At 44.4% G+C, this 119841-nt stretch overlaps 1 protein-coding gene across 4 annotated transcripts; it reads left to right on the top strand.

The window, feature by feature from the left end:
- Nucleotides 1–49125: 49125 nt before the first annotated feature.
- Nucleotides 49126–114602, top strand: LOC110505541 (steroid hormone receptor ERR2). 4 transcript variants are annotated; one of them, XM_036962525.2, is made up of 8 exons: nt 49126–49724; nt 60074–60142; nt 72055–72464; nt 79201–79317; nt 88809–88919; nt 90274–90435; nt 102607–102876; nt 111351–114602. In XM_036962525.2, the coding sequence occupies exons 3-8, from the start codon at nt 72068–72070 to the stop codon at nt 111593–111595; spliced, it is 1302 nt and encodes a 433-aa protein (XP_036818420.1). In that variant the 5' UTR covers nt 49126–49724; nt 60074–60142; nt 72055–72067; the 3' UTR covers nt 111596–114602. The 4 variants fall into 4 exon arrangements, with proteins under 4 accessions (XP_036818420.1, XP_036818421.1, XP_036818418.1 ...); XM_036962523.2 differs by lacking the exon at nt 49126–49724 and adding an exon at nt 54967–55466; XM_036962526.2 differs by lacking the exon at nt 60074–60142 and having other exon boundaries at nt 49180–49724.
- Nucleotides 114603–119841: the final 5239 nt, after the last annotated feature.

The following is a 119841-nucleotide window of genomic DNA, read 5'->3' as shown; positions in this document are numbered from 1 at the left end:
ACTGGACAGAGGAACTCTGCCTAGAAGGCCAGCATCCCAGAGTCGCCTCTTCACTGTTGATGTTGAAACTGGTGTTTTGCGTGTACTATTTAATGAAGCTGCCAGTTGAGGACTTGTGAGGCGTCTGTATCTCAAACTAGACACTCTAATGTACTTGTCCTCTTGCTCAGTTGTGCACCGGGGCCTCCCACTTCTCTTTCTATTATGGTTAGAGACAGTTTGTGCTGTTCTATGTGAAGGTAGTGATACACAGCGTTGTACGAGATCTTCAGTTTCTTGGCAATTTCTCACATGGAATAGCCTTCATTTCTCAGAACAAGAATAGACTGACAAGTTTAAGAAGAAAGTTCATTGTTTCTGGCCGTTTTGAGCCTGTAATCGAACCCACAAATTCTGATGCTCCAGATACTAAAGAAGGACAGTTTTATTTCTTCTTTAATCTGTACAACAGTTTTCAGCTGTGCTAACATAATTGCAAAATGGTTTTCTACTGATCAATTAACCTTTTAAAATGATGAACCTGGATTAGCTAAAACAACGTGCCATTGGAACACAGGAGTGATGGTTGCTGATAATGGGCCTCTGTACGCCTATGTAGATATTCCATTCAAAATCAGCTGTTTCCAGCTATAATAGTCATTTACAACATTAACAGTGTCTACACTGTATTTCTGATCAATTTGATGTTATTTTAATGGACAAAAAAATTGCTTTTCTTTCACAAACAAGGACATTTCTAAGTGACCCCAAACTTTTGAACGGTAGTGTAAGATGGCTAAATAAAGAGAAAAATTATTGATTATTACTATATTATTATTTGTGCCCTGGTCCTATAAGAGCTCTTTGTCACTTCCCACGAGCCGAGTTGTGACAAAAACTCACACTCATTCTTATGTTTAATAAATGTTTTGTATAGTGTGTGTGTGGCAGGCTTACAATGATGGCAAAAAACAACATTTGAGAGTGTGCTGACCCTGGTGCTAGAGGGGGTACGAAGCTGGAGGTTGAATTTTTATAGGGGTACAGGACTATAAAAAGTTTGTGAACCACTGGTGTAGATGAAGTTGAGGAGACAGGTTAAAGAAGGATTTTAAAGCCTTGAGACATGAATTTGGTATGTGCACCATTCAGAGGGTAAATGGGCACAACAAAAGATTTAAGTGCATTTGAATGGGGTATGGTAGTAGGTGCCAGGTGCACCAGTTTGAGTGTGTCAAGAACTGCAGCTCTGCTTAGTTTTTCACACTCAACAGTTTCCTGTGTGTATCAAGAATGGTTCACCACCAAAAGGAAATTCAGCCTACTTGACACAACTGTGGGAAGCATTGGAGTCAACATGGGCCACCATCCCTGTGGAATGCTTTCGACACCTTGTAGAGTCAATGCCCTGACGAATTGAGGCTGTTCTGAGGGCAAAAGGGGGTGCAACTTGGTCCTGATTTGGTCCTGCCGTACATACCTACACGTACGCTACGGTCACAAGACTCAGGCATCCTAATTGTCCCTAGAATTTCTAAGCAAACAGCTGGAGGCAGGGCTTTCTCCTATAGAGCTTCATTTTTATGGAATGGTCTGCCTACCCATGTGAGAGACGCAGACTCGGTCTCAACCTTTTAAGTCTTTACTGAAGACGCATCTCTTCAGTGGGTCATATGATTGAGTGTAGTCTGGCCCAGGAGTGTGAAGGTGAGCGGAAAGGCTCTGGAGCAACGAACCGCCCTTGCTGTCTCTGCCTGGCCGGTTCCCCTCTTTCCACTGGGATTCTCTGCCTCTAACCCTATTACAGGGGCTGAGTCACTGGCTTACTGGTGCTCTTTCATGCCGTCCTTAGGAGGGGTGCGTCACTTGAGTGGGTTGAGTCACTGATGTGATCTTCCTGTCTGGGTTGGCGCCACCCCTTGGGTTGTGCCGTGGAGGAGATCTTTGTGGGCTATACTCTGCCTTGTCTCAGGGTGGTAAGTTGGGGGTTGAAAATATCCCTCTGGTGGTGTGGGGGCTGTGCTTTGGCAAAGTGGGTGGGGTTATATCCTTCCTGTTTGGCCCTGTCCGGGGGTATCATCGGATGGGGCCACAGTGTCTCCTGACCCCTCCTGTTTCAGCCTCCAGTATTTATGCTGCAGTAGTTTATGTGTCGGGGGGCTAGGGTCAGTTTGTTATGTCTGGAGTACTCCTGTCTTATCCGGTGTCCTGTGTGAATTTAAGTATGCTCTCTCTAATTCTCTCTTTCTCTCTTTCTTTCTCTCTCTCTCGGAGGACCTGAGCCCTAGGACCATGCCTCAGGACTACCTGGCATGATGACTCCTTGCTGTTCCCAGTCCACCTGGCCGTGCTCCTGCTCCAGTTTCAACTGTTCTGCCTGTGATTATTATTATTTGACCATGCTGGTCATTTATGAACATTTGAACATCTTGGCCATGTTCTGTTATAATCTCCAGCCAGCACAGCCAGAAGAGGACTGGCCACCCCTCATAGCCTGGTTCCTCTCTAGATTTCTTCCTAGGTTTTGGCCTTTCTAGGGAGTTTTTCCTAGCCACCGTGCTTCTACACCTGCATTGCTTGCTGTTTGTGGTTTAGGCTGGGTTTCTGTTCAGCACTTTGAGATATCAGCTGATGTACGAAGGGCTATAAAAATACATTTGATTTGATTTTGATTTGCATCTCAATATTAGGAAGGTGTTCCTAATGTTTTGTACACTCTGTGTATGTTTGGTGGGATGTTGCTGGAATATTCTCCTAACCCACAGAACACCTCTTGAACATATCTTATGTTCTGAGAACATGGTAACCACATTCTGGATAAGTTCAATTTGAGTTAAGGGAATGGTCTCTTGGAAACATTCCTTGCACATCACAAGAACATTCCTATGAAAATGTAAATTAATGTAATGAATTTATGAGACTCTTAAGGGAAAGTTATCTAAAGTTTTGCGAACGTTTGTTGTTAGCTTGGTAATTACCCATTTCTATCCCATTTCTATCTATATATATATATTTTTTTTTCGATCTCTCCTATTTGTTTGCTGGGTTGCCCTGAAATCTTCATTTGGGGTGGTGTTGGTTCATGAGGGGTATGCCCCAGGGAGCAGGGTGTGTAGGAGGCTGGTAAAGGTTGGCTTAGAGGGTGGCAAACTGTCATGGCAACTTCATCTGAGGTGACCCTTTGATTGACTAACATCAGTCAGTTTCCCTGCACTAGGATAGCCACCCACACAGCAGCTGTCTGTAGCTTCCATCAGTCCATCCTTATCACCACAATACTCCTTTACCTCTTGAACACGGGAGCATTCTACACAGTGGTAGTGTAAAATAAAAAGGGATCAGTGGCATTTTTCACTTTGCGGTTCCCATAATGGAAAATTCTAATATAATACAATACATCAATTGGCCATATTTTTGCTTATAGAGATAGTATTTGAACTGATACATTCCTGCTGTGTCTGTGTGTATCTGAGCAGATCCCAGGACATCTGCTGGCCTGCGTGCCTCCCTCTCTGTTGTCTTACAACAGCACCATTCCTTTTCATTTCTCCTGGCATTCTAATCAGAGCGTTACGAGCTCCAGCGGGTGAAGTACGCAGAAAGTTGTGTTTTCTGACAGCCAATAAAAACATTATAATCTCCCCGATTCAAGTGGGCCATTTAAAAAAAAAATACTAACTAGCGCTATCACTCAGGCTACCCCCCTTCTCTTTTTCTTTAATGCTCTTTTTTATTTAATATATAGCCCATGAAAAATGAGAGACTCCCGCTTCGGCGTGTAGATATTTTGTTGCTGATGATGCGAGACGAATTTCCATCACAGCTTTGTTTCCACCGGGTGAGCGGATAATCTTTTACAGCGCAGGGCGGGAGAACGACGCTCCAATCAATCTCCGGGGCTTATGGCTGCCACATGGTCGCATTACCCAACCAGAACATCGGCTCGCCGTGCACACCACCGGCCCACACAGGGTCAAGAGGCGCCAGGGGAGCAGCCCACTCAGGACCCATCTGGGCTCCTCTGATGGACCTGGCCCCAGAGAGCGTACCTCCCACCTCACCTCATCCTGCAAAACAGCGGCTCACTTCTGTTCCATCACTCCTGTCATTGTTATTATGTCATTTTTCTAACAAGATAGTCACGTCTGAGAGAACAGTAATGTTTTCTTGTTGACAGCCCCTGTGAAACTATGTTTGAACCACAGTCTCAGCTGCTCTTATTGCCATGGCAGAAAGCATAGCAAGTCAGCTCCAGAGGTTTCATCCCGCTACGCTCTACGAGTGTGTGTTGCATGTTGTAGAGCAAATGTCCTGTCTGAGTGGTGGCATCCTGCCCAGTGTGGCCCCCAGAGTGAGGCCCCTGGTGGCCCAATGGTGGCGTCGTGCCTGGCAGGCGTGGAGCAGCGTCTCTCCCCCTGGCCTCACTCCTCTGCACCCCACTGCCCTGCCGCCTGCCTGATTGCCTGCCGCTGCTTTCCTCTCCGCCCATGGAGACGCCGCTGCTCTGATTGACAATAATGGGAACTGGCAGAATCGAGTGGAGACAAGAGAGGGGCCCATGTATGAGATTCTCCCCGAGCTCCCAGTCACAGACCAGGGGCTCTGGCACAGCTCACCTGTCATCCCTGCACCTCCCCGGATTAGGGCCTGTGACAGGGGGACCAGGCTGGAGAGAGGCTGTGTACTTGTCATTGTCACTGACAGAATGGATATGGAGCCTCTCTGGCACACTTACATGTCTTCCTACCAGGCTAGAATCAAGCAGGAGACAAATGTTTGCCTTACAATCATTTACTAGCTCTAGAGTCTAGTGTCCACACACTATGGTGAGGGAAAACAATCAAACCGGCAATCATTTCTCCAAAACATTTCCAATAAAGGAAAATGTATGGAATGTCATTCAAGCATGTATTAATTTTTTTCATATAAACAGCTTCTATTTTATGTCATTTTGGTGAAAGGATTGCCAATAATATCTAAAAATATATGTTTACCGTGCTCACAAGAGTGGAATATTCTGTGTGTGCGTACACATGTGTGTAGTAGCAGAACGAGGGCAGGTGTCCTGACAGGGGGCACTCCATTCTCTAATTGATCGGCAAAAGATGCACATGAAGAAGACGTTAAAGCGAAATGAAGTCATAACAGTGAATTGAGACATTTATTAGGTCAGACGAAAGGCCCTCAGAAACGTTGAGATTGTTTATTGATTTTTGCGTTTTGGCTGGCTGCACCAGAGTAATCACTCGTGCTTCTGCTGCCACTGGAGCTACCGGTTGGCCTGGGTCTGGGGCTGGGGTACAGCCAATCGTAAGGTGGGACCCTGGACTGAGACTTCCATCCAAAGTGAGATACTTTAGCATGGTAGCTCAATATGACTGTAGTCCTCCTCTCACCTGATGTCCTGTCTCATACAGACTTTAGCCTATTTAGCCTTGTCCAACTGACCACAATACCACACCTTGAGTTCTGTGGTAATGTTGTGTTTTTTTTATGACAGACATTTGTAGAGATAGACATGTGTATAGACATGTTTGGAGCTGATGAAGACGGTCTGTTCTTCCTGTGCTTGACTGATAGAGGGGAGTTCTTCTCCCTCAGGGGAGACACTGAGGTCTCTGACAGACGGCATCTTCAGGCTCTACTTGAAACAAACAGGTTGCACATTACTTGTGTGTGTTTTTTATTTATTTATTTTTTTACATCTGTATCTGTGTCTTTGTGTTCTGGGAAACAGGTTCATGTAAATTCTCAGATGCAACAGCAATGCCCAAATGGTAAATTAAAATGTGCAATAAAAGCAGTATGTGAGCAGAGTTGCATGACGTTGGTATGAAATTGATTTCTAGCCCAGCATAAATAAAAGAAGAATCTAGATCACACAAAGAATCCCTCTATAATCACGCTGTCATCATAGAAATCCCCTCGATGGGATGGATCCTCAGTCCTAGACAAGCAGCTCCTACACGGGAGCACTAAGGTACCCTCTCACCCCTCCTCGGTCAGCTGAAAGTGCTGAGGGGTGCTGGGCTGGTGAGTGTTAGGCAGAGTTCACCCATACTCGTGTCATCAATCTGCCTGTTCTTTATTAGACGGGGCAGTGAGCTGTAACTGACTGCATTGTCCACAGATGGACTGGGGCCCATAGCACACGGGACCCTGGTCAGCCACCCTGACAATACAATCAATAACCACACACTCATTACTGGCTGGGGCCTGCCTGCCTGCTCTGTGGAGCCTACCTCTGTCTCTGCCTCTGTCTCACCCTCAGTCTCACTGTCTCTCTTCTGTCTCTTCTCTCTTTTTCTCTGCCGGTCTCTTTCTTTCTCTTTGTGTCTCTTTTGCTCTGTGTAAATCATTCTATTTCTCACCCTTCATTTAGTTTCTTTTTGCTGTAAGATGTTGTTTTTTTCCTTTTCCTCTCTGTCTATGTAGGAAACTATAGAAAGAAAAGGACGAGGGACGTAGAAGCTGATGGAAGCGTTTTGTAGAGATGGCAGTTTCAGTCACTACTGTTAGGACTCTCTTTTTCCTGGGTCTGCGTGGCAGGTTGGACAGTAACACCCGGTGATCCCGGATGGAGCCCAGGGCCTATAAATGGTCATGCCCTCCACTTGCCTTCCTCATAAAGCATAGTAAAAGGAGGTTATAAATCCTCCCAATTAGCTCTGTCCATTAGTACCCTTAATTGGAGTGTCGTGACTGGCTGGGGGATGACCTTGTGTGCCAGAGATAAGATCAACGAGGAGGCCAGGCCAGGATGGAGATCTATATGGGTATGGGGGGCTACTTTACATCTACAGTAGGTAACAGTTAATTGTGAGATTGTGGTAGGTTCTGTGGTTTATCGTAAATGTTCAGAGCAATTGTGATAAACACTGCACATTGAATAAGATACTGGCACTGACCTGTATATACTTGCACAGTCGTGTTTATTGAACTCACATCGTAGTTCTTGTGTGGTTTTTATTTATGTATTTTATAATATTTCTATTATTATCTATGTTATTGTTATCACTGCATTGTTGGGAAAGAGCTCTCAAGGTAAGAATTTCGCTGTACTGTTTTACACCTGTATCCTGTGCACATTGTGAATCAACTTTGAAACTTGAAACCGTACAGCAAGTCCATAATTCTTGGTATCAAGGAGAATACCCCCTATTATGTCTCTGTGATTATAGAAACTAGACGACTGATACATACACACACACATTTCCTGTGATCAGAGGGCACAGGTGTTCTAGATTGAATGGGTCCCTCTCATTCTGTACCCCCCATCTTTCTCTCTCTTCCCCCAGTCTCTTTCTCTCCTGTGGGTTTGGCCACCACACCTCCCCTCTCAACACCTCAGTCAACTGCACTCTGTGGCCACTCAAACATGAGACCCCAGCTTCCGCTGCTGACAGCCACTATCGATGACATCCCACTGCTGGAGAAGAAATAGAGAGGCCATCTTCCCTGTCCCGGCACTTCGACACAGACAGACAGACAGACAGACAGACAGACAGACAGACAGACAGACAGACAGACAGACAGACAGACAGACAGACAGACAGACAGACAGACAGACAGACAGACAGACAGACAGACAGACAGACAGACAGACAGACAGACAGACAGACAGACAGACAGACAGACAGACAGACAGACAGACAGACAGACAGACAGACAGACAGACAGACAGACAGACAGACAGACAGACAGACAGACAGACAGACAGACAGACAGACAGACAGACAGACAGACAGACAGACAGACAGACAGACAGACAGACAGACAGACAGACAGACAGACAGACAGACAGACAGACAGACAGACAGACAGACAGACAGACAGACAGACAGACAGACAGACAGACAGACAGACAGACAGACAGACAGACAGACAGACAGACAGACAGACAGACAGACAGACAGACAGACAGACAGACAGACAGACAGACAGACAGACAGACAGACAGACAGACAGACAGACAGACAGACAGACAGACAGACAGACAGACAGACAGACAGACAGACAGACAGACAGACAGACAGACAGACAGACAGACAGACAGACAGACAGACAGACAGACAGACAGACAGACAGACAGACAGACAGACAGACAGACAGACAGACAGACAGACAGACAGACAGACAGACAGACAGACAGACAGACAGACAGACAGACAGACAGACAGACAGACAGACAGACAGACAGACAGACAGACAGACAGACAGACAGACAGACAGACAGACAGACAGACAGACAGACAGACAGAGACAGATGAAATGAAATATCCTACTCGAGTAGAAGTACTGTTACTTTAGTTACATTTTACTCGAGTTGAAGTAAAACTGCTGGTGTAAAAAACTACTCAAGTAAAATTAAAAGTAGCTCATTTAAAAAGTACTCAGAGTAAAAGTAATTGTTACTTTTAAAATAAAAATAGTTAATTTCGCTAAGTTTACCTGAGTATTGTTACACATTATCTGCAGGAAATTGAAAAAGAGTGGAAATTAATGTATAGTATAAAGTAAGTTCCTTTATTGTTTGAGTTGCAACAGGGCACAGCTGTATATGAAAAAACAAATGACTTGTCAAACATTCAAAGCAATTCAAATGTATTGATGAATTACAAGCAACACAAAATAAAGTACATAAACAAAAAAAATCACCCAATCACTATCACTTCATTTCACTCACTCATTCACTCACACCCATACAAGGCCAAATAGGGAGTTCCAGGGCACACTGGACATACCTAAAGGATTTGATGTCAAATTACCTTTGGAGGCAACATCAAAACATCATGGAAATAAAAATGTTTGAGCAAACCCCCCCCCCGAATAGAGACGGGTTGATAAACTCTACATAGACTAGATGTACAGAGTACATTAGGTTATGTAGTGTTCTTTGAGCAAAAACAAAAGAGTTTTGTTCTAATGCGTTCACGTCTCTCTGAACTTTCTGTTCAGTTTCAGCAGGCGCTGATTTTCAAAGTGAATCGTGCCTATCGCTCACAGGCGGCAGAGGCAGGCAGGCCCGTGTTGAGTTTGAGGGACAGCTTCTTTATGTATGGAAAGGAATGAAGCAAGTCCATCTTGTCTGACACACAGGCAAGGTACCCATCTAGTACCTTGTAACCTTTTGGGCATTAGTGATGAGAAGAAATCCTCTTCATCAGATGAATGCTGGCTCTGTTGCTTTCTCTCGTCCTCTGTCATTATGTCAAGATGATGCTTCAGGTAGACCAAACCTGTATAGTGGCAAATACACAACGTAAATATTTGGAATATTTATGACAATTCTGTTTCATGTGGCATCTTATTTTATCACAGCACTGACCTCACGATAGCCCAAACACAAACTTTCCATACTTATTCTCAGATACTGAAACTGAAGTGAATTTGTCAGATGTTCTCAGACCTAAAAAGTTGAGATGAGTCCATGTCTAGCTGTACTTATTGTGTAGACTCACAGTTATTTGCACAGTTAGACTTACTTACATTCTGACCACACTGCTTACGCCATGTGTGTGAGCGTTGCAAAATAAATGTGCACATACATGTTATTCAATCATTGCACCCACACTGCTTGCGCGAGCCAACGAGCGTATGCATTGCCAGGCGCTAAAATCTAAATTACGTCTATTTGTTTGCGCAGAACATGCTGCAAGTCCTGCATCTCCCATCTCCTCATTGGCTTTTAGAAGCATTTGCCCACGTGCCATCTCCTCATTGGTTATACCCACATGGGTGGATGATTGAAAGATGAACGGAGGTCGTGGTGGTAATACACCTTGTGAAAGTTAGTTGCCATTCGCCATATAAAGTCCAAAGAAGAAAAAGCTTGGAAGGAGGAGAGATGACTAGAAACAATTCGGTTCACAGTTTTATGTGTGGATTAATTGTCGGAGTAGAGAACCTTGTGCATTTCAGGTAAAATAACAACTCAATGTTTATATCCCAGGACAAATTAGCTTGCAGTAGCAAGCTAGCTAAATAGGACAAATTAGCTAGCAAGTGCAAGCTAGCTAGCTAAATTGCCATAAATGTTTAATGCTTTTCAACCTGTCCCCAAATTAATAGAATTGGTTCAGAGTTTGTTTTGATATTTCAACCTGCTTGTCCTGATCGTGTTTGGTGTGGGGGGACAAAATCAATTTGCGCACAATGGCGCATGCAGACGCATGCAGACGCTTGATGGTGCATGCGGACGCACTCGAGCACCCGGTTTGGCTATGGTGTGAGTCTCTGGCTTTTAGATTAACGTTATCCTAATTTACGTTGGGGCGGCAGGGTAGCCTAGTGGTTAGAGCGTTGGACTAGTAACCGGAAGGTTGCAAGTTCAAACCTCCGAGCTGACAAGGTACAAATCTGTCGTTCTGCCCCTGAACAGGCAGTTAACCCACTAGGCCGTCATTGAAAATAAGAATTTGTTCTTAACTGACATGCCTAGTTAAATAATAAAAATAAAAATCTAGCTAGCTAGTTCACAGGAAAACAAAAACGTTAGATATTTTTTTGTCGGTCCAATGTCATTGCTTATTTGTGCCTAATGTGTTTGAAATAGTTTCTGTAAATGCTGAGATAAATATCCACTTGTTCAACTCAGAAATGTGTTCACGGTTACCAATGATTTAATGTTTTAGTGGGTCCTAGGCCATATCATTTTACATATTTAAGACAACCCTTTTAAATAATTACTTGACATACATTTTTTAAATCTTAGAAAATGCCATTTGAGCTGCTGTAATATTGACTAAATACATATTTAAGGGTATGGGGTACTATGGCCTTGGCCTAAAATAATCATAATTTTCTTCCTTTTGATTGAAATTGGTTCAGTGGACGTTTGTTTTGACGTGTCTGTCCTATATCTGAGAGCTATAAGAAAGCTCAGGAAATTATTTACATTGTTATTAACATATTTAACCTCTTCTTTTGAGGCACTAAACTACTTCCATATACACTGAGTAAACCAAACATTAGGAACACCTTCCCAATACTGAGTTACACCCCCTTTTGCCCTCTTAACAGCCTGAATTCGTCAGGGCATGGACTCTACAAAGTGTTGAAAGCATTCCACAGGGATGCTGGCCCATGTTGACTTCAATGCTTCCCACAGTTGTGTCAAATTGGCCTGATTTCCTTTGGGTAGTGGACCATTCTTGATAAACAAGGGAAACTGTTGAGCGAGAAAAACCCAGCAATGTTGCAGTTCTGGACACAAACCGATGCGCCTGCCACCTACCACCATACCCAGTTCAAATGCACTTACATTTTTGTTGTCTTGTCCATTTTAATCAAATGTATTTATATAGCCCTTCTTATATCAGCTGATATCTCAAAGTGCTGTACAGAAACCCAGCCTAAAACCCCAAATAGCAAGCAATGCAGGTGTAGAAGCACGTTGGCTAGGAAAAACTCCCTAGAAAGGCCAAAACCTAGGAAGAAACCTAGAGAGGAACCAGGCTATGAGGGGTGGCCAATCCTCTTCTGGCTGTGCCGGGTGGAGATTATGGCCAAGATGTTCAAATGTTCATAAATGACCAGCATGGTCAAATAATAATAATCACATTAGTTGTCGAGCGTGCAGCAAGTCAGCACCTCAGGAGTAAATGTCAGTTGGCTTTTCATAGCCGATCATTAAGAGTATCTCTACCGCTCCTGCAGTCTCTAGAGAGTTGAAAACAGCAGGTCTGGGACAGGTAGCACATCCGGTGAACAGGTCAGGGTTCATTAGCTGCAGGCAGAACAGTTGAAACTGGAGCAGCAGCAGGGCCAGGTGGACTGGGGACAGCAAGGAGTCATCATGCCAGATAGTCCTGAGGCATGGTCCTAGGGCTCAGGTCCTCGGAGAGAGAGAAAGAAAGAGAGAATTAGAGAGAGCATACTTAAATTCACAAAGGACACCGGATAAGACAGAAGTACTCCAGATATAACAGACTGACCCTAGACCCCCGACACATAAACTACTGCAGCATAAATACTGGAGGCTGAGACAGGAATGGTCAGGAGACACTGTGGCCCCATCCAATGATACCCCCAGACAGGGTCAAACAGGCAGGATATAACCCCACCCACTTTGCCAAAGCACAGCCCCCACACCACTGGTCTTCAAGCACCAACTTACCATCTTGAGACAAGGCCGAGTATAGCCCACAAAGATCTCCGCCACGGCACAACCCAAGGGGGGGCGCCAACCCCCCCTCTGAATGGCACACATACACAACCCATGTCTAAATTGTCTCAATGCTTACAAATCCTTCTTTAACCTGTCTCCTCCCCTTCATCTACACTGATTGAAGTGGATTTAACAAGACACCAAAAAGGGATCATAGCTTTCACCTGGATTCACCTGGTCAGTGTATGTCATGGAAAGAGCAAGTGTTTTTAATGTTTTGTATACTCAGTGTATACTTCCATTCATTTTTTAAACTGGTACCGGGGACCTTCAGACGTGTCTTGTGAGGCTTGTGGGTTATTTTCTGGATTTCTTATGGTCTGACAAACACAGCTGTAGCTTTGCCACCTTTCACCGTAGATATCAGTGGATGAGGTGGATCGAGACGAAGCCCATGCAGATATCTCTAGCATAAACAGACAGATTTTATTATTATGTTTATGATTTGCCTCGCAAAGAAGGGCACCGATTGGTAGATGTGTAAAAAATAAAAAAGCAAATGCTGAATATCCCTTTGGGCATGGTGAAGTTATTAATTATACTTTGGATGGTGTATCAATACACCCCGTCACTATAGGCATCCTTCCTAACTTCCAGAGGATGAAAACTGATATAAGAAAACTAAGGATGGCTCAACAACATTGTAGTTACTCCACAATACTAACCTAAATGACAGAATGAAAAGAAGGAAGCCTGTACAGAATTAAAAACCTGTTTGCAACAAGGTACCCTAAGTAATACTGCAAAAAATGTGGCAATGAAATTTACTTTTTGTCCTGAATACAAAGAAAATCCAAAGCAACACATCAATTTGTACCACTCTTCATATTTTAAAGCATGGTGGTGGCTGCATCATGTTATGGGTATGCTTGTCATCGACAAGGACTAGGGAGTTTTTAGAATAAAAAAAAGAAAAGAAATACAGCGATACGCACAGGCAAAACCTTAGAGGAAAACCTGGTTCAGTCTGCTTTCCAACAAACACTGAGAGATGAATTCACCTTTCAGCAGGACAATAACCGAAGAAATAAGGCTGAATCTACACTGGAGTTGCTTACCAAGACAACATTGAATGTTCTAGAGTGGCCTAGTTACATATTTGACTTAAATTGGCTTTAAAATCTATGGCAAAATGTGAAAATGGTTGTCTTGAAATGATTAACAATCAACTTGACAGAGCATGAAGAATTTCTTTAAGAATAATGGGCAGATATTGTACAATCCAGTTGAGAAAAATTCTGAGAGACTTACCCAAAAAGACTCACAGGTGTAATCACCGCCACCAGTGCATCTACAGGGTACTTATGTTAATGAGTTTCATTTTCAATAAATGTGCAAAAATTTCGAAAAACATGTTTTAGCTTTGTCGTTGTCTGTCATTGTTCAGTTTGTATGCACAGCTTGATCTGATTGGCCTGTATTGGCGCAATGCGTGACATTTTATTTGATTGTTCACTGACAAAACAACGATGAGCAGTTTTTTTCTGGTTCCGAGGGGCTCTTGCAAACTTTCCGTGTCCTCACGAGCTACGATTATGGATAGCATTCAAAATCGTACTCTGTAACGGATGTTAATAAAAAGGTAGTGAAGTACAATACTCCAAAATACAAATACTTGGAAAAGCTGCTCAATTACAGTATAGTATTTTTAATTTGTTACTTCCACCCCTGCAGACAGACCAGCAATGGCCTTGATGTGCCCTCACACTGCTCTCTCGCTCTCTCTCTCTCTCTCCTGTATTTCCCTCTCTCCTTCTCTCTTCATTAAGAAGGGAGGCAGAGTTAACCCGGCGGTTGTGGGAGAACAGCATCCCCACCACGCTGAGAGCTGCAGACAGTTGTTTCCTTTCTCTCTGACCATCCAGAGATAATTCAGTCATCAGGCTTTGAACTGCAGATAAGGAAGGAAGAGGATGAGTCCAGGGATGTAACAGTGTTTGGGGGAAGGGGGTAAGAGGGCGACACAGTAGGGGGCAGGTGTGCCTCAAGGCGTGCATTAAAGGGCCAAGCGAGATAGGCCCCATGGTAGGTGGAAGTGTACTTATGAATCAACTATATCCATACACAACATACAACTTAAAAATGAATAAAACCATGAAATGGATAACAACAAAAAAATATCAAGGAGTAGTTAATGCTTTCAGGATGATGTGTACTTCTGAAAAATGTATGGTGTGCAAATTGTATTCAGCAGATTAGCTGTTAGCTGTTATCCAAGAGCCTGATGATTTTACCAATTGTTATTTTATTTTAATATTGATCTCCTTAATCTGCCTGTGTAAATAAACCTACTTCCTGCAGCTGACAGTTCATCTGTACCTGCTGAGTGGCTCACTGTAAGCACCCTGTCTCTCCCTCCCTCACTTCCCCCCTGTGTTTTATGAATGCAAAAAGATCGGGAGAGGAAATTAATTTGCAATAAATGACTTGACAGAGTGGCTTTTGTTTTGGCCAAGGCACATGGTCCTCGGTACCTGCCAGGTGTTTTGGGCTGTGAGCCCCCCCCCCTCCCGGCTCCGTGCTCCAGGGCAGGGTGCACGATGAAAGGCCTCGGGTGTCCCATCAAAGGTCCCATTGAGTCCGGGCCACAGGCAGGACAGAGGGGCCACAGTGTCAGCCCTGGAAACATGACACCCTCCGACAGCGGGTCCACACGGCCCACTCCAGGGCACGCTGACAGCCTGAAGAAAGCAGATCAGTGGGGGCACTCTCATTCACTCCTACCCCTTCATCCCCCTGGTTGGCCCTGGTGTCCAAACCAGAGAGAGAATGAGAGAGAGAGAGAGAGGGGGGGGATGAGGGGGGCAGAGAGATAAAGAGTTAGAGAGGGAGAGGATGTAGCAGAAGCACAGAGAGAAGAAAACAGTCAGTGATGTGAAATGGGCCCAAAGATAGAAGGGAGAGATAAGTTGGAACTTCAAACGGTGGATGGGATGAACTCCGGGACAGGTGTGGCAGGAGGTAGAGATACTGTACAGGAGGAAGTGTTGGACTCTACACAGCTCTATCTCCATGGCCACTGTCCTTCTCCCTCTGTGTAACTCAACCATTGTTCCTCTGCTTCCAACAGAATCATGTTCTGTTTATTCTCTTTTTGTATCCATGGTTTATCCTTTGTGCTGTCTCTGTTGTGGTTTCTCTTTTCTTTTTCATTTAATCCTACTGAACTGTCTGGATTCATTCCAATCATATTTATTCTGTATACAGTGATGATCTGTGTGTGGGTTTAGTGCTTGCCTTCTAAACAGCCCTCCTGTTCTCCCCAGACAGTGGAGCCCCCAGGTGGCCTCTCTCAATGCCCCAAGTTACCTCCCCTGTCCCAAACACACTCCTTTATCATGGCTTCCTCTGGAGACCATCTCTGCAATACTGACCTGCAGATAACGTATCCCCTTGTTACCCTAGCTAAACATGAGCACCGCATTTTAAGCCTCGCCGCCGCCTACCCAGACCCATGATTTGTTGGGAGAGGACCCTTCCCAGAACAATTTTTTTCAAGAGAATCTGACATCCTTCCCAGACCTTGTGTCGTTGTTGCCTAGCTTACATTGCTCCAAGGTCTGGGGTTTCCGAGACTAAACTAAAATAGAATGAATGACTGGATTTACTGGAAGTGCAACCTTGTTAATGTTGCAACACTTTCTGATTAGTGATTGATCTAAAAATGCTTTCGGTTTGTTACATTTTGGCCTATCTTTGTTTTTTGTCTTTCATGTTGCAAAGTTCGAGATCTTTTGCGCTGAACTGGATCTTATCTAATCCTCTGAATGTCATTCCTCTGCAGAAAAAAACAATTAAAAGAGTGTCTTTAATGAAGTGTATTATAATTTTAACTGGGAGTCTCTCAAATTAGCGTGGCTGGGTCATGACAGGGGTGAGGCTCTTATCAATGCCCTCAAATAAGCCTCACCTGTCGGGTCGTAAAAGAGCATGCAGGCCCTCAATCACCCTGTAGTGAGCAGTGGACAACTCACTGTCTCCAAGCCCAGAGGCAGGTATTAATAGAGAGGAGGAAGGTTCTAGTGAAACCATGCCTAACCAGATACATCGACACAGATATAGTTTTAGGCTGCTGTCGTTTTGTCTTATCCATGTGATTTGCTATATATTTGGAATGAACACTGTTAATAACCTGGGTAGCTGTTGTAAATTAAATAACATGTTAAGGCCATTCAGATGGAACATAAAATCGGACTTTATTCTATTTTTACCTTAATCTATCAGAGGAGCCAAAACATATACAATTGGATTAATTTGACCCCACATTTCACTCATCTATACACATGATTTTCCAAACCTTAAATCCAACGTGATTTTATCCAGCCTTTGCTGTTCAATGTCGTCACCTTAAAATAAACCTTAAATAATAACTGTGTTGTTTGTGGTGACACCCTAAGCCATGTTAGTTGCTTTGTAATATATTGCATCAGCAGCGAGAGGCAAGTTGCTCTGCACCTGCACCAACCATTCACCCAGGGGTCTATAAATCTATAAATTCTCCTGTGGAGAATCACAGGAGGAATGTTCCATGTCCTGGCCATGACATCCCTGGGGTCGCCTGTCCCCCGTCCTGCTACCCTGCCACCCCTGCTGTCCTGTTGGCCATGTGTGAGAGCCCAGGGGGAATGAGGGGATCAGGGGTGGAATCTACAGGCCTGTTGATGGGCAGCCCCCTCAAAGGTGGAACTTTGAGGGGGATGCCCATCAACAGGCCTGTAGATTCCACCCCTGATCCCCTCATTCCCCCTGGGCTCTTTCTCTTCCTGTGCTCCTTACTGCCACGTGCCAGGGAACTGTGCATATACAAATCACCATGGTCTTGTTAGCATAGTTTAGTGAAGATGTCAGCTTTACGAGGCCTGGGATGCTTGCTATGCGTGTCAGGGCCGGAAAGGCAGGGGAGGGGCTGACCCACCAGGGGAGAGCAGGGGTACTGTAAATGTATGACTGACTGAGGTATGGAGCCTGTTCGCCCACAGAAATGAAATGACAGACCTGTCCCGTCCCCATACCTTTGCCCTATGGACACACACTGTGCTTTGTGATTTAACTGGGACAGGAGAAGAGGCAGAGAATAGATGGAGGGGCTTCTATTTGAACAACTGAAAGTTCCCTTTTTCTGAAAAATTGCAAATCATATTTAGATCAAATATTAGCAAATATGATTCTTCCTTTTTATAATTCAAGCTGTGTTCAGGAATCTACAGTGGCATAAAGGAAATATGGGGTTTATATTTGTCTGCTTATACCACGATCTTGTTAATCTAATTTCCTTTCTGATGATTGAAAATGGACTGAGGCTCTGACTTTATCAGTCAGATAAATCGGCGGCCCATCCTCTGAGCAGATATCTGTCACGCGTCATGCAGAGAGCTTGCCTTTTAAACAGCCCACCTGTTCTCCGCAGGCAGTGGAGCCCCCAGCTGGTCCCTCTCAATGCCCAAAGTTACCTCCCCTGTCTCTAACCCACTCCTTTATCAGGGCTTCCTCTGGAGACCATCTCTGCAATCCTGACCTGCAGGTAACACACATGATTGACATGCAATACAGACAATACAATGTGTAACAGAAGGTGGGTTGGAATATCCATTAAATCCATAGAACAACGACCTGATATAGCCTGAATTAAAAGTAGTCCCTCTAGACAGACGGGTTACCTCACTCAACGTTCCAATGTTCCGGTTTACACATCTGTAGAAGTTCTGGAGTAAGTTGGGACAGAGAGGAGGAGTCGGAAATGAGACGCGAGTCACCGGTGACGTCACTGCCGTATCCCCTTGTTACCCTAGCTAAACATGAGCACCGCATTTTAAACCTCGCCGCCGCCTACCCAGACCCATGATTTGTTGGGAGAACTGTCTGTCCGAAGAAGAGCCTCCGCAGAAATGTTCTTCCCAAGGGAATCCGACATCCTACCCAGACCTTGTGCTGTTGTTGCCTAGTTTATTTTTGCTCCAAGGTCTGGGGTTTCCGAGACTAAATTAAAATGGAATGAATGACTGGATTTACCGGAAGTGCAGCATTGCTAATGTTGCAACACTTTCTGTTTAGTGATTGATCTAAAAATGCCTTCGGTTTATTACATTTTGGCCTATCTGTGTTTTTTGTCTTTCATGTTGCAAAGTTTGAGATATTTTTAATCTAATTTCCTTTCTGATGATTGAAAATGGAGCGAGGATCTGACTTTATCAGGCAGATAAACCGGTGGCCCATCTCCTGAGCAGATATAATCTGTCACGCCTCATGCAGGGAGATCAGTTCACCTGGCCACAGGCCAAACCAGCACTGTAGTGATTTGTTTGCCTTTACAAACACCTGATGGTTCTATTAATTAATAGAGTTGAATTAGCAGACCACGTCATGCCAGGTAGGCTCCTTAAAGAGAATTATGAGATATTAAAAAGCAGGGAGGGACTCCATTAGAGCTGACCTTTTCTTTTAAATTACTGATATTTGAGATTTAATTCAGAATTCAATGAAAACTTCATTTTTATTCTTACGGCTGGGGCCTTTTTTGTCTCCGCTCTGAGATGGGGTCTCCTGCTGCCTGCAGGTCATTAATTATGATCTTTTTAAATTAGGAAGATGTCACTGGTTGATTTTTAAAAATCTTCCTCCCACACAGGTTAAGAGACTAGCTGACATATTAGCTAGGGAAAAGTAGGTTCTGTTTCCGGATGAGTCTGTACATTAGGACGATATCAAAAGCTTTACAAGGGAATTCATTAAATGAATGCCAGTACAATAACAACAATGCTAAATATTATCTGAGGGAAAAAGCCTGTCATAGCAAATATGTCTAACATATTGTTTAGGGTTCAATGTAAATCTAAAAGGATGGACCTTCTTGGTGTGGCAATAAACTGTCTCTTCCCAGCTACATCCAAGTCACCTGATGGGGGAGGAAAATATTCCCTGTCTGGACGAGCTGCCTCTGAGTGATTTAACATGCGAGAGAAATGGATCCTGAAACAGAAAATACAGTACTGTACCAGGGGTATATTTACTGATAAAAATGCCTGTTTCAAGATTTAGCATGGGGTATGGTTACAAAGTAATGTTCAAAGATGCGTAATAGTGCATACATATGGTTTTTCCCTGGAAACTATACCCTGCATTCTTACTTTTTCATACTGGTAGGATAGTAACTATAGCACCTACAAATTCCTTCCATTTCATTGCATCACACACACACACACACACACACACACACACACACACACACACACACACACACACACACACACACACACACACACACACACACACACACACACACACACACACACACACACACACACATACATTTATTTATTCGTTATATTTCCTAATTCAGTTTGACGAATGAGTGACAGAGTGACACCTCATTCGGCAAGATTAATAGAACGACACAATATTTACGTGGCAGAGACAGCCAATTATCCCACCATCTATCATCCAGATTATCTTTCTGATTGAAAACTACTCGTCCATGTAATCGGAATTATTTGGAATTAGAAGGGAATTTATGGTTTCTTGTGTCACTTTTCCTGGACGGTGGTAAATTTGAAATATTAGATACATAAAGAGAGTGCAGGAAAGGGGTAAATAGAAGCTGATAATGAACGTCACATGGTTTTATTTTCAGTTTGCACCGGGGTGAACCCCAAGCATTTTCAATACACCATTTGATAGGTTTATGTAAACAATTTAAATAGTTTAAACCTGAAATATTGAACATTTTGTGGATATGGCAATCCTGGTTTCCAGTAGAAAGAGGCAGCTTCATTTACATTGGTAACACATTTCATTTGTTAAGAAATATTACCCATGGAGCAGAATTTAATGTTTGATAGAGCAATGACTATAACTATTTTACTATTGTTTTACACAGCAGGTAGAATTCATTGTGTTGAAGTTTGAAGACAGTAATGGATTTGATCTTATCATAAGAAACAGGCTCCTGTATCGATCTAATGCTATGTTTTTAAATGTCTATCTCACTCAGCACAGAAGCTGTTAAATCAACTTGCTCCTTCAACCCCTGTCTGTCCCTCAGCCTCCCTCGATCAATTCCTCTCCCTCTCCCTTTTACAACAGTACTTTGCATTCTTTTTTTTCTCCCACCCCACTTTCTCCTTCTATATTCCACTTGCTTTCCTCTCCCACAACTATCTTCTGTGTACCCTAACCTTTGACTAGCTCCTTGATTTTACCCAATCAAACCATTCCTCCATGTCACACTTCCTCTCCCTTACAACCCTCACCCCTTGCAGTATAATATATCCACCAAACCCCCTAGACATGTCAGAAACAAGTTTTCAGACACTAGTTGTTGGTCACAAGAGCCTGATCTGATACAGAGTCAAACAGAACCTTCTTCCCTCAGCCATCCCATCAGGAGAGACACACTGTACAGTACAGATGTCTTATACAGTAGAGGCAGAAATTCTGCATCTTATTAAAAATCTATACTTTCCAGAACTGTAATATTTGAAACTGGTTCATTAATGCTTAAATGGATAATTAAAATAGATTTACAAATGAATCAATTATCAAATGTACTAGTCGATACCTGCCCCCAAAATACATGTTCTTCTATTATGTCTAATATTGAGTATATAACATAGATTGACTGAGCATTTTTCTTAGTTGCCGTTTTGTAATGAAATTTAGAAAGTGACGTTTTATCCAGTTAGTAGACCTGGCACTCTAAGGCCTTAGGCATGATAGTTTCTTGTTTTAAAAATAGTGAAAATTGCCACCTATAACCGTGTTGCAGTGGTTTGATCTCATTGCCCAGAGCGCGTTCAGACTTGTAAATAGGATTATGCCATCCCGATATAGTGCTTTCACAACTAGCTTGTTTATTTTTATCCTCTTATTAGGGGAGTTGGATCCTTAAAGGGTGCCAAAATTATCCCGCAAATCGCTGACAATGAAAAATGAAAGGTCCCTTATGGTTATTATAAGCAATCTGTCTGCATTGAAGCACAATGTGACTGCTGTGCTTGCGATACCAACGGGGTGACCTCGGTGAGATGGGGGAGAGAGACACACTGAAAGTCAGCGATTCAGTGAGAGGACAGACAGATAGACAGAAAGAGAGTCTAGGACCACCATCATGGTGTCATCTAGAAGTTCTCAACATGGCAGGACCTTAGGAAGTTGAAGGCTAATGATTGATAGATTGTAGAATTTAAACATGCAATTGATGTCTCCTATTTATATCTATATATGTGTACATTGCACGTAAGCATTTAATAAACATAAAATGTATCCATCATAAACGTTTAACTGAAGACTACAGTAATCGTGTATGCATTAAATTGTATTAATTGCAATAGTCAACCTTCAAAAGGGCATTAGAAATGAAATCAATACAGAATAACTGTCACGCCCTGACCTTAGATATCTCAGTTTTTCTATATTATTTGGTTAGGTCAGGGTGTGACTAGGGTGGGTACTCTCGATTTTGTATGTCTAGGGTTTTTGTATGTCTGGGTTTTTTGTATGTCTATGTAGGCCTGATATGGTTCCCAATCAGAGACAGCTGTTCATCGTTGTCTCTGATTGGGGGATCATATTTAGGTAGCCATTTTCCTCATTTGTGTTGTGGGATCTTGACTATGTTTAGTTGCCTTAGTGCACATCAGTAGCGGCACGTTTCGTTTGGTTGTTTGTTGTTTTGTTCAGTGAGTTTCGATTTATTAAAATTATGTGGGACTCTACTCACGCTGCGCCTTGGTCTCATCATTATGACGAACGTGACAATAATGCAGAAATGTAATGTATGTATTGTTGTTCTGTATCAGACAGTTTTAGTACAGTCTCTCTCTGTCTCAAAGTTGTGTGCAGCTCTTTATTTTGGAAGTACACAGTCTCACTACTTGGAGTTCGGAAAGCCAGATCCCTCTACTAGTCTACTCCTTCAACCCTGGGGAACAAATTAACTGTGTCTTGCTCTTGGCTTCCCCGTATCCTTTCTCCATCCTTAGTGACATTTGTATTTCCCTGCGCCCTGCAGGTCCCTGGCGTATGGTGGCTGGTGAGGAAGAGAGGATGCAGAGATGCAGAATGCAATAACAGCGTCTGTCTGTGTTCTGTACATGAGGAGAGAAGAAAGACAGCCCAGCTGTTGAGTGAAAGCTTCCTCCCGTGTGAAACGGAGATACTCTGGTGGAGGCAGCAGCAGAGAGGTCATGACCCCAGAACATGGCTCAAATTCACAGCTCTGTCTGAGAACTGATGAGAATGGCTGATCAAGACATATTTCCAAAATGACTGTCTGGAGAGAGATGGATGAAAACACATGTTGCTATTTTCTACCCCTGTTTTTAAAAGAGTGGGTCTTTTTCTCAAAAGCTATTGTAATATTTGAGATCATTGTGACACTGATCACTGAAAGACAGTTTTGTTTTGCTTTTGTAAAAAAGACAGGGTATGACATTGAAAATGATGGGATACTGTCAAGATAATTTTTTTAAATCAGGGTTTGGTAGTTAGCTAAAGAGGGACAGGGATAGGGTTTGGCAGTTAGCTAAAGAGGGACTGTGCTAGGGTTTGGTAGTTAGTTCAAGGGGGATGGGCTAGGGTTTGGTAGTTACCTGAAGAGGGATGGATATATTTTTTGGCAGTTAGCTGAAGAGGGATGGGGTAGAGAATGAAGAGGTACAGGGCTATAGATTGATAATTAACTGAAGAATGATGGGACAAGGGATTGGTAGTTAGTTCAATAGGGACGTGGCTAGGGTTTGGTAGTTAGCTGAAGAGGGACTTGGCTAGGGTTTGGTAGGTAGATGAAAATGGATGAAGTTAGAGTTTGATCGTTAGTTGAAGAGGGACAGGACTAGGGTTTGGTAGTTAGTTCAAGAGGGACGGGCTAGAGGGTTTGGTAGTTAGCAAAAGAGGGACAGGGATAGAGTTTGGAAATTAGCTGAAAAGGGATGGGGTTAGGGATTGGTAGTTAGGTGAAGAGGGCCATTGCTAGACTTTAGGAGATTTGCTAAAGAGTGACGGGGCTAGGGTTTGGTTGTTAGCTAAAGAGGGGCTAGGGTTTGGAAGTCAGTTCAAGACGGATGGGGCTAGGGTTTGGTAGTTAGCTGAAGAGGAACAGGCATAGGGTTTGGTAGTTAGCTGAAGAGGGGTGGGGCAAGGGTTTAGTAGTTAGCAGAAGAGGGACTTGGCTAGGGTTTGGTAGGTAGCTGAAGATGGATGAAGTTAGGGTTTGATCATTAGCTGAAGAGGGACAGGACTAGGGTTTGGTAATTAGTTCAAAAGGGACAGGGCTAGGGTTTGGTAATGAGCTGAAGAGGGGTGGGGTTAGGGTTTGGTAGTTAGTTCAAGAGAGACAGGGCTAGGGTTTGGTAATTAGCTGAAGAGGGATTGGGGTAGGGCTTGAAAGTTAGATGAAGACGGACAGGGCTATGGTTTGGTAGTAATTTCAAGAGGGACAAGGCTAGGGTTTGGTAGTTAGCTGAAGAAGGATGCTGATAGTGTTTGGTAGTTAGCTGAAGAGGGACAGGGCTAGAGTTAAGTAGTTAGTTCAAGAAGGAAGGCGCAAGGGTTAGGTAGTTAGCTGAAGAAGGGTGGGGCTACGTTTTGGAAGTTAGCTGAAGAGGGACGGGGATAGGGTTTGGTAGTCAGCTGAAGATGGAAAGGGCAAGGGTTTGGTAGGTAGCTGAAATGGGATGGGGCTAGGGTTTGGTAGTTAGTTCAAGAGGGATGGGCTAGGGTTAGTTAGTTACCTGAATATAGATGCGGTAGGGTTTGATAGTTAGCTGAAGAGGGATGGGTTCTAGGGTTTGGTCGTTAGCTGAAGATGAATGCAGCTAGGTTTGGTAGGTAGCTGAAGATGGACAGAGCTAGGGTTTGGTAGTTAGCTGAAATGGGATGGGGCTAGGTTTTGGTAGCTAGCTAAAGAGGGACGGGGCGAGCGTTTGGTAATTAGTTGAAGAGGGACGGGGGAAGAGTTGACAGTTAGCTGAAGAGGGACAGTGCTAGGCTTTGGTTAATTACTTCAAGAGGGATGGGGCTAGGGTTTGGTAATTAGCTGATGAGGGATGGGCCTAGGGTTTGGTAGTTAGCTGGAGAGGGATGGGACTAGGGTTTGGTAGTTAGCTGAAGAGGGATGGGGTTGGGTTTGATAGTTAGCTGAAAAGGGATGGGTTCTAGGGTTTGGCCGTTAGCTGAAGATGAATGCAGCTAGGTTTGGTAGGTAGCTGAAGAGGGACAGGGCTAGGGTTTGGTAGTTAGCTGAAATGGGATGGGCCTAGGTTTTGGTAGTTAGCTGAAATGGGATGGGGCTAGGTTTGGTCTTTAGCTGAAAGAAGGATGGTGGTAGGGTTTGATAGCTGAAATAGGATGGGGCTTGGGTTTGGTAATTTGCTGAAATGGGTTTGGGCTAGGTTTTGGTAGTTAGCTGAAGAAGGTTTGGGCTAGGGTTTGGTAGTTAGTTGAAATGGGTTGGGGCTAGGGTTTAGTAGGTACCTGAAATGGGATGTGGCTAGAGTTTGGTAGGTAGCTGAAATGGGATGGGGCTAGGGTTTGGTAGGTAGCTGAAATGGGATGGGGCTAGGTTTGGTAGTTAGCTGAAGAGGGACGGGTTAGGGTTTGGTAGTTAGCTGAAGAGGGACAGGGCTATGGTTTGGTAGTTAGTTCAAGAGGGACGGGGCTATGGTTTGGTAGGTGGCTAAAGAGGGACGGGGCTAGGGTTTGGTAGTTACCTGAAAAGGGATGGGGTTGGGTTTGATAGTTAGCTGAAAAGGGATGGGTTCTAGGGTTTGGCCGTTAGCTGAAGATGAATGCAGCTAGGTTTGGTAGGTAGCTGAAGAGGGACAGGGCTAGGGTTTGGTAGTTAGCTGAAATGGGATGGGGCTAGGTTTTGGTAGTTAGCTGAAATGGGATAGGGCTAGGTTTGGTCTTTAGCTGAAAGAAGGATGGTGGTAGGGTTTGATAGTTAGCTGAAATAGGATGGGGCTAGGGTTTGGTAATTTGCTGAAATGGGTTTGGGCTAGATTTTGGTAGTTAGCTGAAGAAGGTTTGGGCTAGGGTTTGGTAGTTAGTTGAAATGGGTTGGGGCTAGGGTTTAGTAGGTACCTGAAATGGGACGTGGCTAGGGTTTGGTAGTTAGCTGAAGAAGGATGGGGCTTGGGTTTGGTAGTTAGCTGTAGAGGGACAGGGCTAGGGTTTGGTAGTTAGTTCAAGAGGGATGGGGCTAGGGTTTGGTAGGTGGCTAAAGAGGGACAGCTAAAGAGGGATGGTGCTAGGGTTTGGTAGTCAGCTGAAGATGGAAAGGGCAAGGGTAAGGGTAGGGGCTAGGTTTGGTCTTTAGCTGAAAGAAGGATGGTGGTAGGGTTTGATAGTTAGCTGAAATAGGATGGGGCTAGGGTTTGGTAATTTGCTGAAATGGGTTTGGGCTAGGGTTTGGTAGTTAGCTGAAGAAGGTTTGGGCTAGGGTTTGGTAGTTAGTTGAAATGGGTTGGGGCTAGGGTTTAGTAGGTACCTGAAATGGGATGGGGCTAGGGTTTGGTAGGTAGCTGAAATGGGATGGGGCTAGGGTTTGGTAGTTAGCTGAAGAAGGATGGGGCTTGGGTTTGATAGGTAGCTGAAATGGGACAGGGCTATGGTTTGGTAATTAGATGAAAAGGGATAGGGCTAGGGTTTGATAGGTAGCTGAAATGGGATGGGGCTAGGGTTTGGTAGTTAGCTGAAGAAGGATGGGGCTTGGGTTTGATAGGTAGCTGAAATGGGACAGGGCTATGGTTTGGTAATTAGATGAAAAGGGATAGGGCTAGGGTTTGATAGGTAGCTGAAATGGATGGGGCTAGGGTTTGGTAGTTAGCTGAAATGGGATGAGGCTAGGTTTGGTCATTAGCTGAAATGGGATGGGGCTAGGGTTTGGTAGATAGCTGAAGAGGGACGAATTTAGCGTTTGGTAGTTAGCTGAAGAAGGATTGGGCTTGGTTTTTGGTAGTTAGCAGAAATGGGATGGGGCTAGGTTTTGGTAGTTAGCTGAAATGGGATGTGGCTAGGTTTTGTCTTTAGCTGAAAGAAGGATGGTGGTAGGGTTTGATAGTTAGCTGAAATAGGATGGGGCTAGGGTTTGGTAGTTAGCTGAAGAAGGTTTGGGCTAGGGTTTGGTAGTTAGTTTAAATGGGTTGGGGCTAGGGTTTAGTAGGTAATTGAAATGGGATGTGGCTAGGGTTTGGTAGGTAGCTGAAATGGGATGGGGCTAGGGTTTGTTAGGTAGCTGAAATGGGATGGGGCTAGGGTTTGGTAGTTAGCTGAAGAAGGATGGGGCTTGGGTTTGATAGGTAGTTGAAATGGGACAGGGCTATGGTTTGTTAATTAGCTGAAAAGGGATGGGGCTAGGGGTTGGTAATTAGCTGAAGAGGGATTGGGATAGGGTTTGATAGTTAGCTGAAGAGGGACGGGGCTAGGGTTTGGTAGTTAGCTGAAGAAGGACGGGGCTAGGGTTTGGTAGTTAGCTGAAGAGGGATGGGGTAGGGTTTGATAGTTAGCTGAAGAGGGACAAGGCTATTGGTTTGGTAGTTTGTTCAAGAGGGACTAGGCTAGGGTTTGGTAGTTAGCTGAAGATGGATACAGCTAGGGTTTGGTAGGTAGCTGAAGAGGGATGGGGTCGGGTTTGATAGTTAGCTAAACAGGGACTGGGATAAGGTTTGGTGACTAGCTGAAATGGGATGGGGCTAGTGTTTGGTAGTTTGCTGAAAAGGGACGGGGCTTGGGTTTGGTAGTTAGCTAAACAGGGACAGGGCTAGGGTTTGGTAACTAGCTAAACAGGGACAGGGCTAGGGTTTGGTAACTAGCTAAACAGGGACAGGGCTAGGGTTTAGTAACTAGCTGAAAAGGGATGGGGCAAGGGTTTGGTAATTAGCTGAATGGGGATGGGGCAAGGGTTTGGTAGTTAGCTGAAGAGGGACAGGGCTATGGTTTGATAGTTAGTTCAAGAGGGACGGGGCTAGGGTTTGGTATTTAGTTGAAGAGGGACGCCGGCTAGGGTTTGGTAGTTAGCTAAAGAGGGACAAGGCTAGGGTTTGGTAGTTAGCTGAAGAAGGTTTGGGCTAGGGTTTGGTAGTTAGTTGAAATGGGTTGGGGCTAGGGTTTAGTAGGTAACTGAAATGGGATGTGGCTAGGGTTTGGTAGGTAGCTGAAATGGGATGGGGCTAGGGTTTGGTAGGTAGCTGAAATGGGATGGGGCTAGGGTTTGATAGGTAGTTGAAATGGGACAGGGCTATGGTTTGGTAATTAGCTGAAAAGGGATGGGGCTAGGGGTTGGTAATTAGCTGAAGAGCGACAGGGCTATGGTTTGGTAATTAGCTGAAAATGGATGGGGCTAGGTTTGGTAGTCAGCTGCAGACTGATGGGGTAGGGTTTGATAGGTAGCTGAAATGGATGGGGCTAGGGTTTGGTAGTTAGCTAAAGAGGGACAGGGCTAGGGTTTGGTAATTAGCTGAAGAGGGATGGGGCTTATGTTTGGTAGTTAGCTGAAGAGGGACAGGGCTAGGGTTTGGTAGGTAGCTGAAGAGGGGCGAGGCTAGGGTTTGGTAGTTAGCTGAACAGGGATTGGGATAGGGTTTGATAGTTAGCTGAAGAGGGATGGGACTAGGGTTTGGTAGTTAGCTGAAGAAGGACGGGGCTAGGCTTTCGTAGTTAGCTGAAGAGGGATATGGTAGGTTTTGATAGTTAGCTGAAGAGGGACAAGACTATGGTTTGGTAGTTTGTTCAAGAGGGACTGGGCTAGGGTTTGGTAGTTAGCTGAAGATGGATACAGCTAGGGTTTGGTAGGTAGCTGAAGAGGGATGGGGTCGGGTTTGATAGTTAGCTAAACAGGGACTGGGATAAGGTTTGGTGACTAGCTGAAATGGGATGGGGCTAGGGTTTGGTAGTTTGCTAAACAGGGACAGGGCTAGGGTTTGGTAACTAGCTAAACAGGGACAGGGCTAGGGTTTGGTAACTAGCTAAACAGGGAAAGGGCTAGGGTTTAGTAACTAGCTGAAAAGGGATTGGGCAAGGGTTTGGTAATTAGCTGAATGGGGATGGTGCTAGGGTTTGGTATTTAGTTCAAGAGGGCTAGGTTTTGGTAGTTAGCTGAAGAGGGACGCCGGCTAGGGTTTGGTAGTTAGCTAAAGAGGGACAAGGCTAGGGTTTGGTAGTTAGCTGAAGAGGGATGGGTTCTAGGGTTTGCCGTTAGCTGAAGATGAATGCAGCTAGGTTTGGTAGGTAGCTGAAGAGAGACAGGCCTAGGGTTTGGTAGTTAGCTGAAATGGGATGGGGCTAGGTTTGGTTGTTAGCTGAATGAAGGATGGTGGTAGGGTTTGATAGTTAGCTGAAATGGGATGGGGCTAGGGTTTGGTAGTTAGCTGAAGAAGGATGAGGCTTGGGTTTAGCAGTTAGCTGAAATGGGATGGGGCTAAGGTTTGGTAGTTAGCTGAAGAAGGATGGGGCTTGGGTTTGGTTGTTCAGTTGTCATGGTGTTAATAGAGGAAGTGGAGCAGGGGGTCAGCATCTTCATCGCTTGTGTGGAAGATTAATGACCACTGTGCTGGACCTGCTAGGAGAAAGCAGTTCTCCCATAAAAAAGCCATGCCCTGTAAAACGACAGGACCCTGGCTGGCCCTGACCTACCTGGCTAACCTAGAGGTCAGGCCTGTTTATCCACCTTGTGGAGCACCATGTCTACTATATCTAGCACCATAGGTCTCACAGAGAAACTGGACCGTGGGAATGGTCAACAGGAAGATAATTGTGTCCACATCAGGTCATTTCGGATATGAAGACTTTAAGCACATGACTCTTCTATCATGCATGTATGTACTATGTTATCATACTGTTTGATTTTAGGTTCATATTTGATGCAAACTGTCATCTCTTTACGACACTAAAGACGCTTTTTAGCTGGTGATGACAGAACAAACGATAGTAATGATTACCCCTACCAAAATTAGATATCATCATTATTGCTGCACACTAATGTAGGCTGTTAGGGAGCCGCACAGGGCTGGCTCTAAGAGTTAAGTTGTAGGGATTATTTTCCTGTGTAGCCTGGGGAATCGCGGTGGGTAGGAGTCTCATTTCCTCTTCAAACACAGAGCGAGTGATTTGGAATATTTATGAGGGTCCCAATTTAAGTTAAACATTTAACAAAAAGCATCCGATTAAAATTAGACAGCAAAAAGAGTTCAAGTCCCTGTGGGCAAGCCAGGCTAAAAATGTAACGTGGAATGCTTGAGATGAATTAAAGTGCCAATTCAGAGACAGGCAGTGGAGTTCCAGTTCTGAAATGGTTCTGTACGTATCTGACAGTGGTATATATTGAAAAGTACTGAGTGACTTGAATCATCATGCTGCTGAAAGAAAGAACGCAGTCCCTGATAAAAAAAACAAACACATTTGCGTTTCTTCTACATGTTTTAGTAGTGTTTACGATTTCAAACTTTAAATCAAGGAGATAATGATTTATGGAATTATAATTATGTATGAAATTATGTATTGTAATTAATTAAATAATTCTAAAGTAATTGTATTCTGTATTACAATAATTCTAGATTTCACAAGCTTGTAAATTATGATTATACTGTCAATATGCTTTAAAGGCAGGTAATGAATTTAAACCCTTTTAATCATAACATAATCCATGTTTCTGATAAGGACTTAGATAAAATCAAAACATCCAGGTGTTGAATACAGATGAATTACAAAGCTCCTCTCTAATAGCGGCACTTGCTGCATCATTGGGTAATGTGAGATATGAGTAATCAGACTTAGATACCATGCTTAGGTTAGAGGTTAGATGGAATTCAACTCCATATTGACTCAATTGATAATCCATGTCTCCCTCTCTTCTTTCCTCTCCACCTCTCTCTTTCTCTCCTCCGCTCTCTATCCCAGCAGATCAGTGAGTGGGGGGAGGAAGGGGGAGGGTCATTGTATCACTGGCGCTCTGGACTGACATACTCTACTTCCTGTTTAATCACCGGGCCCTGAGGGGACTTCCTGCCATCCATGAATCAGCCAGAGAAAAAGTTCAGGCGCTCTATATCACTGGGAGACAAAGGAAATGTGCTGTGTGTGAGAGCGTGTGTCTCTGATTTACAGGCTGTGTTATGACAGCCACCGCTGCAGACATCCTCGCAAAGAGAGAGAGAGAGAGAAGGAGAGAGAGTGAATAAGAGAGAGAGAGAGAGAGAGACAGAGTGAGAAAGAAAGAGACCCTGCTGAGCTCCCACCATCCTGGGATTTGGGATTTATTCCCCCATCACTTTATGGTCACCTCACTGAGTTCCTGCAAGGCCATGGGTAGGAGACCTGGGCTGAAGGTTTAGGTTGAAGAAGGACTGGGTGTTCTTGGTTCCTCATCACTAAAAACCGCTTGATATTACCTCACTCTGTTCAGGAATGTGAGTTCAGGATCATGCTGGACCCATTTCTCATTCCTGGCCATTCATAAATATTTCAGTGATCTATAAATGTAAACTGCCTGTCGGCCTCCCCTATCAAACTGGTTTGAATTTCACCACGTCACCTAAAAAATGTATCTGCCGTATCTGATTGACATACGCATATTTAACATACAGTAAGTAAATCACGCTTAACCAATGCCATGCATAGTCTACACCAGTAGTTTTCACCTTTGCACTCCCATCCTCCCAGAGTGGCAATCCAGTTTGTTTATGTTTTCAGTGGCAGCCTTCAGGGGAGTGAGTGAAGCCTCTACCACACAGCCACAGCCTCAGGCCATCATATGTTACACTCCAAGGCTCCCTTTCGGCTCCAATCTGCATTCAATGGGGTGTGTGTGTGTGTGTGTGTGTGTGTGTGTGTGTGTGTGTGTGTGTGTGTGTGTGTGTGTGTGTGTGTGTGTGTGTGTGTGTGTGTGTGTGTGTGTGTGTGTGTGTGTGTGTGTGTGTGTGTGTGTGTGTGTGTGTGTGTATGTGTGTGTGTGTGTGTGTGTGTGTGTGTGTGTGTGTGTGTGTGTGTCTGTGTGTGTGTGTGTGTGTGTGCGCGTGTGTGTCTGTGTCTGTGTGTGTGCGTGTGTGTGTGTGTGTGTGTGTGTGTGTCACAACAGTGCGATGATGCTCCCTACTGTGTGGAAGAGTGCTGCTCTGGGATCATACACCTCATTCTCCCTGGCTCATTCAGCCCTGATGTGTTGTTTCTCAGGATATCCTCAGTAGATGCAGGAGACTACATGCATGTGTATACCACGGATGATTCACAATCACAAGACAGCCACAGCTAAATAATATCTGCCAGAGGGGATAAGACTGGATGGATTGTCAGTACAGTTCATTGTGTGGCAGTTGCTGTATTTCGTAACTGGCTATAGAAATAGAATATGATAGAATAAAGACAGCACATGCTAGCATGTGAAGATCTAGAAATGGAAAATACAGCAACACGGTAAACCACTAACAATGTGGAGTTGGGCCACATTGTGATATGTCAGTGAATTCATCCAAAAACTAATACAAATCTTCTTGGAACGCAGGACCCTTATGTTAGCTCTTCAACAGCCACATGCATTTTATCTGAATAGGTCTCTCTTGAAAGACAACACACCACTTGATAAACTCCCTGCAGCTACATCATTGAAGTCAATTAGAGGCAAATGTACTCGTTCTTACACAGCTCTGTAGCGAGAGTTGAACGACAATAGTTGAAAGTCAGTTGTTAACGTCCTGTTAGAGGTAAGCATTAAGATAATTTATGACTGCGTCTGATTTATTATAATGTTCCCCTGCTTGATGCAAATGGTTTTTCACTATTATCCTCCAGCCTGGAATGAAGGTCCTTCAAAGACAGCCCTCCTATGGTTCTCTTGTGATCTCATTTTCTCTGCAGAGAGGTGAGCTGGTACCCTCCCTGTGATCAGGTTGGCAGGAGGGAGGCGGTGCAGCCATCCATTGACCTCTGGGTAAATCTCTCTGTGGTTGGCAGCCCATGTGGCCTGGGCATGGATGACTGAAGCAATAGGGCTGTGATTAGCTGACATTGCTGCTCCGTTTTGCAAGCTGGTCTATTCTTGGGTGTGGGTGGGCAGAAGGGGGCAGATGAGCTGAAATGGGAATGAAGGTATCGATCCCACAGCCTTTATGAGAATGACACGCACAAGCTATTTCTGTATAGGGGGGAACACACTGCTGGCCAGAGCATTATGATTGTGACGTAGATAAGCTCTTCAAAAAGTGGATGGGACACAATGTGTCACGCCCTGACCATAGAGATCTTTTTATTCTCTATGTTTGGTTGGTCAGGGTGTGACTCGGGTGGGAAACTCTGTGTTCTTTGTTTCTATGTTTTGGCCGGGTATGGTTCTCAATCGGGGACAGCTGTCTATCGTTGTCTCTGATTGGGAATCATAGTTAGACAGCCTTTTTTCCTTTTGTATTTGTGGGTAGTTGTCTTTGTTAGTGGCATTATAGCCTAAGTAAGCTTCACGGTCGTTTCCTTGTTCTTTGTTTTGTTGCTGACATTTATCAATAAAAAAAACGTATGCCCACCATGCTGCACCTTGGTCCGATCATTTCCACGACGACAGCGATCGTGACACAATGTCTATGAGGAGTAGCTACAGAATATATACACTTTACTAAAGGATACATAAACCCTTGTCATAAAGTGTCACGGCCGTCCTCCTCTTCATCTGAAGAGGAGAGACGAGATGGATCTGAGGACCAATACGCGGCGTGGTAAGTGTCCATGGCAAATCTTTAATCAAGAAAGACTGAACACTATACAAACGAGTAACAAAAACAATAAACCAAATTCGACCGTGAAGCTACAAAATGAGACCTGTGCTGAAACAAGCCATCAACATAGACAATCACCCACAAACAAACAGTGCAACCCAGGCTACCTAAGTATGATTCTCAATCAGAGACAACTAATGACACCTGCCTCTGATTGAGAACCATACTAGGCCGAAAACATAGAAATGCCCCAAAACATAGAAAAACAAACATAGACTGCCCACCCAACTCACGCCCTGACCATACTAAATAAATACAATACAAAGGAAATAAAGGTCAGAACGTGACAGTACCCCCCCCCAAAGGTGCGGACTCCGACCGCAAAACCTTGACCTATAGGGGAGGGTCTGGGTGGGCGTCTGTCCGCGGTGGCGGCTCTGGCGCGGACTCCACTTCATCATTGTCTTAGTCCGCTTTATTGTCCGCCTCCGTGGCTTTCTCAGCATGACCACCCCTCTCAATGACCCCACTGGACAGAGGGGCAGCTCGGGACAGAGGGACAGCTGCTCGGGACAGAGGGACAGCTGCTCGGGACAGAGGGGCGGCAGCAGCTCTGGGCAGAGGGGCTCCGGCAGCGGTGCCGGACAGGCGGGGGGCTCCGGCAGAGGCGCCGGACAGGCGGGGGGCTCCGGCAGAGGCGCCGGACAGGCGGGAGGCTCCGGCAGAGGCGCCGGACAGGCGGGAGGCTCCGGCAGAGGCGCCGGACAGGCGGGAGGCTCCGGCAGAGGCGCCGGACAGGCGGGAGGCTCCGGCAGAGGCGCCGGACAGGCGGGAGACTCCGGCAGAGGCGCCGGACAGGCGGGAGACTCCGGCAGAGGCGCCGGACAGGCGGGAGACTCCGGCAGAGGCGCCGGACAGGCGGGAGACTCCGGCAGAGGCGCCGGACAGGCGGGAGACTCCGGCAGCGGCGCCGGACAGACAGGACCACCTGCAGGGAGGAGACAGAGAGACAGCCTGGTGCGTGGGGCTGCCACAGGAACCACCAGGCTGGGAAGACCTTCAGGAGGCTTGGGGTTAAGAGGAGGCACCTGAAAGACCGGGCTGTGGGGGAGCACTGGAGCTCTGGTGCGCAACCTTGGCACCACTTCCCCAGGCTGGATAACCACTCTAGCCCGGACCGTCCAGAGTGCAGGCACAGGTTGAACCGGGCTGTGGGTAAGCACGGGAGATCTAGTGCTTACTACACGCACCTCTCCCTTCGGCTCCATTCCCACATTCGCCCGGCACGAGCGGAGCGCGGGCAGAGGACGCACTGCACCCTCCCAGCGCCCCGGAGACACAGCACGCAGAGCCGGCGCAGGATACCCTGGACCAAAACTGCGTACCGGCGACCAGACCCGCTGAGCAGGCACCATACGCCCTGGCTCGATGCCCGCACTCGCATGACACTCTCGGGGGGCTGTCCTATAGCTCACCGGGCTATGGACACGTACTGGCGACACCGTGCGCTTAACCGCATAACACGGTGCCTGCCCAGTATCTCGCTGCTTATAATAAGCACGAGGAGTGAGCGCAGGTCTGCTACCTGGCTTAGCTCCACCCCTCGTGTGCCCCCCCCCAAAAAAATTTTGGGGCTGTCTCTCGTACCTGTCGCACTGCCGTGCTGCCTCCTCATATCGCCGCCGCTCAGCTTTCGCTGCCTCCAGCTCTGCTTTGGGGCGGCGATATTCCCCAGCCTGTGCCCAGGGTCCCTCTCCGTTCAGTATCTCCTCCCAAGTCCAGGAGTCCTGTGATACCGGCCGCTGTTGTTGCTGCTGCTGCTGCTGCTGTCGTCGCTGTTTTCTACCACGCCGCTTGGTCCTTGGTTGGTGGGTGATTCTGTCACGGCCGTCCTCCTCTTCATCTGAAGAGGAGAGACGAGATGGATCTGAGGACCAATACACGGCGTGGTAAGTGTCCATGGCAAATCTTTAATCAAGAAAGACTGAACACTATACAAACGAGTAACAAAAACAATAAACCAAATTCGACCGTGAAGCTACAAAATGAGACCTGTGCTGAAACAAGCCATCAACATAGACAATCACCCACAAACAAACAGTGCAACCCAGGCTACCTAAGTATGATTCTCAATCAGAGACAACTAATGACACCTGCCTCTGATTGAGAACCATACTAGGCCGAAAACATAGAAATGCCCCAAAACATAGAAAAACAAACATAGACTGCCCACCCAACTCACGCCCTGACCATACTAAATAAATACAATACAAAGGAAATAAAGGTCAGAACGTGACATAAAGGCTACATATCACGCATTGTAACTAATGCACACTATGTAACAGTGATACCAGTGGATCCATTGCTGACTGGTTCTGGTGAAGATATCATCACTGGACAGAGAGCGTATTGATGACTATTTTACTTCAGCAACATTAGGAGTCATGCTTAAATAAATAGGGGAGGAATTTCCTCCGTCAGATCCCTTGACATTGCCAAGCTGTGTCTCGCTCATGTTCACAGAGCATGATTTATGGTGGATCACCAGGATTTAACATAGGTGCAAGAGGACTGCCCACTATGCTGAGTCCACAAAGGCCCACATGGGTTCTAGTGGTTGCTGATGATGTCCACCTGCCACCCTTATAGTAGCCTTTGATCCCGGACGAGCCTCCAAATATGTAAAGTTCTCTGTGTCACATGAACCAGACAAGAAACCATTGGCCGAACAGATAAGCAAATGGCATGTTGGCACTCACACAACGGGCATGATGTCAGTGTTTTGGGGAAACATCCCCCTCTGCCCTGTGGTACTCATGGGAGGTGATTATTGGCATGCTGTGACCAGAGCAGCGCCAACAGCCAGTGTTTCCACCCAGCTTATCCTCACTCACGCCACTCTCTGAACTCTCCTCCACTCTTTTTGCATAAAGTAATTGCTGTCAGGGAGTGTGTGCCGTGCAGTGCAGTGGTCGGGTTCCACTTTAAGAGGAGAGATTAGGGAATAAAAGAGCTAAATCAGTGCTCAGGCACTCACAACGCTTGCATCTGTCATTGGGCCTGCGTGGATCAGGGCTGACAGTGATGAATATTTGGCCAAAAGTTTGCATTACACATAATGATTTTCCCTAATGAGAATTGATGAATGCAGGCGGGACTGGGGAGAGTGTGATGAGAGGGGGGACCACTCATTAGCATCCAGTCAGGCTGAGCTGAGCTGGGCTCAACTGGGCTAGGCCCGCATTCTTAGGAAAAGATCAACCACTTTGTTTCAATCCCACTGGTCATTTCAGAGATGAAAGCTGCTCTATATGAGGCAGTCTTTGGAAGCCATCTGAGGCCTTAAAAAAGGCCAAATCAATCAAGAAAGCTTCTCACATATCAGACCTCACATATCAGAGATCTTTGCACCAAGATTATAGATGGAGCGACTATACCTTACAATTACATGACTTACAGTAGTTCCCCTTTAGTGATAACCATAACTTCCTGTCCACATGTCTGTACATTTGATGAGACTTGCACACTCAGCTCACACATATGGACTAGAAAACTATAGATATCCATATGCAGGAAGCCTAAGAAAACACCTGGGTGTGGGGGCAGGACGTAGCGGCCCCACCAATGGCTGTCCTGTGAAGGGGAGCGGCAGCACTAACAGATGGCATGGTGGAGTCTGAAAAGCGATCGCCCTGAACGAGCCCCAGGCAGCCCCAGGGGCCAGCACTGAGCCTCCTCTCCACATGTGGCCAGTCAGGAAGGACATTAAGTGGGTAATAGTAGTTAATAGTGAACCAGGTCATTAGTATCACATGTGTAAGTTTATGGGCCACATCCACCAGCCTGCCTGTGTACACAAGGTTTAACTTTTACACTGCACATAATCCCTCCAATAATATATTATAAAAACCCATTACAGACTCTAACAGACTTGGACAAACATTGTGCAATGCAGTAGGTGCTTAATGGCTATGATTGATGAAATTCTCAGTAGAAAACTATTTCAGAATAAAAAAACATTTATGTTGGTCATATGACTGAGTGCTCAACATGAGTTAACTCAGTTCACTAGTAATTTAGTGATATTTGTTATTTTCTGTACTGTACACACTCTGGACCGGAGACTTTGAATGTAGCCTTGGTTCTGGTCATCCATAATAGAGCGCTTTAATCATGGCCAGCCTCCCTGCCTTGCCGTACCATAGCCATGTGATGTGTCAGTCAGGGCTGAACTCAGATGGAAAGATATCCCTTTAATATCCACCAGCTCTCTGTCCACAATGGCTGGCAGAGAGCGGTACGATGACAGCTAGACAAGCCAACCTACAGGGGAGAGCATGACCCCACATGGGCCTGCTCAGCCTGAGGACGCCTGGCTCTTACATTCTCAACTCAATGGAGTTCAATGGAGAGGCAACTACTATACCTGTTGCAATGGATACATTGTGTGGCTTCCGTATATGCTGTCTGTGATAAACTAAGCCATGTTATCTATGTAGGAGGAAAAATGTAAAACTGCTCTTGACACAGCATTTTGTGTCAGACTGAGGGAATATAATTCTCATTCAGACAGGGTACGGCTGTGGGTGGACACCATCCACAACTTTTTGTTTGTTTGATAAATGCTGTCAACATAAATTCTATATCAATTCCATTTAGGATCTCAGTCACAGACACAGGGACTGGCTGTGAGGGTCATTGTCAGATGCTAAGCAGTAATATCTAGACAGACATAGGATAGCCAATTGCTACATTGTATTTCCATTTGATATCCTTCAAAAGTGAATTAGAGTAACTCTGTCTTCCACAAAGTGAAATAATGTATCTAAGGGGCGTCTTTAAAACCCTTTAACCACTTTGAGTTGTATTCATAATTGGATTTTAACTGCAGATCCAATCGTACACCCAGCAGTCACCAATCTCCAATATTGGATTTTCCCAATACTTCTATTCGCTGAGACCTCTCTGTATTCCCATCCTGTTTAAATGACATGCTTTTTAATCAGCCAATGCGCAAAATGTCTGACTGAACTGCAGTCATTAAACCCCCACCCACACACACTGTCTGCACAGCCTATTAGAGAGATGGAAGATTATGTTCTAAATGAAGTCATTAGTTACGCAAACCTAATGATCATCCTATTTGTGTATATAAATCTGATCCATTTCCCCTGCTTTAGGCAAATATTTCTCTCTTCAAATGAATTTGGACACATTAAATAAAAACAACAACAACAACAACAACAACCAAAACAACATCAGGGCCCATAATGAAATGGAGCAGAGGCAGAGGCACTCAGGCGATTGCATTCATTACCCCTCTCCACTATATAACCCCCTTCACAGGGATTACCCCTGGTTCGGGAGAGGTTGATTATTAGTTGCTCGCAAAGGTTTAGTTCGAATCGCCCCAGTTAAATGAGAAATTACAGGCTGAGGAGAGAGGCTAATAACAGTTATTAACCCCGCGCGGGCGGCGGCGTAAAAGAGTGCCACAATAACGAGGTGCACCACCAAGGTTTGAGACACGGCGCAGCTAGTGCACCCCCGAGGAGAAGCTAACTTATTAAAATAATGAATTAGCCGACCAGATTACTGCAGCCTGCGGCAAAGGCAATTATCCCTCTCCAAATCCCCGGACAGGGCTCCCCTGCGCCACGATAAAACAAGTGCTCAGAAAGTAGGAGCCCTCCGTTCCACGCAAATGAATAGGCTGTTAATTAGGATCTCTCCCGCTGCGGGTTGCCTTCCCACAGCCACAGCCACAACACTACTACCACCACCAGAAGAGAGGGAGAAAGAGAGAGAGAAATGGAAGGATACAGAATTAGGGAAAGAGGGAGAGAATGAGAAAAATAAAGAGAGTGAGAGGAAAGAGAAGAGCAGGGGAGGAAATTAGAGGGAAATAAAGAAAGGGGGAGGGGGTTAGGAGAGAGCATAAAGAAAGGGGGAGGGGTTAGAAGAGAGCATAAAGAAAGGGAGAGGGGTTAGGAGAGAGCATAAAGAAAGGGGGAGGGGGTTAGGAGAGAGCATAAAGAAAGGGGGAGGGGGTTAGGAGAGAGCATAAAGAAAGGGGGAGGGGGTTAGGAGAGAGCATAAAGAAAGGGGGAGGGGTTAGGAGAGAGCATAAAGAAAGGGGGAGGGGGTTAGGAGAGAGCATAAAGAAAGGGGGAGGGGGTTAGGAGAGAGCATAAAGAAAGGGGGAGGGGGTTAGGAGAGAGCATAAAGAAATGGGGAGGGGTTAGGAGAGAGCATAAAGAAAGGGGGAGGGGGTTAGTAGAGAGCATAAAGAAAGGAGAAGGGGGTTAGGAGAGAGCATAAAGAAAGGCAGCAGACAAGAAAAGAGAGTGACAGTGAGTGAGAGAGAGCAGACAGTCCTGGTGGCCCTGATTGTTAGCTCTGTGTGAGAGGCCCCTGTGGAAACAAACAGAGAGAAGCCAATCCCAGCCAGAGCCCAGGGCTGTGCTCTCTGCGCAGCAGAGCTTTTTGGGAGCGTGTGTGTGCTTGTGTGGCCTGACTGGTTGTCATAGTCATCCTCAAACAGCTCAACCCTGCTCTCCACAGTGTGTTAGACATGCTGTATACTGTCAACAACTCTGGCACTGTGATTGAGCAGTCTGAGTCTGACAATGACACTGACAACTGGGACTGCAATGTTTATGTAGTGTCGTCACAAAGTGGATTACTTTTATTCCAGGCCTTACACTCAGTTACTAACAATTGGCTGGCTATACAGTGTAAATACGCTCAGACCATCTTCTTTCCAAGTCCACTAAGGGTTAAATCTATCCTCTCCTGAAGGTGAGTGGGCCATCAGTTCTGGCTTATAAAGAAAGTCGGGCAAGGAAGGGTGACAAGTGAAGTAGGGCAAAGGCAACCCTGAAAAAGAGTCCTGCTGTACTTTATGACATAAATCCACCTCTTAATGATTATAAATACTAAAGTGTCACATGCTTGACACCATGAACCAAATTTGGCCACATTCTGCTTTCACCTTCCAACTCCACATCAGTAGGTTTCAGAAAGTTTTCAAGTCTGGACTCACCTTGTCCTGTGTAGCTATACTTATAGAGTTTAGCAATGCCTTGTCAAAACCTGAAGACTATGCCAAAATGAATGGCTAACACACATGGCATTCTTTTAAGTGGTTCTCTATGAAATTGCTTGCTGTATTTGCTTAAAATAAATGCACTAACTGGCATTTGAGCGACTGGTAAGTTGAAGATATGCAGATGTGTCTGCTACTGGTATTTTATATGTTACCAACTGTATGGCGCTAACTTATGCAGTCCCCTGGTTTATTCACTCTTTATTTGGTGTAATAACACTGATATGACTCCCTATGGATCATTTCTACATTTTTCTACGGGTTCTTACATCCTCTGCTACATGACTGCCTTAGATATATTCATTATCCATTATAATAGTCAAAGTTACTCCTAGGTGTTTTACACTACTGAATTCTATTAGGAGAGATATATGTTTTAAATCATGAATTTCCTCAACATATATTTTGCTACTCATTGTTGTCCAATCCATATGTTTATTTAGAAATAGACATCTTATCTAGAAACAAACAGCTTCAAACAGTGATTGTAAATCTTTACCCTTTTGTGTCATGATTTTTTACCCCAAGAGAAAGATTATACAGTCATGCAGATAGGCAGTGCATGAATAAAGACGTTCTGTTGCGGTGTATATGTGCCTCCCAGGCTTGACATGAATGAAATTCCATGTAATTTGAATGGCTTTTATAGGGGCCAGGATTCTTTGAAATCCAGTGCAGTAGCTGGCTGCCACTAGCCTTCAGAACACTGAAGTCATGTAGACAGGGCCAATTAATGGCCCAGCATTTCTGAGGGACGGAATGAAGAGCTTTGAAAGGATTCCTCCACCTTAAATCTCCCCGTGCTGCGCAGCCAGCTCCCTGACCGCCTGTGAAGAACAATCAAACAGCAGCTCCCCCCTCCTATTTATCACTTTAAGACATTAGCTAGACATGGGGCTGAATATTAACGAGCTCCTTTGCCAGGCAGTTCCACACCAGAGCCTGCATGTGGCAACATACATTTTTAATCACAGGGGGGAAACGAGGGGTCTGTCATCTATTACTGTGTGCTTACCACTCCACAAATACTCTGGGACTCTCATAACAGTCAAAACTAATAAACTTCTATAGCACTTTCTGTGCACATTTCTATTAAAATACAAATAGAGGCTTCAATATGATAAGGACAAAATAGTGGATTTTTTTGTGTTATTGTACTGATCTTACAATATCACACTTGAATGTTTTTATGCTATTACTGTACCCATATCCATACTATTCAAATATAAATTTCTGCAGGCATATCCAGCCCAGGTTACCAATTTATCCCAAATTAAATTCCATTTAGGTCCTATATCTCCATGAGGAAGACCTGTTCCTGAGCCATTATCTCCTTTCCTCTCTGTATGGCTGTCTCCTGTCTCCTAGCTCCTAGCTCCATCAGCTCCCTGGGCACACTCCACTCTACATGTACAGTAAGACTGCTGGACTCAGGCAGCGGTGTGTGGACCTGGGCTCTCCCTCTTAATTGGAGTCATGTTCTCCAGAGCCTGGAGATTGGAGATGCCCTGGCATGGTCCTCCTTGGTGCTGTAAGGGGGCTATGATGATCCCCCCTCCCTAGGTCTACCACTGGGTCTCCAATAGCGCCACATGGCACCCTGGTCACCAGGTCACACAGCTGCTGTTCAAAATCAAATAAAATCACATTTTATTCGTCACATACACATATTTAGCAGATGTTGTTGCGGGTGTAGTGAAATGCTTGTGTTCCGAGCTCCAACAATGCAGTAGTATTTAAATATTCACAACAATACACACAGATCTATAAGTAAAATAATGGAATTAAGAAATATATAAATATTTGATCGAGCAATGTCGGAGTGGCATTGACTACAATCCAGTAGAATAGAATAGAGTATATGCATATGAGATGAGTAAAGCAGTATGAAAACATTATTAAAGTGGCCAGCAATATCAAGTCTATGTATATAAGGCAGTTGTAACAACACTGGTAGAGAAAGGAAGATGGGGAGAGGAGAAATTCACAACCACAACGTAAGAGAGAATCACTGCTTTGTTGGAAACATAAGTCTTTAAAACAATAAAACAAAATTCCAATGAATTTCTACAAAGTAATCAAGTCATGATATGAAATTAGATGTTTTGTAAGATAACCGTTTGGTTCATGGTCAATGAGTGAAATATTATCTAGAGTGAGATTTATTATACAATCTATGTTTCATTTGTTTAGATGATAACATATAAATCACAATGTTTAGTGTGGAAATTACACTGATCAGCTGAATGAGGTAGAGCATGCAGGGCTGCTTCTGCCAGCCTTGATCAATCTCAATCCCATTCACAGCCTCCTAAATTGAAAACTAAGGAAAGTAATTTTGTGCTCAATGGAAGTTTTCCTTTGGAAATGTTGCCTTCCATTAAGAATCAAATTAAGTGCTGGACCACTGCTTTCTGAGAGTCACTTTTAACTGCTCCCCCCACCACCAACAGCATCATCTCCACCACGATGTGCACACATAAACACATGCACCCACCTACGCACACACTTTTAACTGCTCCCCCCACCACCAACAGCATCATCTCCACCACGATGTGCACACATAAACACATGCACCCACCTACGCACACACTTTTAACTGCTCCCCCCACCACCAACAGCATCATCTCCACCACGATGTGCACACATAAACACATGCACCCACCTACGCACACACTTTTAACTTGTGATTTATTATGTTCTCGTGAAGGTAGCCCAGATTGGCATGCTGTTGAATGAGAGGTGGTTGTTCCACTGCACAATGGTGTGTGCGTTTGTGCATGTCTGTGCGTTTGTGCATGTCTGTGCGTGTGTGTGTGTGCGTGCGTGTGTGTGTGTGTGTGTTTGCGCACGAGCGCAATTGTGTGTCACAGAGGGGGGTGAGGGAGAGTGTGCAGCCATCATTCATTCCTGTGGGCCAGCCCTTGCAGCACGTGGCAGCAGGTGACCAGTGTCAGACAGGAAAGGTCACAGGCCTGCAGTCTGTGCTCTCTACCCGTTTTCTGATGTAGAAAACCATAGACACAGACCTTGACTCAATATGAAAGCATTGTGCACATCTCATATCCTCAGAAGACATACTGAAATGTAGACTCTCCAAATAATGCCAGCAACAGCTGGATATACAGGCTTCAGTATGCTTCAATTCACAACAATACACACAAATCTAAAAGTAAAATAATGGAATTTAGAAATATATAAATATTTGATCAAGCATGTCGGAGTGGCATTGACTACAATCCAGTAGAATAGAATAGAGTATATACATATGAGATGAGTAAAGCAGTATGAAAGCATTATTAAAGTGGCCAGCGATATCAAGTCTATGTATATAAGGCAGTTGTAACAACACTGGTAGAGAAAGGAAGATGGGGAGAGGAGAAATTCTTAACCACAACGTAAGAGAGAATGGATGGGATGACCAGTGAGATATACCTGCTGGAGCGCGTGCTACGGGTGGGTGTTGTTATCGTGACCAGTGAGCTGAGATAAGGCGCAGCTTTACCTAGCAAAGACTTATAGATGACCTGGAGCCAGTGGGTCAGGCGGCGAATATGTAGCCAGGGCCAGCCGACTAGAGCATACAGGTCGCAGTGGTGGGTGGTATATGGGGCTTTGGTGACAAAACGGATGGCACTGTGATAGACTGCATCCAGTTTGCTGAGTAGAGTGTTGGAGGCTATTTTGTAAATGACATGGCCGAAGCCGAGGATCGGTAGGATAGTCAGTTTTACTAGGGTATGTTTGGTGACGTGAGTGAAGGATGCTTTGTTGCAGAATAGAAAGCCGATTCTAGATTTAATTTTGGATTGAAGATGTTTAATATGAGTCTGGAAGGAGAGTTTACAGTCTAGCCACACACCTAGGTATTTGTAGTTGTCCACATATTCTAAGTCAGAACCGTCCAGAGTAGTGATGCTAGTCGGGCGGGCGGGTGCGGGCAGCAAATGGTTGAAAAGCATGCATTTAGTTTTTCTAGCGTTTAAGAGCAGTTGGAGGCCAGGAAGGAAGGAGTGTTGTATGGCATTGAAGCTCGTCTGGAGGTTAGTTAACACAGTGTCCAAAGAAGGGCTAGATGTACAGTATCCAGCATGGTGTCGTCTGCGTAGAGGTGGATCAGGGAATCAGCAAGAGCGACATCGTTGATATATACAGAGAAAATAGTCGGCCCGAGAATGGAACCATGTGGTACCCCATAGAAACTGCCAGAGGTCCGGACAACAGGATTTGACACACTGAACTATGTCTGAGAAGTAGCTGGTGAACCAGGCGAGGCAGTCATTTGAGAAACCAAGGCTGTTGAGTCTGCCGATAAGAATACGGTGATTGACAGAGTATTTTTTAAATTTTATTTTGCCCCAATTTCGTGGTATCCAATTGCTTTAGTAGCTACTATCTTGTCTCATCGCTACAACTCCCGTACGGGCTCGGGAGAGACAAAGGTTGAAAGTCATGCATCCTCCGATACACAACCCAACCAAGCCGCACTGCTTCTTAACACAGCGCGCATCCAACCCGGAAGTCAGCCGCACCAATGTGTCAGAGGAAACACCATGCACCTGTAACGGATGTGAAACGGCTAGCTTAGTTAGCGGTGCGCGCTAAGTAGCGTTTCAATCGGTGACGTCACTTGCTCTGAGACCTTGAAGTAGTAGTTCCCCTTGCTCTGCAAGGGCCACGGCTTTTGTGGAGCGATGGGTAACGATGCTTCGAGGGTGACTGTTGTTGATGTGTGCAGAGGGTCCCTGGTTCGCGCCCGGGTATGGGCGAGGGGACGGTTTAAAGTTATACATTGATGCTGTTGACCCGGATCACTGGTTGCTGCGGAAAAGGAGGAGGTCAAAAGGGGGGTGAGTGTAACGGATGTGAAACGGCTAGCTTAGTTAGCAGTGCACGCTAAGTAGCGTTTCAATCGGTGACGTCACTTGCTCTGAGACCTTGAAGTAGTAGTTCCCCTTGCTCTGCAAGGGCCGTGGCTTTTGTGGAGCGATGGGTAACGATGCTTCGAGGGTGACTGTTGTTGATGTGTGCAGAGGGTCCCTGGTTCGCACCCGGGTATGGGCGAGGGGACGGTCTAAAGTTATACTGTTACACACCTGGCAACCTTGGTTAGCGTGCACTGCACCCGGCCCGCCACAGGAGTCGCTGGTGTGCGATGAGTCAAGGATATCCCTACTGGCGAAGCCCTCCCTAACCCGGACGATGCTGGGCCAATTGTGCGTCACCCCACGGACCTCCTGGTCGCGGCCGGTTGCAACAGAGCCTGGGTGCGAAAGTGTGCGAGAGTCTCTGGTATACAGCGCCCTTAACCACTGCGCCACCCGGGAGGCCCGATTGACATAGTCAAAAGCCTTGGCCAGGTCAATGAAGACGGCTGCACAGTCCAATCTTTTATCAATTGCGGTTATGATATCGTTTAGTACCTTGAGTGTGGCTGAGGTGCACCCGTGACCAGCTCGGAAACCGGATTGCACAGCGAAGAAGGGATTCGAAATGGTCAGTGATCTGTTTATTAATTTGGCTTTTTAATTTGGCAGGATGTATATAGGTCTATAACAGTTTGGTCTAGAGAATCACCCCCTTTGAAGAGGGGGATGACCGCAGCAGCTTTCCAATCTTTAGGGATCTCGGATGATACAAAAGAGAGGTTGAACAGACTGGTAATAGGGGTTGCAACAATGGCGGCGGATAAATTTAGAAAGAGAGGGTCCAGATTGTCTAGCCCAGCTGATTTGTACGGTTCCAGGTTTTGCAGCTCTTTCAGAACATCTGCATTCTGGATTTGGGTGAAGGAGAAGCTGGGGAAGCTTGGGCAAGTAGCTGCGGGGGGTGCGGAGCTGTTGGCCAGGGTTGGGGTAGCCAGGAGGAAAGCATGGCCAGCTGTAGAGAAATGCTTGTTGAAATTCTCGATTATCGTGGATTTATCGGTGGTGACAGTGTTACCTAGCCTCAGTGCAGTGGGCAGCTGAGAGGAGGTGCTCTTGTTCTCCATGGACTAGATCAAGGTGTATTGCTCTTGTTTCATCCTCTCCACGGCCTCAGGGGTGTCTTCCGTTGATTGCATTACATTCACTGCAACCTTCCCCTCATTAGTGGCAACTATGTTTCAACTCCTTATTTCGCATGGCTGATCTGAGGCCACACACGCCGGCATGCACACACACAATTATTGTAGGGCATTTTTTTTGGCTACACATGCCCATTTTTTGTCTTAGATTTAAGTCGCGATGGACATGGAAGATGAAGCGGGTTACGATTAGATTTAAATCGTATAGAGTAGCTATATTTTTGGTTGTAAGATAAATATTTTTGTTTAAGATCATTTTCACATATGACATGTGCAAATGAAACCATTGTACTGGCCACTCTATTGTGAAAAAAGGGCATTGATAGGAAGGTAGATAGGACTGATCAATTGGAAGTGCAGTTTTCTCCCTAGGCCTTCCTTCATATCTCTACCTCCTGTATGTGCTGCGGAGGGGTCGGGGGTAGGGTCAGGTAAATGGTGGCGTGGGTGGGCTTCTGCCCCTTTATCAATCAAGATTTTAATTACACACGTCCAGGGTGACAGCTAGATTAGAAACCAATCAACGCTATCGGCCACAACATCTAATTACTGTTTATTGACAGATATGGGCCCCTTCACTTTCCCAAATAAGATACACCTCCCCCACCCCTTACACAAAGAGGAACTGCTCCTACTGTCCATGAAAGACTTTATGATTAGTAACTCTCTACTTGGAAATCAATGTATGCTTATGGAGGCAGGCATTCCCCCAAGTATTCTATGGTAGTCTGTGTCAAGTTATCTATGGAGCTGAAGACATTTGATCACATGTAGCCTGAAAAAACAAGAACCTGAATTAGGACCAGTGATTTTACACGTAATTGGACACTACCACCCATTAATCTCTCCTAACACTATGTCCAAGTGTTGCCAGTTTTGCTGGTGTTGGGACAGTATTTTGGGTGTTTTCCATAGTTCAGCTGTCAGTTCCTCCTGCATTTATGCTATTTTAATGACCAGTGGTGACCGACCCCTGAGCTCTGACCCTGAGGACCATACAGGTAGACCATCAGGCACCGTGAACCCCGATGTGCAGAATGCTGCTTCCCAGACCATTCTCCCTGCATCCTTGGGAGCATGGAGCTCCATGCTCTGCTACTCTATGCAACTCTGGAGCACGTCTGTCTACTCTCCATCAGCTGTTTGACAACCCCCACCACCACACTGAGCACTTCACCGTTAAAGCCGAGAATCTGCCTCAGGTAAATATGGAGTCAATTATTGGATTATTGTTATTTCATTTGGCCGTGTAGTAATGGCTGGATTATAAACATTGCAGAGTATAGATTTCCTGTCAGATCCTATGAATCAAACATCCTTATCTCATTTCCAGACTGCCTCTCCACCCAGCACTGCCATCTCCCAACCAGGGAATCCGGGGGAGCAGAAAGAACAGCCCTGCAGCCAGCCAGCACAGCTCAGCACAGTACAGGCACTCCAAACTCCATTCAAAGATTTCAAAAACCACTTAGGACTCCTGCCCATATTTGTTAAGCAAGTAAATCTACGGGGTGAGGTGCACTGAATTTAGAGAGAGGGGAAGAGAAGGGAGAGAGATAGGACAAGGGGGAAAAGGGAGAGAGATGTCTTCCAAATGAAATTTGGAGGATGGGGGATGGAGGTGAGCTGACAGCAGGTGGAGTTAGTGAAGCTGCCCTTTGATTTGGTTTGAACCATGGGAAAGAAAAATGTTTGTCTTTCTTTGAATTATGCAACGTTTTTGAAAGGGAGTTGAGATTAATGCCTGGTTTGTTTGATCCCGGGACATCACTAATGGCGGTTCTGTCTGATGGTTGATGTTTCTTAGCTCATCTCTCTGCCTGTTTGACATGAGAGTTACTTCACTGGGTTTACAACATCATCATGATTGGGTTAGTGGAACAGTGTAGAGCAGTAGGAAAACAACCATCCACGGAGCTTACCTTACAGTCTCTATCCAGCTCTCTCCTCACATCTATAGAAAGATGAGAATATTAAGAGAATAATACCATTATAATGTATGCCAACCCCGAAAAGCATGAGTGTGCTGTAGTTTGAGGAGAAATCAGTCTATTCATTCATCCCACCAAGGCACTGATAATAACTCCATGCATGCATGGAAACACACTGGTTTCATTGACCTGCTTACTAAGTGAGGCAATAATCACCTTGAAATGTAACCATCTGAGGAAGAGTCTTTTCATTGGGAACTAAACAGGGCCACTGTTGTAATTCCTCAGACCTGATGGATGCTGTGCCTTTAACAAATTGCATTTATAGATTTTCCCTTTGAAGGGATAATCTGATCTCTTAATTTATATTTCTACCATGAAACACAAGTGATCTTTCCAACCCCCTGGTGCACCTCAATTGGAATACATTTTCACATGCACTTAATCGCATTCAAATATATTGATGTTTTTTATGTGACTGACTATTTTATAATTTGAATGTAACTTAATGTTCTCTTTCAAATGTATTTATCAATAGCCTATCAACATGGACCCTAAACTTGTATATTTAGCCTATGAATTGAATGAATGGGTTAATTATACAAACATAGTACATGTTGTTGCTGGCAGGTTCCTGCCATTAGTTCAGTTCCTGAATTGCAATGTGTTATTGTACAATAAAAATGCCTCCCTTGTCCTCGGTGGTCTGGTGAAATACCACTCCCTCTAGCGGAGATAATGCAATTGGCGCGCTTGGTAGTCCCTACACAAACTGCATACGCCTTCAAAGCAAGTGTATTCAGGAATGAGGGGTCATCTCAGTTTAGGGTCAGCGTTAAATGGAAGAGTTTTTGAATTATTATCCCATAATGTTGTCTTTAAAGGTATGCTACTTGATGACAGACAACTCATTAGATGTCTCTATTTTTTACTTTCTATTTGACATAATTGCCCACAGAAACCTATGAAACAATGGATTTGATAACACGCATATCAAACATTGCACATTACTTTTCTGCTATAGTAAATTCAATACTGACACCATCAGTGGCCTACAGTCCACGACACTAATTGCAGCAACTCGATGCAACTGCATATTTCCAAGAGGCAAAACTAATTAGGCTACAAGTTTTCATACAATAACTGAACTAAGGTCATTGTGAAGAAAGGGGTTCCTGATCATTTGCATACACATCTGGCCCCCATATGCACCGTCTCAAACTTCCTGAGGGTCTGTCACAGTGTTAGCAGCTATGCGATACTGTTGCGACGCCCTGATCTCACTCTGCTGCAGACGCTACGCTACTATTGTCTTGTTATTTATTCATCAACAGTGGAATCCAACCGACCTTTTCCAGAACTACTGTGGTATTCAAGATTTGCACCGAGTGTCAACTGTCACTGCTGTTTTCTTGGTGAAGATGTACACTAACCCAGGGGCACACGTTGCTGTTATGGACCCCGAGGGGGAGGAGAGAGAGAGGGCAAATATTCTATGTCAGTTATCCAAATTATCTCCGACTTTTTCTCCGTAACTGTAGCAGTAAAGGTCAGTAGTGGCTTCAAACAGCTGTATAGGCAACCTAGGTCTCTGCAACGATTTTGGTGTCGCCGCAGGGGATGGACTGAGAGGGCAAAGGCTGGAGGAGGAGTTGATAGCTGCCTACATGACTAAAACTGCACATTCACAATCATAGGGAAAGAGCCGCTATTACGCTATTGAAGACAGCACTCCTACGCATTAGCACCTGGGGGACTTGATATGACCTGTCTGTGTAAGGTAGAGTATTCTCAACCACTTTTCTCTTCCATTTATTATCATGGGCCCACTTTTCTGAATCTATTTACAAGTTGGCAGTTTGTAAAACTTCATCTTTAGCCATTGAGTTAAAGGTTGATTCAAATATTTTGAATGAAAGATGGTCACAAATTAAGTTTTGTATTTTGATGGGAGTTAGTGTGTGTCTGTTATGTCATGCAACTTTTTAAAAGTGCATATTTCACTATGTTACTGATGTGAAGTGCTGTTGTTATTGATTAGGCTGTAGTTTTGTTCTGTCCCGGTTGGCAACTCTTATCCATGTAGTTTGCCAACTTGCAAAATAGCAGCCTCAAACCCTACGCAACGTTTTAATAATCACCCCGCTATATTCAATGTTTCATAACTATGGACAAGTTCAACATGCACTCTTTTATTCGTTTCTTTTTTTTCTTAATGATTTTCTTTTGTATTGATTGTGGCTCTGAATCAAAGAGCCGTGATGATGGCTGCCTGTTTTAATGAAGGACTGTTAATCAATGGAGCTGAAATTTAAATCAACTTGAAGTGCGTCGCACGCGTCTCATAGGCAAAATGAAAAACAGAAACATGATGTGAGAGAGAGCTAGAGAGAGGGGAGGACTTCCGCTAAAGCCAAACGGTCAACACAATTGCTTTCCCATGTCGTAGCTATTCATCGGTAACCTTAACTTCATAACATCACTCGGTCCAGTGTTGAGTGAGTTGTTGTTCGGTAGAGAGGCGAGTAGGAGCATTGTCAGTTCGAATCCCGGGTCCCGGGAAAATAATCTGGTGGGAAGTGAGCTGGCAACTGGAGTGATACCATTGCCTGCCGTTGATCCCTTGAACAAGCACTTAACCTCACCCCGCGGCACCCAGTGTGGCACTCCACCACATCTCTCCAAATCCTGTGTGTCTTTCTGGTTGTTGGGTTTAATGTGGAGGTGAAATGTTGGTTTGACCATGTGTGCAATTGACCAGTAAATAATTATCAAAATTAACTCTGTGGGAGTACAATTCTCGTGCCAGCGCCAGCGAATCTCGGGAAGCAAGGCCCTTTCTACTTTGCTCCCATGTTTACTGCACTGCTCTCTTGTTACCATCTTGAATATCAGATGTGTAAGACCAAAATACTTTACTGAATGTTTTCTAGGCTACTATTGGTCAAATTTGACTAAAAACTTAGCCAAGTTAGCGTACTATTGTTATTTATTGCCTTTTTGAAATTCCAAACATTTGGGCCTATGCGGTGTGGCCTATTCTTTCATTCATATAACAGCCCCTGTATCCATAATTTTGAGACAGATTAAATCGTTGAGAAACTCAAATTCTAGCTACTTTGAAACCAGAAGCCTAGGCTACTTGTTGGGTCAAAACAGGTCATGTTAGATGAAATGGACACAATGCATATTTTAGTACTTCATAATTGTGTGGTGACACAAACACATGCACGCACACACACATACATACACACACACACACACACACACACACACACACACACACACACAAATGCACATACACACACTGCTTCAACATGTTGATATTCTTATCGAATATGTATTTATTGTCTAAGCCTCTATGTCAGATTTGCAGAGTACCAATTCCTCTTTGGTTCTCGGTGTGCAATGAAATAAGGGAGCTCTGTGAGTGTAACACTACCCAAAGTCTTGTATGACATGAATTGTGCGTGCTGTATTACTTTCTGTCATAACTCTGCTTCCACATTTGCTCTCCTAAGAGTGATCAAGTGTGTTCAATGCATCGAGCAGGTCTCTTCTCTTTTTTGCATCCGATTCTCCCTGTTAAATCAGCTGCCACTGCGATAAGGGAAGGTTTCATAACACACCTGATAAGAGGGCATTATGAACAACATAACTTTTATAACTGAGTTTACACTACAACAGTCTGGCCAATGTCATCCAGTAAGCACTGGAAGGGAAGTGTAATATTTCTCTATTATATTACATCATCTCCTTCTCTGATATGCATGCAGCTTGTAAATGTTGGCATTATCAATTGTGGTAGACACGCAATGAATAAGGATGATCTTGGCATATGAACATGAATATGTAACCCTGTAAATGATCCCAGTCACTAAAACCTGTGTGTGTGTGTGTGTGTGTGTGTGTGTGTGTGTGTGTGTGTGTGTGTGTGTGTGTGTGTGTGTGTGTGTGTGTGTGTGTGTGTGTGTGTGTGTGCGTGCGCGTGCGTGTGTGTGTGTGTGTCTGTTTTATTTTTTTTTATGGAGGATTCCAGCACTGACCCAGCCATTTTCATATGCATTCCAAAGGGATTTCTCCCATCCCTTTAACCAAATTTGTTTCAGAATATCTAAGACATCAATCATCCATTGAATACAATGCTCGATATTGATGCCTTTAGCACATGCCATAGCATGTTCTTGTAGTAGCTAGCGGCTTACAGCTGTAGTTTAAAGTAGTTTACAGCTCTTTGATAATATATAGTTGTTTTTTTACATATGCTTATTTATGAAATCCCTTGTCAGCATTGTCTGTCATTTGCACCATGTTTCTGCAGGGTTTTATCTGGGTCAAGGAAATTGGGTAGCACCTTGTTTTGAAGAAAACATGTAGTCCTGATTTGCTCCGGATATTTCTCATTATTCCATTGGCATATTCAGTCAGATTTGTTGCAACTTCAGCAAACATGTAAGGTTTTATCATTAATTCACACTAGTTCAATTTTGGATTGTATATTGTGTCTTATAGTAGCTGCCATGTCAATCATTAGCTTAGATGTGGAAATAGAGTTCTTTGGTGTACTGTTAGTCATTTTGTGTCTTTAAAGAAAGACTATATGTTTTAATGTGTGCTGCTTTATTTATTTGTTAAACAAGGCAAGTCAGTTAAGAACAAATTCCTATTTAAATTGACAACTTACCCCAGCCGATAGGAATCCCAATCACAGCCAGATGTGATGAAGCCTGGATTTGAACCAGGTACTGCTGTGACACCTCTTGCACTGAGATGCTGTGCCTTAGAACACAGCGTCACTCCAGAGCCCGGGGATAGCTCCCCCAAATTACACAATCACACATTGGTTTCCTTACCCTGTAAGCAGTATATGGACAAGGAGTGACAGCGATCCATGCTTTGGTTTAGTTTCCCTGGTACTGTTTCCACATGCTAACATTTTAGCATTTGTGGCACAAATCCCATTCAAGTCATGGGACCAATATTAGCATTTTTTTGTGCATCATGTTCAAATCATCGATAAGTGACTTTGTTAAGCAGTCAATTCTAGATACTTTCGTATGATTTGGACATGATGCTTGAAATATGCTAGTGTTGATCAAGTCCTGTGTTGATCAATAGCGATTGTGTGATGTTTTTGCATCGATTACGGTTAAGAGCCGATGAATAGAACTGGATTATTTGTCAAGCTGGAATACCATCATGTAGTTGTGGGGCAGTCCTATTTTATTAGAGATATACTGTTACTGTACCACAGTAGGGAGAGATACGTTTCCCACCTGCTCTCGTTCTGTGCCCTATTGGTAGACATTGTACTCACTTCCCCAAGTGGTCGACTCTTCAATTATCAAATTATTAAAGCAACTATGAAAAGTAAGGCACTGGCCACCATCGTTGAACTTTCTATATTCAAGAAGAGCTTATGAAATAGGAGTGAGGTCTACTCTTTCTATTTCATTTATCCCAGCAGTCAGCCATTGTCAGACTGCTCTTTTCTCCTTTAAGATGGCGTGTTAAGCTGTGCTCTTATAATATGGGGATACAGTAACATGAAGACCCTCATTGACTGTGAAATGCTATCTGCATTCTTCACATTCTTCCTGGGCTTGACCAACAGTGAAATACAGGCGGTTTTAAACTGAGGTCAGAGAAGACAGGGCTGGATTTTCCACTGCTTTAGATGCTGATGCGCTCTCAGAGTTTGAGTTATGGCTTGAGATCATCTCTTACAGCTGGTGAAAGGTCCACAATAGTCCTTCACATGTAACACCAAGTGCAAATGGCCACGCACAGCTCAATACATGGATTTACTTTCCTCAATGGTTCCAAAGTTGTTTTCTATTGCAAGTAAAGAAATACATCAGTTCCCGGTTGTGTCTGTGCTGTAGTTTCAGTTTTCTGTTAGTGCGTCTTTTGACTTGTTCTGAATCAAAACAATCAAAACACATCCGATTTGGTTATACTTCTGCAGAAATGTCTCTGGTAAACTTAAAAGCCACTACTGCTGTTAGTTGGAAACAGTTTTTAATAAGATTGTTTAATGAGTAATTTGTGTTGCTGCATTGTGCAGCATTGTGTTGCTGCATTGTGCAGCATTGTGTTGCTGCATTGCTTTATTGTGGTTGTATGTAAACAAAACCAAAAATTGCTGATGGACTCTTGTCATTGTTGTGCAATTTGTTTTTGTTAAAAATATACATACTGTATGGTCATAAAAAGTCCCTGTGAAGTTTCAGCACATTCAAAAGAATATACATAATAATTATGATACCACCTTTTTGCAAAAAAAAGAGAGAATTGTTAGCTATTCAACTTTTTATAAAAGCTTTATTTTTGTGAAGCTGAAAAGTAAAGGTTGAATTGAATCAATCAATAATAATGATGTTTGTTCTACAATAAACAGTATGTTTAGCTGTTTCCCTAACTAATTGAGATTCAGTGGGCTCAAGGGGGATTCAGTGGGCTCAATTGACTCTGTACCAGGTACCTGTTGTATTCGGAGCATGTGACAATGTTTTTGTTGATTTGATTTGATATTTCAACATCAATAGGGCTTGTCCAGACACTCATTTATTTATTCTTTATTTTAAACTTTCACACAGTATTTCACAAACGTTCACACGTTCACAAAATATTTACATTAATAATTTAAAAAAATATGTATATAAAAAAAGTTTTTCTAATGCCCTACAATGTGAGATTTTAGTAGTCATATTTTTGTTGGTGTAATTTTCTACTTGTTTTAGTGTGTAGTGTGAGCTCTTTAATTTGCATAGGCATGTTCTAATGTAAAGTGTATTTATCTGCCTGTTTGAATGACAGTGGCTTTGTGTATGTGTGTGTGTGTGTGTGTGTGTGTGTTTGTGTGTTTGTGTGTTTGTGTGTAGCGGAGTGCACGATTGAGTGAGCTAGGTATTGAGCGTGTGGTTCCCTCCTCCCTCATGCTCTGCTGGTCCCTCTGTCGCTTTAAGTCCTGCCCCTCGGAGCCAGCCAACAGCAGCTGTTCCATATTCATCAAGCCCTTGAGTCTTAAAGAGCCCTATCCTGACCATGGAAAGAGTCATTCCTCTCGCTCCCTCTCTCATGCTCTCTCCATCTTAGCGCTCATCCGCCGCTGCCTGCGCTTCTCTCGCTCTCTCTCTCTCACCCCCCTTTACCTCTCTCTCACCCCCCTTTACCTCTCTCTCTCTCACTCCCTCTCTCTCTCTTCCACTCCTCTCTCTCTCTCTCATATACGCACTGACACACACAACCACACACACATACCGACAGAGACACACACTCTCTTACACACAAACTCACACACACACAATCAGAAGCGAGCATACCTGTGCAGGCTGGGGGGAGTAGTGCTGGAGGGGCTTTTCACCGTTCTCTCTGAGGGCGCTGTGCTGTCATTTTGGGAGAGAAGCGGGTCTCAATTGTTTCCTATTTCCTCTTCCTCTTCTCATTCCTGGAATGCTAAAACTGGACTGATGGACATTTCAGAACTTTGTCTGCCAGACCCTCTCAGCTATCATAACCAGTAGGTGCATTTCTTTCTTTCAACCTTCCTTTTAACATACCCGTCTTTGGTGATATTGGATATAGCATTTTTCCCCTCTTGCAATCTTTCTTTCCCCTCTCTCCTTCTTTCTCTTTGTGTTTTCTTGTAGAAGTGCCTGCATTTGTTTCCGTTACAAAGGTCCTGCCAATCGTGGCGCTGAACTTTTTACTGCTATAGTAAAGATGCACTGCGCTTTTTCCTGTCTCTCTTGCTCACACACACACTAACTCACACACACATATACACACACACACACACACACAGATACACACTAATATGCACTATCTGACTCTTTCTCTCTCTCTATATATATATATGTTTTGAATGGCTGTTAATTCGTACAGGACTGTCTCCTGCCAGTGATATCCTAAAGCAACAGGGCAGGTGTCTGTGGTTATGTTCAATAGGGAGAGATTACACATTGTTAGCCGTGTGTCACTCTGTGCACATTTCATTAAGAGCATGGCCGATCAATTAAGAGGGGCTCATTGCAACGTGCGTATGTTTTTCCTAAAGAATAGAGGGAACGTGTCCTGTTGGGTTAGCAGCTTGTTCTAGGATGGCTTTGTTCTCTGTCCCTGTCCTGGCCGGACGGCCACCCTGGCAGAATCAGAATACATTTAAGGTGATTCGATTAAAGTGAATTCGTGGAATTGGGAGGATGAGTTTACACGCTGCAATATTTGTACATCTGGGGGGAAAACATGTGAAAGGACCCTGTAACCCCAGTGATCAGGCAGCTCCAACCCAGGCAGCGGGATGCCAGGCTGCCTGTCTAAGAAGCCCTCTCTAGCTGTGGGTTTACTCAAAGTAACCTGTTATATCTAAATGCAGTTCTGCTTTTATATATGAATTTCTTGTTGACATGTAGGAGGTTGTTTTATGTTATAGCATGTACTGTTCAGTACATTTGAGGAGCTGACTGCTATTATTACTTGGAAAAAACGAAGGAAAGTATATCCAGTCCTATTCATCTGCTTTAGAAAGTGTAAAAATACAACAGCTAGATATCTATACATGTATGTTTTAATATCAATTCATAGAACAGATGTCTGTTATTTGAAGTTGGGATATTTTATTTTGTGAATATACATTTAATGCCCAATATTTCATTCAGCGGTGACAATCTTTTAATTTGTAAGGTCAGTAAGCATTATCATGTGCTGTTGATTAAATTATTTCTACTTGCTGTGAAACCCTCATATAGTATTCAAGACAGTCATTATTTCAACCCATAACTCTTTCCACATAACAATCTAATCAGCCAAATGTGTCTGTTGTTGTAGCTGGATTATGATTTTTTTTAAAGGTACCGTGCATGCCTGCTGAAAGATTTATAACGATAGAGATGAATAAATTGAAGTCGTTGAGAAGTGTAGATTTTCATGTATTGCATTTCAAAGCAACACAAGCACAGACATTCTCAATGGGATGTCATGCAAACGAGGAAAATGGTTGAATTGGTCTGACCGCCTAAGGATTCGCTCACTTGTTTTCAGGAACTCTAGTTTGAGTTTTAACCATTGACTGCTCAGAGAGAGAAAAGACACATTTCCTAGATAAACTCGTTAACTCCTTAGACACACTGATATCAACTCCTTTGTTTTACCTCGTCTTTTTTTACAGAGGTTTTATACAACTCTGCCTTTTAGATACACCTCAATGGAAAAGGGTAAAAGTAACATAAACACGCTCATCATAATATACAATAACGATATAATAACTATATAATAACTATATAATAACTATATAATAACTATATAATAACTATATAATAACTATAGAATAACTATAGAATAACTATATAATAACTATAGAATAACTATATAATAACTATATAATAACTATATAATAAGTATAGAATAACTACAGAATAACTACTGAGACATATTTAAGATCAATTGAATTGTATTGACGTTTACCTAGTCAGTTTACTGAGTTTTTAACACTCAAAGACCTTTAAAATGCTGTTTTCCTACTCATAATGTGTCTGTAATGTTTATACTTTTATGATTTTCTTCCAATTGTTGACAACTGGCAATCTAACCTAGTTTGGTGGTGATTCACTATAAGCACTGTAGTCAATATGAGGTGCATAAATTAAATGATTAAATGCAGTCTATTTACAGTTGACTGACATTATATTTCCTATAGGGAAAGTTGAATTTAAGATCATTGTAGCAAGAGTGTAATTTCAACAGAAACATGCAATATAACGATTTAGGGTTTTATTGGAAATGTGAACACAATATACAACAGTAAAGTAGTGTTAGTGGTTAACTTAGGCAAAGCTTTACTTTGTTTGCTTTCATAACACAAGTCGATTATGCAGAATCATTTATTTATTGCATGTAATATAACATATACACACAGTATACATAAAACATATCATTAAGTCGAATAAGATTCCTAGACACAAATATTAATTTCTCTCAATGTTGTGTTAACACTCTTCCATTCATGTAACATTTATAAGACAATCAATTATCATTAGAAATGTACACAGAAAATATAACTGCAAGGGGTTAGGGTTAGGGTTAGGGTTATGGCATTCAAAATGTATTTTACATGTTTTATTTTATGTCACATGTGAAGTAGAGACAGCGTGTGTTTCCTTATCTTCTAAGGTATAGAAAAGGTCATGCCTGTAAATGAAATATATAACTCCATATTTAATTCTAGGTTTGACATAATTATTGTTTTCTATGATATGAGTGTCAGACATAGGTGCATGTAAAAATGATATTAGGAAACAAAACACTTATTAGGGCTTTAGTCGTGTGTAGAGGTAATTACAAACAGTAGATGTTTTGACGTGCCATGGTTGGCAACATCTCAAACATAAATCAGTTTAAGATGTTTTTTATGCATAAATCAGTAAGCTGTTATCTTTTTCATAAATCACATTGAATTCATTTAGATATGTATCTAACACTATTTATCATCCTCTTAAGTTTTATTTGATTGATTTGATTTTAAATCATTTAAATAACTCTTTTTTTTAAATATTCATTTTACATAGCAGTTAATCCTAAAGTAGAAGCATCGTGCAAAAGATTCAAGACTTTCTAATGAAAATAACTTCGGTCAACATCTATACAATTATTGCTAATGCCACAAATGTTGTCTTTGTTTTTCATACTTATGCAGTGTTGTTCATTATAGGACATATTTGCATTGAGCTTCCAGTGTGTGTTATCTGTTCACTAGTAGTCCATCTGCTTGGTCTGTGGACAGCAGTATTTTCAGCCGCCAGCGTGCTGTGGTGTGGTGTGACATGGTGTGTGTCTCCGGTGCTTGGTTGCTGGGATTACAGGGACGTTTGTGCACCGTGTAATTAGCAGAACCAGAGCAGTGATGTGGAAGCAGTGTATTATTATGGTACTCTATAGATTGACCTGGGTGGCCGAATGACTGCCTGACTACTGTAGGAATAGGATTGAGACAGTGACTGATTTTTATTTTAGACAATATGGAGAGGTATGTATAGCCTAGTATTACTGCTCGTTTGAATTTGTCACCCAAATACATTTTACCTCAAAAAGAGCAATAATAGATATGACGTGGTATGTCCTTTAAGATACCTCTCTCCACAGCTTCAAGTTTGCTCCATATTTATTCTCCCTTCTCGATTGGGATGCATAGTAAGCTACGTACACCAAGATTGGTGTGGATAGTAAGCCGTAATTCACAGCACTTGATTCGTTTAAGTTGAAGTCTCTCTTGGCTCAGACGGCAGGAGGTAACATATGGCAGTCAGACAGGCTTATTGTTGCTCTCCTATTGCTCTGGCTGTTTCAGCGCCGCTCAGAAATCAGCCAATGCTGAGGATTGTCAGTTTGAGTTCATCTGGTCTCGCTAGCAAACGCACTCTGAGCGGCAGGCAGCCGATTGAGACAGGACTCCTTTCCCTCCCTTAATGTTCCATCAACACCCTCACTGCTCCTCCCAGCCATATTCTACATGTCCATTTTCCATTTAGGGAATGAGATCTTTTGGATGAATTTTCACAAAAGCAAAACTTACCACACAGCGATTAATCCGATCCATTAGGCTCAGTAAAATACCCATCTCTAACATTCCTTCTTGTCCCTTCTCTCTTTATTCTGATTAGGTTTCAGAGAACAAGGCGAGGGAATTGCATTAGTGTATCTTAAGTTAAAAGCTCTTTGGTCTTTGACCAAGTGTTTCAGTGTTATTGGGTTAATCAGATTTTTGCTGTCTTCATGGAGATGCTATCGCGGGGTGGAGGCAGTGCCGGGTAACCAAAGCAGCCCTGCACAGACACTATCCAGATGGGATCAGTTTACGGTCATTTGGTTTCAGAATACATTACCAGAAGAGGCTCCTGGCCGAGATCAGCCACCCCGCTAAGAGCTAGGAGCCTGTGGTCGCTGTGGCCACTGCAGACAGCCAGCCAGCCCCGGTGACCACCGCTGTTCACCCGGCCCGCTCCAACCTTCCTCCTGCCTCTCTCCCTCTGCACTTAAGGGGAGGTGTCGGGGGAAACATGTCTTTTAAGAAAAACCTAATGTTTTAAATGACATTTGTCACACAATTCTAAATGCATCTCCTTGTACCAACAGGGCTTCGTTGTCCAATTCATTAGGGCGATTACTCAGTCCACTGGCCACACTGGAGCCTTCTCATTTCTGGTAAGCTCTGCATATGAGTATCATTTCTTTCACTGTAAACCTGTCACTCAGATCTGGCTGTTAAGGGAGGGTGGGGGGTACTGCCCCTGGCCCCCAGGGCGTTTAGGGATGCAGAGTGGATTTACCCTCCCTGTTCTCCATTTGATTTTTCTGTGTGTTTGTAATTGTTGGCTACTTGCACCTGCTTTTTAAGGGAAGCTCTTCACACCCCTTCACTTCCACATTAACATGCAGTGTCACTCTTCCCCGTTCTTGTCCTTCATGCATCCTTATTTTCCAGCAAACTAGGCAGGATAGAATATTAGGACACAGAGTATTGAGACTCAAACAGAATGAACTGCGCACATCTGCTACACCTTATCTGATATACCCGATCTAAACTAGGGCCTCTGGAGATGCTTACTTATTGCTTGTAAAATATATAACGAAAATGATACAAGTTGATACAATTTATCTGAAGTAGGTGGACTTCCATTTCTGTGATGTTTCTTTGACCATTTTCATTTGGATTTGTTTGGTTAAAGTCTGTGTAGTTTCTCTCAGAACACCTAGATAATTGTCCCATTAGTATTTAGCACCCTTTGATAGCGCTCTAATATTACAGCTTTATTTTGGATACCGTGACTCATACGAGCTCATGTCGTGTTTGGCCTTTCTAGTCTTTTCTGTGATGAGCCACGTGTCACTTTGACCGTTTCAACACATTCACCCGCGCTGAAACCACCAAACGCCACCACAAGTCCCTCCTAATTTTGGCCACGGTAACCTTGGACACCTTCACTGCAGTGCGAGAATGTGTTTAAAAATAACCAGGTCCATTAGTCTAGGAGGATAATGCTAGCCTGGCTACGTGGGCTACTCTCACGCCCTTGTGGCAGCGAAGTGCTATCACTGACACGGTGCGTCAGCACTTCTTCCTGTTGCTCCAACACGGAAAGGCTCCTCTTGATTTACACGCACGCACACACACGCACGCACACACACACACACACACACACACACACACACACACACACACACACACACACAAAAGGAGGTTCTGATGGAGTACTGTCAGAGACGATGTAAAAAAACTGTAAAAACATAATACCAGTATTATAAGTATTATAATACACACTTTACTAGTTCTCATGAAAATGTATATACGATTTCAGAGCATCGGTACACTAGTTTTTTTTCTTTCTGACACAATGTGGCAAACAGCTGTAACTACAGGTTTATTACAATGAAATATATGGTGAGATTGTGATTAACCATTTAAAGTTGAATCATCGAAGCTCTTTCTTTGGTGTGTTACTCATCTCGTCATCTGTCTGTTTTCATTCATTCCTCTCTCTGTCTGTATTTGCCTCTTTTTTGCCGCCCAATGGACGCGAGACTGAACAATAATTCTGCAGCTTTTCCATACGCTCTGTCTTAAATGTAATGGAGGGAAAATGCTAAGTCCGCTAATTTACACTTGGTTAAAAGCGTGACGTGGAGTGGGTGGCTACGCGGGCGTTTATCAGTGAATGTTATTGGTATTGAGCGGCCAGTCCTTTGAAGGTTATGTTTCTGAGCAGTAATTGAAATGCAAAATAACATTAGGATCGATGGTTAGCTCTGTTTATTTATGAAATCAATATTGAAACCGTCCGTCACAATAGCAGCTCTGATTCTTACTGACAGCTTAACCAAGTATGGACGGACTGACTGTACACGGCCTCAGCTCTCCAAGGCATCGCAGCCATAACAGCTGTTAGACTAAGAGCCATTTGCCTCATCGTTCTTCTTTGCCCTACTCTGCTCTACTCTGCCCTGTTCTGTCCTTCCCACCCAGGCAGACTGATGGCATGGAGTATTGTAGGAGGTTCTGATGATATGTTGTAGGTCTGTCTGAACAAGAGCATAAATGAGCTTGGATGAGGAGCGACACTAAAGTTACAAGTTCAGGAGTTAAAATGAAGGGTGTGAAAATGTAGTGTGCGTACATACATACTTGTCAGACCCCTGCTGTTGCGTTGTGCATTTGTCTCTCCCAGAGAGAGAGAACTGCCCTGTTTGCCTGCCCTGGGGCTGGTACTTCTGACTGACCGATCGCCAACCATTAACATCCTAGCATGCAGGCTGACTACTGGCCACTCTCTGCCTCAGTATGCGGGCCTAGTTTCACTGTGGTGACTGGGGATATTTATTGATGTGTTTATTTCGTAGGGCCCATGTCAATATGTTTTGCAGTCGTTTTGCAAAATGGATGGGAATATTTTTGTTTTTGTTTTCAGTTAAATTGTCAACTTAGAGTTTTAGAATATTAGTGCTAAAACATTGGGTAATGAGATTTCAGGATATTCACACTGATCTTTTTCTGGGTTCTGTCTTTTCGGAAGGGTTACCACGTCAATTTCATTTCTTTGTTTTTAATTCAATGTCAAGGTGCTATCTTCTCTAGGTAAATCAAAGTACATTATATAGGCATTCTGTCCCTCTCTCAGTGCTGTGCTGACCTGTGAGTGTCTCAGTAAACCAGAGCACATTATAATGTAAATCTTTATTCATCACGCTCTTTGCCTGAGAGAAGCCTCTCTGCTTTCATTTCTAGAATGTCATAGCAGAGGAATGGACGTACATGATGCTGTAGGGGGTACATAGAGGGAGGATGGATGGCTTGGCAAGGGCTACTGCATATGTTATGGAAGGTGTAAGCTAGTCATACTTTATGTTGTGTTTTTATATGCTTATGGCATAATACAGTATCTGACAGTTTTTAAATTGTAAATGTTGTTGTGCGTCCGTGCATATGTGTGTGTGTGTGTGTGTGTGTGTTTCTGTTTGTGTATACAGTACGTATGTGTGTGTTTCTGTTTGTGTATACAGTATGTGTGTGTGTGTGTGTGTTTCTGTTTGCGTATACAGTATGTGTGTGTGTGTGTGTTTCTGTTTGTGTATACAGTACGTGTGTGTGTGTTCCTGTTTGTCTATACAGTATGTGTGTGTGTGTGTGTTTCTGTTTAAGTATACAGTATGTGTGTGTGTGTGTGTGTGTGTGTGTGTGTGTGTGTGTGTGTGTGTGTGTGTGTGTGTGTGTATACAGTATGTGTGTGTGCTTGCCCTTTTATATGTATGTATCCAGTGCCCAAAAATGTACCCTCCCTTCACTATTCCTGAATGGCGTATGTTGGACGCCAGTGTGTAACTCAGACAACCTTCCCGCCTTTATATTATCACCACTATTTATGGGGAATGAGAGGAGGGTTTGGAAGATCAGCCTGTAAAGAGGTGGGAACCAGGGAGAGACCAGGGAGGTTCCAGGTAGAGACCAGGGAGAGACCAGGGAGGTTCCAGGGAGAGACCAGGTAGAGACCAGGGAGAGACCAGGGAGAGACCAGGGAGAGACCAGGTAGAGACCAGGGAGAGACCATGGAGAGACCTGGGAGAGACAAGGGAGAGACAAGGGAGAGACCAGGAAGAGGCCATGGAGAGACCTGGGAGAGACCAGGGAGAGACCAGGGAGAGACCAGGTAGAGACCAGGGAGAGACCAGGGAGGTTCCAGGGAGGTTCCAGGGAGAGACCAGGTAGAGACCAGGGAGAGACCATGGAGAGACCTGGGAGAGCGGCCCTGTGTGGCTCTATAATGGTCTAAAGGAACTTATCAACTTGGTGGTTAGAGTTCTGAATGCTGATTGTCTGACAGCCGTGGTATATCAGATCGTATACCACAAGTATGACAAACATTTATTTTTACTTCTCTAATTATGTTGGTAACCAGTTTATAATAGCAATAAGGCACCACGGGGGTTTGTGGAATATAGCCAATATACCACAGCTAAGGGCTGTATCCAGGAACTTTGCGTTGCGTCGTGCGTAAGAACAGCCCTTAGCCGTGATATATTGGCCATATACCACACCACCTCGAGAATTTTTGTTTAATTTTACCACACCACCACATACAGCAGCCCTGGAAGAAGACCAGCAGTTGGTGGCGCCATATACAGTGCCTTGCGAAAGTATTCGGCCCCCTTGAACTTTGCAACCTTTTGCCACATTTCAGGCTTCAAACATAAAGATATAAAACTGTATTTTTTGTGAAGAATCAACAACAAGTGGGACACAATCATGAAGTGGAAAGACATTTATTGGATATTTCAAACTTTTTTAACAAATCAAAAACTGAAAAATTGGGCGTGCAAAATTATTCAGCCCCTTTACTTTCAGTGCAGCAAACTCTCTCCAGAAGTTCAGTGAGAATCTCTGAATGATCCAATGTTGACCTAAATGACTAATGATGATAAATACAATCCACCTGTGTGTAATCAAGTCTCCGTATAAATGCACCTGCACTGTGATAGTCTCAGAGGTCCGTTAAAAGCGCAGAGAGCATCATGAAGAACAAGAAACACACAAGGCAGGTCCGAGATACTGTTGTGAAGAAGTTTAAAGCCGGATTTGGATACAAAAAGATTTCCCAAGCTTTAAACATCCCAAGGAGCACTGTGCAAGCGATAATATTGAAATGGAAGGAGTATCAGACCACTGCAAATCTACCAAGACCTGGCCGTCCCTCTAAACTTTCAGCTCATACAAGGAGAAGACTGATCAGAGATGCAGCCAAGAGGCCCATGATCACTCTGGATGAACTGCAGAGATCTACAGCTGAGGTGGGAGACTCTGTCCATAGGACAACAATCAGTCGTATATTGCACAAATCTGGCCTTTATGGAAGAGTGGCAAGAAGAAAGCCATTTCTTAAAGATATCCATAAAAAGTGTTGTTTAAATTTTGCCACAAGCCACCTGGGAGACACACCAAACATGTGGAAGAAGGTGCTCTGGTCAGATGAAACCAAAATTGAACTTTTTGGCAACAATGCAAAATGTTATGTTTGGCGTAAAAGCAACACAGCTGAACACACCATCCCCACTGTCAAACATGGTGGTGGCAGCATCATGGTTTGGGCCTGCTTTTCTTCAGCAGGGACAGGGAAGATGGTTAAAATTGATGGGAAGATGGATGGAGCCAAATACAGGACCATTCTGGAAGAAAACCTGATGGAGTCTGCAAAAGACCTGAGACTGGGACGGAGATTTGTCTTCCAACAAGACAATGATTCAAAACATAAAGCAAAATCTACAATGGAATGGTTCAAAAATAAACATATCCCGGTGTTAGAATTGTCAAGTCAAAGTCCAGACCTGAATCCAATCGAGAATCTGTGGAAAGAACTGAAAACTGCTGTTCACAAATGCTCTCCATCCAACCTCACTGAGCTCGAGCTGTTTTGCAAGGAGGAATGGGAAAAAATGTCAGTCTCTCGATGTGCAAAACTGATAGAGACATACCCCAAGCGACTTACAGCTGTAATCGCAGCAAAAGGTGGCGCTTCAAAGTATTAACTTAAGGGGGCTGAATAATTTTGCACGCCCAATTTTTCAGTTTTTGATTTGAAGGTTTGAAATATCCAATAAATGTTGTTCCACTTCATGATTGTGTCCCACTTGTTGTTGATTCTTCACAAAAAAATACAGTTTTATATCTTTATGTTTGAAGCCTGAAATGTGGCAAAAGGTCGCAAAGTTCAAGGGGGCCGAATACTTTCGCAAGGCACTGTATTACATTGTTGATTGTTGATCGTTAAATGAGAGACAAAAATGTACTTGTGTTTGACTCAAAGATGCCACAAACAAACAACCCATTTAGTGAAATGAACAATATTAAAAGTATTTTGTTCTTTCTCATTTCTTTATCAGTGTCGATTATCAGCAAACTATATATGTTCAACATTTCACATGGTTTCAGTGTTACATATTTGACAACATATTTGGATCTCAACCGTGTGTATATGTGCTGTTTATGTGTGAGCCTGTATAAACATTTACACATTTGATTGCAGTTAAATTGTTATGGACAACTGATAAACTCGCTAATTTTGCCCCGGTTAATTTAACCTAGTATATTTGTCTGTGTGTGTGTTTGGCCCTTCCTCTGATGAAGAGGATAATTTATGGTAGTGGCAGCACGGGCTCTTTGTTTGAAGCAGGTAGAGTTCCCCCTAAACAAGACAGTCTATCAGAGGAAGATTAATGAAGTAATTTCATGCATGGCTCCTTGCCTCTGTCCCCCTGTACTCTCACTGTGTCTAAACCTGTGATTTACATTGGTCTGCTTTAAACAGGCTTAACCCTTTACAATAATATTTCCCTCTGTTTGTAGTCTATGCACACACACTGCAGAGTCAATGCAGTGTCTTTTACCCTAGACATGCATTAGCTATATTTCCAGAAATGTATGTGTGGACCAGTTTGATATTACACATATTGTTCCCTTGCTGGTTATAGTTGCCCTTTGGCCTGGTAGACAGGGTGGTGTGTCTGTGCTGGTTCCAGAACAGTGTTGTGTGGTGGGACAGCTGGAGCCAGGTCTCTGCAGCTCTGGTTTAGGCCAGGAAATGGAAAACCTGTTAAGGCTGTTAGACAATGTGTGTGGGATAAGTCTTACACAATTCTTTATGATTAGGCATTAGGCATCCACTGCCAACGATTAATGCTCTTGATGACAGATTTGATGGTTGCTGATTCTTTTTCTGAACGAGCACCATTAGACTTTCTTCCTACATTGAGATGAAATGATGCACTATAGGATCCTAATGTGTGCCAAGCCAGGGCTGTACTGATCTACTTTTTGTTCCATGTGATGATGAGCTGTCCTACTCTACAGGGAGCTTCTCTGCTGGGTATGCAGAGTAGTGTGTTAACACTTCTACTGCCGTAGAAGAATGTTTAAACGGGTAACCCATTCCCTAACAGGGTTCTGGCACCTTCATCCGATCTTTCCTACCGCCATTTGTTTTCCGAGGATCTTTAGCCCTTTTCAGAATAGGATCTCTCCAGTGTCACTCAGACAGTTTACGTCAGACAAACAGCAGCGCCTGTATCATAAGAGGGCCTGTTTTTCCTGCCAGCATCTTTCCAACAGGAAGGAAAGGGGTGGGGGGGATCAATAGATGTGATCTGTGTTTTCTTGGGCAGCCGGCACTATCTTGTGGCTGGCCTGTTGGTGCGTGTGGCTCATGTTGTCGTAGTGAGTGAGCTCATGGCTTTATAAAGACTACAGTGACATCGCTGTGGAGCAGCTAAATTTAATCCTCTGCTAGAGACTGAAGAAGTTAATTGGCCGGGCAACGGAGCAGCATGGTCCCCCCAGTGGTAACCCTGCACCACCCAGCTCCATGTACACCCATCCCCTGGCCTACGGACTATTGATCTGGGGCCCGCGCTGCTCTCCATAAGCTTGCATAAACATCCATTCCTCTCTCTCTCTCTTTCCTTCTCTTTCTTTTTTTCTCTCTCTCTCTCTCTCTCTCTCTCTCTCTCTCTCTCTCTCTCTCTCTCTCTCTCTCTCTCTCTCTCTCTCTCTCTCTCTCTCTCTCTCTCTCTTTCTGTAGCTCTGCATCTCCCCCTCTTTTTGGATTTCTGATTTTCTGTCTGCTATCTTATTCCTCTATTGTGTTCTTCTATAGAACAGCACATCATACATCTCTGTCAGGCGACGTGTCCGTTAACAAAGAGGCCTCTCCCTCCCACCCCTCCACACCCACGCTGCCCCTTCCTCTATCTGTTTATAGCAGGACTAATGAATGAGAAAATCCCAAATGAGGAGTTTCTCCCAGATGAAATGGGTCCCTATGAGGTGCAGGGAGTGCCTCTAGCCTCTATACCAACCACTGCCTCCTTTCACATTTACTCAGATCCGTCTCCCCCTCCTCACTTTCACACACTTTCACACACACTTTCACACACACACACACACACACACACACACACACACACACACACACACACACACACACACACACACACACACACACACACACACACTCAAAATTGTCCCAGACGTCTTTTGGCCCCATTCCTCCGAGGGTTATTAACCTGGACCCAGTTATATAGAAAGGCATTCTCCATATTTCACATGGTTCCCCATACACCCCCCTCCCCCCAAGCCCTGACTCCCTATCCCATTTCATTTCCATGGCCCCATGCGAATACAGAAACCCTCCAGAAACTTCCCGTCCTAAAGATGATGTTTGGAGACATGTGTATTCCAGTGATTGTAGCCAGTCAGCCTGTGATCTGGTTTCAGTCAGTCAGCCCTCGCTCCCATATCCCTAAATGAGTCGTCCTCCATGCAGCCGTGCGGTCGGCTGAGTGGTAAGAGGTGGCGGTGGCCACTGGAGGAGAGGTCACCATGGCAGCTGCCAGTGGGCTCTGGTGGTGGCTGGAGGCTGAGACGGTCTGTCAGGAGCTAATTGAGTTCCTCCTCCTGCGCTGACTCTGGGGCCAGTAGCTTATCAGGGACATCGCCCAGGGGCCTCCAGGCAGATCTGCCCCTACTGGGGCATCTGATATCACCCCCCCCCCCCCCCCCCCCGCATCTGCTTAGGGTGAAGGGTTGGGGGCTGGGATGAGGTTAGCCAACACTATCAAACCAGGTTTTTGGCATCCCACAGCTCAGAGAGTGAAAAGTACATTCTAAATTGTCTCATCATGCCATAAAACTCAGTCGCAGGACGAATCGTTTGAGTACACATTTTACATTTTCTCCCATTTTGAGTTGAGCTTTTAATATAAGCACTCGAGTTGTGTAATGTGCTCATAGAAAGAGGGAATGCTAATGTGAGTCAGAGAGACAGAACGTCTGAGTGTCTGTCCGTGTATGTGTTTAACACTTCAGTACAGTACAGACATTAGCACGCTACAGAAGTCAGCATACAGCTCACAGTAGGAATACCTACAAATTGGCCTAATTAGTTTCTCCAGGCTCTGTCGTCTTCCTGTGACAGTGTTCAGAATGTTCAGGCCGTGTTCAGAATGCTGCCGGAGGCCCAGGCAAAGAAGGGAACGGCTGAGACATGAGGACGGGTGCTCCTCAGTTCCCTCTCCTCCTGAAGAAGCGGAGCAGAGAGCGATAGAGGAGCTGGAGAGGAGATCATTAGGGCAGCTAATCCTGGTCACAGCAGCAGCAGTGGAATGATATTACTGATCTGAAATGCTGTTAGGAGGACCAGCTGGAATCAGATTAAAACCAAACTGCGCAGTGTGCTTTTGTGGGCCCATAACCCACCACTCAGCATGCATTTTGATCGGTACAAAGAGAAAGAAAGGAGGAGGAAAAGGGCGAGAGAGAGATATATCTTTGACGTGCAATCCTCCAGTATGCAGCTGAGCAGCAGAACGGGAAGGACACTTCCTGTACTTGAGAGGAAGACATAACTATGGATTTCACAACATACCTGGGTCTTGATCAGTTCAGTGGACCTCTTAATTTTATGTCCTGTCTGGGATACATCCTAATTAGCACCTGGTCCATATGTTGTGTTTTTATTAACACAATTCCTGCTGTCAAATTATTTATGTTCATATTATATTTGCCACATTATTAATAGTGTTTATAGATTTTATTTGAACCTGTCCCATTTGAGAAAAATAATATTTCTGTAAATTTAAGAAAATATTTGATTAATGTACACTAGGTTCAAATGGTTACAGTAAATTTAAGAAAATATTTGATTAATGTACACTAGGTTAAAATGGTTAGTATTCATTCAATGTCATTAATCAATATAACCAGCCTTGTTAAAAACATAAGCAGAGCAGTAGCATAATGTGTCATTGCGGAATGAGTTAAGGGAATTGTAGCCAGAACATGTATTATAAATGACCACATAGAGCTGGAGGGGAAACAGTTTAGACACTTATGCAATTATGCTAAGTGTCACCCTGGAGGTGACCTTTGAACTGGGGTTAAGCTTACTCTGAATTTGTGAATAAAAGCTAAATAGAGCCATCTAACGGCGTGCTGCCATTTTAATATAGAGCCTTTAAGAAGCCGAGTGCAGGTGTCCTATCACACAGGTGCACAGAGCTGTCTGAAGTAGAGGACATAAAGCGGATGAATAGGGACTCCTTTCATTCATTTATGTGGATAGAACCCACAAGTTATTTAAACCAAGACATTACATGTATGCTAAAAAAGCATCAAGGAGATGGAGCTTTTTATTTCATTATCTTGCAAATTGTTTTATTTTGCTCTTACTTTTTAAGAGTACATAGAGTAATCTATCTGAAATACTAAATATTCCTTAAAACACAGGGAGAAAAAAACCTTCAAACTTCATTGGCTTTACTTTGACCTTCTCAATGTTTTTTTATAGGTATTGTCCAACTTGTTTTTATAGTTACTGTGAGAAATACTGTAAATTGAGTGCCATGATCCCTAGTATAAAAGGTGGTTATCGGTTTTATATTGTGTACGTTCTATATTGAAAAAAGTTCCAGGAGTGTTCAGACAAAGGGCTTATTCCACAAGGTCAACGGTTTTAACAGGGGGCATTTTTTAATATTTATTTTAGCAGTTAACCTTTTTGTGAATTTTCAGAGGTGGTGGGCACCTGGAGTTCCAATGAATATACATGGGAAAACCCGGGAATGAGATTTAATTTGACACACTGACCCCCATCTCCACGGGCCCAGGAAGCCAGGGTGAGAAAATAAGGTTGACCCACTGACACCTGGGCCTGAACCCTACCATCACCCACCCTTACAATTAAATCAGCCAGAGAGAGAGACAGCTATCCTGGCTGGCCCTTCTCCGGCTGGCCGATGGGGATATGGAAAGGCCTTTCCCTCTCCCTCTCTGCACTCTGTAGCAGTCTGAGACGTCCAGTCATGGATAAATCCTGATAGATTTTAGGCATACTGGTAGAGAGTGTCTACCCTTTCTCTTCTCTGCCGATGGGAAACTGACATGGAAACTATGTAAACATTACCATTACTTGGCAATATACTAATATAACTAACGTGTTAAGGCAGAACCTGGGCTGACTAGCTGCCACTCAACCAGGAACCCCGGTGTTGGCATTTGCATAAGTCACGCAAGGCTCAATTTCATGAATGTGGGTGAGTGCAGACAACCTTTCACCTTGTCAGGGGTGCCTAGTGCAGAGGTGTGTGTGTGACCCCGCCACGACCCTGACGTCATTGTGTCCACACCACCTTTAGAACACTTAGAGGTTATCCCTCTCGTATAGCACTCCACCTCCTCAGTTCACTCTGTTGACCCAGGAAAAGTCCATATTACAAGAGAGCAGTACTGTTTTATCTGTTCTCCCAGTCCACTTTACATGTGGTGGAAGGAGCCATAAATCAAATCGAATGGACAATGAGCTGTTTGGGGGTTTTGAAGCTGCGTTGTGTCTACACAGCCAGAGGCTGCACTTTATTTCACTCAAGGTAGGCACAACATCAGAAAATTCAGAAATGCTGTTATCAACCAGACAGTGAACAAAGTCAATATCCTTTTGCCATCATGTTTCTTTTTGCCTGACTGCTGACTCAAGGAGACCGCTCCAGGTAGTTCTCTGTGCTCCGGCTTTCTTTAACCTAGTCTTAAACATGTGTCCCAGGCATGGTGCCATCCTGTGTCAGCTGTGGTTGTGTTTCTGTGTTAAAGCAGAGGGAGTGTGGTCAGTGTTGAGCGTGTTTATTGCACCTGTGTGTTCTCTCTCTCACGGCTGGTGGAGTGTGGGGTTAATGAGGCGCTTAGGATCCTCCCACCTGGTTGGCTGGTTAATGGTGATGGTTAGGTTAACATAAATGGCGGGGGGGGTCAGAATAAAAGAGAACAGCTGATAATGTAGTAAGTCCTCTTTGGAGTGTGGGAGTGTGAAGGGACTTGCTCTGTGTGAGCAGTAGCCTGCAGAGTTTTCCCACAGTCAAATTGTGCAAAAATGCGTTCTCTCTCTGTAGCTGTCATTGTATCGTTAGACAATGTGTATAGATTTTTGTTTTGTGGGTAACACCAGTCGATCTGAAGCTGTTCATGTCTGTAGTCAGACAAACCGCGCAAATTACCCTCCCCTCTCCTTTCCCCCCTTCTCCAGGCTGCTGAATAGAATGGCTGCCGATGACCGGCACCTGCCCTCCAGCTGCGGGTCCTACATCAAGACGGAGCCGTCCAGCCCCTCCTCAGTCATCGACACGGTCAGCCACCACAGCCCCAGCGGCAACTCGGACGCCAGTGGTGGCTATGTCAGCGCCATGAACAGCCACTCCAACGGCCTGGACTCTCCGCCCATGTTCACGCCCGGCGGGCTGGGCCCCGGCGCCTGCCGCAAGCGCTACGACGACTGCTCTAGCAACATCATGGAGGACTCACCCATTAAGTGCGAATACATGTTGAACTCCATCCCCAAGAGGCTGTGCCTGGTCTGTGGAGATATAGCCTCTGGGTATCACTACGGCGTGGCCTCATGTGAGGCCTGCAAAGCCTTCTTTAAAAGGACAATACAAGGTATTTCCCTGATGCCCCCCCCCCCCCCCCCACAGACACACAAACACACTCAGTACAAGGGATCTGCCCCCCTTTCAGACACAACAATACACTCCATACAGTGTTTTACCTCTCCTCCTCCTCCAGCATAAAACACACACTAGAAGATGTACTGTATCTCTCTGTGGTCTGAACACAATCACCTACTGCCCTGAACTACCATCTTCTAATGTAGCTGTTGACCTACATCATCTCCCTTTATCTCCCTGGGAAAAGGTATATGTTTGAAATGCTGGTGCCTCCAGTTGTGCTGCTATCAATGGCCTGCATTGCTATGACACCCAGGGCACCTTCATTAATAGTGAGGGGAATCACATGCAGTGCAGCACAGTATGAGACAACACATGTCCACAGGGGCTGAATACAAAGTTGACAGCCACACACAGGATAGGCCACTAGCCCGTCGCTCGCGATGACGTCATCTGCTGGGTGGGTAGGTAGGGGGCAGTGGTCGTGACATCATCATCAGGGGTTATCATCAGCAGGTGCTTGTTTCCTGTCCTGTGTGTGTGTGTGTGTGTGTGTGTGTGTGTGTGTGTGTGTGTGTGTGTGTGTGTGTGTGTGTGTGTGTGTGTGTGTGTGTGTGTGTGCTGCTTGTGTGTGTGAGTGAGTGAGTGCCTGAGGAATAGGGCAGATCTGCATGGTATGATGTATCACAGGTTCCCATTAGAGAGGCAAGGACAGGCCCCCCACTGTGTGTCTCTGTGTGCTCTGTCCTACATTAATCAGTGGGACCTATGGTACGGAGGGAGATATTATTGAGCCAGGGAAAATCACTGCTCAACATGCACAGCAGTCCCTGCCTAAGCTCAGACAGTCTGCGTGAGAATGGGAGAAATTCAAATGAAAACTAATATTTTGATATTTGGTGTCATGCATTAAGGTAAACATACAGTGAGCTCCAAAAGTAATGGGACAGCGATTATTTTCTTGTTTGTTTTGGCTCTGTACTCCAGCACTTTGGATTTGAAATGATATAATGACTGTGAAAGGCTGTTAAAGGCTGTTAAAGGCTGTCAGCTTTCATTTGAGGGAACCGTTTAGAAATTACAGCATTTTCTGTACATAGTCCCCCCCATTTTAAGGGAACAGAAGTATTGGGACAAATTCACTTATATGTGTATTAAAGTAGTCAAATGTGTAGTATTTGGTCCCATATTCTTAGCACACAATGACCACATCCAGCCTGTGACTCTACAAACTTAGGATGCATTTGCTGTTTGTTTTGTTTTTGTTTTGCAACGTGTGTAGACCTTACCGTGAAATGTAACGTGTGTAGACCTTACCGTGAAATGCAACGTGTGTAGACCTTACCGTGAAATGCAACGTGTGTAGACCTTACCGTGAAATGCAACATGTGTAGACCTTACCGTGAAATGCAACGTGTGTAGACCTTACCGTGAAATGCAACGTGTAGACCCTACCGTGAAATATCACATGTGTAGACCCTACCGTGAAATACAACATGTGTAGACCTTACCGTGAAATGCAACGTGTGTAGACCTTACCGTGAAATGCAACGTGTGTAGTAGACCTTACCGTGAAATGCAACATGTGTAGACCCTACCGTGAAATATCACATGTGTAGACCCTACCGTGAAATACAACATGTGTAGACCTTACCGTGAAATGCAACATGTGTAGACCTTACCGTGAAATGCAACGTGTAGACCCTACCATGAAATGCAACATGTGTCGTCGACCTTACCGTGAAATGGGGTACCGGTACCGAGTGACACTCTAACACACACACATACAAAACACACACACATACACACACATACAGTACCATTCACATTCTTCACACACCCTGCTGTCAGTGTAGTATGTGTGAGTGTGTGGTCAAAGTCCAGGGAGTGTAAACAATAATAATAAAATAAGGGGTTATTCGGGGGGGGGGACCCAATAAATTATTTGACATTCATTTCTATTGGTCAGAAAATAATCTGAAACACAACCTAAACAGCAAATGTATGCAAGAAAAGTGTAGAGTCACAAGCTGGATGTGGTCATTGCGAGCTATGAACATGGAACCAAATACTTAACTATGTAATACTTTAATACACATATAAGTGAATTTGTCCCAATACTTCTGCTGCCCTAAAATGGGGGGACTATATACAACAAGTGCTGCCATTTCTAATTGGTTCACCTGATATGGATTAAAATACCCTTAAATGAAAGCTGTCAGTCTGCAATGTAACATCATAGTCATTGTAGAATTTCAAATCCAAAATGCTGGAGTACAGAGCCAAAACAACAACACACTTGTCACTGTCCCAATACTTTTGGAGTGCACTGTATTTAGGAGCCAAATGTATTTATTATATATTTATACCTTCGGGCGGCAGCTAGCCTAGTGGTTGGAGCGTTGGGCCAGTAACCAAAATGTTGCTAGATTGAATCCCCAAGCTGACAAGCTGTCATTCTGCCCCTGAACAAGGCAGTTAACCCACTGTTCCTAGGCCGCCATTGTAAATAGGAATTTGTTCTTAACTGACTTGCCTAGTTAAATAAAAACGTTTGGCATTGTACATCCCTCATATATGTTCTGTAAATATAATAGTCTGTACATCTCAATTGAGGTCCTTAGCTTCTTAAAAATGTCCCCCCTTAAAATGCCATTATTGCTCCCAGGTTATGGAGTGCAGGCTGTCTAGCAGGCCTAGGTGTTGATTTTGGACATCCCAAATCCTATCAGCTTTAAACAGTCTGTGTACCTTCGCAGGCAAACAGAAGCATTAGGCCAAATCCTGCTGTTTACCCATGCTGCCATCAGCTATCCTGTCTATTGACAAAAGATGAACATTTTCTCTCAAGTAACATAACTATCCTTTTGTCCCCCCCGCTACAAAACATTGACGGCGACACACAATAGAACAGAAAATAGCAATCTGGGAAGAAAGAGACGTCTTAAGTGGAGCAATGGCCCAAACGATTAAGAGAGAGGTACATGAAAAGAAAAATTGAAAGTTCTCCTTTTTTTCCCCTCCCTCACTTTGCATTGTCGATTTGAAATCCCTCTCTTTCTCCTCTTGGAGGGCTGCCTGTAATGGAGCTAATCTGCCGTCGTTTGTCCGAGCCACAGGAGTTTTGTCAATAACAATCAGCGTTTGGAAAGTGTAATTAAGGCCGAGGCTTTTCATTAGGAGGAAGGGAGGGGGCTGTCTCCAGGGACAGCAGGGCCAATTAGAAACTCAGGCACGCATCGCACGCCGGGTAATTTCAGGGAAAGGAGGGAGAGAAAAAAACGAGGACTTCTTTAGATTGGAGAGGGACCCGAGCGCTCTTTCAGAGGAGGAGAGGCTTAATGGCATAATAATCAGACAGGGGTCCCAATCCAGGCAGAACAGGACAGGGAGGAGGACCATGGGACGTTGGGGGAGGGGGAGGAGGAGGGGGCCGAAAGCCTCTGAAATAATAAAAACCACACAGGATGACTAGAGGAGGAAGAGGGCGCAGTAAACAGTGGGACATAAAGCCCTTGGATGAAGAAAAGGTTTCAGTAGATGAGACCTGATTAATTAAAGAAATAATGAGGCTGTCTATCCAGGGTGGAGTGTGTGAGACGACATCCCTTAATGAGAACAACACAGGAGACGTATCTTTCACACTCATTCATCATATTGTTTCTAAGCAATAACACTAAAGCTAATGGACTTTTTTCCCTTGACATCTTTAGCACACAATGAAATGCATTTAATCTGAGAACAATTTGAGACAACAGTGACCACACAGTTGACTTTGTCCGCACAGAATATTTTCCGTAAATGTCTGTTTTTCAACCTGGGGTTCCTAGCTTCATTTCTCTTCTCTCTACTTCCTTACATTCCACTGCTGTAAAAGAGACCTGATGCCCCTACCTTTTAGACAGGAGGGAATGGCAAATCCATCTTCTGTCACATATTCATCCAATGAAAAGCCCCCTGAACTCTTACATGGAGATAGATACATTAGTCAAGCCCAGGCCCAAATTAACGTCAACCTAGATCAGCATCCATCCCGGAAATACTCCTGCTCTTATAGCTCCCTAATCATAGTCCCGTCCCGCACCTCGCGTGCCCCGCCAATCAAAAACATAAATCTCTTATTGAACCTTATTTTTCTCTCGTTTTGAACCCTAGTGTAAAATTGCTTGAAAACCAACTGAACTCAGTGGCCCTCTTTTTTATATGAAGTAATAGACCTTGACAGTAAGCCTGTAAAAGTCAGTTTCGATTTTGATGAGAAATACCTGCCATTTTACTGTAATTTACTTACAGGACCTGACTTTCCCCTCACTGCCCTGGCACAGGTCCTGAAAAGCCATAAAATAAATTGAGAGAAGAAAATATTTTTTATGTTATTTGTTTGATACGGTAACCTTTGAAACCAAATATGAACCCAGCGTTCTGGTTATATATAAACCCTCAAATGCTTGACTGACTGATTGTATGAATAGACATGAATAGACATGAATAGACATTTGTCACCGAGGATCAGCCCTTGAGCTATAAATGTCACTATAGGTGAACCAGTCTGTTATTTTTTATATATCTATTTTTTTTGAGGCAGCACATGAGTTGGCCTGTGCATGCTGTAATTTAAGTGTATAATGAGAGAGTATGAGTGTGTGTTATTTGTGCATGGTCTCAGTTTGTTAGCTTTCAGGTGTGCCTTGTGCAGGTGTTCCACCCTGCTCCTGGTGTGGAGGGAAGAGCAGGGGAGGGAGGGGTGTAGTGGAGGGAGAAGTCTCCCCCGTTAACATGAGTGTCCTGTGGGTTAGCCAGGGACCAGGGTCAGCTCTGCAGTGTTTGTCTGGCAGGCAGGCAGCATACCATATACATCTGCCAATTACATAATGTTCAATATCATGATGTTTAATTAATATGATACATCTACAGCCCATATTCTAGGACAATGCATTGGATGAAATGAAATGTGACTTAAGGTTCTCTAGGCATAAGGGGTTTGTATAAAGGTGCCAAAGTATTGCAGTTGAGACAGTATCATAAAGAAGCAACCACAGCAGGGTAACAGCCTATAGATACCAGAGACGGCTACTCTGATTGCCTCCTGTGAACAGATGGGAAATAGATGGGCTTATTATTATGGTCTGGTTGTGCTATGACAACAGAGACAACAGGAACAGAGACTATCATACCTCATCGCTCCCCTTCCCTCACACCTTTATTTACCCCAATTCCAACGAGATGAGAGGAGTTGGCATGATGATTTCTAAGCCAGATATAAAGGAGACATTTCTAATTATTTAATACATCTTGGGACCCTCCGCTTGATATGTCCAATAATGTTAACATAATTGCATAAGTTGTTAAAGGGGATTGGAGGGTTGGAGGGGGAACGCTACTGGAATATTATACAGCTCTTACTCTCTCTCTCTCTCTTTAAAAAAAAAACACTTAATGAGAGTGAGAGTAGAGAGAGAAGCTGGTTGTGTCGGGATGGAATCCCAGTGTGTCTGGGTATGGCTGTGTATCTATAGGCAGGAGAGCTGCTGAACCACTGTGTCTGTATGCAGTTAGACAGGATAATACTGTATGTTAGTCTATATTGAAGTCATTTAGGTTCATCTTTCTAAATGTAGAAGGAGCTGTACACAGCGTTGAATAGATAACAGTTGAATAGATAACATGGCTTTGTGGTCGATATTAAAAAACATAATCCAAATTTAAGAATACACACGTAAGAAAAAACATCAATGATAAAATAGTGTTGTGCCTCAAAATGTGTTTCTCCGTTGTTCCATTCTAGGTGGACAATGAATGATTCTAATTCAGGACCTTGAGCAGCTAGCTATTATTCTGAAACCCTTTATTGAAAACCTTGACTATAGTAAAAAGTAGGGAATGCCATCGTATATCCTGCCCTTCCTTTCTATTGCTAATGCTACAGTACAGGCAGAAACATCTATTTTATTGTGTAGCAATGAAACCCTTTTTCATTGTGTTGTCCCGGAATCAGACGCTGTATTGCTGGACTTGAATAATGCATAAGGCCTGTTGTCTGTACACTGTGTAGTCAACAATGGCAACAGTGGTAACAACAGGTTTGGGGCTGCCAGAGTATTATGTAAAGTGGCCGGGGGGGGGCGTGTGTCCGACTCTCTTTCCTGTTATTGAGGCAGAGGGACACAGAGAAGGGAAGGGGCATGCAGGCTGGATGGTTGGCTGCTCCAGGGGCCTAGAGGGGACACGCTGAGAATTAATGAGGCCAATTTAGCGTGGGGGCCAGGGTGGGGTCTGTAAAGGGTTCCATGATGAGTACTGGAGGTCTCCTTCTCTCCCTCCATCCCTCCCTCCGGCTCACCTCACCTCAGACACACTACTGTAATTGATTGTTGCATAGGAGATGATTAACAAATGCTGATACCCAATGTCTGGTTTGCACAATCTGATTATAGACTCTAGAATACTGTGTGATATACAGTAACTATTCCACTGGTTTTAAATCTACACAGTGACTCGTACAATGTAAAGGTAAATGACAATGCCCTAAAATGTCTATTGTATCAATACTTATATGTTTACGTTTATTCTTCATGTGTGCCCCCTTTTTTTACATGTACAAAAAGGAGAGAAAAAAGGCCAGAACATTTGACCTTTTTCTTTTCCTTTGCCTCTGAGTCAATAGGAAGATACACTGCCTTATACAGCGTGGTCAGGCTAAGGTTAACCACATCTCTTGTTCTCTTCAGGCAACATAGAATACAGCTGTCCCGCCACAAACGAGTGTGAGATCACAAAACGGAGACGCAAGTCATGTCAAGCCTGCCGCTTTATGAAGTGTCTCAAAGTGGGGATGCTCAAGGAAGGTAAGGAGATCTCTGTCTGTCTGTCTGTCTGTCTGTCTGTCTGTCTGTCTGTCTGTCTGTCTGTCTGTCTGTCTGTCTTGTATCACTCTCTAGATATTATGTCAACATTATTAAAATTATCTCAAAATTCTCAATGGAACGCCTCCATTCAAATAAAAAGGATGTAAAACTGGATAAATCAGAAAAGGCCTCCTCAGAGGATGTGGTCTCCTCAAAGCTCCCGACTGATCAAGCAGCAGTGAGTGGGCCCATGCCAGTCCAGACCAGGGTGAGGGATGTTGGCTGCAGCCTGCTGTGCCTGCAGCCATAGCCAGACAACTGATCTGAGCCCCCTGGCCTGTTCTGTCCTCCCCCTACCAACACAGCAGTAAATCATGTGCAGCTGAGCTGGGGACAGAAATATGCTGAATAGGTCGATCCTGCTGTCTGAGTAATAGAAATGTAACAGTATTCCGACTGGAAAGGCTTCTGCTGGGTCCCTGAGCACACACTCCGGCCAGTCTCAGCTCTCCCCGGCATATTGATCCACTAAATGTTTTCCGAACATCTCAGCTCTCTTCCTGTGGATGGTTTTTTAAAGTCACGCCAACTGGGAATTCAATGACAATTAAACATGCTGCCGATGGATTTCTCTGGCTCGGTTTCTTCCCCCCTGCCAGGCCCCGTGAGACCCCAGGCTGGGCTGCTCCTTCCGGGGAGGCCCCGGCCCACGGCCACAGCCCGCTAGGCCCCTACCTACCTGGCCCCAACCCCATGCATTACTGCTCCTTTATTCCCCTCCCCTCCTCACTTGTTGGTCTCGCCAAACAGCCAAAACACATGAATAATGAGAGCAGTGTGGCTGGGGAATAGAGAGGAGGTGTCATATGTATTTAGCTGGCCGCTGGGAAGAGCTCTTTAAGGGAGCATACTGTACTTTTTGTGTCTTGCTTTTGAGGGAGCGCTGCTGAGAATAGTTCAAGGGGTGCTTATGTTTGACGAAGCGTGATTATCCATCCACTTTCACTGTACTACAGAATAGACATGAAGACAAGACTCAGGAGGAGGTGTTCTCTATTATGGGGGCAGAAAAACACAACAAGATGAGTTATTTTATACTCTCTCGGAATACTCCATAGCCTAATTATCATACCTTCAAATATGTTAACTAAACGTAAATAATTGTTCATGTTGTTTTGTTCGTCCCTACCCATCAACATGACACGCAGTATAGCCAGCTTTTACCCCACCCTGTCTCCCTTAATTCACCAGAGACTGGAACGTATATTGTAGATCCTATCCCGTTAGGATGTAGTGATGTAGCGATTTCAAGTCTCCATCTACAGAGTAGCCTATATAGATCTCTGCTTCGTAACAGAATCTCCTCACTGCATGCAGTGAGATAAAGAGACTGGGCCAGAGTCGCATTACTATCTGATGAAAAATGTTTGCCAATATATGATCTGGAGGAATAAGAGACCACAAAATAGGTAGTGATGGCCATAAATGCATGGCCAGTTTCAGGCGGAAGTAAGAGATTGTATAAAGAGAGTGTATAGCTCAAATATGCAGAGAGAGACTTGTCCCAGCATTCTAATGCATACTGTATATTCAGCATATCCACAGATTGAAAACGACCCTCGTTTTTACGGAGTGGGTTTCGCCACCTTTTACCTTTGGCTATATGAAGTCCTGCGGGAACCCAGGCCCCGATCACCCTCTTCTCTCTCACCTCCAGCAGTGTTTTTTTTTTAAAAACACAATCAAAACAAGTAAATACATTTCCCAAATGAACAGAAAGATGTGAAATGCATCTAAGCGTGTGTGACACCGATGAGTCTGGTTATGGGGACAGGAGAAGACTCTAGTCCAAGCTCCACGAAGACATCGGCTCAACGCCATGTTCAGAGGCTGGAGATGGTCTGCGCTCATGTGACTGAAGCTGCAGAAAGGTCATCCAGTCAATGGAAAAAACACCTAATTATAACTTTACTGCTCAGCTCCAGCAAAGGTGCAATGCAGTTTCCTACCGTCAGGCGCTCTACGAAACTACAGTACGTTTGAATGGACCACAACACACCTAACCTCTCTATGATACGACTGAATTTCTAGACATTCAGGGAGATCTTGAAAATGCAATGGAATTTTCCCTAAAATCCAATCAAATTTTGTTTGTAACGTGCGCCGAATACAACAAGTGTTTTACTGTGAAATGCTTACTTACAAGCCCCTAACCAGCAACGCAGTTCAAGAAATAGAGTTAAGGAAATATTTACTGAATAAACTAAAGTAAAAAATAAAATAAAAAGTACAAAATAAAATTAAATAACAATAACCAGGCTATATGAAGGGGGTACCGGTACCGAGTCAAAGTGCAGGGGTACAGGTTAGTCGAGGTCATTTGTACACGTAAGTAGGGGTAAAGTGACTATGCATAGATAATAAACAGCGAGTAGCAGCAGTGTAAAAACAAAGGGTGAGGGGGGGGGGGGGGTCAATGTAAATAGTCCGGGTGGCCATTTGATTAGTTGTTCACCAGTCTTATGGTTTGGGGGTAGAAGCTGTTATGGAGCCTTTTGGAGCTAGACTTGGCACTCTGGTACCGCTTGCCGTGCGGTAACAGAGAGAAGTCTATAACTTGGGTGACTGGAGACTGACATTTTTTGGGGGCCTTCCTCTGGCACTGCCTAGTACATACTGTAGGTCCTGGATGGCAGGAAGCTTGGCCCCAGTGATGTATTGGGCCTCAAGTGCCCATGTTAAAGTTATTACTTGATATCTTTGAAACGCAAGGCATTTCAAGGTTTTACCTCCCCTACTGATTAAGCGAGTACATGGTAAAGAATTAGTGCATGTATTTGGTCCATTGGAAAAGGCTCCAGTTTATCTCTGTAGACGTCTTAAGGGAAGTGTAAGGGAAGTGATCTCCAAAGATCAGCAGTCCGCTTAAAGGGGATCTGCCAGAGACTTGAGTTGAATCGCTCTACTTTCCCCCGACTGTATAAAAGAGGAAGTGATCAATAGAAGAATCAAATGTCAGAGGCTACAGGTTTCTCCTCTGATCAATGGAGGGGGATCAGAGCTGAGAGAGAGAGAAAGAGGAACAGATACTATTGAGAGATTACATTGACATCAGTCAGTGGCAGATGCCCTCTGCCCTACCACACACACTACAGTATGCAATCTGTCACCTCTCTGTAATAGGCTACGATCCTGTTATGTTCCGTGGGCTGACAGGTGAGAGCATGACAACAGACGTGAACATGTGTTTTAAAGGAGGGGGGAGTGGTTGATACTCGGTGTACCTCCCTGTATATCACTCTTATTATACGACAGACACACGGTAGAACAACCACATCCCGTTATAGCACTCCTGTTATCCTCACACGAACATTCCGTACACACACGCCACACTACACTCACATATAAACATCACAATACCAGACATATCGAGCCACACGTGGATTCAAGCCAACACATTAGTAAGACACTGACAGCCACTGTGTGGAGATGGGGAATCAATTGTTTGGTTCCATTAGAACCCTAGTCAAATAATGAACATGCAATGAGATTTCAAACAGACCAATGTTTTTCCACGTAGTGTAATTTGGCCTTCAAATGGAGCCTGCATCTTGAGTGGGGAGTGAAGCCAGCATGATGTTACTGCAAGGTGGTATGGTGGCTCAACCACACTACGGGCAGGTGGATGGAGCATGTGGTGAGAACGTACGTAGGCCTCGGGGTCAGCAGACTGTGGGGCCAATCAGCAGATAGCGATGGGGGGACAATGTGTGACCATTTTTCCGCTGCCCTCGCTCATCACCACTCGCGGTAAAAAATGCTGCAACACGTTACAAGCATGCAAAGCTGGCAACAGGGGCCCTTTAAAATAGTGCTGACGGTAGTTTAGCGGGGCGGCTGCCTTGAAAGGCAGAGTTCAGTTCACCATGCCTTGCCATGTGAACGTCTGATTTTCCCAGCTAAAATAGGGTCCGCTTAAGCCCCCCTTGGCACTGCCAACCATCCCAGACATCCTGACACTTTCCCCAGGGAGAGACACCCAGAACAGGTGAGGGGCTCAAAATAAGGGCCCCTGCCTCGGCCGGCCACACAAAGTGAGTGAAGACAGGCCCTTTTGTAGGAGTGTGCTCTGAGGGGGATTATTATTGTTTTTGGAGAGAAAGAGGAGCCTTGGGTCAGCTGGCCCCAGCCCCCGCCCCTAGCCCGCCGCTAATCCGTGTGCAAATGCCAACCGCCTTGGCCAGAAGCCCTCTACCCTGCATCCTGCTTTGAAGAGCTGACATCCGAGCTCACCGCACACTACCGCCCTCCCTTTACCCACCCACCGGGTGATGGTGCCGGCCGTAAAACACAGTGGTGTCTGGTGATGAGGCAGGACTCACCCCTTTTTACACACACATTCACATTCACACACACACATTCACAGTCACACAGACACATTCACACACACACACACACATTCACATTCCCAGTCACACAGACACATTCACACAGACACATTCACAGACACACAGACACATTCACACAGACACATTCACAGACACACATTCACACACACACACACATTCACAGTCACACAGACACATGCACACAGACACATTCACAGACACACAGACACATTCACACAGACACATTCACAGACACACATTCACACACACACACATTCACAGTCACACAGACACAATCACACAGATACATTCACACACACACATTCACATTCACAATCACACAGGCACATTCACACACACACACATTCACATTCACACACACACATTCACACAGACACATTCACACACACACACATTCACACAGACACATTCACACAGACACATTCACATTCACACATACTCATACAATACAGACACACTGGCCACAAGCAAACAATCCAAAGCTTGGTCCATGGCTCACCAAAGTGGGCTTGGCAATGGTATATGGGAGTTTCTCCAAGAGGAGTCAGACACATGGAATGAACTGCTCTACTTCTTTCTCTCTCTCTCTCACACGCCCTTGCTCTTTGTCTCACTGTCTCCACCCGTCCTCCCTTCCTCCCTGTATGGCCCTGTTTGACTGTAAAATGAGACAGGTTAGTGCCAAGCTTTAATTCCTGTCAGCATCTGTTAATTATGGCCGGGACTGTTCTAATTAAAAGAGGCACCCATGTACCTCGGACTCCTCGTCACCGTGGCTTTATGCTGGCTGACATACACAGCCACATGACTAACAGCCCAGCCAGCCCAGCCATCCCAGCCCAGCCAGCCATCCCATCCCAGCCCAGCCAGCCCAGCCATCCCAGCCCAGCCATCCCAGCCCAGCCCAGCCATCCCATCCCAGCCCAGCCAGCCATCCCATCCCAGCCCAGCCAGCCCAGCCATCCCAGCCCAGCCAGCCAGCCCAGCCATCCCAGCCCAGCCAGCCCAGCCCAGCCAGCCCAGCCATCCTAGCCAGCCATCCCAGCCCAGCCATCCCAGCCCAACCCAGCCATCCCAGCCCAGCCATCCCATCCCAGCCCAGCCAGCCATCCCATCCCAGCCCAGCCAGCCCAGCCATCCCAGCCCAGCCAGCCCAGCCAGCCATCCCTGCCCAGCCATCCCAGCCCAGCCAGCCCAGCCAGCCCAGCCATCCTAGCCAGCCATCCCAGCCCAGCCAGCCCAGCCATCCCAGCCCAGCCAGCCCATCCCAGCCCAGCCAGCCCAGCCCTGCCCAGCCATCCCAGCCCAGCCAGCCCAGCCAGCCAGCCAGCCCATCCCAGCCCAGGCCAGCACCACGGGACAGCTCATGGGGTTCATCCATACCACCTGGCTGTATCTGAGCTCCTCAAGAGAGCCCAGAGAAACCGTAGAATGTGGTGACATCACAGTTATCAGCGTTAGGAATTTTCCACTCCTATAGTACCACCAGCAGAAACTGAATCGGAACGCTCCTAAGCACTTAAACCTAGCAGGCACTGACTTGGTGATATCGGAGTCCGTTTTGTCATGAGTTCATACTCAAGGCCTCGTCCCTGAATAGATTTACTGGTCAAATATTTCTTGACACTTTCTTTACATGCTACATGTGAAGGATGTAAAATTGCGAAATGAGGAAGTAGTGATTTGCTGCGAATGATGGGTCTCTGCTGGGAATTGTGGGTAATTAGGTTAGTGGGTTGTCAGTCAGGAAATTGAAAGACAATCCTAATCAGATTTGTGTTTCTAGGGAATCAAATAATTTATATAAGTAGAATAAAATCTCCTTATTCTACTCCTACAAGATAATACTGTTTGCTGTAGCCACCCATGCGTACAGTCTAGCTTGGGGAGAAGGGGGTACAGCTCTGTCAGTGGATGGGGTGAAATTGAAAATTACTGTTTTCATAATCCATTGTTTCAGCCCTTTCTATTGAATGAAGGCTATTCTTTACATACTACGTCATCTCCTTTTTTTCTCCCCAAACACCCCCACTGTCTGTTCCCTGTATCGACCTCTAATCAGCGAACATAGGGACATCCAAACCCATCCTCCACGAGAGTACAGACTAAGGGGAAATTGTATTAGCCTCATTTGCAGTGGCCACACAATGCCCAGCTCTGACACCATCTTTACAGTTATAAAGTGATGAAATCATCAAGCAAGTGCTCTCCCTGCAAGTGATTTTAGCAGAGGGGACTTGGTGCGCTGACAAATGAACCCCTCCCCCTCCCTCTCCTCCTCCTTCTCCTCCACCAGCTAGGCCATACATACTGGATAATACCTCTGATCGGAGGTGCTCTCAAATATAGTTTAGCATCCATTTGTTTAGAGGGTTTAGGTTATACATAATGAATAAATGGATAGGTATTTGCTATACAGGGTTAAGATACATCAGGCACATTCAGCTGTGTGAAGGACAGTGTTCCTGTGGGGCCGCATAGGGTATTGCACAGTATACATAAATGTTTGGCACACTATTAAGTAAAATCATCATACACCATGCTGTATCAAATAAATGGAACACTACAGATGAAATATTTTAACTATGTGGAAAAGTAATAGGATAGAAAGGACAATGCAAATGGAAACATTCTTATCAAATAATGAGATAATAACTGATGTTATGATGAGGTTGGTGACATTTACAGTATCAGTGCAGGACCTGGTCCCCTATGAGTGGCAGAGAGTGATAAGGCCTCACTCCTGTCCCGTGAAAGAGGGGTGAAATAAGGAGGTTTTATTGGAAAGCTACCCTCTATCTATCTGTCTGTGTAATAACACAGGGTGTCTATAGCACTGTTCCTGTACACAGCCAGACAGTGTATGTATGGGGTTGTGAATTCACTCCAGAGGTGGGACCAAGTCACAAGCAAGTCTCAAGTCACAAGGTCCAAGTCTCAAGTCGAGCAGCAAATACAGTAGAATGGATGGAAAATCGTGCATTCTATGAGCAAGTTAAGTCGAGTCCAGTCACAAATTGTTGCTTGATGCCTCGTTGCTGGTGAGCTTGCAAAGTAGACGGTTCAGATTCTAGAACACCAAACAATTTTTGGAGCTGCAAATTAATTTATGGCAATCCTCTCTCCCAGCAATTTCACATTTGCGCTGTGATTTTCAAACATTTTGCGCCGCAACCCCCAAAAAGGACGTGGTTCAAAGCTTTCGACCCCTCCCCCCGGACGCACATGCAATTTCATCCCATAAATGGTGAAGGTCGTGTGATGTTACATCTTTAGGCATGTGCAGTACCGCTGAGGTACGTAATTATACCCACCCAATCTAGGCCTATCTAAACTATAGAATTGATCAATGAAATCCCAAGGTAGCCTATTGTTTGGAAAAATATCATAATAACATAGGTACTGTGTTTTTGCCAGGCAGAACCGGAGAAAATGAAAGAAGAGCTTTCAGGTCACTAATCTGGGTATGTGCACCCGTCGCTGCGTGCCAATGACTGGTCATTGGTCAACAGTCAAGACTAAAACTTTTGGGTTCTTAAACACAGATTAGATGTGGTGCTCTGCCATAGGCCTATGTTAGTGACCAGATCGAATAAGCAAAGGTAGGAATATAGCCCACCCAATCTACCTACCTCATCACCATATTGTTTTTATTTACTTTTCTGCTCTTTTGCACACCAGTATTTCTACTTGCACATCACCATCTGCTCATCTATCACTCCAGTGTTAATTTGCTCAATTGTAATGACTTCGCTATTATGGCCTATTTATTGCCTTACCTCCTTACGCCATTTGCACACACTGTATATAGACTTTCTTTTTTCTATTGTGTTATTGACTGTACGCTTGTTTATTCCATGTGTAACTCTGTGTTGTTTGTGTCGCACTGCTTTGCTTTATCTTGGCCAGATCACAGTTGTAAATGAGAACTTGTTCTCAACTAGCCTACCTGGTTAAATAAAGGTGAAATATATATATATATATATTTTTAATTTAAAAAAATAAAAACATGCAAACGGTAGGCTATATGTAGCCAATTAGAACATGTATAACATTTTATATCTCATTCAGACTCACTCGTACACTCGTAATCCCCCAAAGTCTTCTCACTGGACTAGCTCACCCAACCTGTGATGACTGACAGTTTGCTGGTCCAATCAGAAGGCTGAGTGTGCGTTTGTTTGCAAATGCAATACTGCCTCTGGATCATTTTGTGGCAATGAAGACACTGTGCCACAAAATGAGTAACAAAGCGTTATAAAACCTGGCCAGATATTTAAGTCACACATCTCAAGTCAAAGTCAAGTCCCGAGTCTTGAGGCACCAAGTCCAAATCAAGTCTCAATTTATTTAATTTTATATCAAGTGTTGTCTCAAGTCACCACATCAAGTCATGTGACTCGACTCCACACCTTGGATTCACTCCTCCTACAGTAGCTACATGGCTAGATGCAGAGGCCCGTTGACAGCTGAGCTCACAGGTACCAGCCTGGTTGCTCATTAGTATTCCGTCTGCCTCACACAAAAAGCCAAATAATTAGAGGGCCAGTCTGTGAGATCATTGACCCTGCGTTAAATATTCATATGTTTAGAGCTCCTTCAGGCTCGGCAGTGTCACAGTAGACCAGCCAGGCATGGACCACATATGGGAACGCAGCGCCAGCCGGCAGTCTCTCTGACACTCCCTGTACTGTACTCTGACCATGCAGACGACAGAACACAGCGATTCCTCTGGACAGACACTCACACCTTAGCTTGGTCAAGTTTCTAGTTTTCATGCTTCCTCATATAACAAGAGGAATACTTTTGATACTGATCATGTAAAACAATCTGAGAAGAGGGTATCTGAGCGTGTGAGGGGGAATTAGACTTGAATGTTTGTTTGTTATTATAGTGTTACTCTCTACCAATAACAATTGACTAATTGTGGGACTACTTTACCCTGCGTTAAATGGTTTCATAATTGTTGTGTTTTCATTATAAACATTCTATGTTGTAGAATTGATTGATTCATTTTATTTGTCAGATTGGTGAAATTGTATTTCCTACTTAAAGGTCTCCTTGCTTCTTGTCATGTGGCAGGTGTACGTCTGGACCGTGTGCGAGGGGGAAGACAGAAGTACAAGAGGAGGATGGATGCAGAGAGCACAGCATACCTGGGCCTCACCCTCCCCCCTCCTGCCAAAAAACCCCGTGAGTACAGCCTTGTCAACTCATTGCCCAACATCTCCCCACAGCACATCCCCTCCCCACAGCCCAACCCCTCCCCACAGCCCATCCCCTCCCCACAGCCCAACCACTCCCCACTGCCCAACCCCTCCCCACAGCCCAACCCCTCACATAGCCCAACCCCTCCCCATAGCCCATCCCCTCCCCACAGCCCAACCCCTCCCCACAGCCCAACCCCTCCCCACAGCCCATCCCCTCCCCACAGCCCAACCCCTCCCCACAGCCCAACCCCTCCCCACAGCCCATCCCCTCCCCACAGCCCAACCCCTCCCAACAGCCCAACCCCTCCCCACTGCCCAACCCCTCCCCACAGCACATCCCCTCCCCACAGCCCAACCCCTCCCCACAGCCCAACCCCTCCCCACAGCACATCCCCTCCCCACAGCCCAACCCCTCCCCACAGCACATCCCCTCCCCACAGCCCAACCCCTCCCCACAGCCCAACCCCTCCCCACAGCCCATCCCCTCCCCACAGCCCAACCCCTCCCCACAGCCCAACCCCTCCCCACTGCCCAACCCCTCCCCACTGCCCAACCCCTCCCCACAGCCCATCCCCTCCCCACAGCCCAACCCCTCCCCACAGCCCAACCCCTCCCCACAGCCCAACCCCTCCCCACAGCCCAACCCCTCCCCACAGCCCAACCCCTCCCCACAGCCCAACCCCTCCCCACTGCCCAACCCCTCCCCACAGCCCATCCCCTCCCCACAGCCCAACCCCTCCCCACAGCCCAACCCCTCCCCACAGCACATCCCCTCCCCACAGCCCAACCCCTCCCCACAGCACATCCCCTCCCCACAGCACATCCCCTCCCCACAGCCCAACCCCTCCCCACAGCCCAACCCCTCCCCACAGCACATCCCCTCCCCACAGCCCAACCCCTCCCCACAGCCCAACCCCTCCCCACAGCCCAACCCCTCCCCACAGCCCAACCCCTCCCCACAGCCCAACCCCTCCCCACAGCCCACATTCAGTTAAAGCATTCATTTTATTCAGACCAAACTCTCTGTTGTCTGTATAGGTGTATTTCCATGGGAGATAAGTACTAGAGAATATAGGCCAGACAGGCATTGTTCTGGACACAGCTGAGTTATGACAGGTCTCAGAGCGGATGACCGATATTAAACAGTGACTGGGTTCTTAAAGATAGCAGTCCCAGTAACACCATCTCACATAATGTTGAATGTAGAATACGTCATAATTGTACATGTGTGTTCTTCCATGAAAGTACTGTGTGTATCTAAGAGGACAGTACCTGTTTGTGCATCACAGTAATGTGACCTTTGACTATTGTTTTGACCACCTCTGCTTCCTCCTCAGTCACAAAGATAGTGTCCCACCTTCTGGTGGCTGAGCCAGAGAAGATCTACGCCATGCCTGACCCCACCATGCCTGAGAGTGACATCAAGGCCCTGACCACGCTGTGTGACCTGGCTGACCGGGAGCTGGTGGTCATCATTGGCTGGGCCAAGCATATCCCAGGTACGCCCACCCATCTACAGCCACTGCACTAACTGAACACCATAGAACGATATACACTGTGTGTACAAAACATTAAGGGCACCTCCCTATTATTGAGTTTTTCCCCTTTTGCCCTTTTGCATTTTGTCGGGGCATGGACTCTACAAGCTGTCGAAAGCATTCCACAGGGATGCTGGCCCATGTTGACTCCAATGCTTCCTACAGTTGTGTCAAGTTGGCTGGGTGTCCTTTTGGTGGTGGACCATTCTTGATACACACGGGAAACTGTTGAGCGTGAAAAACCCAGCAGCATTGCAGTTCTTGACACTACCATACCCCGTTCAAAGGCACTTCAATCTTTTGTCTAGCCCATTCACTCTGAATGGCACACATACACAATCCATGTCTCAGTTGTCTCCTCCCTTTCATCTACACTGATTGAAGAGGATTTAACAGGTGACATCAATAAGGGATCATAGCTTTGACCTGGGATCACCTGGTCAGACTGGGTCATGGAAAGAGCAGGTGTACATTCAGTGCATGACACCATTACCTCATGATCACATATAACATACTGTGTAGTTTTAAAACCAACACATGATAGCAGTTTAGATACAGGACCAGCCATTCATTTTGACCGGTGCAATCTGACATCGCGATTAGTCCTGGTCAGTTCCATTTAGAGTAGTAAAACACTTAGGTACCCTCATGATCCTCTATCCTTTATAATCCACGTCCCTCCCTTTGCTCCCAGTGGGTACACACACACACACACACACACACACACACACACACACACACACACACACACACACACACACACACACACACACACACACACACACACACACGTATGCATGCACAGTCTCACAAATACGCATACAAATGCAGATAATTAATGTCAGAAGCTAGCATGGAGATAGGGCCAAAATGGAGACCGTTTTAAAATAATAAAATATATAGACTCCTGCTAAAATCCCTACTCTGATTGGGAAGGGGCTGTAGCCCGGGTGTCAATATATACCATAACCACAGGACCCTCCCTCTGAAACAAGACTGATCACTCATACACACACACACACACACACACACACACACACACTTCAATTTAATTATTGATAAGCATAATCATGTTTCTCTACTCCATAGGAAGTGTGATAGACAAGGTGTTAGGTTATGAGATGCTGTTGTATTAAGGATGCCACATTCTATGTCAGCAGAGATTCTGCTCCCTTCTAGAGTTTTCTCCTGATTCTGACAGTCAACACATTGCTTAGTGACTCTTTTTGCAACCAGAGCAGATTCTGGCTGATCTTGAGGTTGACCCTCATAACTCTAGAACATTATAGCATGCTAGATATTGAGAGGTAACACACTAAATGACTGTGTCCCTCAGTGTAGCCTCTGTTATGCAGCCTCTGTTATGTAGCCTCTGTATAACAGAGCATACCAGAAGTGTGTCTGAGCTGACAGCAGCAGCAGAGGCCCTGCTGTAGTTTAAGCTGGGCCTCTCCTGGTTCTCACCTTGCGTGCAGGACATGTAGGAGTGACAACTGTTCTGTACCTGGAGAGACAGGTGTTCCAGTATTTATCAGAAGAGAAGAGGTGTAGTAGTCAGCTACAGATCTATTAAGGAGATTAGCCCTTTCTCATCCAAACTGTTCGGTACAGCCCATTGTCAGCAGTGCATTGTCAGCAGGGGGAGAGTTTAGCCAAGGAGCTTACCCAGGACTGGATCACACTGACCCAATAACACAGTCCCTTCCATCTACCTGGCCCAAACAAGCCAGCCAGGTACACTACCTCTGGCTAGAATATACAGAGAAAACACTACCGTTCACCTCTGGCAATCTGCAGGGGTGTAGTATTATTACCCCATACATACACTATCTGTATTATTACAGATAATATTATGGAATTCTGTTCAAATTATTGAATAACTATAAAAGTACATGAGGATGAGTTGAATCCGTTTGATTACCGGTAGGCTACACTCTATTGTCAACTGTAAGGTAGGCTACACTCTATTGTCAACTGTAAGGTAGGCTACACTCTATTGTCAACTGTAAGGTTGTCAGAGCCCTTGCCTCCCTGTGTTGACATACAGGACAGTAAATATGGCGCGCTAACTACAGTGCTTTGTATGTCAAAGCTTTTAAGTGCTGCGTTAATACAATTATCGTAACCTGCATTGTACAGTGGATAGTTGACTAATCTTAATTGGATTTGCCATGCCTTGTCTGACAACAAGCCCATCATTCTGAATGACTCTATAATGATTGTTTAGCCCAAAACCCAACTGGAAGGCAGACTGTCCGACATTTCTAAATGTGTGGAAATGCTTGGCTTTGCATAGTACTGCTGGAGTACAGCACAAGCTGCAGCGAGATGATTAAACCTAAGTAGATTATTCTGATCTGCCTGTGTACACACGCATGCATGCACTCACACCCACTTTTATCTCTTACCGATTGTTTATATTTACCTGACTACTGGAGTCAACAACAACATCAACGTATTGCATTCAGGGGTTTATACATTTCAATTAATTAAAGAGTCTAAATCCATTTTGTTTTTAAATCATGAATAAAACATAGTGTCCGTACTATGTTGTAATTTACAACCTTTATGCTTGTTTGACTACCCCAAAATGTGCCATAATGTCGTCAAATTAGAATGAAAAGGGAGACTGAAACTGTAACTCCAAAGCTCCCCTGTTCTCCCCTTGGTGAGCTCTGTATTAGGTCATTCCCTCTACACCAGCCATGAAATGGCTGCATAATTGAGTTGTACATGGCTGAACCTGATCAGAGATGGTTCACTGGCTGACCCAGACTCCATGCACTAATACTCTATGCACCAATGGCACCCCAGGGCAGTCTAGCACAGACACAGGGCAGTCTAGCACAGACACAGGGCACAGAGAACCATGTTTTTCTCCCCATCCATTCTCTCTGGGAGGAAAAGAGAAGGAGAAAACTGCTGATTGCATTTTGATAGATTTTCTGGCCTTTGGCAATGGAATTAAAAAGATTAACAGTTCATTATGAAGTGGGCCACATTGATTAGGACATTGACAGATGGGCAATGACCAAAGTCCAAAGGTAACCATTTACAAGTCAAGAAGATTGGCACTTTAGTTCTCCCAATTGATTTTTCATTGCCCCTTTTCTCGGCTAACATTTGAAAAAGTGTTTTAAAAGTGCTGTAATTGGCCGTGGAGTAGAGCTAACCTCGTCTAATTGGAGGGTGATTGAGGAACAGCAAAGTGGTACTATTAGCTTCCGTGAGCGGTATCATTCTCTCACAAGATCCCATATCAATTTGGTGTGTTATCTCTCTAATGTATGGTCTAGAAATACACTTCAATTAACATACTACAGTAGAATTGTACAGTTATACTGTAGCCACACTGAGGATCTCAACCACAGGATTTGACTAACACAATGCATAGTTAAGACTTAATAATTGTTAGTCAATAAGTCCTCACACTGTAGTCAGTGTACTGTCAGTAGACTGAGTTGACCTATCAGGAAGCAAGTTGGTGTTGCAGATGCCTGGCCCAGTTTGCTGTTATCAGCTCTGAGGACCCGGTCCTCTAATGACAGCCTTTACTTTAAATCTGTTACTGATTAATTAGTGATCATTATGAGGCTGTGGATGCCAGCGTCTCTGCTCCAGATAGAGCCAGCAGCAGCAGCAGAGGGAGGGAGGTGGCAAATATGACGGTGGGCTGACGGGGACTGTGGCTGGATCACGGTCATTAAGGCCAGTGTTTGGGGACAATGAGTGATGACTTGCCCCCCTCTCCCCCAAGCTGCATTTCTCTGTGTCCAAGTGGTATAGGAGGAACTTAGGCAGCCCAATTATATATTTTTTCCAACATTTTTTTGTTTGTTGACCAACCACATCAGATGTTTTCACCTCATGTTTTTGTCAGAGCTGTTCTGATCAGTGACAAAAAGATCAGAATGACCTCTGTGTCTCCTTAACATATTTCCCTCCTTTAGAGTCGTGATGGTCGCAGGGGGGAGGCACTGCTGAACCCCCCCCCCCCCCCCCAACCCCTCCAAAACTACCCCCAGCCCCTAATCCAGGAACAGTGTGAACCATGTGCAACCTGCCATGCATGCCACTTGTGCAGGAGGGTTTCATTGTTAGAAGCAGACGTTTGTCACCTGCTGTTTCCAGGGTTGGAGTGTTTTCTGATGGGAATTCTGTGGCGTGATTCTGTGGGTTCACTGAGTGCTGGCTGGTCTCCTCTTGCAGTTTGTGTCTAGTCCACAGACCTAAACCTGGTTGGGTTCATTGTCTTTTTGCATGTTTCAATAGAAATGTAGAACACACTCCATATCCTAGTATTTTACATTTTGTAAGACATTTCATGTAATAACGATATTTTTCAAAATTGTTCAGTTTAAGACAAAACCCAGAATGTCAATTGTCTTTTATCAAATGCAGTTGTAGATTTTTGCTTTGCAGTTACACCCAAACAGCCTAATGAATTGGCCTGGTTCTTGTTCTTATTTATTAATGGTCTTTGGGGATTATCAATCAAATCTACTTGATTCAATTCCAGCCTGTTAGCTCAGTATACAGACTCCATTGGTCATGTAGCTTATGTTTAGTTGTTAGCGGGGAACAAGGCAGTGATGTTTAGGAGATATCACGCCTCTGGTATATGTGAGCTCCCTACACACTCCCATCCCCCTCCTCCCCCACACCCCTCCTCCCCCACAGCCCCCTCTGGGTTTTTTTGTGTTGCTTTGCCATTAAATTGTGAAATCTACTTACTGTGTTGCCAGGCTGATCCTACTCAAGCTGCGTAATCTTCTTGTAATAGAGTGTGAATACTGCCGGGCAATACATCAGCACCTCATCAGTGTACTTTATTAAATATAGACACCAACAGACAGCTCTTAGTATATTCAATTTACCCTCTGACGTAGGCTTCAACACACCAGATAAAGATAGATTGAGCAATCAGGTGGATGCTGAGGCCTGAACCCAGGCAGACAGGCAGGCGAGGGAGCACCATGCTGAGGGGGCTGGGAGATTGAGATGGGGGTGTATCAGATAAGTTCAGGCAGGGAAGGAGACAGGGAGAGAGCAAGGAGAGAAGAAGTAGAGAGGCAGGGAGGGAGACAGGGAGAGAGGAAGGAGAGAGGAAGGAAAGAGGCAGGGAGGCAGGGAGAGAAGCAGGGAGGCAGGCAGGGAGAGAGGCAGGGAGGCAGGCAGGCAGGGAGAGAAGCAGGGAGTGAGGCAGGGAGGGAGGCAGGGAGAGAGGCAGGGAGGCTGGCAGGGAAGCAGGCAGGGAGAGAGGCAGGGAGGCAGGCAGGGAGAGAGGCAGGGAGGCAGGCAGGGAGAGAGGCAGGGAGAGAGACAGGGAGAGAGGCAGGGAGAGAGGTAGAGAGAGAGACAGGGAGAGAGGCAGGGAGAGAGGCAGGGAGGCAGGCTGGGAGAGAAGCAGGGAGTGAGGCAGGGAGAGAGGCAGGGAGGCAGGCAGGGAGGGAGGCAGGGAGAGAGGCAGGGAGGGAGAGAGAGAGAGACAGACAGGGAGGGAGAGAGAGAGAGGCAGGCAGGGAGAGAAGCAGGGAGAGAGGCAGGGAGGCTGGCAGGGAGAGAGGCAGGCAGGCAGGGAGAGAGGCAGGGAGGCAGGCAGGGAGAGAGGCAGGGAGGCAGGCAGGGAGAGAGGCAGGGAGAGAGACAGGGAGAGAGGCAGGGAGAGAGGCAGGGAGAGAGACAGGGAGAGAGGCAGGGAGGCAGGCTGGGAGAGAAGCAGGGAGTGAGGCAGGGAGAGAGGCAGGGAGAGAGGCAGGGAGGCAGGCAGGGAGGGAGAGAGGCAGGGAGGCAGGCAGGGAGGGAGAGAGAGAGAGAGACAGGCAGGGAGGGAGAGAGAGAGGCAGGCAGGGAGAGAAGCAGGGAGAGAGGCAGGGAGGCTAGCAGGGAGAGAGGCAGGCAGGCAGGGAGAGAGGCAGGGAGGCAGGCAGGGGTGTTTAAAAGTAGGAAAGGGACATCTACCAGGAACAGAGAAGGTTTTGTTTTGTTGCCAAGCTACAAAATGTCACCCGTTTGTATGAGTAGTTACCAGCAAACCGAGCATTAAACGCATTTTATATTTTGATATACATTGTTAACGTCAGCAGGGTATAAATAGTATTAGTAATTTGCAGTGAGGAAGTCCTTCAGAGAGCTGATGATGTGCCTTTAGACATTGTCAGCTAGCTGTCCGTCCCTCATTAAGACGTGTTGCTGGTTGGCAGCAGAGATAAATTATGTGTAATTATGTGAATGATTAAAGTCAGATTCCTCCTGGTCTTTGGGCTAAACAGAGATATATAACACCAAACGAGGGCTGTGGGACCCTTGGGACGGCTAAATACTCCCGAGCCGGGGTCACGGGGTCAGGGGGTGCAGATTAAGACAAGGGGATTACTGTATTTAACGTTATACAACCTCATAACGTTCACAGGCCGCTGGTCAAATCACCCATTCCCAGCTACTTACAACGGGATAATGGTCTGGTTATCATCTTAAAAGTAGAGATAGCTGGCTCTTCAGAAAAGTGAGAGCACTGAACCGTTTAGTCATAGTTTTAACCTGCAAAACAGAGTTGAATTAATTAATTGTCTATCATCCAGCTATATGTGACTTTTAAAACCGATTTCCACTGCTGAAATTCAAGATGTACTGAATTGTATTTGTAACATCATATATGACAGGGTAGTTTGTGTGATGTGTGGGGCACTATGTATCCAGTGAAGGCTTGCAGCAGGCTGACTTGAGCTGTGTGTTGAACGTGTGGCCGAGGCTCAGGGTAAATTATTTATGTCAAGCACAGCAATTTATTACCAAGCAGCTATTGATTGGGTCCCCCTGGCGCTGTCATGTAAATTCAGGAAGAATCATTGCCGTCAGCTGCAGCTTACACACACACACACACTCACACACACACACACACACACACACACACAAGCACGCCAATACACACTTGCGCACAAACATGCACAAACACACATGGCCACTAACATGGCCACACACACAGACGCAAATACTCACATAGATACACACATACACAGGCTTGCACACACATTAGAATCAAAATGACCACACGGCTTTGCTTCTGCTCCAGTCTGTTTGGTATCAAATAAATGTAGTTTTATCAACCTTAAGACCAATGTATAGCTGATCAGGACATATCATTAACAGCACAGCTTCTTGTAATAATATTTTTGAGATGATTTAAATAAGAATGTATCTGTCTCTGAAATAAAAGTAGTAGATTTGTGGATGTTTTAAAAGACTGTTTCTGAAATAAAAGCTTTGATGAGCTAGCTGGACCTCTGTGATTTTTAGGGCTAGTATTGAACTGGAGCCTGGAGAGCACTAGACTGGGCTGAGGTGAGATTGCTGTTGGGCAAAAGTCTTCAGGGCTGGCTTGTCCTTCTGATAGCTAGCCATGATAGATCAGCCCCTGTCCAGCGAGAATTACTCTCTCTCTCTCTATTCCTCTCCATCTCTCTCTTCCTCTCTCTATCTTTCTCTCTCTTCCTTTCCCTCCATCCCTCTCTCTCTCTCTCTCCTTCCCCATCCCTCCCTCCATCTCTTTCCTTTTATCCCTCTCCCTCAATCCCCATCTCTCTCCATGCCTCTCTCTCTCTGTCTCTCTCTCTCTGTCGGACTGTTCAGTAGTTTGATTGAGGGTGAAATACGAGGGGGCTGCAGCTGGAGGGGGCCACCATGCCTCGTAATTACATCTCTTTTTATGACCCGTACTAATGGCCCTCTGGGAGAGGGAAACAATAATAAATTAATAGAATATGAACTCCCGCTCAACAGAAATCTTCAGCATTTAATTTTGGGCCGTCCTTTGCTCTGGCAGATGAAATGCCACCCTGATTAATCTGACGAGTGGTGGACCCAGAGGCAGCCGGCGCGGGGTGGCCTGCCTGGTCTGCCGGAGATATGTCAGAGATATATTAGAGATATGTCAGAGATATGTCGGAGATATGTCAGAGATATGTCAGAGATATGTTAGAGATATGTCAGAGATATGTTAGAGATATGTCAGAGATATGTCAGAGATATGTTAGAGATATGTTAGAGATATGTCAGAGATATGTTAGAGATATGTCGGAGATATGTCAGAGATATGTCAGAGATATGTTGGAGATATGTCGGAGATATGTCAGAGATATGTCGGAGATATGTTAGAGATATGTCGGAGATATGTCAGAGATATGTCGGAGATATGTCAGAGATATGTCAGAGATATGTCGGAGATATGTCAGAGATATGTCAGAGATATGTCGGAGATATGTCAGAGATATGTCGGAGATATGTCGGAGATATGTCGGTTGGGGATTTTGTCTCCCCCCAACTGGCTCTTTACAGTTGTATCCACAATAACAAGCTAAGAATCATAAGATAAACCAAAACATATTTCGACATGTGTTCGTCTCTATAGGATTAACAGATGAGAGCTTAGAGGACATAGGAATGAGACTGTAACAGGACTGTTTTGACAGGGATATTGTTTGAGTATGCAAATTCAGTATAGATAAGTCAGGCCAAATGTGAGGGAGCAGATCAGCTGAGGGAAATGATCTGTCAAAGAAAACAGATTTATTCCTGTCTTATGACTCTCATATGTGATTTATACAAAATATGGCAGTGAAACCCTATTCTAGATTTGCCTTTATCAGCTAGAGAGACCGGCCAAGCTTGTCAATGTTGTTGAAACCATTTCAAGTGGCCGTGTTTATTGAGCTCCATAAACACAAGCAACAAACTGGTGTGATTTTATACTGTGCCAAGCCAAGGACAGGGCTCCTTGTAAGAACGCAGCTGCGGCATGAAGTGAATTAGTCTACTGTTGAAATCAGTCATGGTCTTCAGTGTCTGGACAAGAGGCGAGAAGAGAACATGTTCCCTGTTCACAGCCACCACATGTCTGTCTGTCACCATCTGTAATCCCAGGGAGAGACATTTATCCTGGGGACCTCTTGTCCACATGTAAGGAGAAGGTACATTGTGGTTAAATTGTGATACAGCATAGATGATTCACTAAAACCAACTGTATGTTGAAGTTCCCTTGTGTTTAGTGGATAAAAGAAATACTACATTATAAATGTAATTAAAACGTTATAATGTTAAAGCACGATTCTCTCATAACTTCACAATTCCCTATATGAAAGCTTCCTTAATCAAAATCAATTTAAAAAATAAAGATCTCAGAAATGCCTTTCTTGCCCTCTGCTAGCTTACTCACCCAGTGGACTCAGCAGCCGAGTGGAAAAGGGCCTTCAACCACACAGACAGGCCTTTCAGATTTGGTCAATATTGTGTCATGTTTGGTCAAATCCCACCAAGGCACTGGTGTGGAAATGAAGATGTAAATATTGATATTTCATTAGAGGAAATCACCCACTCCGACGGCACTTAACCGGGCCGCCTTTGGAGCGTGGCGGCCAGAGTGCCATGTGACCTGCGGAGTCGGCAAGTCACTTCATTACTCGATTAAATTGAGTGGAAAACGGCAAGGCAACGACACGAGATTCCATTTGGAGCCATAATTTAGGCCCTGAAGAGAGAGACAGAGCAGGAGGAAAACACCTTCTCTCCATCTCACAACACCAGATTCAATTCAAGGACTTTTAGCGTCAAACGTAATTGCAGGCTGCTGTGTTCAGTGTGTGCATATTGCTGAGAGGTGTCTGGTATAACAGAGGGATTCTGCATTCTCTCGTACAAATCTAGAACAAGTTCTTTCCCTGTGCTGTCACATTGAGGGCAAGGTGTTTGTTCCGCTTGAGTCCTCCTTGGCATTAAAAGTGTGCACAAAGCTTGGGCTGTGATTGCAATGCCAACCTGACGCAGCAATCAGGCTGCACCTTGTCTACACTTGCGTGACAATTTCCTTGCGGTCAGTCCAGATTCTGTCTCACTAATGGCAAGGTACGCCTACTCCAGTGCAGACAGGGATTTATAATGCATTTTGAGGTGTGGTTGCACAGGAATCTGCACTAACCTAGAATTGTGGCTTCATCCTACAATGATATGAATATGTGCTCCTAGCAGATTTGGTAAAGTGTCTGTATTTTGCTGGTCCTGTCTGTGGTTCACATGCCCCTGGCCACCCGGGTTGCCCTGCCCTGCCCTGCCCTGCCCTGGGCACTGCACCTGTCTCTGTCTCTGTTTGATCAGCCTCCATTCTACTGACTATTGATTCCCCTTCACATTGTGAAGGCCCTCACATTACGATCGCAATCTGTTAATGAATGTATCCTCCAGCTCTCCCCTGCTGTGGTCATCACCACGATAAGGGAAATTGAACTCTCAGGTAGCCCCTTTCCTCTCTCTCTCTCTCTCTCTCTCTCTCTCTCTCTCTCTCTCTCTCTCTCTCTCTCTCTCGCTCTCTACTTTATTCTATCTGTTTCTCCCCCTTCTCTTTCTATCTCTCTCTCCCTCTCTCCCTCTTTCTCACCCATATGTGTGTGTGTGTGTGTCCACCACAGTGTCAGGGCTGGGGAGATAAACATCACCCTGTGACTCTGTCCCAATGAGATCATTTATATTTAAGAGAAAACATCTGGAGGAGGTGTGGTGAGCGGCCTGGTCAATACTGTAATCTATCACCTCTTAATCACCTGGGAGAAGATAGTATTGCAACAGTAAACTTGTAAAAGCAATCATTTTAAGCAGGCGACGTCGGAGAGGGCTAAAATGTTTTCAGAATGGGGCGCCGTGGGCCCGCTAGACCAGGACAGGAGGGATTGTGGGGGAGGAGGGGATGTGCCCAGTTTATTGACCACTGAAGGGTAGTAAGGGGAAAAAGAGATGAGATGGCTATCTGTTCCTCTCTTCTGTCCAGGTCCTCTTTCTCCTTTTAATTTGTCTGAATTCCCTCACCTCATCTTCAGAGAATCTGTGTGGATGATTGTTTCTTTGTCCATATGTAGAGGTAGCATCCTGTGTGTTTGAAGGCATACGCGTGGGGGTGCTGCGATTTGTTTTGCGGTGGTATATCAGTATATATATATTTTGGGGGGGAGTAGGTGGGTATATCGGCTATATCAGTTCGCTAATACAAGGCTATTAAAGGCCCAGTGCACTACTTTTGTGAATTTTTGTTCTTTTTATATAATATCTATATCAATATATATATATATTAGATTTTTCAAGGGGTGCTGCTATGTTAGAATAGGAAATTGCAGTGATCCAGACCATTTCATTTCATCCAGCTGCTGTCAGGAACGGGGACAGGATTTCTGCACCTATCCGGTGTATGTGACAATAAAACATCAGTATTTTCGTATTTTTTTTAAAGCAGGCCTTTAGGGCAGGGTGGCTCCCATGACCCCTCGCTGTGTGTGTGTGTGTGTGTGTGTGTGTGTGTGTGTGTGTGTGTGTGTGTGTGTGTGTGTGTGTGTGTTTGTGTGTGTGTGTGCGTGTGTGTGTGCGAGCGAGTGTGCATGTGTGTGTTGTGTGTATGTTTTCATTACCTCCCCCAGTGCGGCACTGAGTGTGTGTCACGTCCTCGACCCTTCCAATGAGGATCTGTCTCAGTGCTAATCCCACCAATAGCAGTGTGACAGGAAACAAGGGCTGACCAGACGGCTTTGTGTCTCGAAGACCTTTGCACCGATTTACTGTCTTCACTTACAGTAAAGCCCACTGGAGTGCTGTGACACTCATTTCAGAGAGGACCTTCCAGAGTGCATTTAAAATTAAACACCTCTCCTGCTAACATGTGCCGTGGCATGTAGTGTAGTCAGCCGGGGTGAAACCAACAACTCATGTTTTGGTTACTGATCAGATCTGTCCATGAGAAAAGACCTTGAAAGTGGACAGTACATCTTCGGCTTCACAGTGTTTTGATTAAAATAATCAGAGTGGCGTTGTTAACTTGTTGATGTTCTTTTAAATAGGTCACCCTTTATTTGAGATAATTGCATTGATCTATTGACAAAGTGTGAATATAAAGAGCCCATTCGATTCTTTTTCACTGTTTTCTATTTCATCTTAAGGGCAAAGCAGGAGCTGGAAACACCCACTCTTTCACACACACACGCATGCATGCACACACACACACATACAAAAACACAATAAAACACACACACATACAAACACAAAATTATATGAGTGCCAGTGCATTGTAGTGCAGGTAACTATTCTCTTCTGTCTCTTCAGGCTTCTCCACACTGTCCCTGGCAGACCAGATGAGCCTACTGCAGAGCGCCTGGATGGAGATCCTGATCCTGAGCATCGTGTTCCGCTCGCTGCCCTACGAGGACGAGCTGGTGTATGCAGAGGACTACATCATGGACGAGGAGCACTCGCGGCTCACGGGCCTGCTCGACCTCTACGTGTCCATCCTGCAGCTCGTTCGCAAGTACAAGAAGCTGAAGGTGGAGAAGGAGGAGTTTGTTACCCTCAAGGCCATCGCTCTCGCCAACTCAGGTAGGACAATATACACCACCTCAGTATAGAGCGTAAATAAAGTGGCAAACAGGGATGATAGGTGAATATCTGGATATTACATTCTGTACAAGGATTTGTAATTGATGCAATATTGAAAGAACAATTCATGTAAACAATGAATGCCCCTTACACTAAGTCTGAATTTGTCCTGCTAGGTGACCTAAACTGGGACATGCTTAAACCACCTGACCAAGTCCTAAAGCAATGGGACTCCCTAAATATTTCTCAGATTATTACCAATCCCACAAGGTATGACTCCAAACACCCAGAAAAGGCTGCTCTCCTTGATGTTATCCTCACAAATAATCCTGATAGTTATCCGTCTGGTGTTTTCTGTAATGACCTTAGTGATCACTGTTTTACAGCCTGTGTTCGTAATGGCTGCTCAGTGAAACAACCTGTACTCATTTGTCATAGACTCTTGCTAAAAATATTTAATGAGCAAGCCTTCCTTCATGACCTGGCCTCTGTAAATTGGTATAGAATCAGCTTGATCACCTCTATCGAAGACGCTTGGACCTTCTTTTTTTATATTTTCAGTGGTGTTGTTAACGAACACGCCTCCATAAAGACATTTTTAATTCAAAACAGGTTCAGCCCCTGGTTTGACCGTGATCTGGCAGAGTTACTCCACCTCAAGAATTGCATTTGCCGAAAGGCTAGGCACATGCATACTCAGGCTGACTGGATCTCGTTCAGACAAATGAGAAATAAGTGCACTCAGGCTATCCGGAAGGCCAAAGTTAGTTACTTTAAGGAGCAGTTCTCTCTCTGTGGATCTAACCCCAGGAAGTTCTGGAAAAGACCTAGAGAATAAACTCTCCTTCCCACAGCTGCCCATGTCCCTTAATGTTGATGATGTACAGTTGAAGTCGGAAGTTTACATAGGTTGGAGTCATTCATGTTTTTCAACCACTCCACATATTTCTTGTTAACAAACTATAGTTTTGGCAAGTCGGTTAGGACATCTACTTTGTGCATGACACAAGTAATTTTTTACCACAATTGTTTACAGGCACATTATTTCACTTATAATTCACTGTAACACAATTCCAGTGGGTCAGAAGTTTACATACACTAAGTTGACTGTGCCTTTAAACAGCTTGGAAAATTCCAGAAAATAATGTCATGGCTTTAGAAGCTTCTGATAGGCTAATTAACATCATTTGAGTCAAATGTGGAGGCATTTCAAGGCCTACCTTCAAACTCAGTGCCTCTTTGCTTGACATCATAGGAAAATCAAAAGAAATCAGCCAAGACCTCAGAAAAAAATTGTAGACCTTCACAAGTCTGGTTCATCCTTGGGAGCAATTTCCAAATGCCGGAAGGTACCACATTGATCTGTACAAATAATAGTACGCAAGTATAAACACCATGGGACCACGCAGCTGTCATACCGTTCAGGAAGGAAACGCATTCTGTCTCCTAGAGATGAACGTACTTTGGAGCGAAAAGTGCAAATCAATCCCAGAACAACAGCAAAGGACCTTGTGAAGATGCTGGAGGAAACAGATACAAACGTATCTATATCCACAGTAAAACGAGTCCTATATCAACATAACCTGAAAGGCCACTCAGCAAGGAAGGAGCCACTGCTCCAAAACCGCCATAAATATGCCAGAGTGCTGTTTGCAACTGCACATGCGAACAAAGATCATACTTTTTGGAGAAATGTCCTCTGGTCTGATGAAGCAAAAATTGAACTGTTTGGCCATTATGACCATCGTTATGTTTGGAGGAAAAAGGGGGAGGCTTGCAAGCCGAAGAACACCATCCCAACCGTGAAGCACAGTGGTGGCAGCATGATGTTGTGGGGGTGCTTTGCTGCAGGAGGGACTGGTGCACTTCACAAAATAGATGGCGTCATGAGGTAGGAAAATTATGTGGATATATTGAAGCAAAGGTATTGGAGTGGCCAACACAATTCCCTGACCTCAATCCTATAGAAAATTTGTGGGCAGAACTGAAAATGTGTGTGCGAGCAAGGAGGCCTACACACCTGACTCAGTTACACCAGCTCTGTCGAGAGGAATTGGCCAAAATTCACCCGCCTTATTGTGGGAAGCTTGTGGAAGGCTACTCGAAACGTTTGACCCAAGTTAAACAATGTTAAGGAAATGCTACCAAATACTAATTGAGTGTGTTAACTTCTGACCCACTGGGAATGTGATGAAAGAAATTAAAGCTAAAATAAATCATTCTCTCTACTACTATTCTGACATTTCACATTCTTAAAATAAGGTGGTGATCCTAACTGACCTAAAACAGAATTTTTTACGAGGATTAAATGTCAGGAATTGTGAAAAACTGAGTTTAAATGTATTTGGCTAAGGTGTATGTAAACCTCTGACTTCAACTGTATATAGCTAGGCGTCATCATTTAAATGAATCCTAATTTATAAAACAGTTCTTATTTGATTAATGGTGCTCGGACCCATCAATGTGAAGCTAGCCACAATAAGGATTAGCCACAACAGTGGACTTTGCGGTTAGCCTTCAAAATAAAAGTATGGCATAATTCTACTATTTGTATTAATTTGCATCACTTTCAATGACATACTTTTATTTTGAAGGCAAGCCACATATTCCACTATTGTGCCTAATCCTTATTGTGGCTAGCTTCACAACACATACCCCAGTCTGGTCGACCATCACTAGCTAAATGACGCTAGTTGGCTGCTTATAACGTTAGCTTTGGGCAGCTGGGTTAAGTAGCTGGCTAGCTATTTATTTTCATGAACTGAAGTTCAATTTCAGTAGGAGAACAACAAGTGGCAACCTAGCTAATACTTACTTACAAGGATTCATAAATCATTTGTAAGAATAATGAAAATGACTGCAGTTTATACTGATCATTGTTTTCAGGCTGGTTGTATTGGTGCTAGCTAGGTGCCAAGCTAAAACTAGCTACCAACGCGGTATTGTAAACACATCGTCTGTGGCCGGTGTTTTCTTGTTTGCAAACTTTTTTGTACAGCTTTGACAGTGCTACTGTATATTTTTTGACACGCAAACACCCAAACGGCGTTCCATAGCCGTGACGCTATTACTGTGTAACTCCAGTAGGGCAACATCTGAAAAATAGAGCACTTGGTAGTGTGTACCGGTGCTCGACCAGTCGTCGAAAACCAACATCCCCCCACGATAGAGAACGGTTGATTGTCAAGTGTAATGAATTCCATTATCTTGGCTTTAATGGATTTTGCCTTTGAGTTGTCTCGCTGAAATTGTCTTACTCTTTTAAATGACTGCTCGACTTGTTGACTGCTTGATCCACACAGCAGACATTGTGGGCTAGGTTAGGAATGCTGTGTTGCACGTGTAGCGCAACATTTTGCGTGGAGTTATTACGTCATGTTATATAGTTATGCACGGTAGCTTTGACATCGGTTTTTAACTTTGGCGTTAAACTAGATATCGGGCCGATACCGATGTTGGCTTTTTTAGCTATTAGAAATTCTGATATGTTCACTGATATATTGCGCATCTCTAGTTGTTACTGACATGGAGCTCTTTAATCACCACTTCATTAAGTCATGATTCCTATTCAACTCAGCCATTCCCCCATCTCCCACGCCTTCTAATGCGACAAGCCCCTTTGCTCCTCCCTCTTTTTCCGCTGCCCCGCTACAAAGTTTCTCCCTGCAGGCGGTCACTGAGTCTGAGGTGCTAAAGGAGCTCCTTAAACTTGACTGCAAAAAAACATGGTTTAGACCCTTTCTTCTTTAAGGTTGCTGCCCCTATCAGCGCCAAGCCTATCTCTAACCTTTTTAACCTGTCCCTCCTCTCTGGGGAGGTTCCCATTGCTTGGAAGGCAGTCACGAAGTGTCCGTTACTTAAAGGGTCAAGATGAAGCTGATCCTAACTATTATAGGCCAGTTTCTATTTTGCCCTGTTATCAAAAGTGTTGGAAAAACTTGTCAATAATCTACTGAATGGCTTTCTTGATGTCTTGATGTCTATAGTATTCTCTCTGGTATGCAACCTACTGCAGCCCTCATCTTCCACATACAACACCCATTCTGCCAGTCACATTCTGTTAAAGGTCCCCAAAGCACACACATCCCTGGGTCGCTCCTCTTTTCAGTTCGCTGCACCTAGCAACTGGAACGAGCTGCAAAAAACACTCAAACTGGACAGCTCTTATCTCCGTCTCTTCATTCAAAGACTAAATCATTGCACTATTACTGACAGTTGTGACTTTGTCGCGTGATGTATTGTTGTCTCTACCTTCTTGCCCTTTGTGCTGTTGTCTGTGCCCAATAATGTTTGTGCCATGTTTTGTGCTGCTACCATGCTGTGCTGCTGCCATGTTGTGTTGCTACCATGTTGTTGTCATGTTGTGTTGCTACCATGCTGTGTTGTTATGTGTTTCTGCCATCCTATGTTGTTGTCTTAGGTCTCTCTTTATGTAGTGTTATGGTGTCTCTTTTGTCAGGATGTTTGTTTTTTCCTATATTTTTTTAATCCCAGGCCATCGTTGTAAATAAGAATTTGTTATTAACTGACTTGCCTAATGTAGTTAAAAAAGGTACAAAAATAACAAAATCATTAAAAATATAAATATAAAATTCCTAATTTAAGGTGATATTGTATTTTTGCAACAAACAAAAGATATGTTTTGAAAATCACAGTATGAATTTTCAGTATTTTATGGACAATAGGATATTGTAAAATGGGTAATCACAAGCAATATACACATGTAGTCAGTAATAATAATTGGGACTTTAAAAAAACTTTTTATTGTAATTTTATGAATAAATCCAGTATTTATACATTTTAGGACACATTTAATTAATCTCAAAAAACGTTCATATATCAAATCTAGAGCAAGTGTTAGTTTCAAATGAAGAAACTATTACTATTACATTTGTTCTGAATTTTGAAAACACTTTTGCCACCACATCAAAAATTATTTTAGTGTTCTTTATGGGATTCTTTTAAATTTAAAAACTAAAATTCTATTTACATTGCACAAATCCAGAAAACTGCTTAAAATTTCATATTGGAATATTATCTTACTCGTGATAACAATTGTTCATCATTTGTATTTGTTAATATTCCCCATTACATTAATATATATGAATTTAATATGTTAAGTTTACATTTCTATATCTATGACCAACATGTCATGTCAGTGTTTAAAGTAGTTGTTGACTTTACCCTTTAGTTTGGAGTGAGAGAGATAGGGAAGGAGGGGAGGAGGGAAGGACTGAGCTTTTAATTGAAATCCTTCCATGTTGTGATATTTCTCCATCCGTCCCTCGCTATCTCCATAACAGTAGCTGCAGGGCACGCCAGCCATGGGAGATAAATTTAGCATTTCATTAGGAGCACAAGGCCTGTCAATAAAATGTGTTAAGTCGAACGGAATGAGTATCAGGGAGTGATGGGTCTCGTTTGTTCCAATGCAAAGACGGTACACTCATATCGACAGGCTGCTTTTGAGAAGGCAGGGCTTGTCCCTCTCTGATCAATGCCTGGCTGGGCCACGGGCGTGCTCTCTCTTTTTTTGTCAGGCTGACAAATGAAAATGCTGATGGTGGGCTTTGCTTTCACACGGCAGAGCTTTGTTGGGGTGGGGCAGGTGAGGTGTGGAAGGCGGGGGAGGGAGTGAGGCCTTGTGTCAGGGTGGGGAGGGGGCGTCCGGAACGTTTGAGCAAGGTCTCTGTGAGATTTCTCTCCCGGGAGCCCCTCTGTCTGACAGCTGTGAAAATTCATAGCGATTGATTTTGTAATTAGCAGTTTATCAATGGGATCGACGTGGGCTCTCTGATGGATTGCAAGGAAATTGTTTCTTCAAAGTTGTTTTTTTAAAACCATCCCCTCCTCCAAAGCCTACATGCTGCTCTCTCTCTCTCTCTCTCTCTCTCTCTCTCTCTCTCTCTCTCTCTCTCTCAATCCCTCTCTCCCTCTCTCTTTCTCTATCTCTCTATCTCACTCCCTCTCTCTCTATCCCTCTCCCCCCTCTCTCTCCCTCCCTCCCCCCCCCCCTCTCTCTCTCTCTCCCTCTCCCTCTCCCCCTCTCTCTCTCTCCCACTCTCTCTCTCTCTCTCTCTCAATATCTATCTCACTCTATCCCCCTCTCTCTCTATCAATCTCTCTCTCTCTATGTATATATATCCCTCTCTCTATCTCTCTCTCACTCTCTATCTAACCCCCCTCTCTCTCCCTCAATATCTATCTCACTCTATCCCTCTCTATCTCTATCAATCTCTCTCTCTCTCTCTCTCTCTCTCTCTCTCTCTCTCTCTATATATATATATATATATATATATATATATATATATCCCTCTCTCTATATCTCTCTCACTCTCTATCTACCCCTCTCTCTCTCTCTATTGTTCTCTTTTGCTTCCCTTCTTGCCTGCACTTCACCCTGAGACCTTTGTCCCCTATGCTCACTCACTCTGGCCTTTGTCCCCTATGCTCACTCACTCTGGCCTTTGTCCCCTATGCTCACTCACTCTGGCCTTTGTCCCCTATGCTCACTCGCTCTGGCCTTTGTCCCCTATGGTCACTCACTCTTGGGATCAGATCACTGTAATGGCTCAAATATCAAACACACACACACACTAATGTCTCTGATACATGTATTAGTTCTATGATTTATCACTGTAATTAAAATGCATTTAATTGCTAATAATTTGTCAGTGCATTGACATGTCTATATTTCCTAATATCCTGTTTATCACTGACTGATCCTGTTTGACACAAACAGGAGATACAGTAGTCAGTTAGCTCTCTGAGTTCCTGGTGATTTTCCCTTTTGTTCATCTATTCTGCCCCCCCCCCCCTCTCACGACCTACTTCCTTTTACCGCTGTGGATTGGAAAGCGTCGGGGTGAGAAATGTCTCAAGGTCTTGGGCTTACAGTTGTTCCAGTCAATGAATTTAGGATGAAGTCTGAAATCTGTTTGCCTTTTATTGTCCCGTGTGGTGAAATATGCACCACCAAGGTGAGATGAGTCAGGCGACCAATGACACACTGTCTCACGAGTACCAGACACTGGTTAACCACTGAGATAACCACAACCCCAGTCTATCCCTGAGAGAGAGAGAGAGAGAGAGAGAGAGAGAGAGGGGGGGGGGGGGGGGGGGGGGGGCAAAGAGAGAGTGGGAGGCAGAGAGGGAGAGAGAGAGAGAGAGAGAGAGAGAGAGGGGGTGAGGCAAAGAGAGAGTGGGAGGCAGAGAGGGAGAGAGAGAGAGAGAGAGAGAGAGAGGGAGGGGTGAGGCAAAGAGAGAGTGGGAGGCAGAGAGGGAGAGAGAGAGAGAGAGAGGTGAGGCAAAGAGAGAGTGGGAGGCAGAGAGGGAGGGAGAGAGAGAGAGAGAGAGAGAGAGAGGGGTCAGGCAAAGAGAGAGTGGGAGGCAGAGAGGGAGAGAGAGAGAGAGGTGAGGCAAAGAAAGAGTGGGAGGCAGAGAGGGAGGGAGAGAGAGAGAGAGAGAGAGGGGTGAGGCAAAGAGAGAGTGGGAGGCAGAGAGGGAGAGAGTGAGAAATTAAAAGTGGTGAAACATTCCACACATGCAGTAAAAGTAGTCGTGAACAATGCAGTACACCAGGGCACACCAGAGAGAGAGAGAGAGAGAGAGAACCCGCCTCTGAGACTGAAAGAAGGTCAGGGAGGATGTGCGCTACAGAGTCCATATGAGACACATGGTGGTTGTTGTTGATTCAGTTTCACTGTTACAGTAGGCCTACATACATACATTTAGTTACACAGGTTGGATCAGAATTGATAGAATACATTTTGTATGATAATCAATCAGTCAAAATATGGTTTCCAGCTAGCTTAAGCACTGACAGTCCCATGATAATGTAATCAAATGTACAATAGTATATACTTTCATTCCACTCATTATTTGATCTAGATGTTTCTGTGGGAGAGGAGGGAGGAAATTAATCAAAATGTGAAGGAAGTATAATTTCTTTATTGAAGCTAGTTTACACCGTCCAATTCCCAGAGTGTTTATAAGAAAACAGTCTATTCCGGAGCTGTCCTTTGGAACAGTGGGGTGTTTAATCTGTGATCATTCACTGGGGTTTGGCTGCTATTCATTCCATTGCGTGCTCCAGGAATCAGCAGGATTACATTGATTTTCAGTCTCATTGGTCAAAGGCCATATGAAAATCAAACCCAGGGCGCCAGGCAAAAAAAAAGACATTAAGCTTTGTGTTTTTCTTTACATTCTGTTGTTTATCTTGTCACAGTGTTAATTATGCTGATTACGTGTCCCATAGCTGACTCCACTGAGAGATCAGTAGGCCCAGCCCAGCCATGTTTTACTTTAGTAAAAATACAATTGAGATGATGTGTTACTGTTTACAGAACTATTTTACATTTCAATATATCGAGCAATGGTTTGTGTTGTCATTATATCTCTGAAGATATTAACATAAGACTCATGTTGAAGAGCCCTCTCTCACTGACCCTGTCCCTCCCTCTCCTCTCCAGACTCCATGCATATAGAGGACGTGGAGGCGGTGCAGAAGCTCCAGGATGCGCTCCACGAGGCTCTTCAGGACTACGAAAGCAGCCAACACCAGGAGGACCCCCGGCGGGCAGGCAAGCTGCTCATGACCCTGCCCCTGCTGCGCCAGACCGCCACCAAGGCCGTGCAGCACTTTTACAGCATCAAAGTGCAGGGCAAGGTGCCCATGCACAAACTCTTCCTGGAGATGCTGGAGGCCAAGGTCTGATGGAGGAGCAGGTGCCCCCTGTGAAGGCGATGGGGACAGGGCAATGCAGACAGAGAGATATGGACAGAAGGGACTCAGGACAGGAGAGGGACACCCTGCTGACTGAGACAGGAGACAGACTGACCTCTCTTGTTCTCCACCCCCTCGGGCCCCAGACATTAAAAAAAATAAAAATAAAGAAGAACAAATGCAAAACTTGGTTATAAGTATAAATATAAAATGATGCAGATTAATTTAAAATATATAAGAAATACTATGTACAGTAATAATTTTGTTTTGTTTATGGTCTGTGGTCATACTGTATGTGAAGGATCTCCCCCTCTCTCTATATCTTCAGAAGGAATAATTGCAGGCTCTTAATTAACATGGTTTCTAGTCAGAACCTCAAGACATCTCCAAATGTGTTCTGATGACAACACACATGGCAACCACTATGAACAGCCTCACTTGTCAGACAGTTATTTCACCTCCTGGACTTGACCAGGACATGTATATATTTATTAATATGGAAAACTGAGTGTACAGTTAATTCTGGTAAACCCGACGGCCATTTTCTCTCATTCTTTTTCTTGGGGGAAAAAAAAGAAAGAAAGAAAGAATAAAAACTGTTACCTAAATGTGAGCTCTATTGATCTAAATGCCCTTGAATATACCTCTTCAGAGCAGTGAGCCGTGTGATATGGGTCTGTCTCAGACAGGAAGAAGACAAACTGGTCACATGACATGTTTAACCAAACTAGCGTAGGCAGGTAGTCAGTCGTATTATTCTGTAGTAACTCAGCAATAAAGGGAGCCGTGCCGTGGCCAAGCCATGTTAAACCTCCACTACCCTCTCCTTCACAATGCTGCTGTCTGTCTGTCACTATAAGGCCCATATGTGTGTGAGTATGTGTCCCGCCAATGTAGATGTTTCTCCTCTGCAGATGTTGTTGTCAATGGTGCTCTATCTCAAACCCCACATTTGGTCATTGTTCAAGCCGATGGAAATTGCCTCTTGGCAACTGAGCGAATGACCTGATTTGGGCAGGGTGAAAGATGATGAGTGGGTTTGGGGCGGAGGTATCAAAGGATTTATGCTGAGTGGCAGAAGTCCAGGAGATTCCATGTTCAAACAATCAGAGGCCCATATGTCAAACACTCTATTTAGGGTCCTTTAAGCCCATGGCAGAATCCTCCCACACACAGGGCGCAAGGTACCCAGCATCTGCTATCACCATTTAAGAAGCTGCCGGTCTTTTTATAGCTGGGGCTGCCTTTGTGGATCTCCATCCAAACGGAGGTGAATGGCAGGTGCAGTGCAGTGATGTGTTGGTAGCTAGAGCTTCACACTGACTGGGGGTATTTTTAACCCAGAAGGAGGTTATTGCTGTAGCTGTCTGCCTGCTCTCTGCTGTGCTGCTCTGCCTCCCTCCAGGAGTACAGTAGACACGTGGAGCGCTGCTTGACTCCATGTTCACACAGTAGCTGTGGTCTAACACCTCCCAATAGGCCCGGAGACAGACAGGCATTCTTAAAGACAGCAATTCACCCCCCCCCCCCCCCCCCCCCCAAGGTGCTCCTCTTGTGAGAAGCCATGCAGACTACAAAGTGTCAGCACGTTTCAAAGGGTAGCACCAGTCCCACAGTGTGTCTATACAAGGTGTGATCTCTGGTGGGAAAGTGAGTAGAGGGGCTCCATTCTCTCTGTGTGTAGGCAGGTTGTCCTCCATGGTGCATGCTGGGACCTGTAGTTCAGTACTGTAGACTCATGCTGCTCTTTGTTCTCAAAGGGAGAGAATGTGGTGGGAGGTGGATGATTATAGTACTGATGTGATTTATGTGAAGTGATAAATTGTGGTACCGTCACAATATGATACTGTGATCAAATGAATCCCTGACATTGCAGACGGGATGGTCGCCACTCTGCTTGTAATATCATTGGCCAGTGTTAATCCAGCAGCACCCTCTTTTACTGCAGCCTGATTGGCCACTTAATGGAGGTTGACTACACACCCCAGCACCTAATCATCCAACTTGAACTAGCCGCTGTCTACTTAACAGGCTCCACTTTAGAAGGGGACAATGTAACGTGAGTTATTTTACTGTTGTGCAATACAAGGACCAATTCTGACTGAAACCATGCTGAAAGCATGCTTTTACTAAGATTTGGGACAATTTGATTATCTTTTCAATATTACTCAAAATACCTCTAATCAAAAATAAATATCACAACTATATTTTCTTTGCTCGGCTGTAAAATACAAGTGTTTTAATGGACAAGTACAGATTACACACATCAAACAGTTTAGCCTAAAAACTTTTTGTAACGATGCAAAATTCACACCCAACACGATGCAACGTAAACTCCAGGCACTTCCTCTCAATGCTTCACATCTTACATTCAAACCCTGGTTCTATATAATGTGTATATATCTGAATGTCAATAGTTACTGGACAGTAGCCTATACAGTAGGTTGCCGAGTTACAGCAGTTCAAAATAAAGTATGGTATGCAGCGTCCTGCTGACTACTACCTCATCACTATTGTCGATACTTTTGATTTCAAGACTTACTCTTCATCCTCGTCATCAAGACTGTATTGAAACATACCTGAGCCGTCCATGTTTCTATCAAAGATTTATTGTCTAGAAATGCTCCTGCCAAGATATTTGTAATTGTAGTCACCAGTTGTCTCTTACCATCTATATATCTGTTTGTAAAGGTACAGCATGCTTAAAGTTGACCACATGAGTTGGCCATTAATGGGTGTGACACCCATTTTGGTTATGAAGCGGGTCCATGTTTTTATTAACATCACTGTGTCAGAATTGGTCCCTTGATGATAAAATTGCAGTAAGGAACAGGTACTTTAAATTATTTCCTGCTCCTACATATAAATATTTATGGTGTGAATTATATCATTTGGCAACAGTGTACATTGTTATCTCAGATTGTTAAATCATCAATATCTGTGTAACTTTTATGTTTTGATTTCCTAAAAGGAACAAATAATTAAATAACTCCCAGAAGTCTGTGATTCATTTCTTATCCCACTACACTGGTGATTATGTTGTGATGTTAAAAGATCCCAAGCAAACCTCCCGAGTGGCGCAGCGGTCTAAGGCACTGCATCTCAGTGCAAGAGGCGTCACTACAGCCCCGGGATTGAATCCAGGCTGTATCTCATCCGGCTGCGATTTGGAGTCCCATAGGGCGGCGCAAAATTGGCCAAGTGTCGCCCGGGTTTGGCCGGGGCAGGCCGTCGTTGAAATAACAATTTGTTCTTAACTGACTTGCCTAGTTAAATAAAGGTAAAAATATATATATCATAATAATCACATAGTGGTATTGAGAAATAGTGCATTTATAAAGTCACATTTGTGAAGATAAGGGCTCATCTTTATTAATAATATCATTAGACTCAGAAAGAGGATCAGACAGAATACATTTATTTCTATGTATCAACCATTTGCTGTATGACATTTGGCCTTCATCCATGTTTTACTCTGTCACGTCTAGGCTACTTACTCATTCAGTTTGTAACCTGAACCCTAACGCCATCCTCCCCTCATTGTATTTACCTCATCTGCAGAGACACTAGCATGCTGCTCGTCCACAGGGTTTACAGACACTCAGATTGTGATTGACTTAATGCTGTGAGTTGAAGAGCGTGAGAGCAGAGAGCAGCAGTCCCAGCAGATACCGGACAGGCCACCGGCGACGGGCAGATGAGCTAACAGCCCCAGCCTCCACTGAGCCAGACCAGGAGCTGTGGATGTGAACCATAGAAAATGCATCCGTCACAGAAAACTGGCAGACACGCTAGCACTACTGGGGGGGGGGGGGGGGGGGCTGGAATGGGAGACGGGGTGGTGGAGGGGAGGGGAGATGGATCCATCATTTCAGGAAGCTGAGATTCCTGGGACTTGAGTATTCCCTGCTCTATATAATTATAAGAGGCAATTTCCTTTTTTGAAATAATGTCTCGCTAACCAATTAATTGTAATAATCCTCCATGTTGAAACTACAGTGTTAGAAGACACCAGACAGTGCCGGTTGTGATGGTGGCTTTAGGTTGACTGAAGGAAGAATGGAAAGAAAAGAAGGGGGTGTATTCTCTCTGTTGCCATGGGGTCTGGTAGCTCCTACACATACTGTGTACATATCTGAGATGTAATGGGTACATTAAGAGTAATGGTATTTTCATGCTACACGAGGATCCTCCAGGCTCTCCAGATATCCCAAGCTGTACGGTTCCCTCTCAACTGATAACAGTCAGCTTTACATCCAGCCAGCCATTGACAAGTAAAAACACCTTTCATTAGGTCTACCACGCATCTCATCAGAATGCAATCTCCATCGCAGGTGTATGACGGCTGTGTATTGCTTAAGTGTGTTTCATTATTCATTACAATACTGATGATGGGGAGGGAAAGGATTACACGTCAGTGTGAGTGATTGGATTTGAACAGACCTGCTGCACACACTTTGCATCAACCAAAGGCTCAAATTACACTTAGGATGAAAACGGAGCACGCAAATACCCAGGAGAACTTGTGGCACAGATATAGAGCATGGGCCACCATCTCTCGCTCTCTCTCTCCCTCTCTTCCTCTCCCCTCCTCCCTCTCTCTCTTTATCTCTCTCCCTCGTTCTCTCAGTCTCCCCTCACCCTGTCTAATTTTCTTTATTCCTCTCGCTTCCTCTTACTCTTCATATGAGTCCTCAGCTGCTCTGTACGATACGGTTGATCTTACTGTCAGACTGGTTTTTGTGTGTTTATTTATTGCTCCATTTGTGATAACAGGAGTGGGACATATTTCACAACCTGAGGGTATTAGTGTCTCCGACAGCACAATGTACAGAGAACTGTTACGTCACTGCAAAATGTACCTCGTAAAGTAGGGTCAACTACTGTAGTATTGTGTTAAATATAGCGTCCTCTTTTCAGGGAAAAAGCTCACCATCAAGATTGACCAGTCCTGGACCACTAGATCCCCCTGCCCTTTTGGTCTGGCATGGCTCCATCCACTGTGCCTGAATAAACACTTGCTCCACCATCACCCATTTGTAGCCCAATATGCTGTACACATGCTGTACAGAGCCCCTCAGGTGTACCTTGTATCTGATTCATCTCATATACTGCAGTGGAATACATAAAATAATATCTAACCTAAAAAAGATAACATTTTCTCATTGTCAAGATTTTGGTGAATCGCTCATTTTGGTGAATCGCTATACCTGTTACTCAAGCATAAGACGATCCACGAAGCCAACACCTCTGGCCCTCCTTTGGACTCTGTGGGGCTAATCAATAGCCTCTAACTGCCTAGCAGGCAGACTGGGCTACAGCCCGTCTGAGATTTCCTCCACTCTCTGTCCATCTTCACTGTTTTAAGTGCATTTATCAGGTTACACATCTACTCTGCTCTCCATTTAATGCATGGGAAGCAGGGGGGTCAAGCTGTTGTGCATACCTCATGTCCCTCAATGAACCAGCATCCAGGACTGTGTTCCTGAATATCCACTCAGGTGTCACAGGCAAACACACACACATACACACACAGATGCATACACACACACACACACACGCATAGTCCCACACACAGAGAGACGGTGTGCGTGTGACTACACTCAATTGAAAACATAGCCCATTCTGGAGCCTGTATTTCAAAAGTGCCACACCAGTCGAGTGCATCCTGTGAGCTGATATGGTTTCTGGATAGAGCGTTCACTGAGGTCATTCACACCAATTGGAGAGAGCTGCCTGAATGGCCCTGTCATTTGAGCTGATCAATACCACAGAAATGAAGTGATCCCTAAAAATCCCCTGAGCAATGGTCCTCAGGGAGCAGACAGAGGGGGAAACAGGCCTCATAAGAGAGAAGCAGGCTACCACACATGTCCATATAGCAGGGACTCCACTGGCCCACTAAAACGGAAGTGCACAGCACAAAATCACTGCATAAAAATGCACCTTTTATTATTTATTATCTAAAACAATAACAATTGAGGCGCAAACACACATACACACACACGCACACACACACAAACACACACCAGATAACCCCACCTGAAGTGTTGATCTTTCCTTTGAGATTTATATGGCTGGCTGCATCTTTATTTGTGTGGTTCAATGGTGCTGTGGGGGAGTAGAAATATCCCTGCTATCTGTGTAGTCTATCTTCTACTGCCAAAGCAAAGCTCTGCTGTGTGGTGGGCCTTCTCCTCCTTCTGTTCTATTTTATTGCCTCTGCCATGTATTCACACGTTGTTATGGGCTTTTCCAATTTAGCCACTGGTTTGGAAATAATGATGGTAGATAAGGAGATCAGATAAACATGAATCAGTCCATCAAATGGAGAAAAACTCAGTTACACAAGAGTGTGTGCTCACTTCACAGGAATTGAACACAATCACCCTGGCATTAAAGACCACTACTGTAAATGTGTACACTTACAGCTAGATAAAGACATTAGTTTGATGAATGTGTGCAAGCACACGTGAGCATATTACGTGCTAATTGTAGTATAGTATTGTCATTCGTGTTTTCCTTGTAATACAATATTTGTAACAATATTTTTTGTCTCTTCCATTGTATTTTCAGATGAAAATGAATTATAATATTTTCACCATTACCCAAAACCCAAATTAAACATGTATTCATATGTTTTCAATTTAAATATGCAAAGGGTTTGTTTAAATGAAATATCGTACTTAATTACATGCTTTGTGTATAAACCCTATATATAAACACATTTTAATTAAGCAAATTAGAACCAAACATTACTCAGCAAGATCTTTGCATTGTTCTCATATATTTATTTTGAGATATACAGAATATCACCTGCTCATGCATGTGTTTGTTGTGACCATATGACTCTCTCAGTGGCAGTTGTGGGGATTTTAGTTTCTTCAGTTTCAGTGGGACTTGCAGGCAGAGTTCAGCCTCCCTCAGAGCCCCAGCCAGAGAGTAAAATGGTTAGGAGTAAATTACGGGGAGAAGCCAGGGATGAACGTGACCTTTTCTGCATGTCAACCAAAGGTTAGAAATCTCCCCTGGCCTTAAAGGAAAGGCACTTGTATGCCATAATGGAGGAGGCCCCTGCTTATTCTGGCGAACAGGGAGAGACCAGGTCCAATCCCAGGAGAATAGCCCTGGCTGCTGAGGAATTCTTTCTGCAAACACACATACATACTCTCTATCCTCCCTTTCCCTTAACCCGCTCAGTCTCATTCTCTCTGGTCCCCCTCCTCTCTTCCCAATGCCTTTTTGTTTCTGATATCAAACAAAACATTTGAAGGCGATTTTAGCAAAATAAAAGTACTGTGTGCTGCTGCTCAGATTTCCTTTGTGTACAAAAAGGAGGGTGAAAATATTGCATGTCAAAGTCAAAAAGTATAGTATCTTAGAATATATTTACTTACATTTCCTACCATTTGTATTTGAGGAGGTTTAAGTGTCAAACATGTAAGGAGAGGATAAGAATACATTTGAACTAAGATGAAATAGATGATCGTGATCAACTGCCTAAAATATAGGATGGAAATCACCCGTTCCTTATCCTCTTACGAGACATAGAAATCTTACAAATATTGGCTTGGTACATTGTCTGGAGCCTACAGGCATATTGTACCTCTTAGAGCACATATGTCCGCTCCTAATTCAAACATTTATATTCATAAACGGGATTTTGTATTTAAAATATGACTTATAAACCATGATATATGGAAATTGACAGATCCTATGTGATTCCTGAATGAAATACCATATAGATGACATATTTGATGTCCTTTCCTCCCTTCTCTCCTTGCCTGAGAAAGGAGCCTTGACCATGCAGGTAATTTACAGTGTTATGGAATGAGTGCAAAACATGCAGTAAATAAATAAGAGTCGATTCATTTCATTTTAGAACAGGGGGAGGTTAGACGTCCCCCGCCCTCCTTCACAGTGCACGTCTGTATATCACAAAGAGAGAAGGGGACCGCAAATGGGGCAGCAAGCAACACTATGCAGTCCATTTGATCATTTCGATATGGTGTCCGTATGTGTGGGTATGGTCTTGAGCATGGTCTTGAGCATGGTACGGTATGGTAGCAACCCCCCCTTATGTCTCTTTGACCTTGCTCTCAATCACACAGAGACCTAATAAACACACACAGACATGCACACATGCACGCACAGATGCACACACAAACACTGCACACACATACACACACACACACACACACACACACACACACATGCACACACACATGCACAGATGC

The sequence above is a fragment of the Oncorhynchus mykiss genome, chromosome 25 (genome assembly GCF_057628025.1).
Source record: "Oncorhynchus mykiss isolate SJ-2025 chromosome 25, ASM5762802v1, whole genome shotgun sequence".
Taxonomy (NCBI): Eukaryota; Metazoa; Chordata; class Actinopteri; order Salmoniformes; family Salmonidae; genus Oncorhynchus; species Oncorhynchus mykiss.
This window is presented reverse-complemented; position numbering and strand designations above follow the sequence as displayed.

What these genes read in the sequence shown, in the direction of transcription:
- LOC110505541 (XM_036962523.2), top strand. Translation starts at nt 55,417, where the DNA reads ATGGACATTTCAGAACTTTGTCTGCCAGACCCTCTCAGCTATCATAAC. An exon ending in CTGGAGCCTTCTCATTTCTG is followed by an intron (nt 60,143 to 72,054) that starts GTAAGCTCTGCA and finishes CCCCTTCTCCAG; the next exon opens with GCTGCTGAATAGAATGGCTG. An exon ending in CTGGGCCAAGCATATCCCAG is followed by an intron (nt 90,436 to 102,606) that starts GTACGCCCACCC and finishes CTGTCTCTTCAG; the next exon opens with GCTTCTCCACACTGTCCCTG.